Source organism: Cyanistes caeruleus, chromosome 1, assembly GCF_971803275.1.
Source record: "Cyanistes caeruleus chromosome 1, bCyaCae1.hap1.1, whole genome shotgun sequence".
NCBI classification, from domain to species: domain Eukaryota; kingdom Metazoa; phylum Chordata; class Aves; order Passeriformes; family Paridae; genus Cyanistes; species Cyanistes caeruleus.
This window is the reverse complement of record NC_141701.1, coordinates 70,983,729-71,127,907: the sequence shown is the minus strand read 5'-3', so window position 1 is coordinate 71,127,907 and position 144,179 is coordinate 70,983,729. Positions and strand designations below refer to the sequence as shown.

At 40.8% G+C, this 144,179-nt stretch overlaps 2 protein-coding genes and 1 long non-coding RNA gene across 7 annotated transcripts in view; 2 read left to right on the top strand and 1 right to left on the bottom strand.

The window, feature by feature from the left end:
• LOC111925394 (uncharacterized) overlaps positions 1-8,016 on the top strand; it is a 17,134-nt gene extending 9,118 nt beyond the window's left edge. The window contains exon 2 of the long non-coding RNA XR_002862219.2: positions 4,527-8,016. This is a non-coding gene — a long non-coding RNA (uncharacterized LOC111925394). The remainder of the gene's footprint in view (positions 1-4,526) is intronic.
• Positions 8,017-55,052: 47,036 nt separating this feature from the next.
• Positions 55,053-135,959, bottom strand: TENT4A (terminal nucleotidyltransferase 4A). Of its 5 annotated transcripts, XR_015290054.1 has the most exons (14): positions 131,166-135,959; positions 100,376-100,499; positions 98,879-98,925; positions 97,852-97,972; positions 96,213-96,320; positions 95,363-95,491; positions 94,098-94,311; positions 86,492-86,618; positions 78,371-78,471; positions 77,950-78,119; positions 66,655-66,813; positions 63,911-64,008; positions 62,524-62,631; positions 55,053-57,296 (listed from the first exon to the last, which is right to left on the bottom strand). XR_015290054.1 is itself a non-coding variant. In XM_086900269.1 (12 exons), the coding sequence occupies exons 1-12, from the start codon at positions 131,957-131,959 to the stop codon at positions 57,120-57,122; spliced, it is 2,274 nt and encodes a 757-aa protein (XP_086756395.1). In that variant the 5' UTR covers positions 131,960-135,959; the 3' UTR covers positions 55,053-57,119. The 5 variants fall into 5 exon arrangements, 4 of the variants coding, with proteins under 4 accessions (XP_086756395.1, XP_023777623.2, XP_023777624.2 ...); XM_086900269.1 differs by lacking the exons at positions 62,524-62,631; positions 63,911-64,008 and having other exon boundaries at positions 55,053-57,299; XM_023921855.2 differs by lacking the exons at positions 62,524-62,631; positions 63,911-64,008.
• LOC147655582 (uncharacterized) lies at positions 109,529-119,722 on the top strand. The gene is made up of 2 exons (XM_086900639.1): positions 109,529-110,144; positions 116,736-119,722. Exons 1-2 carry the CDS (start codon positions 109,625-109,627, stop codon positions 116,999-117,001), a joined length of 786 nt encoding a protein of 261 aa, XP_086756765.1. The 5' UTR covers positions 109,529-109,624; the 3' UTR covers positions 117,002-119,722.
• Positions 135,960-144,179: the final 8,220 nt, after the last annotated feature.

Genomic DNA, 144,179 nt, shown 5'->3' with positions numbered 1-144,179 from the left:
AGATCACTCACCAGTTGCTATCAAGAGCAAAACTAACTTGATGGAATTATTTGATTTTATCACTAATCAAATCAGAGTAGGATGAGAAATAAAACCAAATCTTAAAAACTTCCCCCCACCCCTCCATTCTTTCTGGGCTCAACTTAATTCCCAATTTTTTCTCAGTTCTTCCCCCACAGCGGTGCAGAGGAATAGAAAATGGGGACTGCAGTCAGCTCATCCCACAGTGTCTCTGCTGCTCCTTCTTTCTCATAGGAAGGACTCCTCACACTTTACCCCTGCTCTAGCAAGTGGCCCTTCCCATGGGAGACAGTCTTATATGAACTTTTCCAAAATGAGTTCTTCCCAAGGGCTACAGTTTTTCTTGAACTGCTCCAGTGTTGGTCCCTTCCACACCTGGAGCACTTTCTTCCCTTCCTTCCCCTCCTTTCTCACTGACTTTGGTGTCTGCAGGGCTGTTTCTCTCACATATTCTCACTCCTCTCTTCCCTGGCAGCATTTGCTCTTGTTAAACAATGTTTTTACCCTTAAAAACACTATCCCATCACTGCTGGGCTCACCCTTGGCCAGTGGTGGGCCCATCCTGGAGACATCTGGCATTGGCTCTGTTAGATATGGGGGAAGTTTCTGTCAGTTTCCCACAGAAGTCACTACTGTAGACCCCCACCAAAACCTTGCCACACAAACACAACATATTATTTATCTTCAGAGCTAAAGACAATTGTTAGTTATTTTTAATGGCCTGAACAAATTCTAGTAAAATAAGGAAAAAACTTATTGGAACCAAGTTTTGATGAAAGAAATCCAAATGACAAAAATGGAGTGCAATTTTTTTTTGTTGTTCCACTGAATCTGCTCCTCTTCTATAGCTTATATATCCAGAATGGAATAAAATTGTGGTATACTTGAATGTCAGCTAATGAATTTTTAACAAGGAATTAAGCTTTTTAAAACTAAAGAATGTGAGTCACTAGAGTACGTTTCATCATGGAACAGATCAATAATCTTCAATAGTCAGTCTTGCTTGATTAAGGGTTTTAGGATGTGGCTGTTTAGGTGGCATGTGGTGGTCTTCTATGTAGGGATTCATGTTGCTATGCACTAAACATAATGTTGACGTTACTTACACATTTCACCTCCTATTCATAACAGTTACTTTATGTTTTCTCCTAGCCTAGATGAGACTTGAGCAAGGCAGAAATGAGATTGATTAAGATCCATCTTGGGTGAAGTGGAAATGTTTTTTACTTTGAAATATCAGTACTAAAACAAAGTGTAATAAATTAATCTATGAGTAAAAATTCGTAAAGGTATAATTAAAATATATATGTGATTGCGATGTCATAAAAATATAACATATAATGGGAATAAGTCCTTCTCCAGATCTGGTCGTGATTCTCCTCCGAGAGGCAACAGATTGCAGCCAAGTACCCAGATAACAATCGCAAGCAGGCACATCAGCCCCGAAAGAATGGGCAGGACACGGGCCATCGAACAAACAAAGGAACGGGCCCGGACGAGATATCGCCGAGCCCGAGCACCTCCGCCCTGCCCACCTGTGTTGGAGAAATGGAAAAACTAGACAAAGGAAGAGGAGACAGCCGAGATATCCATCGGCTCCAGGATGGGTCCCACCACTCCACCCTAATGGCCCGGACCAAAATGATATCAAAAAGACATCCTGGACCTCTTTACATATGAGGAGCCTCTGCCCAACGTCTATCGACCCTATTCTCCAGTGCCAGGAAATCTATTCTTCGAACAATCAAGAACCTCTTAACAAAAGGGTGCCTGCTTGGAATTTGGCCTCGGGACACAAACTTCCTATAAAAACCCAGGCCAAGGGACTCTCAGGCGTGGATTTGGGAGCATCTATACCTTGTGTATAGACCCTGTCCACCCAGCGCTGCGCTGCTTATTTTATTGTGGTTTTTTCTCATTGTTCGAAATCATTATTGTTTGATAATAATTTTTCTCTTTTATATAACCAGAAATTGCCTTTGCATTTATAACAAAAGCAAGCAGGGATTATTCCACACAAACATTGTCTCAAATGTTTTTTTTATGCTTTAAAATGCATTAGTAGCTACAGCACAAAAGGCACCCATGGAACCCTGTGATAGATTGGCATTTAAGAAAACAAAGAGAAACACCTAAGGAAGTTAAAACTGCTGGAGGCTGATGGGAGTTTGTCTCCTAGCCAACAGCTGGCCATTTCTAAGAATTGACAGCAGTTTTAACCATTGAAAAGTGAGATCAACCTGTGAACACCACCTTAAGATCTAAGCCTGGGAATTTCTTTGTCTCTTTGTTTCCTGGCTGTGAAAGGTAACAGAGCTCTAGCTGGCTCCTGTTCCATGCGGCCCGGGCAGGGGCTGGGCTGGGCCTGCTGCGGCTCCCGGCCGGGAAATGGGGCCTGCAGGGCTTGCCCCGGGCTCTGGCTGGGCCAGGCCGGTCTCTGGCTCGGCTGCAGTTTTTGCTGTGACTGAATTCACCAGAGACTGCCGAGTAAAGAAAGAAAAAAAAAGCTCTTGACCTGCAGCGGGCTGAGACAGTGACCACACTCTCTAGAGCAGCCATGAAGAATCTTCCATCGCAGACAACTCCAGCTGCTGCTCCAGCAGAGATCACAGAACCATCTACAAAGCCTGGGCAAGATTTCAACCCTTTCATTACCCAGATGAGACTTGCAGATGAATCCTTTTTTCCAGAGAAAGAAAAAGAGAGTAATCAACATATAAAGAGACTTTATAAACTATCAGAGACAGTAAAGGAAAGAATTAAGCTTCAGAAAAGGTAGAGAATAAGGAGATGCTTTATAAGCTGAAATATTTTTCTGTTAAAGCCATGCAGATGGACAACTGTGTTCTGAAAAAAACTCCTTTAATTCATGACAGAGTATATAGGGAGGAATGGAGTGTTTCAAAGTTTGGATTTTGAGCAAAAGGTAATTATGATACAGTGAGGTGCTGGAACAGAAGGGGAGAAGTAATAGTTGAAGATTTGGGGCTGCTTGAGGCAAAGAGAAAACTTCTGTTTTCCAGGAAAGCTCACACAGACAGATGAACAGAACTTTTGCCTTAGAATAACTCATCCTCAAAATGACATCCCTAGACTCATTAACCCATGCACACCTCAGAGTGATGTGAAATGGGAGGAGTGAACTGATGGCAGATTTCCAGGCAGCTGGCATCAGAGAAATAGAAAGCTATAACAGAAATAGTTTTCTTGTGAGAAACTCCATAGATTAGCAGAAGAAAGACTTCTGTTTCTCTACAAAGACCGATGAAATGACTCTAGCAGGAATTGGGACTGTTTTAAACACCAAAGTTTCAAAGTTTTTTGTCTCTATGTTGTCATGTGAACAAGGGAATTGTTGGGTAGTGGGGGATAAAACAGTTTTCTGGAAGTTTCTTCTGGTGTTCTTGTAGTTTTGCTAATAAACTTTCTTTATTCCTTTTAAGTTTTAAGCCTGTTTTGCTCTTGTTCTAATCCGTATCTCACAGCAAAAAAATAAGTAAGTTTTCTAATAATTCTTTAATTACTGCTTTAAAACCACGACAGACCCTTAGTCCTGTCTATGAGAGACATCCAGGCTATTCAATGCATCCAGAATTTTCTAATATTAAAATGACTAGGCATGGGTCAAAGATATTTTGACTGAAATGAGACTACTTTAGATGAGGATTTTGGTTTCAGGTATGCAGATAAAGTGAGCAAGCATTTCAAGTCTATGAAGAGTATCAGTTTCTGACTACAGTTTTTATATGCTTTCCATTGCCAGCTTCCTCTTCAACAAAATCCATCAAAAGAGCTGGTTCTATGTAGGATTTTCTAGTTTTAGTACTGCCTCTTGAATCTCTAAACACCAAAGATTTTGCACAACGTCATTGCTAATATGAAACATTTCCCAGAATTTTTTGTCATGGGAATTCTACTAGGAATGAGTTGCATGGATACCCTTTAACAGTTACATTTTAATCTTAGCCTTGCAGCTGATGGACCTGGGGACATGGAGGTGCAGCAGTGTCACTGCTTTAGGAAATTTAGTTCTTCATTCAAAATGTGAAGATTTTGTTTCTGGATTAACACTTGGATCTCTTGACTTAATGAATTTATCTAAGACAGGTCAATGAACAATATAGTTACCTGAGATAAAGAAACCATGGTTTACTACATCTAAATTTTCATGTAAATAGAACAAGCTTAGCATCTGATCCAGTCAATGACTGAGCATATTTCTTTTCCTGGTTATAACAAGGACATGCTGGTATGAATGATTTTAAGACCTAAAGTTGCCTAGTTCGACTATTTAACAGTAAAGAATTTCATTAGATTTTGGTGTGAATTTTCTAGCTAAATCTTTCAGGCGTTTCTGCCTTCTTTATTAATATTGCCATTTACTGTGATATTTTGGTGATATTTCGGTGATTTAGTGACTAAACAGATTTAATCTTTTTCCTCTAAGGCAATATATTTACTACAACTTTTTTTTTTTTTTTTTTTACTTTCTTCTCATTCTTCAGTATTATCTTCATTCATTTAAATGAACAGGATTAGGAAAATCAGCACATGGAGAACTGAAAGGCAGTTGTTTATGAAACCTTCTATCCACATGGATCTACATTGACTATCTGCTTCTTGTGGTGATGAAGATTGCTCCAAGGATGCAGTTACAGCTGTTTGATCCCACTAGAGACATAAAGACCCTACAGCAAGAAGACGAATGGGTCATCAAACCTGGGCAGTATTTTAGAGGGTTAAAGAGAAAATAGTCTTTTCAAGAGAATGAGTACCTCCTTAAAAGGATATGTAGGAGATTTGTGTCAGAAACCATATTGGACAGTAATTATCCTAATATTAGTAAAATTTCCATTAACTTTCAGAAACGTGTTGGGAGTTTCTTTTCCATTCCTTTCAAAAAAGGAGAGTTCATGTTCTGTCATGTTTTACTAGCTGTTCTAATCCCAGCAGCAATATTTTTTTTTGTTTACACAAGCTCATGTGTGCAGCTGTTGATTGTTGATGGTTTCTGCTGATCTGTATGCTGTAAGATGTGTTTATGACAACAGTGCTTTTTCTTAAACAAATATGTCATTATTTCTGAAATATTCAGCTGTTTTTTGGCTATATTTGGAGTTCATCTGTTTGTGAAGTTATTTGTGAACTGCATTAATTCTATTTTATGTTTAGATGTGTTAACTTAAGTCTTCTGTTAATAGAACGATTATTTTTAGGGTGAAATCTTTAATATATTCCTTTTATTGTCCTTTAATGTTTTTCCCAAAGTTGTTATCAAGCAAAGGAACACATTGGTACAGCTACAAGGCAGCCTATGCACAATTCAAAAATAGGTAAGTTCAAGTGAGCAAACCAGTGTGAATTCATGAAATAGTGACATTATTTTACTTACTGTATTAATGGCTGTTCTCTTGACTATCATTCTATTTGCTGGTCTGAAAACAGACACAAATGTCTACACCAATTTCAAACAAGCAGTTTCAAACCTGCCCCTATACTGCTTATGAGTAGCACTGCATCTATCCAGCCCCAACCTACTCACACTTATTTCACCAGTGAAAGCAGAAGCTATTCCAGTGAAACATCTAAGTGCTCTGTTTAAATTATGCTTAGAACCCTTCCAGCTTCAAATGGTAAGATATAAATTTTGTGGTTCTATATGTGGTTCCTAGTGAAACCACTGCAGCTTGACTTTAGAAATAGCTGTGGTTTAAGAAAATACCTGCAGCTCATACAGAGGATTGACAGCCATAGGAAAGACCACATACGTTCTCAGCCAACAGGGAGTAGTTCACCACTGGCTATAACATGTTTACCTTCAGCCTGTGTAAAGTTTTGTGTGGGGGTCTCCAGGTCTCAAAGAGACAAGAGCAGTTGTCAGTTGCAGTAAAGCTGTTTATTGTATGAATGCATCAGTCTCAAAGACAGAGAGTTCAGAGTATTAAAGTCCATGCTAAAAGCTTTCTGGCATAGAGTCCCAATATGTTGAGCAGCAACTGGCATAAAGTTCCGTTGATCTGGATGGCAGCAGAAGCAGTTTTTTCTTCTTTCTGTGTTGTGATGTTTATGATGATCTGTTGTTGTCCTTCTTCCTCTTCTTTGTGGTGTGATCTCTCTTTTTCACCCCAATACAGGGGATTGTATTGGATTCATAAATCATCCAATCAGCTAAAAACACAATTCTAAAACATTCTTTCTATGCCAATCTATACTTAATTCTTAATGTACGAAAGCAGTGTCAGTCCTCCAGTACTTTTTACAGGGCAGTTTTTTCCACAGCTGCTGTACCTTGTCAGAAAAGCAGTAAAAATATGTTCCTAACAGTGACCAAATGACAAGTGATCCAAAACAGTTGGGAAGGCTGTCAATATTTTTAATTAATAACTACCTTCTTGGCATATATAATCTCTGCGTCTTCTGAAAGTTCTTTGCTCCTGTGACACATGTCTTGTTCCTGACAACACAGCCCTGTTGCTCTCATGATCTTTTGGGGTGCATCACAGTCTGTATTTGCACCATAGTCTAAGATGGGATCCCTCAGCAACTCAAAATTAATGTTTTCTCTTTTTTTCATTTAGAGTGATGCCTTTACAATTTTTATACACATCATAAATAGCCATAGGATTTGAGTGCTGATGCCACAAACTCTACAGTGAAGTGCTTGTCTAGCAGCAGCTCACTCATCAGGTCACCTAATCAGTCACCAAGTTTGGGGTGTTTGGTCCCATAAACAATTTATGAAAATCTCCATAGGCTGTGTCATGATAAAATTGCTGCCATTGGAGGGCACCTAAGATGTCATGAAGCTCTAAGGCTGTGTGTGCAGGGGCAAAGCAAGTTACCAAGATGTTACTGCTGTGTTCTAGGGTCACACCCCTTTTGACGTTGCCATGCAGATTCTTGTTTTGGTAAAGTTGTTAGAATGTTGTTGTTAGTTTATGTTAGTAGTTGATAGCTTGAAATGTATCTTTTCCCCTCTTTTAGTGATGATTTCCTCCCCCCCCCCACTTCTCTTTCTCCTATTGTTTACCTGAAGTCAGGTTACCATGGTTACTGAAGTTTTTCTCCTCAGCTCCACTGCGAGAGGCCGGATAGAGTAAAGAGAGGACTCTGCTGGCATTTCCAGCTGCTTGACATTTCTTTAGCCCAGGAAAGCACGGGGTTGGGAGAAGAGAGATCCTTCTTTCCAACACCGAAGTTTCGAACTCTGTTTTTCCTGTCCCAGAATGCCTCTGAGCTATGGAAGCTGAGAGGGCATTCTTACCTTCCCTTTCTTTCCCCCCTGTGTTGCCAGGAAACCAGCCTCCCCCCCCTCTCTCCCCCTCTGCCCCTCTGTGGAGAATACTCCTACACCTTTGTGGGCATTTGAAGAAGTTGTTGTCTGTTATTTCTTATCTTGGTGTATAACCTTGATTTGTAGAAAGTTTGTAAGATGTACTAACTAAGAAAAATAATTGGTTCTTTCTCTGATGTTCCCTCCTGTTATAAATTTGTATTGTGATATTGGCTTTCGCAGATGAATATTATATATTAAATACTTTTTAGCTATGCTAACAAGTCTTAAGTTTAAAAGAATTTCCTAGGTACAAGGCAAGGAAACCCCAGAGGGCAAGGACAGTGGGGCCCAAGCTGTTATCAGAACAATAGAACCCAAACTGTTATCAGCGGAAGATATGAAGACCAGCTGCCCTCAGGGGAAGGATGAGGGGCCCATGCTGTTATCAACAAGTGACCATCTGCAGCAAAAAGGAAACCAAACTCCAAAATAATGCTGACCAGCAGAAAATAACATGATCCAAGAAGGTGGAACCAGGGAGGGGACATGCTTGAATATGCATTAACCTCTCACAGCAAAGATGGGATAAAAAGGACACTCCTGAGATACCAGGTGTGTTCCTGGTAACCCACCAGGGCACCCGGCCGTTTTAACCCTTTGCTTTATTTCTTTTGTCTCCTAATTGTCTTTTGTTTATATTAAATTCTTTTTATAATTTATTAAGTGAATCTCGTTTTTAAGACTCCCTTCGAAAAATCCTGTTAAAAGAGACCCCCAGACCCCAAATCCTTTGTCTTTCGCCCTTTGGATTCCCCTTCACAGAAATAAACTGTGGAATGCAACCCTGGGGAGAGAGTCCACCCCTGATTTCTTTACTCGCTTTATAGATTCGAATTCCTGAAGAAAATCAGTGAACCCCACAAACATATGCTGGCTCAAAACCAGAGTGAAGAGAAACCTCATCACTGAGCTAGCCGGGCCACTCTGGGGGTTTGAGTCAGATTCTCATTAACAAAAACACAAGTGAACACAGCGAAAGTGAGAGAAAAGAGGCAGTCATAACATTTTCTTGGCTCCAGACAGGACAGGGTTGATTTTTGCAGTAGCTAGCAGGGGCCATAGCAAGGACCCAGAAGTCATTCTGTACTACCTCACATCATTTCCTGCATGGGGGGAAGGGATCTCTTTTGGGTCGGTGCAGGGTGGCAGAGGGAATAGTCAGGTATTGCTTTCATTTGAATTGTTCACCTCTTTCTTGTGCCCTCTGTCATTCATATTGTGGCTGTTACTGTTAATTTTCTTATCTCATGGCTGTTTCCAGTAAATTGTTCTTATCTCAACCCGTGAGCTTCACGTTTTATGCCTCCAGTCCTCCTTTCCAGCCTTCCACAGGGGAGAAGATGGTGGGAGGGAAGGAGCAGCACATGGTTTAGAGTGCTTTCAGTGGGAATTCTAAATTGGAGAATACCATTCTTAAACCATAGCAACTCACCTGGTTCTTTCCCCACTGGTAGCAATAGCGTTTGCTTTCCCCAGCCCAAAAGGCCATTGAGGTAGTAGAACTCCCAGAAATAACTTTGGCATGTCCAAAACAATATTGTTCTATTGATGAAGTCATGATGATTAGTAAAATCTAAATAATGTATCTTCTCACCAGTCTGCTCCACCATATAGGGAAAAGGCATAGATCCCTCTGCCCAGAAGCACACCCCCAGGGATCAGCAGCAGTGGCAGCTCAGCTCTTTTTGAAGGTCACACATCTACTCCTTACTAGCTGTGTGACATGCCAAGAATTTTTCAGGAACTAGTTTTTGAAGGTACAAGTAGTCCCTAATTCCTCCAAGCACATCCGCAGCCTCCACTCATGTCCATAGCCCAGGGGTTCCCTTTAAGCTCAGTTCTGGGCCCTCAGCCCCTTCCTTAGCTATGTATTAATGTCCCTGTCCCTAGCCTTATTTCTGGTGTGCTGTTAGTCTTTCCTTGCATGACCTTGGACCTGTCTTGTTAATCTTGCCTGTGTCTGTTGCACAGAACACAGGCTTGTGCCTGCTCAGGTTGATTGTTCTGTGGATCACCACCTTCTTTATGGAGAATAGGGTTCTGATTAGGTCTGCTACAGTCACCCCAAACTGCATGCAAACCACAAAAGAAATATAAAAATGTCAAGTCCAATTACCAACCAAAACCCAGCTCCGTTTATTTCAGTATCTACATATGGTGGTTGTTTGGAGGTGGAGTTGTTTGGAGACAGCAGGCACAAAGTGCCGGAGAGTGCACCAGTATTTTTAGCTGCTCTGCAATGAAACAGTCTGTGGTGCAAATGCAGTTTATGGATGTTGGAACATTGTGTTTGCAGGGGATTTCCATTAAAATCAAAACAAGATGTTATTTCATACTGGCCAGCCACACTGAGATGGCTGATACCCTATTTAAAAAACAGCCTTAGAGGCAAGTATAGAAGCTCTCATAATTTGCATTAAATACATTTGGTATAGTAATTTAGGAAAAGACTGTGAATATGGGAACCTATTAACCAATAAAATATAATTCATGTTGGCAGCAAACAGAGCCAATACGATGCTCAAGGATTGTGTGAGACAAAGTTCATTTTTTACAGAGTTTTTGGTAAAAATGTACATGAGACACTTGAAATGAGGAAGGTCACCATAACCTCAGTGAACAGCTTTCTACTCAAATTTTATTTTGAAATGTGTCTTTATGGTTTTGCCTATTAGCACTACAGTTTTAGGCATGAGAAATACAAAGAACATACAGATGCAGATGCAGCATTGCTTTCCATCCGGCATTCTACTCACACATTTTCATCACCATCTCTCTCATAGCATGGGAAGTGATCCTCACCATTGTCTCATTCCTGTAGCCTCTCAAAAGTTTCACCTTTTGTAGGAGACAAGGCAGTCCTTGCACATCAAAAATTTTCTCCTTCATTGCTGTGAATTGCTCCAAGAACTGCTTCTTCTCATCAGACAACAATCACTGGGCTGTATCTGATCCTGATTACCCTCACCAAACCTGACCCTGGCCTGTAGATTGGCTTCCTGTCTCCACCTGGACCTGACTCATTTGTCTTGATCCCTGGATCTGACTTACCTTATGATCTGGACTTACAATTCTACCTGATTTCCACCTCTGGGGCTTGCCTTGCTCATCTTGCTCAGATAGTGCAGGGCTGTGATCTGGACAGTGAGGCACCAGCCCTACTGATTCCATTGTCTTGCTCAGCTCATCCTCCCTGAGAAAAAAGCTTGTCATCACTGTTCCCTGACACAATATTACTCATGTTGAGGAATGGATTGTATAATTTTGGTTTTGAACGGGGTTAAAAAAAAAGGGTAGGAGAAGGAGTGCTGCTCACAGGCCTAGGACCACAGTGCTTGGGAATGGCTGTTTAGTTTCTTGAATTAAAAATATCTAAAGATTCTAGGAAATGGGGCTTCCATTCACGTGGGTTAGGACGCCTCATTCTTATGCTCATCCTTACAGGCATTTGGCAGGTAGAGCTAGCTGTAATATTGTTTGTACAATGAATGAAAAACCTCACAAAAATGTCTTGACTCAAAATCCTTCCTGACACCTTAGCCCTAATGGTCACTGTGTAAAAGGAGGAAATCAGTCTGGGGACATTAGACATGAGAACAGCCCACCACCATTTTTTTCTGCCACACAAGATGGTGACGTACATTTACTCATAGCAGATATACAACAAGGGGAATACTACTTCTTGTGCCTTTTCAGTTCATGGACCACCCCACCAGTCATGTAGAACTTCTGTACCACTCAGAGAGTTCTAGAGCTGTCAGATCTGTCACTGCTGTGAGACTAGCAGGAAAACTGATTTTAGTGTTCCTAAATTTAGTGTTACTTGTCAATAATCTTAGAATTGAGGATAGACTGGATACAGTATTTTGAATGCTTTTACAACTGTAGCAGTAAAATACAAAGTGGATAAAAAAACATGCTATCAATATGTAGATTAGTGACCCTTTTTTAAAATGTCTCCACATTCATAGTGCTTAGATTTATTAGGGGTCATGATAAAAAATTGTGTATGCTGATAACTTCAGAACTGATCATAGAGTCCATGCTCAAAGATTTGATGTATTCCCCCTACCCCAACCACTTTATAAGCAGTGAAACAGTGTCTGACCCAATCTATATTCTTTTAACTGTTCTTATTTTTCCCTAGCCCTGAAATTCTGAACTTCTAATTCCCACTGACACATGTATTCCATACTAACCATGAGCTGAACTCCCTCCTTCTTCTCTCCTGCATTTTATGTGAGCAGTGAAGCTGGAGTGTATCTGATGGGTCCTTAAGTAACCACCAGAACATGACAGGATCATAATTAAAATTAGATCCAAAAGAGAAATGTGGTGGGATGGGAGAATTCATTAAATACTACCCTCTGGGCTCTGACTTCCAACCTGTTCTTTACCTTTCAGGACTGTGGGAGAGAGTGTTGAGAGCTTTCCTGAAGCTGTGAGAGATGGCATTCATTTGTTTCCCCTCCCCAGTTCCACACATGCAGTCATTCAATCACAGCAGGCAAGCTGTGGTAAAGTATAACCTACCCTTGGAAACTAATTCCACACTCACTTTTTCAGTGAGTTTCCAGTGATCTTTTGCATGTTTGGAGAAGTTCCAAGGTGACTCACTCCATGACTTTTACAGAACCAAACTGGGGTTCTGTTTCTCTATGTTTATTTTTTGGGACTTCTTGAAGTTTGAGGCAACTTTTCTTCAGTTATATGACAAATCTCCCCTGATTTTGCAAACCTTCAAAACTATGGAGCATGTTCACAGAAAGACATTGGCCAGTTGTGTTTGTATTCTCAGATAGAGCCCATTAGGGTCCCTTGGACTTGTGGCAGCTGAGTTCTCACATACAGTCCCTGACTCAATCTTCACCTGCTACTGGAAGTTCCTCTCCTCCTTGAACACTTTCACTAAGCATAGAAGACTGGCAGACATTGCTGGTGAAGAGTGAGGCTTTGAGTACATCAGCCTGTGTCTATTTTATTAAAACCACTGACCCACTAAGCAAGTGGGCCATGTTTTGTTACTAAAGTAGGATTAGAAGATCATGGTAGCCTTGATGTCCTTCATTAGTTTCAACTGCAGCTGAGTTTTGACTTTTCCAAACCATCCCTGCATTCCTGGGCAATATTTCAAAAGCCATCCTTTGTACCCTGTAGCTGCTTCTTCTGCCTATAGATGTATTTTTACTCACTAAAGCCTCCAAGTGAGCCTGGTTCGTCTGCTGGTATCTAATGATTTTCAGATAGAGGGGAAGAATTATTTTCTTCAGCAGCATAGCACCTGAGCTCCAGCTGGGTATCACCTAGCAGCTTCCCGTGAGTGCCACCTGCCCCATCATCAGAGGATAATCCAGGTTGGAGGAAGAGATAGAGGTTCATGCAGTCAGATCTCCTGCTCAAAGAACAGCTATAAGACCAGGCTGCATTGCCAAGGGTTTGGTCTGATCTACAACATGATTTCACAAACCTCCAGGGATGGAAGAAGCAGAGCCTTTCTGGGCTACCTGTTCCACTGAATTTTTTGTCCTCGTGGTGAAAAAGCTTTTCCTTCTATCCAACACAGCTCTTCCTTTATATGTGTACAATTGTTAATGAAGCTTTCCTGTATTCAAGTGTAAACATTATTGTGATTGTAAGCAATATTGTAACTGGACTAATAATAACCTGTCTGTGGTATTTTCAATAGATTTTTAATTAGTAACAAATAAAAGTGAGCTTGTGTTTGTCTCTAACAATACCTGGAGTTGAAAAACAGCTGGGAAGGAGCAACAACCTGTTGTTTGATAGAGGGTCAGCATGAGAAAGATGCTTCTCTGCTTCATCTATGGGAGTAGATCAAATTTAGCATCTGATGAGGGTGTTATACCCCCTATTTCTCCCTACCCTGCATGAGGAACTGCGAGTGTCCATCTCACACTTCTGATGCAAACCTCCTCACAGAGCATGTGAAAGGAAACATTCTGGAGTCCAGAGAGGGCTGGCTGAAAAGTAGAGCAAGGGTACTGGAGGGTAGCTGGGATTTGAAGGACCTGCAGGCAGAAAGAGCAGGCAAAAACAGCTGAGTGTGCTGCCCAAGGCTGCCTTGAAACTATGCCAGATCTGCAAGCTGGGTACTTTCCAGGTGTGAGGAGAGGGAGGGTATTTGCCATGGTAGTTCCTCCACTTGGTGGAAGTACCCCCACGGATTAGCCATAAAAGTTGCTCCCAGAAGTGCAGAGGGGAACCATTGCTGTGTGACCAAAATACAAAACACCAGTTTTGGTGGTTTACTGATGTCATGAGCGCTCCAGCAGAAAAGAAGTTGGCTAGAGTCCCTGGGCAGAGACAGCCATGTCAGTCTGGTTAGGAAGACAAGCATCTGAGCATCTTTACAGATGCTGCTTTATCATTTCTCAAGAGGCAGTGGTCCAGTCCGTGAGGTAGCTGGTTTTGGTTTATCCATAATCCCCAGTAGCTGCTGATATGACTACTGTGGTTGCCATGGGAGACTGTCATTTGAGGAGATGGTAGCTCTCCACCAACCACAAAAACATGTTCCAAGTTTCTGCATATGTTGTCCACTGTGACCAAGCATCTGATGTTAGAAAGGCTCCATGTTCTATCCCAAAAGCAAGTGTAGGAACCCCATTTAATGCTCGCTGGAGCTCTTTTCTGGCTTGTAAACCAATGAAGGTTGGGGACACAATAGCAGGTAGAAAATCACTGATAATTTCTATCTCTAGTCTTCATACTGGCACTTCACATATACTTGGGAAGATTCATTTGATGCTACACACACCTTCACATAACTCCTCATCCCCCCTCCCACCATATACACACACTTTCCTACACAGGGTCCTCAAAATTAGTATCTGCACTTCTTCGGGATCCCACATAGCTCTAAGCTGTTTCTCTTGTGAAAGGCTTAAAGAAATAGCCTCTGAGAATAGGGTTTCCACAACACAACACAAAGGATGTTTTTTTCATGACATGCAAATCTACATGGGAGTACAAGACCTAATGGGAAAGAGATGGATGACTCAAGCAGAGGGATTTTTGCCAAGATGGCATGATGTCATTAATCCTGGGAGCTAGGCACATTTCCTGGCCCAAACCATGTCTGGGTATATTTTTAGTCACAGTTTTATGCACTAGTATAGTCACAATCTGAGTGTCTGTCCTCCCAAAATTATATTTATATTCCCAGCAGGAATCAGTAGAGGGACTTACTCTGTTCAATATGTTTATAACCAATTTAGAGAATGAAATCCACAATGAAATCTCTGAGTTTTTCAATAATACTAAACTCTTCAGAAGTTCAGAGAGTGATCTGGGTGTTTGGGTTACTTGTGATTATTCCAAAATAGCCACCAGTGGTTGTATCTTGAAACATATCAAAGCATAAGAGAACTTTCTTGGTAAACCTGTAGCGTTGTCATCTCTTTCTGTATGGGTGTCTCATATTCCATTTATCCCCTACAGAGTCACAAAGTAACAATCTTAAAGCAAACCATCAGAGCAGTGTTAGGTTTTAGGCAGCATTCAGAAAGACAGTGAGGATGGAGTGCTGTATCCCTTCTCTATCCTCCAGAGCCAGAGCAATCACTATCAGTGACAGAGTACCCAGTCCCAAGTGCTTACTTATTTTGCCAAAGGTGGCATGTCACAGAGTGGCCTGCTAGTTCTGGGTCTGTAAAGGCAGTGTGCAGGTCTCTGAAATCTCATGGATGTACTGCATGTAAGGAGTAGTGCTCTGCTCTGTTCCAAATGGCATTTAAATGTAGTAGATTGCCCTCAGTGAGGGATTGAGAACAGAGTTCTGTATAAATTGACAAATAAACACTTAATGAGGTACAGCAGAATTGACTGCTCTTTACACCTGTGACCACATTAGAGTCAGCACAATTAAATATCTTTTAGAGAAAATTCTCAAAAGACTGCACCCCAGAGCATTCTGTACCCATCCTCCTCTTGACATCATGCAATGAGTCTGTGAGACAGGAGCTTATCCTGGAAAACAAAACGGCTTTGTGAAGGTCCATCTCTGAAACAGGCAAAGAATGATTTGTACTTTGGTTATCTCAAAGCTGTGTCAGGGAGCATCATGAGTGGGACTGCTCAGAGAGAGGCAACAAACCAGAAAGTGAGGGTGACCACAGCCCAGGCAGTGTTCTCACCAATAGGGCACCATCCCACATGACCTGCACACAGTGGACAGGGCAGGATGCTGGTAATGGGCTGTGTCAGTAGCCCCAGAAAAAGGAAAGCCATCAGTCAGGTTTGGAGGTCCACTTAGGACTGGCAGGACCACAAGCAAGAGTGGAAATAATGTTACCTGATGCATATGTCCAAGGTCTTCTGAGGAGGAGCTGGAGACCATTATGTCCATGACATAGCTCAAGCAAGAGCTGAGGATCCAAGCTTCAGCTTAAATGAGGGCTTGGGTGCCCTGGTCAAAGAGGTAAGTGGAGTCCCTTAGGTGAGGCTGGCAGGGGCCATTAAAGCTTACTGGTGCTCTCAGGATGTTGAATATCCAAAATATCAGATCTTTCTGTAGCAAGAAGAGCGCTGTTTCCTTTTCAGGTAACATCTTTTAGGTAACATTTTCGGACAAAACTATTCTACACAAATTTTTGGCTATGTTGAGGTTGCTTACACATACATATTTTAGCAAGTGAGCTATTTAAAATCATCTTCAAAACTACTCAGTTCTGCCCTAAATACAGACAGACAGCTTGGATGATGATAGGGTTACCACAAAATTAGCTTGTTTAAATTCAGTTAATTTTGACCATGGCTCTTTAGATGCTGAGAGCTGTTAGTGAGTGGCTCTAGCCCCTCATACTTCAAGCTTGTTTCTTTTTAAGAAGAGATCTTATCTACTCATTTGTGAAATCTTTTCAATGAAGTTCCAGATTGGAAATTGGAGGTGGTTTTTTGCAGCTCAGTCCCAAATACTTGAAAATTGAAGTATTAATTTTCCATTCTCTAGGGCTGTACAGACAGCAACGGGGTAATGAAAAAACAAGTATTGCTTCTGACTTAAATTTCCAGGCATACATATCACCTACAAGCAAGCAGGCTAAGTGCAGTAATGCAAAGGTATTTGTCTTCAGGGACACCCAAACAAACCACTGTGATTTATTACTACTGCAAAATAGAAAAATGAGATAGGGAATATCCATTCAAGAAGTACTAACAAGTACAGGAACAATACACCAATGGGTGTATAATACAAATGGTCTATCAAAGTTGACTACATGATGTAAAGGTAACTTGTTATTCAGTACAGTCTAAAAATCCAAGTATATTTTCCTTTTTTCATAGAAACTTTTTCCGAGTGAACTATACAAAAATCAACGAAGAAATATATTCTCATCCTAATTATTATAATCTACATTTTCAATGAATTCTGTGGAGCAATCCCAATTTTAGCCAAAAAATGTTTACTTTTTCAAAATCAGAATGCTGAACTCCATTAATAATTTCTCTTCTAGTTCTTCACTGCCAATATACTGTGAGCATTTCCTTTAGGTATTTCATGTCTGTTCACATTTTTCACCTTTATTATCTTAATTTCTTTCCTCTATAGATGTATACTTTGAAAAATTCTCAAGCCCTGTGTGATGGTTGCAAATATATTTTTTATGGCTTATTTGGTTGTTCCATTTTCCTATCTTCCTATATCCAAAATCATCACAACATGATTGCCTTTAGAATACGCTCTCTTTGCCCAGTAAATTTGGTGATTTTTATCCTTTTAAAAATCTTTTTTTTCTTTTCTAGCACACTCTAGCTGACATATTGATCAAATAAAGTCTCTCCCCAGTCTTTTTCCATGAGAAGGTTGTGACAGAGAAGCAAAGGCACCCAAGAATCTGGACCTTAAACATAAATTCTTGCCCCAAATTCTTGCTCCCAGTCAACCCAGCCTGAACCCATGCACAGATCCTCTAAGTGGCATCAAAGGCCACAAGCAGTTAGACTACATGCAATGCTATCTAGACTTTCACTACAGAAACTGAATGCAAAGAGCAGTCTGAGCTTGGACATAGCGCTGATTTGTTGTGTTTGATCCCTTTTATTTCTTCTTCCACCTATATTGCCTCTGTCCTCTAATACCAGACTCCACAATCCCAAATTCTATGGGCCTGCCTTTACGCTTAAGCACCTGCTGCACTCTTTTTACAAACAACTAGGGAAGATTTCCAGGTGATACCACTCAGACATCCAGAGGAAGAACAACGAACTGCAGTATAAAACTTGAAAACAAGACATTCACACAAAAGCTACACATCAAATTACAAAATGCATAATAAATTTTGCTTCAATTTTAAGCCTTTCTGTACCTGATTATGAGTTTTTTCCATGCAGTTTTTTCCTTGAGATTCATAGTCCTATATCTTCAAATTCAAAATTGTTTAGCTGGAGTTTGGGACCATTATGGTTCCCTTATTGCCCCCAATTAAAAAATAAGAGATTTCTCCCTCTTTTATGGGTGGTTTCTACCCAGTCACTGTTTACAGTACCAGTGAATCCATTTTAATGGCTATCCACTGTAACTCACAGCAGATAAAATCCTGCACTGGTTCTACATAGCACCTATGAAACTGTACAAGAGATGTTAGTCACAATGGGGTTGTCACAATGGAATTCAATTCCTCTGGCTTGCAGTTTTTCTTTCTATTTATTTTTAAGGAGAATAAGTCCTCAATAATTGAACTCAGCTATTCTCGCTACTTGTACCAACTGGAAAGACCACTAGGTATTTACCCATTGTAAGCTCGTTACAGTTAATTTTCAGGTTTTTTTTCCACCCCTCCTGTAAGGAGAATGGAATCACTGGATTGTGATCACTGGAGCTGTTTCTTGAGGGCAAAAGCCTTCATAGGAAGTGACTGCAATGTTAAAAATCTGTCATTTTGATTTGGATAACACTTGACTTTTCTTATGTGCAATAAATCAGGAATTCAGCAGTAGGACACAATGAAACACTCAAAAAGGCCTCATTGCTGAGTTCTGGTTTCTTGGAATGGATGTATTTCAGGATGCATAACTAGTGAGGTTTTACAGAATGCTGGTTCAGTATAGTCTAAATTTATACAAAGCTTTATGTCAAAATGTATATAGGGAACAAAATACAGCATGAAATTAGGCAAGCTTAACTCTGGTTATTAATGTGTAGCTTGCCATGACAAATGACACTAGCAGTCATGGAAGTTGGAAGATTATTTTTGGATACACAGGTACCTGGGATGTACACTGGAGAGTGACTGAAGTAAATCAGTAGTACTTTTTTGTGTTTCTCCCATCTTTTCTCACTCCAGAGCAAAACCAAAAGGTTATTGTGGTCTTTAATAAGAAGCAGAACATTTTGTTTTAACATTGAATAGTACAGTTTTTCATTTCCCTGCTATTTTAAATGTTTATTACTATACAGTTTTTCATCTCCATCTGAATTTAAATGTACAATCTCGCAGGTGTCCATTAAAATCTTACTTTACTGCCAGCTTATTATATATAATCTCTGCCATTTATGTCATCTTCATAACTAATAGCATACATTTGGAATCCCTCAGAAAATTTATGGAGTGTCAGAGTAAACACTGTTAAACCATGTCCTCAAAATGAACCACAGTTCTTTCATCAGACCTAAGGAATAATTTGTCCCTTGTGGATAAATAATAAAGAAAGATGGGAAAAGTCTGGGCAAAGTCAACTTCTGAGCATTCTCTGTTTGTGAGCTGAACAGTTGGACCACACCAACTTGATAAAGTCATGGTTTAAGAAAATCACACCAGCTGCACTAAATTATTTGGGAGATACACAGAACAGAAAATTGAATAGTAAATGAAAACATATTCTAAAATCTAACTTCTCAATTTTGTTTCTCCTGAACTGTGATAAATGCACAAGAAGTTCATGTCTACTTTATATTCATATAAAACTTCAGTCTTAGTATGAGGTCCGGTTCCAATTCAGTAGAAGCATTTTCATCAGATTTGCAGTCATTTGACATAAAATCCATAGAGGTATATTCATGATGTTGTAGTTTCCTTTCTTATTTTCCTAAATATAACTGCAAATTCTCCATATGCATTGAATTCAGTCAATAATAAGTCAATATTATTATTATTATACTTTTGAAATAATAAATATAATTTAATAATTGAATTATTATTATTATTGTTATTGTTATTGTTATTATTATCCTTTTGAAAAACGAAGAAAGTTGATTTCTATTTTGCTTTTTGATGGATAACCTTCATGATGGCAAATATGATTCGTGTCTATTTTGAGATGTCTTCAGTCTTCATAGTTTCTAAAGCTACCTCCTCCTCGGGCTTCCTAAGGTCAGCAATTTAAGAGCCTTCATTTTATAACCACCATTTGTCAAACTGATAATTTCTAAATAGATGAACAGTTGGTAATAGCTTATTCCAGAAACAGACTGCCAAAACCACTGATGCACACACAAACCATTGCTGAAGCCTCTCTGCTGTTGGAGTCTGCACTTTTGCATGGTGTTACTCACAGCACATCACCAAGTGGCCCCGTGTGAAACCAGGGGTAGGTTAAGCAGGCCACAGCAGAGATGTGGCAAGGTAAATCCTCTGCTTCAAAGTCACAGAAACACAGAATAATTATGGAGGGAAAAGACCTCTAACATTATTAAATCAAATCATTAACTGAGCATTGCCAAGTCTGCCTCTAAAACACATCCCCAAGTGCCACATCTGCTCATCCTTTAAATGCTTTCAGTGATACTGATTCCACCACCTCCCTGGGCATCCAGTGCCTGAAACACGAACAGAGAGGAAAAGGTCCAACCAAATGGTCTGCTCTGTCCAGGCAGGACAGAGAATGGCAGGAATGGTCCTTTCCAACATCCTTTCAACAGGCTTTTGTTGCTTTTGAACTGGTTCTCTACTAGCTTTGGAAGTTTAAGCCTCTAGGTTTTGTATTGTAGAGCAGTGAACAGATTTTTAGCACCCTATTATATCCACCCCCCCACCCCCGGTCTTTGCTAGGCTGTCAATTACACAGTAAGTGAATAGAATTATACAATAGAAGAATGGCATAATTATTTTCCTAAAAATTCCAGTTTGGTTTCTATTTGGACCATTTCTGGGTTCTGAGCCAATGTCTTTGTGGAATCATTTAGCACAACCCCACAATCTTGCCCCTGGTGCAGACCAGCTCTGAGACCACTAGTTTACAACTGACACTTCCCCCAAAGCCCATTGCTTTGCATTTGCCTTTGTTGAATTATATCTGGGTAAGCTTATTCCAAGACTGACTGGTTTGGAAATGTCCCTTAACTCTTCACAGTCTGCTCTAAACCTTACTGCTATGAGTAACTGTGCACTATATCCAATTTTTTTAACTCATCATGTATCTCCTTTCCTGATGAGCAGCACTTGAAGGCAGGTTGGTGATCTCACTTTAGCCAGACCTATCTAGTACTGTTGCCTCTGTAAACAGTCATTGACTGGTGAATGGACCTGCTGTTCTATGCCACAGTTACCTAGTGTGCTCTGAAGGTCTGTCAAGGGACTTTGGACAAAGGCACTGATCTGTTCCACTTATTTGCCCAAACACTGGAAGCCCTGATGGACCAGGTGCCCCGAGATGGATGATACTGCTTGTGTCATGCAGGGAGAAGCCTACTGGAGCACAAGAGCAAACACAGCAGTTAAGGAATGCCAGCAGCAGCAGCAGGTGGTATCAGTAACAAACACAGTAATGAGCTGCTGGCAGCTGCACTGCAAACCAGTAAAAAAATCATGTTCAAAATCTGCAGGGTATTCTCTGAGGCATAGGTCTCTCTAAGTGCCACCCTACATGAACAAGGCCAGTCATTCAGAGGGGGAGGTTCACTGGGGATAGTTCAAAATAATTTTGACAAAAGCCAGCCTCTGACAAAGGATCACTACAAGATGATATGACAATAACTATGCATACAATTATGTATGTATGCATACGTGTATGTGAAATTATAACAGTATGTAGATAAACATTATGTGCATTTAAAGAATTTATTTTAATATTCTAGTATTGAATAATATTAAATTGTTTCTTATCAATTGAATAAGTAGTTATTGATGAATAAGAAATTACTGTTTAGTATTTGCATATTTCTTTTAAATTATTTATTTTTAAAATAATTTTAGAAATTCACTGTCTGGATCTTCCATCCTCTTTCATACCTAACTTTCACCTCTTACAGGCTCAGTCAAGAATCCAAATATCACATGAATTTTACAGGTAACAATGCAGAAAGAAAATCTACAACCAGACAGCTGCTTTTCACATGTGACCCAAGAGATTAATTTCTGTTGTTACGCTTTGAAATCCATATGCTTCAAAAGGTCATGGATTTTTGAATTCAGGGCAGCCACAGGTACTACTGTGATGGATATGATAAAATACCCATAAAAGAGACATTTGGTCAGGGACATTACCCAGATCCTTAAATATTTTATAACAAAATCATATTTGTTGGAAAAAAGCAATGACTTGAAAGAAACTGATTTAACAGGGCAGTTCAAGTCAGATGATTATTTTCTCCTACATAAGAATTTAGAGGCAAATTTTCCCCTAACTAGAATTTTGCAAACTACATTTCTGAGCTGCTATCCTAGAGAATAGCAATGCATATTGACACAAGTAAATGCATAAAACTGACAAACTGTACAGAAACTTTTCAAGCAAGATTTGAAATAGAACTCTGAATATATGAACAAGGAAATATTGTCAAAAGAATCCTCTTAGATGCAGAATTTCCTCTCTTGCAACATATTGTTACAAGAGAGAAGAGCTTTTGCTGGCAAAATGCTTTATATAAGACTTTTGATTTCACTTCCTCTCACTTTTATGAAAGACAGGAGATTATTTTGGAACAACTTTGTTGTCAGAACCAATACTGTGAAGAAGCAGTTGATAAAGCCTTGCTTTGAAGATGATCTGTGCAAAGCTTTGCTTTGAACATGGTCAGTGCATATCACAGAACAGGCACAGCTGCTCTCGTTTTATAAGCTAAGAGCCAGCCCCATGCTGGCTTTTCTTTCTAGATATGGTACTGGGACACATTGCTTACATATGCCCACATAAATGGCTGGTATAATACAGCACTTATAAAACCTCAAAACAACAAACATAAAACCTTAAAGTTTGTCAGCAGAGGTATTCCCAGTAAATGGAAAATTGCTCTCAATTGTGGATACAGGACTGATGACCTATACTCAAGAAAGACAATTCATAAAAGGCATGTGGAGAAGGCCTGCCTGAGAGATGAAAGGTGTGGGGGGTTGTTTTAAGAGAAATTGTGAGAAAGTATTTGCTGTTGGATTCCAAGCAATCTTCCTCTAAAAGACAAAAAGGTATTCTAGCATTTATAACTATACACAAAATGTCAGGTATTTTGGTTAACATCAGGGAAGGAAATGAACTATTATGCATGAGAACAAATGACTCTTAATGAGCTGTGAATAAGAACCCATTTGTAAAAGAGTAGGATTTATTGCTTGACACTAGTGATGCAATCATGTTCTGAAAACACATTCTTATAAGAGCAAGATCAAAAACCTCAAACAGTTTAAAAATTTGTCTTAGTAAGTTCACGCTTGCAATACATCTGGACTGATGGCCACCCAAGGACTGCTCACGAAGTTCCATTAAATAGGGACAATCTCATTTTGGGTATGACCATAAGCACATTTCATGGTTGTTTCCCTGTCTGTAAATTACTTTGAAAGTGAAAATGAAATAATTTAAACTCATGAGAATAGACTTTTTGAAGCAGGAAATAGAAGAGCCAAGCTAAAGAAAACTCTCATAAAACAGAGTCTTCCATTTTCATTTTAAAATATATTTAACTGCCTTTAAAGTTTTATTCTATTAATAGATATCTGCATCTAAACACATATTATCAATGCATCTTAAACAGCATCTAGAGATAGTTTTCTATTCCTATCCAGCCTCATCCATGCTCTTAAGTGACAGATTTCTATTCAGGTCCACAACTAGATGCAGAGGCAGTAACAGACCTTTCCCAGCAGACTCTTCCAAAGGCTATGTCCTTAATGAATGTTAATTGATTGACAAGGTATTGAAACACTTGATGCCTACTGGAGCATACCGTGGGAATGGTTCTTCTCCTGGACAAGACAGAGTAAATATACAGTGACTAGAATGTACAGATAATCTGAAAATGGAAACACTAAGTAGCTCACCTGCACTTCTCTTAACCTGGTGTTTAACAAGGGCAAAAAGACAAAAGAGAGAAAACACTCTAATTCTGACACTAAGAGCACTATGAAACATTGACCTTGAAAGTAGTAATGCAAGAAGCTTCTCTTGATATATAGAGGTGAGATGACCTCCTGCCTATAGTAAAGAAGAGGCTGAATGTAAAGCACTTCAGGGTTTTTATACACTCCAAGAACAAGAATGTACTCCTACAACTCAAGAACTTTTACAAATGAGAAAAAATGACTCTGACATAATTTGCATCTTTAAGATCTAATGCTATATAATGGGCTTTTTCAGGAGCCTGACATCATGGCCATTAAACCAAACAGGCCAGTTCATTATGACAGAAGTAGTGCAGCATCCAAATGTGATGATGTTAGAAGCCAGCAAGTTACTATACTTAGGAACTCTTGTTTCTTATGGATAATTCATGTGGGAGGAACAACAGATATGAAGACACTGAACGAAATCTCAACTTACTGATACAAAGCTAGAAAATCTGGAATAAAATTATTAATACTTCAACCATGTAACCTGTTACAGAGTTATACAGCCATGGTCACTGACAGGCCACAACTTTGTAATGAGTTTAAAAGGATTAGACCTTAAATTTCTCAGATGTGTTCTGGCTCAGTTTTACTGATCTGCCTGTAAATTTGCTTTACTTGGTTATTCCAAACTAGTTTACTTGGTTACCACATGTCCATGGCTAATTTGTTTTATTTTCATTTATCTTTGTATTGTACAACAGCTTTATGCTAGCAGTTGCTAGTAAGTTATTCTTTATTATTCTTTATTTATGCTAGTAAGTTATTCTAAGCAGAATGTGATATTTATGCCTATAACATAATGATGAAGTATAGAGAAATATACACCTCATAAGATAGTAGAACAATAATACACTTATTAAGAGCAATACATAACAGACACAAGATGCGGAAAATGTTGATGCAACATTAGAGCTGGAGAAAAATTAAGAAAGAGCAAAGGTGTAAAAGTGTGTTAGAGAGCAGATAGAAATGACCACAAGTAGTTTCTAGAAGGAGGAAGACAAAATTATCAATGTGAATATTGTATTCCTCCTGGCAAAGGACATCAGGTACTGACAACTCATCATAGCACCCAGCATATCCACCAGGATAAAACCACAAACAGCAGGATCCAGAGGAGCAGGGAATGGGTATATAAAAGAGGATATGAAAAAGAACAGCATACACCACACCTCAGGAGTGCTCAAGACAAGTGTAGCAGGTTCATACAAAAAAATATAACCTCAGAGAGCCACAGTCAGCCTCTGAGGCTTTTTCCATATTTAAATGAAGTAAATAGACAAGAAATATGGGGAATATTCTTAATTAGTTAAGATGACTCCTTTGTTTTATGATTTGGGATACATTTGCAAGAGTGGCTGTAGAAGTAAAAAGGATTTAAAGGAGTAAGTCTAGAAAGCAGTAAACACTCCTACTAAGAGAAAGAATCATTATAAGAGCTTTAAACTTTATTTTCTTATTCCTACTATGGATAAAATAGCTATTGGTTTAAAGACAAATTTTATAAATAAATATTTGAACTGTTAAGTAGGTGGGAACAGAGATGCTTACATCCACTGAAATTCCTTGGCAGAGAACCTGAAATACCAAAGCATAGAAAACAGCTTTCTTCAGTTCACCCTGCACAGTCCTGTTTTAACAGGAAAGTTCTCCTCACTTCCCTTGACCTGCAGAGGGTGTAGGATGTGGTGAAGGAAGGGCTTCCCCTCCAAGTATTATGAGCTTGATGTGGAGAAGAAAAACAAAATTTCTACCTATTTTTATCACAAATAAAATGAAGGGGTCTTTTTAAGAGGAAATTCACTCTCCTGTTTATGCAATTCTCTATATATTCCATGCAGCTATCTCACAAAGTCAACCAAATTGGACAGAAAGATGGAGTCATAGAATAACAAAGACTGGGAGGAACTTCAGCCTCTGAAGGTCATCTTACACAGCCTCTGATCAACACAGGATCAGCAAAACAATCCCCAAGGTATTCTCCAACTTGGTCTTTAGAACAGAAACAGAAACAATACCAACAGACTGGAATGGATTAGTTCTGCTGCTCATAAAGCAGCCTGCTTCTACTGGGTTTTGTTTTCTTCAGATACAAAATTAATTCAAACTAATTATGTAAGATTTGTATTTGCTGTTACCCTTTGAGCATATTGCCTCTGCATAAATGTTATGTTCAATCACTGTTCACCTCTCTACAGTTAAAATGAAGCATGGAACAGAGATCAACTTGAACAATTTTATCCTCCATTGTTCAACTTAAATAATCAATATGTGACTTACTCAGAATTATGATTGTTTTCCAGCTTTTGAGAACAAAAGTAACTTCTGCACACTGAAAAGAATTTATAAGAAAATGAAAATAGCTCCAGTTGTTTCAGTGAAAGAATACACAGTAGTCATTTCAATTACAACCCTGTGTATGGACATTCTACTTTCCGAGATTCCCTGAGGTGAGCTATATTTTTTTAAGAATATCATATCTAATAGAGAACAATTTAGTTATCAGCAGGATTTATATTCTAAGAATACAGAGAATGTACATGAGGCAATAAAGAAGACAGATTTAATCAAATTGTTCTCTGTTTCCAAATCTTGGTATCTGTCACACAAGAAAAACTGCAGTTCAGTGGGATGCAAGACCCATGAATAGGTTGTTGGGGGTTAGGTGTCCTTCCTTTAGTTCTGGCTCACCTATGGAATTTGTACTCATTAGTTGCAGGGAAAACCTAATTGCTGGTACTGAGTGCTTGAGAAACACAAAGAGTTTTGCTGGGCCCAGGGGGGAAAGGGGGCAAAAAAAAAAAAAAAAAAAAAAAGGAGGGCAGGGGCAGCTTGCTGGTTTCTTCAGCTTCAGAGAAAGACACTTGCTGGGAGCTGTAGTGGCAGAGAGAAGGAAATTCGCCATCACCCAGACAGAGCTGCTGCTGCTTCTTCTCCTTCTCCCCTCTTCGTTGGTGGCCTTGCTCCCCCTGCTGGGACGTGCCAGTGCCAGCCGCCGCTTTGGAGCTGCTGATACACCTCAGCCACCGGCCCGGGATCTCAGCTCATCCCTGCTGTTCCAGCTGAGTGTTCCTCAGAGCCCTGCAGGAGCACCGGGACTGCCCGCCTGAGGGGGTTTGTGAAACAAAGCCTCTCCTCCATCCCTTCCCGTCTCAGCCAAGAAAGCTGTCACGGGGTCCCTGATTCTGTTTTGTTGCTTACACTGTAGTTATTGTTGTTTATTTGCCTTGTTATACATACTAGTAAAGAACTGTTATTCCTATCCCCAGATCTCTGCCTGAAAGCCCCTTGATTTCAAAATGATAATAATTTGGAGGGAGGAGAGTCTACATTTCATTCCAAGGGAGGCTCCTGCCCTCCCTAGCAGACACCGGTCTTCTAAACCGAGACAGATTTTGGCTCCCAATGTGAGGCCTGAGGGTACTGAGAGAAAAAAGGCAAAAAAAGAATAGCAGTTCTTAAATAAGCTAACTTTCATGTGCTGGGTATAAAAACCTCATAACGTACAACCATGTGGTCCAGCTTACTCAAGTTCAGGTGGCATGTGGTCATGGCTATAATTCTCCCATTTGCTTGCACCCTTAAATATGGGTCCTATAACTAAAGCTAATGTGGCTATTATGCAGTTTATTTTGTGGGTTGATAAGGTGAAGAATTCATGGATGTTTAACGTCCTCTGGATGGCGGGCTCATGGATTCAGGGCTGTCACACACTAACTGGATGGTTTTGGAGTTGCTTTAATAATGGTACCTACTAGGAGAAAATGACAGCTGGGGAAATTTTCTCCCAACCTTTCAACCAGTTCCTTGGGCCTACCCCACTAGTTTTCAAAGGGTTAAAATCTTCTCTAGATGCTAATGGTATTGTACAGTGGCTGGTGTTGCTGATAAGCCTGTCCTATTTAGGATTCAGAAATTAGGGGAGATTGACTGGGATAAGCCCCCTGACACAGCCTCAGAGCCTAGGGGTGCTGCCCCAGAGCCTGCCCCTGCCCCACAGCCCACCTCAGAAATGAACCACCCAGAGTGGGTGGGGGTTCTGGTGAAGGAGATACGTGAGATGAGCCAGAAGATAGAGTGCATTTCCTCAGCTGCTGGGAAACCCTCCCCCTGCCTCAAAGAGGGAGAGTCTGATGGTGCAGCAGTGGAACCCACCGATGTTACAACCATCCAGGTTCCAGCTGAACCACAAGGGCAGTCACAGCCAGCAGCAGTTGCCCCTGTGGAAATGAGGAAGTCTAAGATGAAATCACAGCACCCTGTTGATAAGGATAAGAAAGGAGGACCCTCACAATCCGTGGGGAAGCCAGAGGTTGAAATCATCACCAATTCCCTGTATGAGGAGTCTCCGTAATCTGCAAAAAGCCATTGTGTGGTGGGGGTGTGAGGCTTATGCAACCTGGTTACTCCGGTCTGGGACCTTATGGGTACAGGTATGCAACTGGATGGTGATGAGGCAAGGAATTTGTGACCCTTGACCCAGGACTCAGGTGTGAATCAGGTATTCATAAGGGAGCCAGAGCCCCTTTCCCTCTGGGAAAGTGTCCCTCTAGGAGTGTCTTTTAATGAGTGTAAGAGAGAGGTTTGTCCACAAAGGAAGAATGGAGGAACACCATTATAGAAGGTGCTGGAAAACCCTTGAGGAAGGGATCCAAGAGCTGAGAGAAGTGGCTATATTGGAGGTCCTTTTTGGGAGGGGTGGACAGCATGATAATGACCCCGACAAAGTCAGGTGCACTGGGCAGATGTGGAATCCGGCAAATCAACAACCGAGAGACGGTGGGTTCTGTCGCCACCAAGCTTAGAAATTTTGAGAGCATGATCCATGGCCCACTTCAGGCTCAGGTCTCTGTTGTGATTAAGGAACTCAAAGAGGAGATGAGGGAAATGAGGGAGGAGATGAGGAAGAACAGTTCCCATATGGCACCAGTGTGAGTCCCAGGCCCCAAAGTCCAAGCCCAATGTCCCCCAGCTAGAGAGAAAGGGTACAACCCACGAGCTGAGCTGTGGTTACTTTCTATGTGACCATGGGAAAGTGGGATGGGAAACCCACTTCTGCCCTGGTAGCATGGGTGCGTCAACTCAGGGAGGGAAACACTAATCAGAAAAGTTCCACTAAAGTGAAGGTAGCCTTAACCTCCCATGACCAAACTTACAGATATTACAGAAAATCAGATGATCTGTAATATCCCCTTGAAGGAACCTCTAGCATGTATGCCCAGGGAGGAGTGGCCCTGCCTCTAGCCAGGAAGAGGCACAGGAAAACCGGGTCTTTTGGACGGTGTGGATCTGACGGCCTGGCACATCAGAGCCACAAAAATACGAAGCTTTACTTGATACTGGTGCACAGTGTACCCTAATGCCATCAGGACATGTGGGGGAAGAACCTGTTTCCATTGCTGGGGTGATGGGGGGATCGCAGCAATTGACTCTGTTAGAAGCCGAGGTGAGCCCGACTGGGAAGGAGTGGCAGAAACATCCCATTGTGACAGGCCCAGAGGTCTTGTGTATTCTGGGCATAGACTTCCCGCGGAATGGCTATTACAAAAACCCAAAGGGACTCAGGTGGGCTTTTAGAATAGCTGCTGTGGAGGCAGAGGACATTAAGCAACTGAACAGCTTGCCTGGACTATCAGAGAACCCATCTGCAGTAGGACTCCTGAAAGTTGAAGAACAGCGAGTACCAATTGCCACCTCGACGGTGCACCGCCGGCAGTATAGGACAAATCGAGATGTTGTGATCTCCATCCACAAGATAATCGGAGAACTGGAGAGCCAAGAGGTAGTCAGAAAAACCCACTCACCCTTCAACAGCCCCATTTGGCCTGTGCGCAAGTCTGACAGAGAATGGAGATTGACTGTGGACTATCGTGCATTGAATGAAGTGACTCCACCTCTGAGCGCTGCTGTGCCGGACATGCTGGAGCTCCAGTACGAGCTGGAGTCCAAGGCAGTGAAGTGGTACGCCACTATTGACATTACTACTGCATTTTTCTCCATTCCCCTGGCAGCAGAATGCAGGGCTCAGTTTGTCTTCACGTGGAGGGAAATGCAGTACACTTGGAACCAACTGCCCCAGGGGTGGAAGCACAGCCCCACCATCTGCCATGAACTGATCCAGGCTGCCCTGGAAAAGGGTGAGGCTCCAGAACATCTGCAGTACATTGATGACATCATTGTGTGGGGGAACACGGCAGTGGAAGTATTTGAGAAAGGAGAAAAGATCATCCAGATTTTGCTAGTAGCTGGCTTCGCCATCAAGAAGAACAAAGTCAAAGGACCTGCTCGAGAGATCCAGTTCCTGAGAGTAAAGTGGCAAGATGGATGGCGTCAGATTCCCACTGAGGTCATCAATAAGATCACTGCAATGTCTCCACCCACCAGCAAGAAGGAAACACAAGCTTTCCTAGGCGCCATAGGTTTTTGGAGGATGCACATTCCTGAGTACAGCCAGATCATGAGCCCTCTCTACCTGGTTACCTGCAAGAAGAATGATTTCCCACTGGGGCTCTGAGCAGCAACAAGCCTTTGCTCAGATCAAACAGAAGATCGCTCATGCAGTAGCCCTTGGCCAAGTTAAGAAAGGACCAGATGTGAAGAACGTGCTCTACTCTGCAGCCAGGAACAATGGCTTGTCCTGGAGCCTTTGGAAGAAAGTGCCTGGGGAGACTCAAGCCCAACCACTGGGATATTGGAGCCAAAGCTGCAGAGTGTCCGAACCAACTATACTCCCACAGAGAAGGAAATCTTAGCCACCTATGAAGTAGCCCAAGCTCCCTCAGAGGTAATCGGCACAGAAGCACAACTCCTCCTGGCACCCTGACTACCAGTGCTGGGGTGGATGTTTAAAGGAAAAGTTCCTGCTACACACCATGCCACCAATGCTACATGGAGCAGGTGGATTGCTCTCATCACACAGCATGCCCGTATTGGAAACCCCAGTCACCCTGGGATTTTGGAGATAATTACAAACTGGCCGGAAGGTGAAAACTTTGGTCTCACTGATAAAGAAGAGCAGGAACAAGTGACACGGGCTGAAGAAGCTCCACCGTACAACCAACTGCCAGCAGAAGAAACATGCTATGCTCTGTTCACTGATGGTTCCTGTCGCATCGTAGGGATGAACCAAAAGTGGAAAGCAGCCATATGGAGCCCCACATGACAAGTCACAGAAGCTACTGAAAGAGATGATGAGTCAAGTCAACTCACTGAACTCAAAGCTGTTCAACTGGCCCTGGATATTGCTGAAAGGGAGAAGTGGCCAAAGCTCACCTCTACACTGATTCATGGATGGTAGCCAATGCTCTGTGGGGCTGGCTGGAAAGATGGAGAAAGGCCAGTTGGCAGCGCAGGGGAAAACCAATCTGGGCTGCTGATGAGTGGAAAGACATCACCACCAGGGTAGAGAAACTGTCTGTGAGGGTCCGCCATGTAAATGCCCATGTCCCCAAGAGTAGGGCTAATGAGGAGCATCGAAACAATGAGTAGGTGGATCAGGCTGCAAAGATAGAGGTGTCAAAGATAGACTTAGATTGGCAACACAAGGGAGAGTTGTTCCTAACCTGATGGGCTCATGATGCCTCAGGTCATAGGGTAAAGATACCACTTATACGTGGGCACAAGACCAAGGGGGAGATCTAACCATGGACAGCATTTCTCAGTTTATCCATGACAGTGAGACGTGTGCCTCAATCAAGCAGGCCAAGTGGTTGAAGCTGCTATGGTATGGTGGGCATTGGTCCAAATATGGGTATGGGGAGGCCTGTCAGATTGACTACATCACACTGCTCCAAACCCGCCAAGGCAAGCACTATGTGGTCACAATGGTAGAAGCCACCACTGGATGGCTGGAAACCTACCCTGTGCCTCATGCCATTGCCCAGAACACCATCCTGGGACTTGAAAATCAGGTCCTTTGGAGGCATGGCACCCTTGAGAAGATTGCGTCAGACAATGGGACTCATTTCAAGAACAGTCTTATAAACAGCTGGGCTAGGGAACATGGCACTGAGTGGGTGTACCATATCCCTTATCATGCACCAGCAGCTGGGAAAGTTGAACAGTGCAATGGCCTGCTTAAAACCAGCTTGAAGGCACTGGGTGGGGGGACTTTCAAGAACTGGGAGATTAATTTAGCAAAGGCCACATGGTTGGTGAACACCCGAGGTTCCACTAACCGAGCAGGCCCTGCCCAATTAGAACTAAGTGAGCCCTTTAGAACAACAGATAGAGATAAGGTTCCAGTGGTACATATGAAAGGTATGCTGGGAAAAACTGTTTGGGTTAATTCTGCCTCCAGCAAAGACAATCCCATCGTGGGGTTGTCTTTGCTCAGGGACTGGGTTGCAAGTGGTGGGTGATGCAAAAGGATTGAGAGACCTGGTGCATACCTCAAGGGGACCTTGTTTTAGGGTGAACTACCCATGACAGTCTGCTTCTATCTGTATCTCCATGTACATATGTATATAATTAAGGTAATGGGTGCTTGTATATAATTTAAAGGCTTAAAATTTGATGTAGCATTTTAGTATGGGAAAAAAAATCGAGGTGGATAATGTTAGGGGTTAGGTGTCCTTCCTTTAGTTCTTGCTCACCTATAGAATTTTTACCCATTAATTGCAGGGAAAACCTGATTGCTGGTACTTGGTGAGTGCTTGAGAAACATAAAGAGTTTTGCTGGGGAAAGGGGGGCAAAAAAAAAGGAGGGTAGGGGCAGCTTGCTGGTTTCTTCAGCTTCAGAGAAAGACACTTGCTGGGAGCTGTAGTGGCAGAGAGAAGGAAATTCGCCATCACCCAGACGGAGCTACTGCTTCTTCTTCTCCTTCTTCTCTCTTCGTTGGTGGGCCTCACACCCCCTGTCCTGCCAGGACGTGTGGCAGTATCAGCCTCTGCCATGGAGCTGCTGATACACCTCAGCCACTGGCCCGGGATCTCAGCTCATCCCTGCTGTTCCAGCTGAGTGTTCCTCAGAGCCCTGCAGGAGCACTGGGACTGACTGCCTGAGGGGGTTCGTGAAACAAAGCCTCTCTTCCATCCTCTCCTGTTTCGGCTGAGAAGGCTGTCACGGGGTCCCTGATTCTGTTTTGTTGCTTACACTGTAGTTATTGTTGTTTATTTGCCTTGTTATACATACTAGTAAAGAACTGTTATTCCTATTCCCAGATCTCTGCCTCAGAGCCCCTTGATTTCAAATTTATAGTAATTCGGAGGGAGGGAGTCTACATTTTCATTGCAAGGGAGGCTCCTGCCCCCTAACAGACACGTCTTCTAAACCAAGACATAGGTCTAAGAGGCTGTATTTTTGTGGGAGTTTCCTAAGAAAACAAAGCTTATGCAATTCAAATTTATTGTTGTCCCATCTACATATCTTCTATTAGAAGATTTGATTTTGTTGGCCAACTTCAGGCCGGCTCAAAAGGGGTGAATATCAAGAAGATTATCTTGTTAGTTAAATTCACAGGAGTGTGAGCAGCCACACCTGATCACAGCAGCCTACTTGCAAAGGGAAAGTTCAGAATTCAGCTTACACACACACTCCATTTATCAACCACTGACAAGATGCTGATGTTTAAATCCCACTATCATCCTTACAGATTTTTATAAGAACTTTCTAATTATTTCAGTATTTTACACTTCTCAAGACATTTTACAAACATTATATCCTGCATTCAAATTTTTGAGAGGCCTTTCTTAGTTGCTGTAAAGCAGCTAATTCAACAGTGGCATTCTGATATGCACCAACAGTGGAAGAATTCCCACAGAAAATCAATACTGCAGCTAAGGAGAAAAGAATTACCCTGATGCATTGAATAGTCTACCTGATGTAATTCTTCTTTCTATACAGGGTTATATTAAATGCTTTTATAATAAAGTAATAAGTCATCTACATTTCATCCCCAAAAGTCCACATAAACACAGAGTACTTATGGAGTCTTTCCCTGCATGTGAAATCATTGGAAGGAAATTGGTTTAGAGTCAGACATTGTTAAGTGCAAGGATTAACAGTATTGCTGCATACCTCTGGTAAACTTCATGTAGTCTTGACTAAATACATAGAAAGAGGGAACTTTTTAGTCTTAAAATAAAAAAACTCTTTAAAAGCATGACCAAAGGATTACCTCAGAGGTTACAGCAGCTCTCAGGTTGCCCAAACCAGTACCAAATCAAAACAGACAACAGCCTAAGCCAGAGGGCAGACCCAGTAAATAATACGCCAAAATTTGGTACAATCAAAATAATCAATGGTACATTGAAAGAATAAGGTACAGACTCATACTAAAGAGGCTTCTACACACTAGAGAGAGCTTGTTTTCATATATATATATATATATATATATATATGTGTGTGTGTGTGTGTGTATGTATGTATGTGCATTAGCTTTACTAATATTTACCCCAGACTGTTGGCATGAATCCCACAGGTGGCCAGAAGCAGAGCTAAAAAAAGCCTGGGCCACCCAGCAGAGTAGTGGCAACAGAGACAAACGACAGAAGAGACAGATTACAGAGAAAACAGTAGCTGGAGGCTGTAAAACCACATGGTAAGTTGGCAATTAGGGCACAGTGGGCAAACAAACCCTATAAACAGCTGCCAGTTTTCTCTCTTTTTATTCTTCCTCTTTTTCCTCACAAGTTCCACTTATCATCCCCCCCACCACATCCCCTCTGCAGCACCTCTGTGCAATTCACTTATTCTTAATTTTTCTCTTCTCTCTAAAGCCCTTTACTGTTCCCCACTCTCCTGTACAGTTGAAGAAATCTGTATGACCAGACTCTTAATGTAATTTTCTTTAATTTAATCTTACTGTGATTTTTCTGGATCCTTTTCATTGTAGAAACTCCTTTTCTCTTCTGTCTCTTTCCTTCCCCACACAAACTAATTTCAGTTTATATGGAGACAGTTTACCTCAACCTGAAGCCAGTCACAGCTCTGGAAACTGCTGCCTGCCTCTGACTAGGGGTGAAAAGAGATGCTTCCATCTGCACCAAACAGCTCCTTTTCCAAACCAACTCATTTGCAGCTCTGGTTGCTACATCCAGAGGCATTATCTCACATTTAATAGCCTTCTTTTCTTGGGATTTGTCCAACTGACCTTCAAATTCAAGATTTCACATACAAAAATCTTTCAGGGAAAAAATTCTGCAACTAAACCAGGAGTTGCAAATATTGTTCCCTTTGCTCTCTTTCAACCTACACATACATGATTTATTAGATGATGTTCAATTGCTGTCAGAAGAAACTGGCAACTATTACCTCACCTGATAGTTTAGATCCTTGTCAAATCCATCTTCATTTATCTTTTGTCATAGGTGAAAAGTCCTATCTGTGTATCCTATGTAGTCTTATGTGGAAACTATGCAATTTACATAGAAACTAAACAGGGTATTACTTTTGGTGTCTCCAAATCTGACCATATTTGAATAGATGGCTTAGATTCTTAAATTCGTCTGAATTGAAGGATGCATGTAATGAATGAGAACTACGTAAAATTATGGGGGAAACAAAAAAAGACACCTGCTCTAGTCTGCACTGCTGAAAGCTTTTTCAAAATGTATGCTAATTATGTCAAATTAAGAAATACAGTAACCAAAGCAGAAATCTAATATTTTATGAACATTCAGCATAAAAAATTTTGGCAAAACACAGAAGGTTTGATACACAGGACTGACAAACCATAATTTTTTCTAAAGGACTACTCATTATAGAGTATATGAAGTAGCAGGAGAGAGAAAGAGGCTCTAGGAAAGATCAAGTCCTTCAGCTATGGCAAAATGAATGCTAACACCTGACAGTGAAAGCCAAGCTCTGGAAACATCCATCCCATTCCTCATGGTGTTAATATAAACACATGAAAATGAAAGTCTTAGACACACATTCTGAATGTGAGTCTAAACTGAGGCAAAACCCCAGCAAATGATAGAGGAGAGAAACAGGTACCAGTACTCTTATCTCTAATAACTTCCAGGGAGAAGTGGGGTGGAAGCTTTTGCGGTGGGGAACCCCAAACATGAAACCAACACCCAAACTTTGATTGAAATAATTCTGATTCTAATCTGCAAGAATGGTCAACCTTGTGAACAAACACAGTTGTGTTTAGAAGTTAACAAAACATAAGAAGCTATTTAAATACAATGCCTACTGATGCAGCCTGTTTTACTAGCAATTCAAATTTTTCTTTAAAAGCATGAATTTCACTCTTAAACTGATGGTAACACAGAATCCCTACATTCAGCCTGAACTGCACAGAAGAACTGAATAAAGTTTTGGGTTGCATGTCTTTGCTCTGTGTTAGAAGTCTTATTCCTATTTATTCTTTCCCATGCACAATTAGTGAACACAAACTCATTTGCCATGGTGATAGCTGATATTATGTTACTGAATAAAGATTTTGGTCTACCAACTCTAGCCTTTAGAAAACATTATTAATGGTAAACTGACGGTTGAACTAAAGCTGGATAACACAAGGACCTGTGTCATCTGAACACAAGTATAGGTTTGCATAAATCAAAGAATCCCCAGACTGGATGATGCCTGGAGCTATTTTCAAGAGTGTCTTTTATATGCATGCTGAGTATATTCTATTTTCAGGGACATCTTAAAGTTAAAGGGAGGAGGAAAAAAAATCCAACCCGAAACAACCATTTCAGGCTCATTTAGGAGCTCATGCACCTGAGTGTAGTTACATGCGTAGTTAAGGGACCAAGAGAACCCTAAGAAGGAAACAACAATTTAATCTCTAGAAGGATTAAACATTGGCACAGCTGCACATCATAAATCAAACATGGGCTTCCCAAGTACAGTTTTGATAGAAAAAAAACTACCTTTCTCCGATATTCATTACTGATTATAAGTTAAGTGTTCTGAGTCTTATATGTATGAAACAAAACAAAATTACCTTTAAAGCTACCCTGTGTCTCACAAAAGGCTTTCCCATCATGGCAGCACCATCTCCAAACCAGACTGTCAAGCTGTTGCTGTTGCATACCGAAATAAGAGTGATGCAAGAGCGCACTCTCCCTGTCACTGGAGCAAATTGAAATTACCAAATCGCTTTTTCCTGATTAACAGCAGCAAAATCTTGTGATACTCAGTAAGGAGATAAATTTTAAAAAATAGATCTTATGCTTGAGTCAACTTAAAGTCCTATTGCTAGATGAGCAACATTCAGTTCCAGGACTCCCAGGGACTTTTACTTAAACATAAAATAATAAAAAACCCCAAACTCTCTGCAAAATGCACAGGAAAAAAAGCTTTTTTTCATTCAGATTCAAGACTCACATAGACACAAGGACAAACTAATTGTGAAGTAACTACCAACAGCAATCTGCTCAAACAATGCTGGAAAATTAATTAATGTTCATCACAATACTTTTCATAAAACATCTTTAGAAAGATCCCACTGAGCCTCTTTTTACCTCCTGCATCAAAAGGGCTTCTTAAATTTAAATGCATAATGAATGAATAATGCATTTTGCCTTGGTAATTTAAATAGGATTCATACTCAGAGCATTACAGTCATGACAATCAGATGGTTCCCTACCTCTTCTCCCCCACAGTCCTCTCTCCTCTCACGAGTTCACCAGAGCCAGAAAGCACAGGTTTTTTAGTTCCTACAGAACATAGTGGCTATAAGAAAAAGGAAAAGGAAGCTGTGAGGTGGATGAACAGGTGGGTCATTTTGAGAAATGTTTATAAACCTTTTCTATCTTTAAAGTTTGGCTGCCATGACTGTTTACAGCCTCAGATACTCCAGGCAGCATCCTCAATCTTTGGGTCTGCCCATGCATTTCCAAGTCTTCTAATTAAATAGCTATCTTAGCACTGTCCTGCAGAATACTGCTGTACACTTGGATGTCTCAGCATTTCCATAATGTTTGATAAAGACACACACGGACAACCTATCTGGCTGTTCTGAGTCCAGTGGAGGCAGAGACATTGGTGGTAAGAACCACCAAAGATTCTGCTTCATAAAGTTGTAAGACCATGCTATAATCTAATGACAATTTATTTTTTTTTTTAAGCATCAAATTTAGAATTTCAGGGAATGTACAGAGTGGGGGGAAAATCCCTCAATCATATCCTGCATAAGTCTGAGAACACCGAAGACTAAGTAACACAGTCAGCCTAACAGAGTTATTGTCCCCTTTGGGACAGTATAGAATATATTAGGACTATAGATTACAAGTGAAAGCAAATACAATAAAACAGTGGAGATTCTTTCATGTCACTAAGACCAGACTGTACAAGTAGATAGAAGTGACAGCAACATTTATTCCATTTAGACACAGCAGTCCTGGAAAAGACCTCTTCTTCCCTGTGGGAGGACCTTTCTCAGTGATGAAGAAATGGCCATTTTCAAGCCATTGCAGACAGTCAGGTGCCACACAATGAGAATTTAAATAGTCCTCATTGTCTACAGGATTACATCCCTCAAAATGTCAGATGACCCCCCCACCCTCCTCTTCTTTACTTTTGAGTTTGGGCCTATCTGTGCCAGTAGGCCAATGGTCAGGAATGGAAGCAAGAGTTGTAAGGGACCAAGGTGAGATGCCAAGCTAGGTCAAATTGTCATGAAATTCTCACCCAATTTTATCCACTAAAGTGATCAGGGTTATTGGAGCCGTCTGAAATATTGCATTCCTTTTTATTCCATATATAATGAAAGTATCTAACAAGAAACCAGATTGAAGCCCCAGATCTGAAACCAGATTGTGTTTCTCCACCAAAATTGAGAAAGGAAGGCTGACTACTTCAGTCATACCACAATCCCTAGACACATTACACACAGTCTGATTTACTTGTCACCCAAACATCTGAAGTGACAGTCAGCTAGCATGTTCAAGTATCCCCAGGAGGTAAGTCACTCCTATATCAAAGCCAAAGATCAAAACTTTGTCAGTACAAGAACAGTGCAAATGGGTGCAAAAAGCTGGGTGGTGGTATCTGTCATCCCTAGTATTTCACAGCATTATAACATAGCATCATAAAAGCTAGCGTGTGCTTTGATGAATTTCCAGCTGAAGTAGATTCTCAGGTATCAGAAAATTCTTTAAACCTGTGTCTGTAGCCACCACCCTGACTGAATAAAAAAAACGATAGGATTATGCTTTTCTTTTTTTTCCTATTTCTTTTTTCTGCCCTGAAATTAAGAAATACATACATAATTTAACCAGTAAAACTCTGGACTTGAAATTGCTAGCACTAATGGAAAGATTTTATCTGTTTGGTTCACTTATCAACTCTGTGAGACAACCTAGTGAATTTAATCATGCTCTTAACAAATATGAGCAAGTGTCTCTCTTCATAATTTCTAACCCATCAGATTTTACCATTTGGAAGTAGCTATAAATTCTCATTTTCCAGCCCTGTGCTTTATATTTCATCCCATGCTTATTTACTCAGTACTACAAAACTCCAACACTGTGTATAGGCCACATTTCCCATATTTGTCACATTAGGACATTCAGCCCATGTATGGCAGTTCTTATATCACAATCATTAGCAAACACAGATAAAATAATCTGTTTCCAAAATCAATCTTCAACTAACTACACCACGTTGCCCCAGAAATTTGCACTCAGCGCCATCTGTTGATGCTGTTTGTGTTCAGAATACCCTGTGTGGCTCAGTCACCACCCAGCACTAAACCACACCACAGGCTTAACTGAACAATTTAAATATAAAGATATTATAGCAGCAATACTGGGTTAGCCATTAAAAACATTTGAAAAATTAGTGTTAAAATTATCCTTTGTTTCTAATTAGCCCTATTCTATTTTGTGGCAGAAATAAAAACAAAATACTTGGATGAGTTTTCCAGATAAGAACTTTTGATGTGTCTTAGCCTTATTAGTATCTTAGGCATCCTGGAGCTGAATACATCATACTACCAGTAGTAGCAATAACAGTAGTAGGGGGTGATTAAATCCTCACTAATAGATCTGCAGCTTGGCATGTCACAATTCCCATTCTGCTGGAATGGTTGTTCTATATTTTAAGTTAAGATCATTAAGGTCCTGGATTCTCCTTCCTTTTTCTTGGCGGAAGTTTTATTTTCTACATATCCACTCTTGATAAACATTGTTCAGTCTCAGACTTCTATGATGCATTGTAAGGAACAACTCTGACCTAGACAGATACAGCCTTCGGTTATTTAGGTTATAGTTGGGCTAATAGCAGCTTCCGAATCCTATCTCTAAAAAAGCCTTTTCATGATGCTTTCAATTCCATCAATACTGTAGCACAATTTTTCAGGGAGTGTAAGTAATCTGCCTACTCCTGAATTGCAGAATAAAGACAAGCAAATTTTAATTATCAAAAGTTTCCACAATGAATCTATGTAAATTACTGGAAAAAAATGGTGAAGGACTAGGCAATTTAGAGTATTCTGCTGATGTGCTACACAAAACACTACTCCCACACACCTACATTGTGTTACCATTGCAAATACAAGTTTACTGAACTCAGAAGAGAAAAAAATGTTACCAATTGTAATCATCATCATTATACAGAGAAGATACAAAAACTAGTGTTTTTTGATCTTGAATTGGGGACTACTAATTTCCAGGGATTATCAACTTCAGAAATCACTAGGTTTTTACCTGCTTCAGTCTATTGGTCTTAGAATTTGCAGATGTATTTTCTCAAATGCAAGACAAAGCAAAAAAACCCCAATATCTACCTGACTTAATTCCCCATTAAAAAACTTCATAAACCCAGCAGAGAAAAATTAAATTTAGAAAAAAAAAAAGAAGTTATCTTTTTTTGTGGTACCATAGAAAAATTTTATGAGGAAAAGCCCTGCAGAGGTGAAGTGGTCCAGCAGAACTGACTGAAATTAGAGTGGGTTACCTAGGGCCTTATCCAGCCAGGTTTTTACAACTTCAAATGTTGGAAATCTTACTACCACACTAGAGCATTTGTATCCCAGTGCTTAACCACTCGTAATTCCTAATGCTCACACCCACACAGCACATTTCCCATAACCTTCCATTCCCCGACAATTCCTTTTTAACAGAGGAATGTGAGGAAAACAGCAACTCATTTTGTTCAACCACTATATTAGGAACAGGTCAGAAAACTGTTGCACAGACCTACTCCATTATCCCCCAGTCTGAGGGGCAAACACATCTGCAATGCTGTCTTGCCTCCCTCCAGGGCCCTTGTGAGGACAGAAAAAATCCTGTACTTGCAGCTGGGAACCTCAACACAACTCTGCTCATCTACAGAAGACTGAATACATATGTGCAAATGACAAAATGACCTTATGTTTTGTTCTTAAGTCTCCTAAGAAATTTCCCCAAGAGAACAGAGATGATTTGTTGATCTCACCCACTATTACACAGTAAGCGTTACCCAAGTGACTTTTACGACCTGGACATGCAAACCTTAACAAGGGTGAGATTGCACCTACTCATTTTGGCTCCTGAAATTAGCCGGTGTCCAACAGCAATCTTGAAGGAGTGGATGTAACCCATTCGAAGATTCAGCTTTTCTTCTCTGGAAAGGAGCATGAAGCAAGGAATTTTCTTACAAAGATTTTTTCAACAAAACATCCATTGAGGATCAGTGCCAAAGTCTTCACTAATAAAAAGTGGCAACTTTAGCACAGAGGTTATGGACTTCTAGTTTAAACATTGCTTTCATTCTCTCAGACAGAAAATCCTGTAATAGGGGCTCCTAAATCCTGTTTGGTTTAGATCTGAATATGAGTCAGTGAAGCATTTATTTGGAAGCCATGTTTTAGTAAGCCCATAAATCTATCTACTGTTCAACTCTCCTAAGTTGCTGAAGCTTGATGCTTCCTAAGAATCCACATCAGAACATGTCACATTTTGGTGGATAAGGGGAAAAACAGCTGGTGTTGGATGAGATGCCCTTTGTCCTTCCTGACCTTACGCACAGACATGCATATCATCAGTATGTGCTGCAAGTGGGCCATTCATAATTTCTTTTTATACTCAGGCAACAATCTGTCTGTAGACAAGGTTTATGAAAAAAAGAAAATGCTTGCTTAATTGATTTGAAACCAAAAGGCTACTGTGCCATTGGCAGCTCTAAGCCAAAACCATTGCAGTATCACAACATTGAGAACTGTGAGAAGAGCTCTAGGCAGGCACTATTAGTTGAGGGTCTGAGCCATCCTCTGGTATTTTTCTTCACACATTTTCCTGATATCTGATGTAATAAAGAATTGGGTGAATAAAAATTCGGAATAAGAGGTTTAAATAAAGTATGTGTAAGTATAACTAATGAAAATATGGAATAAGGAATTCTCCTCCAGGTCGAGGCAGAATTCCTTTTCTAAAGTCACGGATTGCAAAAGAACCCCCCCAGATAACAAGCTTCAGCAGGCTCATCAACTCGGAGGAAAAGACAGGACACAGGCCATCATAGAAACAAAAGAACTAGCCTGAAAGTCTACCTCCAGATAAAGGCAACGCCCGGCCGATTTCGGCCGGAGACCATCAAGCAAGACAAAAGGGACGAGCCCCAGGAAAATGGTCGTTGCCAGAATCGAACACCACACCCGCCAAACCCAAACTACAGAAACTCAATCAAGAAAGACAAAGAAGAGACTACTCCTCCGAGATATCCATCGGCGCTAGCCCGGATCCCTCGATTCTGCTGTGGTGAAATATGTTAAAATACATACAGACTCACTTTGCATTTGAGGAGACTCTGCCCGGACACTTACTGATTCAATGTTCTAGGCCAGGAAATCCATTCACCCGACAATCAGGGACACTTGGTGAATGGAAACTGGTTGGAATTCTAGCCTGGGGACATAAAATCCCTATAAAAACCCAGGCCAGAGAACCCTCAGACGTGGATTTGGGAACACCTATACCTTGCGTATAGACCCTGTCCACCCAGCGCTGCGCTGTCCATTTATTGTGGTTTTTCCTCACTGTTCGTTGCTTTATTAATTTATAATAAATTTATCTTTGTTAATCTTTAATCTGCCGTTGCATTTATAACAGATTGGTGCCGTGACTCGGATCGGAAGAAACTGTGGGAGAATCTCGCTGTCCAGGGGGGTACCCCCGCTGATTTCAGCGGCCTGGGGAGCAGAGACTCTCCGCAGTTCGCTCCGATTTCCGAACCAAATTTAGGCTGAGGAAAAAACCATAATAAAGAGGAAACGGATCCAGAGAGCTCGGGAAGGCGGGGAGCCTTCGGGAAAGCCGCGGCTTGGTAGCTCATAAAAAGTCATACGTGCACGAAGACGCCCTCGCAGGAAATTGCTGTAAGTACTGTGAGGTTGAGCGGGTGATCGGGCGAGTTTGTGAGAGACGTGACCTGGTCACGAAGCAAGTGTGGACTTCAAGGCCGCGTTTCCATCCTCCCGCGAGGGAATTGGCCGGCCGCGAAGGAAGCGATTCTGTGTGAAAGGGTCTCTCTTTCCTTACTCGTAAAGCCTGAGGCTAAAGGGAGTCTCAGGGGACCGATCAAAAGGGGGCTGAGAGAGGAAGGGACGTCCAGTCGAGCTCTGGAACTGGTAAACTCTCTCAGCCAAAAGATTTAGAAAGTCGAAAACACCGAGAAAACCCCGGTACAGCTAACCGAGAGGTGAGTATTGGTGCGATCTAGGACTTTCGGAAGCGAAAAAAGAAAGACGAACACAACACAGAGCAGGTAAGAATCGTAAGAAAATGGGACAGAGAAAAAGTAGAGTGCAAAAACTAGATAACGAGAAAAGCCCATCAGAGGAATCAAAACAAATGCTAGACATCCCACCGGAGAGTCCTTTAGGGTGGATGTTGAGAAATTGGGAAAGTTGTCCCGAAAAACAAGGGAAATCCAAGGCAAAAATGATTTATTACTGTGCCGAGATCTGGGGAGGACAGGAATTGAGAAACTGCCTCACTTGGCCAGTATTGGGGACATTTGATAAATGGACGTGCAGGGAATTACTCGCACACATAGAGAAAAAGGTCTCGTCAGACGCTGAGGAGAAAGAATATGCCAAACTCTGGTTAAATACCAAAGTACGGCTGTTTCCAGTGAAACAGAAAAACGAACATAAAACAGAGACCTGGGAACCCCTGGATCACTTACCCCCTCCGTACCGCGGGCCAGTAGAGCCTCCGGTGATGGACCAAGTAGTACCATCAGCACCCGAGGGTTCCATGGGGCAACTGGCAGAAGCACGCTCCCCTCAACCACCGGGAGTAGTGCCGGAAACCCTCACTACCCCCCCACCTGCAGAAAACCCAGCCACCGCACCCTCTTTGGAGTCGGTGTTGGCGCAAGGATGGGGCTTACCCCCTCCACAAATCCCGGTCCGGCCACCACAGCTGGGACCACCGAAAGTATCAGAAGGGAACCCTCTGAGTCACTTAGCTGCGGCAGACATCCCGCCAGCAATGAGGGGAAAAACTCCCGCAAACTCCAGTTCCCCTCCTGCAAGCAGGACTCGGTGGAAATCAAAAATAGGGAATGGAGAATGGGGAGAGACAGAAAATGGGCATCGAATGTTCCCTCTCAGGGAAGTGCCAACCGCCCCCGGAATAATTGGATTTGTAAACGTGCCCCTTAACTCAGGGGATGTACGAGCATTCAAAAAAGAAATGGGGTGACTGCTAGATGACCCATTTGGAGTGGCTGAAAAATTAGACGATTTTCTAGGGAGTAGTATTTACACCTATGAAGATCTCATGGCCATCCTGAGATCCCTGTTTAGCCAGGAGGAGAAGCATGATGGATTTAAGGAATATCATTGTGCAAGGAATAAGAGAGGCGGTCCCCAGAGGACAGAACATTAGCAAAGTATTTGGGGAATGTCAGGGAAAGGAGGAATCCCCTACCGAATGGTTAGAAAGGTTGCGGAGAAGTCTGCAGATTTACTCCGGGACTGATCCCAGTTCCCCGGTGGGGGAGGTCCTGCTTAAAACGCAGTTTGTGGCTAAATCATGGGAGGACATTAGGAAGAAACTTGAGAAAATTGATGGATGGCAGGAGAAGAGTCTCCAAGAGCTTCTAAGGGAAGCTCAGAAGGTTTATATGAGGAGAGAAGACGAAAAACAGAAACTTCAAGCCAAAATATTAGTGGCTGCAGTAAAAGAAGTTCAAAAACACGAACAGAAACAGGGTAAACAGATACCTAAAAAACAAAAAGGATCTCAAAAGGAGGAAACTCCTCCTCGAAAGGATCCTCCAGAGTGTTTCTACTGTAAGAAAGTAGGACACATGAAAAGGGATTGCAGGAAACGAATAAAAGATGAACAAATATTTAAAGAAGATTAGGGAAGTCTTGGGCTCTTTCAAATGGGGACAGTAACAGCAAAAGAGCCCTTGATAAAATTGAAGGTAGGTCCCCACCGCCAGGAAATGAGTTTCCTGGTTGATACCGGGGCTGAGAGAAGCACCCTGCAGAAGTTACCTATAGGGTGTGAAACGAGTAAAGAAAAAGTAATTGTAATTGGCGCAAAAGGAGATCCATTTAAAGTCTCGGTAATCAAGGAGGTGGAAATCAAGTCAGAAAATAAGATATGTTTAGGAAATTTGTTGCTTGTGGAAGAAGCAGACTACAATCTATTGGGAAGAGATATGATCATAGCTTTAGGAATAAATATCATTGTGAAAAATTCGGAGTTAGTAGTAAAGGTGTTGCATTTGACTTCAAAAGATGAAAAAGAAATTGACCCCCGAGTATGGCACTCAAAAGGGGAAGTGGGAAAATTAGATATTTCTCCCATCAAAATTGAAATTGAAAATCCAGAGAATCCGATAAGGATCCGACAATACCCCATCCCAGTCGAAGGGAGGAAGGGTTTGAAATTAATAATTGACGAGCTGCTTAAAGGAGGCACGCTCGAGCCCTGCATGTCCCCACATAACACCCCCATCCTGGCAGTAAAGAAAGCCGATGGGAATTTCCGATTGGTTCAGGACTTGAGAGCTGTAAATGCTAGAACCCGAACCAGGTTTCCGGTGGTAGCAAATCCTTACACTCTACTAAACAGACTCTCACCAGAGGATGTATGGTATAGTGTAATTGATTTAAAGGATGCATTCTGGACATGTCCTTTGGATGAAGGGAGTAGGAATTTTTTCGCTTTCCAGTGGGAGGACCCGGATACCAATCGAAATCAGCAATTGCGGTGGACAGTCCTTCCACAAGGATTCGTCGAATCTCCGAACTTGTTCGGACAAGCCTTAGAGCAGCTACTCACTCAATTCACTCCAGAGGAGGGGACAAAACTATTACAATATGTAGACGATTTGCTAATCGCCGGAATCACGGAGGAGCAGGTGAAGAAATGCACCATTCCCCTGCTGAATTTTCTGGGACAAAAAGGGTTGAAAGTATCTAAATCCAAGCTGCAATTCACAGAGCCCGAAGTAAAATATCTTGGACATTGGATATCACAAGGGAAAAAGAAATTAGATCCCGAGAGGGTGGTGGGAATTCTTGAACTTCCTGCCCCACAAACCAAGAGACAAATTAGGCAATTTTTAGGGCTCATGGGATATTGCAGACAGTGGATTGAAGGATACAGTGAAAAGGTGAAATTTCTGTATGAAAGGCTAAATACAGATCGATTAAAATGGACAGGGCAAGACGAAATTAAGTTTCAGGAACTAAAGAATGCCCTTGTCACTGCTCCAGTTCTAACATTACCAGACATCAGTAAAGAATTTCAACTGTTTGTCGATATAAGTGGACAAACAGCACAGGGAGTTTTGACCCAGGAATGGGCAGAAAAGAAGAAACCCATAGGGTTTTTTTTCCAAAATCCTAGATCCAGTCAGTCGGGGCTGGCCTACGTGTCTGCAAGCAATTGTGGCAGTAGCACTGTTGGTTGGGGAAGCCAAAAAAGTAACGTTTGGAGCTCCCCTGATAGTTTATACTCCACATGATGTAAGAAACATCTTACAACAAAAAGCAGAGAAATGGTTGACAGATTCAAGGCTTCTGAAATATGAAGCCATGTTAATCAGCTCACCAGGACTGGAATTAAGGACGACCTCTGCACAAAACCCTGCGCAATTTTTGTACGGGGAACCAACGGGAAAGCTACTACACAATTGTATTGAGACGGTAGAATTACAGACTAAAGTAAGACCCGATCTGGAGGATCAGGAATTGGAAGGAGGAGAGAAATGGTTTATCGATGGTTCCTCGAGAATGATAGAGGGAAAACGTAAATCAGGATATGCCATCGTAAACGGTATAACAGGACAGATTGTAGAATCGGGTCCCCTAAAAGCAAATTGGTCAGCACAGGCATGTGAACTCTTTGCTGTCCTAAAAGCCCTCAAAGGCTTGAAGGGAAAAAGGGGGACCATCTATACCGATTCAAGGTATGCATTTGGGATAGTGCATACCTTCGGGAAAATTTGGGAAGAAAGGGGTCTGATCAACACTAAAGGAAAAGGATTGGTACATGAGGAAATAATTAGACAAATTTTAGAAGCGGTCAGAGAGCCACTGGAGATATCTGTGGTTCATGTAAAAGGACACCAGACCGGACGACAATTCCATACAAGGGGAAACAATTTAGCGGATAAAGAGGCGAAAAGAGCGGCATTGTTGACCGTAAGTATTTCTGAGCTAGTCCCAAGGGAACCTCCAGAGGTTTCAGTGCTTCCTTCGGAAAAGGAGCAGGAAGACTTCAAAAAAGGTAGGGGGACATTTCAAAGAGGGTAAATGGTGGTTACCTGACGGAAGGGAGTTGGTCCCGAAGGGGATAGCAAAAGGAATACTCAAAAGACTACATGCACAAACCCATTGGGGAACCAGGGCATTGGCTGAACAATTTTTAAAATTCTTCGGGTATAAAGGAATCTTCGAGCTCGCAAAACAAGAGGTACAGGGATGTGTGATATGCCAAAAGGTAAACAGAGCGAATTTTCGGCAAACCAATTGGGGAGGTCGGCCAATCTCATATCGACCATTTGAAAGAATCCAAGTGGATTTCACAGAATTACCGAAAATTGACAGAAATAAATATTTGTTAGTCATAGTAGATAAATTGACACATTGGGTAGAGGCCTTTCCCAGAGCTAAGGCTACGGCCCAAACAGTGTCTAAAATTCTACTGGAAGAAATAATTCCTAGATATGGTATTGTAGACCATATTGATTCGGACCAGGGCACACATTTCACCTCAAAAATTATCAAACAGTTGTCCGATGCATTAGGGATCAGATGGCAATATCATACTCCTTGGCACCCTCAGAGCTCGGGGCAAGTGGAAAGGATGAATCAGACATTAAAATCACAAATATCCAAATTGACAATTGAAACAAAAATGTCCTGGGTCAAATGTCTCCCCTTGGCATTGCTGAATATAAGAACCATGCCGAACTCAGAAACAGGGCTGTCCCCCTTTGAAATGTTGTATGGAATGCCGTACAAGCATGGTATGCCGGTTGAACATCCTCAAACAGAGGATGTGCAACTCCAACCTTATCTCATTTCTATAAATAAAAACTTACAGGAGTTAAGGAGAAGAGGATTGATTCCTCAGAGCAGCACGCTGGGATTTCCGATCCACCAAATTCAACCAGGGGACAAAGTACTGATCAAAGTGTGGAAAGAGCAACCCCTCAGTCCTCACTGGGAAGGACCATTCCTCGTCCTCCTGACTACAGACACCGCGGTTCGTACGGCTGAAAAGGGCTGGACACACTCTTCCCGAGTGAAGAAAGTTTCGGTTCGCGACTCCCCCGAGTGGAAAATTGTAACCCCTCCGGGAGAATTGAAAATCAGGCTTCAGCGGAACAACAAATGAGCAGCGAAGACAGGATAAGTTGCACCAATTTTGAATGTTATTGTTTTCCTTTTGTACATTTTAAGTGTGCATATTGTAAACAAACGTGGGTGACTCATTGTTTGGGAGGGCAAAAACCAAGAGGGTTGTGTGCCGCGGGTTACAAAGAGGAATTAGAACAGACCAACCTTTTTCTAGCACTTGCTACCCGGGTGGGTATCTTGGAACTCGACTCTCCGGAGTGGTTCCGATTTTTTCAAAAGGGATTACGAGGCCATTTGGACTGTAAAGCAGAACCTCTGATAATCGAGTGCCGCCGAAACGTAAAAGTACCGTGCAGGAGCGGCACGATCAAGGCATCTCGGTGGGCAACCTTTAAAAGGAGGTTTGCCATCAGGACGTCAAGGGCCCCTGAAGACAGTCCTTGCTGCCGAGAAGATGGTTATCCCCGCCGTATGTTCTTGTACAGGCGGAGGGAATGGCAGAGGGATGCGATTGTGGGGAATCCTGACGATCCTGAACCTAGCCATGTGCTGGACCGAGAGAATGGGCCCCGAGGCGCCTCCAGGGACGACCTCCCTGGGGAAGTGTGAGCAGTGCCAAACTGCCACGCGAACCGAGCCATTGATCACTTGCCCTCCGGAATTGCACGCAGGAGAATGTTGGGCAAATGGTACCCACATGGACCTGTGTAAGCTGGAAGGAAAAATTTGGTGCTCCATCCCGGGGATAGGTACTGGAAAAAGGCAACCCCATATCACAGGGGAAAAAGAGGTCCAAGCGACCCATCTACGAAGTAAGAGAGACATAGGAGGGGTTTCCCCAATCTCGGTCTGCGGGCAGTGTAATAAAACTGTCTGGATTGGAGGAAAGAAGCAGTCGACGTTCATTGCGTATCACAGAGTCAACCCCTTGTGTTACAATAAAGCAAACTTAAAATATTGTACCATGGGGGGGAAATTGTACTGGGAAGGGAGGAACCTGAAACACGAAACGAAAGTGTCATTCAGTAATGAACCGATAGTTTTGGATTTACTGAAAAATGACGATGACAGAGTGTGTCTACAGTTTGATCAGGTGATCTGTTTTGCAAAAGACGAGGATGGTTCAGACCCTGAAAATAAAATAAAACAATTGACTCTTGAACTAAAGAGGCAGGAAATGGAAAATAAGAGAAAAAGACTCGAACAAGAGAGGTTAAACTCTCTCAGTGAGCAATACGAACAATTAGAAAAACAATACGATAATTGGAAGCTACCTAGCCCTAATCAGAATCTATTTATAGATCTGATGCAGGAAATAGCTACCGAATTAGGATTGACTAATTGTTGGATATGTGGCGGCCTGAAATCAGCCGAAAGATGGCCATGGAAGGGAGAAGGATTAACCCCAGAACAATTACTTAAGTGGACAGGATTGAAATTATCCAAAACAACCCGGCGACCAGAGGGGTGGGTGATTGACAAAAGAATCATTGGAACTTTTTGTGTCAGTCGGGAAGGAAGGGAATTCACCGAGTTAGTTGGTTACACCCCGTGTGTAAAAACTCTCTCGGTAAATTCAGATAAAAAGACAAAAATTTGGCAGCCGGAATCACCCGAGGGCTATTGGAGCCAATCTCGGGAAAATAATTGCGAATGGATAGATCTAATTGGTTTATGTTGGAACAAACAGGACGGGGCGAATCCCTTCCATGCCTTTCTCGGCCTGAGGGAGTATTGGGAGGACCCGGCAAAACTTAACAGAGATTGGAAGGCACCGGATGGGATTTACTGGATATGCGGAAAGAAAGCATACAGTGAATTGCCCAGAAATTGGAAGGGGTCATGCACACTCGGAATAATTTGGCCTTTTTTCTTTACATTACCTAAAGATGAAAGCAGGTCTTTAGGTGCTCCCCTCTTTGAAACTCTAGCCCGACAAAAGAGGGAATTGAAACGGGAGCTACCAATAGCCGGAGGTAAACACAAATGGAAAGGGGAGGAATGGCCCGCCGAAAGGATCATACAATATTATGGACCGGCAACATGGGCGAATGATGGCAGTTGGGGATACAGGACCCCAATCTACCTCCTCAATCGGCTCATTAGGTTACAGGCTGTGGTAGAAGTAGTTTCAAACCACACTTCAGAAGCCCTGGAACTCCTAGCAAAACAACATTCCCAGATGAGAGCCTTTGTCTACCAAAACAGACTCGCTCTCGACTATTTGCTAGCTGAGGAGGGAGGAGTGTGTGGCAGATATAACGAGTCAGAGTGTTGCATGGAAATAGATGACTTCGGAGAAACTATAAAGGGTCTAGCTGCTGAAATAAAGAAAGTAGCCCATGTACCCGTCCAGAAATGGAATTCGATTTTACAAGCCTCTTGGTGGGATCAAATTTTTGGGCAAGGGGCATGGTGGAAAAAGCTAGTATTCTTTATAGGATGTTCTATTGCCGGAGTCATCTTTCTACCCTGCCTAATTCCTTGTCTGATCAGACTGATACATTCTGTCGTTCAAGGAATGCAGATTGCCTCTCTCCCAATAGACCCAGAAAAGGCACAAGGAAACGCTACCCTTCTTTCAAAAATCATGAAGTTAGAAGAAGAAAAAGAGAGTAGAAATGCGGTTAAAGCATTGAGAGAATTTGAAAACAAACATATGTTGTCCCCAGAAAATGTAGAAGAGTTAGACAAAGAGGAAAACGACGTTATCTAACCTGATGGTCCTCTAAAAAGTATGTAAACACGAATTTTTAATGTGATCAAATTATTAGGTGGGGGACTGTAATAAAGAATTGGGTGAATAAAAATTCGGAATAAGAGGTTTAAGTAAAGTATGTGTAAGTATAACTAATGAAAATATGGAATAAGGAATTCTCCTCCAGGTCGAGGCAGAATTCCTTTTCTAAAGTCACGGATTGCAAAAGAACCCCCCCAGATAACAAGCTTCAGCAGGCTCATCAACTCGGAGGAAAAGACAGGACACAGGCCATCATAGAAACAAAAGAACTAGCCTGAAAGTCTACCTCCAGATAAAGGCAACGCCCGGCCGATTTCGGCCGGAGACCATCAAGCAAGACAAAAGGGACGAGCCCCAGGAAAATGGTCGTTGCCAGAATCGAACACCACACCCGCCAAACCCAAACTACAGAAACTCAATCAAGAAAGACAAAGAAGAGACTACTCCTCCGAGATATCCATCGGCGCTAGCCCGGATCCCTCGATTCTGCTGTGGTGAAATATGTTAAAATACATACAGACTCACTTTGCATTTGAGGAGACTCTGCCCGGACACTTACTGATTCAATGTTCTAGGCCAGGAAATCCATTCACCCGACAATCAGGGACACTTGGTGAATGGAAACTGGTTGGAATTCTAGCCTGGGGACATAAAATCCCTATGAAAACCCAGGCCAAAGAACCCTCAGACGTGGATTTGGGAACACCTATACCTTGCGTATAGACCCTGTCCACCCAGCGCTGCGCTGTCCATTTATTGTGGTTTTTCCTCGCTGTTCGTTGCTTTATTAATTTATAATAAATTTATCTTTGTTAATCTTTAATCTGCCGTTGCATTTATAACATCTGAGATGCTTCTTTTCAGGCTTTTCTTCTAAAGCTACTTCCAGAATCCTCCTTTTTTTGGCACATCTGCTTTCCACAATGCTTTAAGCCCCAGCTGAAACAGTGTAAGTGCACAAGAGCAGCCACCTAATTAATGGCTCTGTCATGTCTTTCAATTGAAGAATTTAGGTCAGAATTTTGGTTTATTCCAGGTATTATTAAATTTAAAACCAGACTATACTGGCAGCAGTGAGCAAGTAGGCAGCTTCTTGTCCTTGAGAGCACAGAAGCTGACACATTTATTTCCCCACACATATACACCAAGTGATCAGTTGCCCAGTAGCTCACAATTTAGGCTTTTCTTTTTGCCCACAAATCATGAAGAGCTCACAGTGCTTTGAAAGCGTGCTGTATACCAATGCTACTCTGACTATTCCTGTGCTCAATCTCAAGAGGCTGCTCCCATGGAAAGAAACTGTTGAACCAGGAGCACCGTACCAGCAATCACATTTCTCTCTTCTTACCCTGCTTCAGTGCACAGCGATGGAGTTACAGGAAAAGTCCAATGCAACAGCAGCATTGATATGTCTTATAAACAGGAATAGATCATAACTGAGCTCTTTCTATGATATATTCTCTTGGTCCCATCCCTCCATTCAATTTGCAGCCTCTTCCTTCCACTTCTTAAATCCATGGACTAATTTTGCCTATAAACAGTGTACAAAATAGTCACTAGGACTGGGATTAAGGGTGTATCTCAGATTTTCATCACAGAACAAGGGTTCAAGGGTGTCATGGAGTTACTTTATCTTTAAGGGAGTTGGAGTTGCTGGGAACTGCCTGGAGTCTTTTCTCCTGACCAATTATCGGTCATTGCTGAGAATTGACAGCAGTTTAGGCCATTGAAAAGTGGGATCAACTTGTGAACCCTACCTTAAAGTGTAAAAGCAGAGCTCTCTGGGTTCTCTTTGTTTCCTGGCTGTGAAGAGTGGCAGAGCTCCAGGCCTCCTGGAGCAGAGTTCCCTGCCCAGGCCATGCGGCCAGGCGGGGACAGGGCCGGGCGTGCCCCGTCTCCCGGCTGGGAGATGGGTGGGGGGCCTGCGGAAGGTTTTCCTCGGGCCCGGGCCGGGCCGAGCCGGGCCCGATCTCTGGCTCGGCTTCAAGTTTTGCTGTAACTAAATTCACTAGAAACTGCCGAGTGAAGAAGGAGAGAGGCTCAGGACGTGCAGCAGGCTGGGGCGGCGACCACACTCTCTAGAGCAGCTATGAAAAACCTTCCATCGCAGACGGCTCCAGCTCCTGTTCGGCAGAGATCACCGAACCATCTACAAAAGCCTGGGCAAGATTTTAACTCTTTCATTACCCAGATGAGACTTGCGGATTAATCTTTTTATCCAGAGAGAGAGAGAGAGAGAGAGAGAGAGAGAGTGATCAACATGAAAAGAGACTTTATAAACTACCAGTGACAGGAAAGAAAAGAAGCTTCAGAAGAGGTAGAGAATTAAGAAGATGCTTTAATTAAGCTGAAATATCTTTCTGTTCAAACTATGGAGATGGACAATGAAGTCCTGAAAAGAACTCCTTTAATTCATGATACAGTATCTAAGGAGGAATAAAGTATTCAAAGTGTAAATTTGAGTTAAAAGTAGAGTAATTATGATATAGTGAAATGCTGGGAGATTTGAAGCCTTGAGAGGCAATGAGAAAACTGTTTTCTAGTGAAGCTCACAGAAACAGATGAAGACTTTTTTGCCTTTGAATAACTTATCCTTAAAAATGCTATCCTTAGACTCATTGTCCATACACACTTCAGAGTGATGTGAAAATGGGAGGAGTGGGCTCTAATAATAGTAGCTCAGGGCAGCTAACATTAGGGCAATGGAAAACTATAACAAAAATAGTTTTCTTGTGAGAAACTCCATAAATTAACAGGAAGAAGCTTCTGTTTCTCTACAAAGACTGGTGAAAAGACTGTAGCAAGAATTGGGACTGTTTTAACCATCAAAGTTCCAAAGTTTTTGTCTCTGTTGTCATGTGAACAAGGGAATAGTGGGTAGATAGGGGATGAAAAGGTTTTTCTAAAAGTTTATTCTGGTGTTCTTATTATTGTAGTTTGTCAATAAACTTTCTTTTTTTTCCCTTTTAAGTTGTATGCCTGTTTTGCTCTTGTTCTAATCCATATCTCACAGCAAGAAATAAGTAATTTTCTTAGTTATTGGTTTAAAACCACGACAAAGGGAGAATCCTAATGCATTAAAATGCAGACTACTGACAAGGATAGATAGTCGAGCAAAATCTGTGGGAAGAATAATGCAAAATCATCATCTGGGACAGGAAAAGGGAAAAGGTAGAATCTAGGACAACAGAAGTTACAAAACCAATGCCACTGCCCTTAATCTTTGTGTCTGCAGAGATTATATATCTCTCTGTCAGCCATGTCCCACTGGCTAACTGACTTTTGACAGAAAAAATAATTGTTATCATCCCAGCTACTACTGAGTGGTTATTTTCTCTTCCCACTACTCTGCTTTCTCCAGCAAATACTCATTATGACTGACCAAGCATCACAGACCTCTCTGTCAACCCCTAGCCTTGCATTGCTGTCTATTAAAAACACTTCCCTTTCTCAGCATTCACAGATAAATATATACTAGTTCTTTCCAAAGACTCATTTTTCAAAATTTTTAATTAGAGTCAGTTGCTGACACTCCAGAGACCTTTCAGAGTCTCTGACAAAGACAAAATACATACAATCTTTGAGGAGGCTGAAACCTAGATGAAGATTTTGAAAGGAATTTTAGAACTACAGGGAGGAACTAGGAAAAAAGTTAATTAAAAGTTAAGGGATCCCAAGGAACTAAGTCAGTTGATCTCCTCTTGAGAATACAGTGGGCAATACCTCCAGCTCATCCGCTTTCTCATTATTGAGGGATTAAATCCACAACTACAAAAGCAACATCCATGCTCGTTACTCCCTTCAGAAAAACATAATTTTAGGGCACCCATCCACCTTCCAAACTCATTTTGAAGATGCTCAACATGAACAATTTAAAGCAGGTGTTCAAAGTGTACATCAAAGAATAGGACATGGTTGAGTGTCACTTCATCCATTAAGTTTCCCATAAAAAAAGCACATAAGAGTGACTGGTCTCCAAAGTTTATTAAAAATCAAAGAATAGAAAACTTTACATAAAAATATGTCAATTTTAGCTTCCACATAGTTGTCCACACAAAAAATTTAAACATTTTTTTAAACCTGTAGCACATAACCACAGTGACAGCCAGGCCAATTAATTTGGTTCACCATGACTGAAGTGTTACATGATCTCACTTTTCAAATGAGTTTGGCTTTAAAATGGACACTAGTATAAGACACCAATTAAAGCCTCCGAAGGCTCTTTAATGTATTTATGCTTGATATTGCTAGTGTGTGAAGACTAAGCAGTACAGGCTCATGTGACAGCCCTTAGGTATTATTCATGAATCAGCTCACAATTTTTAGAACTTTTTTATTGTGATGAGTCTGGAGCATTAAGACAAACTTTCTACAAACAGATATGCACTAGTCTAGTTTGGAATGATGCCCTCTCTCCCCTCAAGGACCTGTTTGTGTTTGACAGTATTTTTCAGTAATAACATGAACTACTTCTGCTTCAAAGGCATATAGCATACCAAAAAGCCTCATGCTTGACACTTAATTTCAATATTCAGATACCAGTTTTAAAACCTTCTATATCTGTACACAGTATAGATGTCCTGTTAACAAGATTCTTCAGCTTTCTCTGCTACTGGACTTACATAACTCACCTGTAATTTTCTGTATAGTTTAAGAACTTCACTTAAAAAAAGGGAAGCCAGAGGGCATGAGATGTGACCTACTCCCAGGACAACTGTGGTGCGTTAAAAACTCAGGGTTAGGCAGGATGTACATTTTTCAAAAAGACAGTGTTTGTCATGGCAATACACACTTGCATAGTATACCTGTATGCATCTGTAAATTAAGTGCCAGCCACTCATATGGTGTACAACACTGAGCTGTGCTCTCCTGCAACACATTAAAAGATACTTCTTGCAATGCTTAGAGCAGCTTTAGTACTTTTTATATATTTGCTCTTAACAGAACTAATGCATACCACTATACAGATTCCTTAATGGAATCAACATATTTCCTTTCTCCACATTTCTTAAGCTGGGTATCTCTGTTTAATAGTAGCGTTTCAACCCAAACATTAACAAGTTACATTACTAAAATGCATCAAAGCATGTAGTTGACAGCTTTTTAATTTCACATCAGAACTTGAACCATAACCTTTTTCCCATTCCTCTGAAAAGTTTTACTTCTGGTACTACAAATGTTCAATTTGTTGTCTAGTTAAAGAAAATTAAAACTCACTGGTCAGAGCAAGACGACTGATAAGAGGCCAGACAATGAGCTAAAAAACACAGGGTCAAAATGCTTTGGAGATTAGTAAAGTCTTAAAACTGTAAGCCAAATCGCGCTTTCATTGCGAATCAAGAAGCCTCAAATACTACCAAATGTCATGTTTATAACACTGCTCAGACAACCTGCCAAAATGATGACCCAAACTTAGATAATGCAACCTGGGAAAGGATCTGTAAATTAAAAAACCTCTTCCCCTTAAATATAACTTATGTGATAATATGAAATTAAATTAAAAATTCCAAGTTATTGCACAAATCATAATTCCAATATTTACAGAGAAAAAAACTGAGCTCTGGAAAAAAAAAGAAACAAACTAAAAAAACAAACAACCAACACAAGAGAGCAGCAAATTTACTTTTATGAATTCCCAACTTGATTTGCTGCAAAGAAGAAAAAAAATTAATTCCAGGGAGATGAAGTTTCCTTCACTTCTAAAATGAAAGGAACAGATATAGCCACAGCAAAAAAGCTATAGCATTTGTAATATAATGTCCTTGCAGTTCTATTGTCAGAGCTGCTTCGATACTGAATGAACCATTTGTGGGAAGGCAGAAAACAAACTTCCACATTTAATAAGGCTTCACAGATAAGCACAACTACTTCTTGAAGATGGACCGAACCACCACACAAAGAAACATGCAAGGAAGTCAGCTGCAGATATTTGGCAACACCAATAAAACGATGTGCTGGATGCTGGTCTCCATCCCTCAAGTCGAGTGGCACTCAGTTTGTCTGAACAGGGAAGGTCATTTTGGCATCTGCCATTATCTGCTCAGACTAATAGGCAAGCTGTCTCTGTGTTTTTTCCTTCTCCATATATTGCGATTGTACTGGTGGTGTCCCCGGTTACCAACTGGTTGCCTCATGCCTCCACTGCTGATGGGACTGTAGCTGTTGCCTTGGTTATGAGTTCCTTTCATGGAAAACTTCATTCCACTGTGCTGCTAAAAAATAAGATAAGCATTCATTTAGGTATAAAAACAGCTAACAAAATAGATATTACCCATTGTATTTCCTCAACATACAAGTCACTTCCACAAAACACTACTTGAAGCAGTGGTCTTTTCATGCTTGTTTATTTGCAGCTGTGCAAGTCCCAAGGCACTAACAGCTTACTAAGTGTTTTCTGAAGAAAATGAAATGGTGTACATTTCAAAGCACCCTTAAAACCTTTGGATCTCAGTATGAAATATACTCACTGTAAAAGTCCCTTATAAAATCAGAGAACTTCTACATTCAACATTAATTGTGACAGATGTATCTATTTTGGATAGTATCTCAGCAGGAACATGACCAAGTGAGACACTTCAGTCTTTCAGAAACATCATAGAGAAATATAAGAGCAAGATCACATGAGCTGATGCTTGGGGAGTACAAGTCTGCTTTCACCATAATGTCAAGTCAGTGACAGGCAAACTAAGAATGGCTTATGAGAAGCTTGTAAATCCTGCTGGTCTGATCATCAGGTTACACAGCTCCTAGACTGTACCTCATATACAGACCAAGGCAAAACAATTAAGTCACCAGAAATATAGGATAATACTTTCTTTGGGGGATCTCCAATAACTCAAAACAAAACCTGCCCAGAAGGTTTAGCAGCAGTCTGAGTAAGCCTACCTCACCATAAGGTACTAGATATCTGTATCACTTAACAGCATACAGTAAGTCGGCTTAATATGTTTGTACTTAAATTAGGTACAAGATTTTCAGAAGATAAAACAGAAATAATAATACTGGTAACAGAAATAAATACTGGTAACATCGATGCAAGCAACATTTCCTGATGTCTGACAGCAATAACTCAACAGACAACTAATTGCCTGTAACAAGAGCTAATTCTAACCGTAAGTGGTTGAACAGGAGCACATTTGGGACAATTGCTTAGAACACTGAAGTAGTTGCAGGTACTTCATATTCTCTATTTCCAAACAAGTGTGAAGTAGAAAGAAACGAGAACACCAAGCCATCATTACAATTGTGTGCACAAAACAAAAACAGTTATTGAAAGCATAATTCTGTAAGCAATATTTTACTATCAAACTTTAAGAGACTTTAGAAGAGACACTGAGCATCCAGAAAGACAAACTGGTGATGAGCAGTGTTGAGGAACAACCACAGTTAACTTCAAGTGGCAAAAACACCTTGAAATTATTTTTGATTTGTACAGTTTCCTACAGCAACCTATTCAACTTTCAACATGCAACTTCTAGACTCTTAAGATAGACACACCAAGTGTTATTCTCAGACTAGCAGTGGCAAAATAATTCAAGGACAAACAGAAAAGGAAATGCAAGCTAAGAATTCTTCATTCATAAGAGACATTACTTCCCAAACATAATTTATTGATCTATATTTCAGAAATAGCTTCTAGACGTTTTAGCAAGTAAACAACATGAAACTAAAAGAAAAAAATGAGAATGTTTTATATTTTTGGCAAGTGGTCCTTCAAGCAAACACACCATGTCACATTCTCATGCAAAGTTTTCTAGTTCAGCAAGCATATCTCTGAGTCAATTATATAGAAGCATTTGCTTGAAATTACATCAAAATACTAAAAATTACCCCATAATAGTAAAACACTAGAAGTAGCCAGTCGTCACAGTGACCTTCAATGATATGCTGAAGAAAGACAGAGGAAAACTTTAGTATTGCTACTGAACAACCAGAACAAAACTGATCAAGGAGCATACAAACTTCCAGGAAGCCAATCCATCCACTTCAGTTGAAAATGTGAAAAATGTGGGAATTTCTTCCTTAATATGAATGAGGATTCACCAAAGAGAACTTACTGTCCTGGAGCAGGACAGCAAGTGACCCCAAGATGAGACAAACAGCACAGCAAGTATGACAAGTAAATCTACCTGTATCCTAAAAGATCTTATACTCCTTGACTACTCAAAATGTAAACAAACTTTCAAAGAATGATTAATAACCTAGCCAGAATGTGAACTCAATCTTGTGATGAAGCATTCTACATTGTTTTTTGGCCATCAAGATAAACTGTCAATCTGAGTAGGATCTGAATTTATCACTCTTATGACTCATCAGCTGAGAGAGGTGCTTAAGGAAGCTGACTCAGGGACTACTTCAGTAAGAGATGATGCCTTTATATTTACCAGTTCTCAACTACATTTTGTTCACTAGTTTGTTCATTTTTTTGAAACCATCAGCTTTTAGCATCCTGTGCTACGGCATTTCACAGCTTAAATGAGCATCACGTTTAATTTGAGCCTACTATGGGATGATCTATCAGTTCTCAGAGTAATAACTTCTTGTCAATTCTGTTCTCTAACTTTTTCATATACTGCTGATGACAATACAGACCCTAGATCATATACCTCATTTTGCTGAGGTTAAACATCATTCTTTCTTCACACAGAAGCAATTCCATGTGTTTGATCATTATTAACATCCTTCCCTAGTCTGCTTCCATTTCTGTTTTGACTTTCCTCTGGGAAGTAAAGAAATGGCAAAATTTTACTCGCTGTTCGTGTTCTTACAGAACACCATGATGTTATCTTTAAAAGAAACTGCCTGCTCAGAGCCTACCACTCTCTACAAAGTTTAAATGATTTCTCTCCCTCCTTGTGCATTACCTTGCATCCTTTCTCAGATAGCCCTTAAGGTGTTTCTCACCACCAGCAAACTTCACCCGGCTTCATCAACTGCCTTTTAGACATTAGGCAGCATAAACTCCTGCAGGGCTTTCCTGGTGAACTACATCTTTTACAAACACTGAATTTTTTGTTCCTCATTTTCCAATTAGTTAATTGTTTAAAACAGGACACATTGGAAAAAAGAAATTTACTTCATATTTTTTGAAATCTCAAGAGACTGTAACAAACATCTTTCTCCTGTGCACAAACTTCTGGTCATCCCCATGCTCAGGACTCACACAATCACTGACAGATGACATCTGTAAGCAGATAATTTCTAGAGAGATCAAATAATCCAAAAATAAAGCCCTTTATCTGTGATACAACAGAGAAATCTTTGATTTATAAGTTTCAACTTCTTTGGGTCTATTCCTCTAGATAGAACAATCTCTCCCATCTTCAGGGTATTGATTCAATAAATGAATGATAGAAGCGGTTTGGTTTTTAGCTGTGTTGAATAATCTGATAGATCTGGAAGGTAAACTAAAGAATTCACATTTAAGACAAGGCTGAGGATGGGGGTAAGGTGAAATTCTGCACCACACACCAGGTTAAAAAAGCTTCCAGGAAAAAAAAAAAAAAAAAAAGAACTGTAAATAGAAAGACATACAAACAAACAAAACCCCACAACTTAAGAGAAAAAAAATCCACAACAAAAACCCCCACCAAAAAAAAACCAAACCAAAAAACCAAACAAAAACAAGAGGAAAAGAAAAAGCACCAGAAAAAACCTCAAGAAAAATCTGGTTGCAACAGAAATACCAAATAATTATTTGCTAAGGAAACCAAATTTCTATTCCTGAAAACTGGTAAATTTACTGTACAAGACTGCTGACATTTAAAGACTGTCACTATTCAAAAAGAAAATTTATAGCCAAAAATCAATCCCCTACAATTTGAAATAACACAAGTAATGTAACAGAGTTGAAATCTAAATACACACAGGCTTCTGAATTGTTTTGGTCTTTTGTTAGTATTGTTTTTGGTTTGGTTTTTTTTGCCTGATAGCATTTCTCAAGTGGGGAGGAAACAAATGCAGAAAAATGTTGGTAACGAAGTATCTGTGCACAACTTAAAAAGAGACTAAACATTCAGTGCTTCAGCATGATTGCTAAGTGCTTGCAAAGGTAAAGGAAAAGCTTAGAAAACACATAAGACAGTTTGAAAGATCACATATTTACTATTTTGTTGTTTAGAGTACAGTATTAAAGGCCATGACTGAATCTCGTCTGCAGTTGATCAGACTTGTAACCAAATGCAAAGACCTCAAAATCATTTCATGTGAAATACCAGAGTAGTATTCAGTGCTACCTTAATGTACCATTAACAATTTAAGTATCCCTTAAATAACCTATAATACATTCTCAAAATACTTCACAAAGTTTACAGTACTTCCTAACTCTCTTAGGCTTGTAGCATTCACTTGCTGACTTTGTGAGCATACCAACATCTGTAAATACACTCAAAAAAATTAACAACTTCTTCATTATGAAATAGATTCCTTGTTTTGCAGAGAAATAATAGTGACCTAACTGACATTTTAGTCACAACTGCATAAACAGTAAGCCAATTATTAGGCAACCTAACCTCATTAGTTTTGATTAGTTAGCAGGATTCTGCAAGATATCTGCACATGCTACCTGGGTGCACTCAACCTGGTAAGATTTCTATGTGGTCTAGAATTCTAAGCTGAAGTAGAGACAAACCAAAGTAAGTTCTCCAAAAAGTTATTTAGTACTGGCAATCTAGGAAAATATGGCTCAAAACACAGGAAACAGAGACACTTCTCTTTTTGGGACCTACAGGCCATGTTCACCTACAACTGATAAAATCTTGAGTCCTGAACAGATATTATAAAAAGAGCCCTAACTCTTTTCTGGTATTATTAAAAGGGGAAATTTATAGGGCAAACCATAAGAACAGCAAAGAATATAGATAAACCAACATGGGAACTTAAAAAGAGTTCAAAAGCAAGAAAAATTTTAGATGTTTCTTACCTTCCAGCACAAGAAGACTGGAAAAATTAAAGCTACAAGGGAGCAGATTATTTCAGTATTTCAGATCTTATTTCACTTCATTACAGACGACTGTCAGAACTACCACACATAGGTCAAGGTCCCCTTCACCTTTCACAACAGGTTAGGCAGTACTAGTATGAGCAGCTCCAAGATAAACTAGTATTTGAGAGAGCAGAGGGCCTAGTCCCCAAAATGAGGGACTGAGAGTAAGACAGTACTATCAGCACTGCAGCAAATACCAAACTACTTGGTATAAAGAAAGCAGAATGACAAATGAAATAAATACCCTTTCAATCTTGTCAGTACCCAAGTTTCCAAGCTGAGGGGCAAGAGTCAAAACAATCCTACCAGAAGACAGAACTTGTACTGCAATATTGCTGCTGTTGTGACATGGGCCATGAAGTGTATCTGCATACTTGTCACTACAGAGAACAACAGATAATAGCTTTCTTAGGACAAAGCTGACAGTTTCAGACCTTAAAGAGAAATCTTACCTCACTGAGAATTCTCACTTCCAATTTGAAACAGAAAAGCCATTACTACAGTAAGAAAACCCCTTTTCAAATGACGAGGTGATACCAACACAGTACATGTGAAAAAGTCTGCAGAGGAAACGCATATGTGATTATTCAAATCAATCTCAGTTTGCGAGCAAAAATCTGGAAAAAACACTGGAAGATAAAGGACTACTATGTGAACAAAAGGAAGGTATGATTTCTACGTTTCCTTAGGTCTTATTTATGGTGGGTTTGTTTATGTTTCTAAGAAAATTCTATTTAGACTTTGCTTTTCTTGCAACTCAAAAACACTCAGGAAGCAACTGCCAATGTGGCCAGAAGATCTCATACCTACAGTCCCATAAACATCTAGACTAAATGTTTATATGAAGAACTCTGGAGATCACTAAACCAACATTCTGTTGTAAACAGTCAGATTAGGTTATCCAGGGTCTGGTCAGGCTAAATCATTTTTCATACACAGAAGGATACACCACATGTAAGTATAGGGAAATCTAGATGAAAAATCTCTAGTACTGTTTTCAGATGAGCAACCTCAAACTCAGATCGCTTTTCCTTCTCTTTTTTTCCTTAGAAAAGGAAATAAAACACCATCTTCTCCTAAGTTTTGCATGTGTTAAAAACCAAACACTGTTCTGTCACACATAGAAGATGAGAATCTGACATTTAGAATCAAAACTGTTTCCAAAGTAGACAACCATAACCTACTTCCTATGAAAACGCATGGACACTGAAAAATTATTCCATCCCAACTGAGAGCATTCTCAATAAAAAAAAAATTACAAAAATTTAATTTGGTTGAATGAAGAAGCCTTCGGTACCTAAGCAGCTTAGAAATGTCATTGAACAAATTAGGTAATTTCTAAATTGAAGTTGACATACTCAAAACACTGAAGTATCTCAATATACAAAGAGAATTCAGCATACTTCTGCACTAACATGAATAAAAACATGTACTTAAAAATTTATCCTTCATCCAAGTGAGTAACATTTAACTGTCTGCACTCATCTAAAATAAATTTTGACTCAAGTCCCTGACTAATTTTGTTTGCAACACTACTAACTTTCCAGCAATCATCTCAGAGATACTAGCAGTATCAGCAGTGAGACAAAGCAACACCATTAAAAATTTTTCTGGATAAATGCAAACTCTAAAACAAAATATGTTAGTCCCAGAAGTGCCTGTAACACAATATAAAAAAGTAGTTTGTATGTTCTACCTTATTTGGTTAAACTCAAAAGAATCTACTCCTGCAAGTTGTTCTATAAGTTTTGACTGTGGTATCTCAGCACTGACATTAAGGTTTTTAACTCCTAGTTTTCTCCATAGCAACGAACATACTCCCAATCAGACACCACTCACCTTTACTGGAGACTTTCTCAGGCACATTAGAAGCCAGCCAGTGCAGCAGAGGGACTGGTGCTAACTGGCTTTAGATACTTTGGAATCAAAACATAACCCTTTGGGGGAAAAAAGAAGGCATCTTAAAAGTTAAATGAAAGAGTTCTTCTGACTTAAGAAAAAGGAAGCTTCTTCTGTCTTCATTTTGGTAACCTAGCAAACAGCAATCCAGCACTAATTAAATTTATGTCAAAGTAGCAACAGGGAATGTAGTCCCCTCCTCTCCCTGGGAAGTTAGAAAGAAATTTCTGCCCCCTCTACTCATCTGCACCTGCACACCAATATCTGTTTATCGGCTTATTTCTAATGGGCAGCACTGCTTCATAAACCGTTCTGCTCCCCCAAGTAAAATTTCAAACTGCTGTCAGCAGAGTAGAAGCATGATCATCTTGGAAAAATGATGGATGATGATGGTCCTGAAAAGCACACAGACCTATGCCAGGAGCTTAATCAGTCCCTGAAATATCTGGAAATTCTCTAATTAGTTATGCACTACATAAACAGAATTGGTAATCATACCAAACATGTTTCAAAAATGAAAATACCAGGAAGCTTTAACAGCAGCAACTTGACTAGAAGGAAGTAATTTGCTCAAAATACAGTTAAATGCTCTTGGTACCTCCTGCTTTTGAGATTTGTACTTGACATCTAGGTACAGCTTTCCAAGCTGAACTGAGGTGGAAAAGGTTGCCAGAGAGAAAGCTGAAGACACCATGCAGACAAATAAGTCCTCTTCAAAATTTTTTTAATATGAAAGAAGACTTGATTTTAAGAAATTCTTACACATGTTCAAATCTATCAGGACAGGAAATCCTCTAAGATGGTAGAATGCACCTATTAAGAGTTATAAGCTAGCTGAGTCTCGTCAACTCAAAAGAAAAGCCATCAGCCTAATCTAGCACAGTTATGTTCCAGAAAGTTGGAAGTGGAAAGGAGATATTTACAGTATTCTAGGTGATACTATTTCATTTCCCACTTCTGACTTGATCATAAACTTTATAAAAAAACCCCACTTCTACTTCACAAAATATAAGCTTTTGATAAATTCAATGCAAATAGCCTATTATCCCATTTCTAAACTATAGGTAGCAAGAAATTCTTCTGATTTAATGTAATTCTCAAAGGCACATATTTGTTAAGCAACACCACAGAAAAAATCCTGGTTTTAAACATATAAGTACTATAAAACTACTAACAGAACAATTAATCACTTGAAAGGACAGTCAATGAACTGAAAGCCAGAGCAACTGCTACAAAGGAGTTGTTTTCCAAGATTCAAAATTCTAGCAAAGATCCAAAATTCACATGACACACCGCCTCCCCACAACTGTGGCAAACACTCTGAATGCCAACTTGTTTTATACTAACAACTGCACAGCTCCTAACTAGCTCCAGGGTACTTATTCAGAAAAGTAAAGCTGTTAAAGAAAGAATAATCTACACTAAGTTTATATTTCAGATGAATTTTAACTTAAAATAAGTCTCAAGTTTTATTTTAAAAAAATTTCTAAAATTTCAGACTGGACTGTATTCACTAGCCAGTGAATACTCAATTGCAGACACTATTATAGAAATCTATTATTCTATTAACTTCTCACTAATAAATTTCCTGTGCATGTAAGCTGGTCTTGCCAGTGGGACTGAGTAGTAGGGAAAAAAAGGAGGGGAAGAATCTGTGTAATCAGTTAGGATCTCAAAACCAAAGGCAAGTCAAGGGAAGTGATCATTTCCCCTCTACTCAGCACAGGTGAGGTCACACAGAGTGGTGGGCCCAGGTCTGGGCTACCCAGGAACAGAGATATTGACAAATGGGAGAGTGTCCAGTGAAGATTCATAAAGTGAATAAGTGCTGAATCAATTACAAAAAGACAAAGTCACTAAATTGAAAATCTCCTGGCACTTGACTCCCAAGAACTCTGATAGAAGGACTTGGAGAAGAAGAAAGAGAACCTGACCAAACCTAAGTTTCAAAGAAACCAGCTCACTGTTTTGTTACCGTAGGCAACCTACAACCCACAATTTGCAAAAAGCCTCCTGTGAGGTAAGTTTGACAAATAGCTTTAATTATCAAGACTGAGGGAGTGTCTTCCTTGCAGAAAGATGCATCGAGGTTGTACCAGAATGGATACACTGGCCAAAATGCATTCAGGTCCCATCACATTTATGCACACATTTAATTTTTTGGTAAAAATCTTGTGCACATGTCCATAATTAATCTTTTGTTCTCTACCTTTAAAATGTATTACAGAATATTACAACTGTAACCAAATCTGTTCCAATAATTCAAAATAAAGACAACTAAATAAGCCCAGAAAGCTCACTACTATTCATTAAAAATAAAAAACTATCTTACAGCTCTACCACCTATACGGTGGTAGAAATTAAACAGCCTAAAGATCTACAAATATTGCACTAGTTGGCCACCAGGACTCTCAAATACAACTTAAGAAGTCAGACACCTGACACACCTTCTTTAACTTACTCCTAGGTGTCTGTGTGGTGGAAGGGTTCTTCTACTCTAAACCCTTGCCCACCCTTTGCTCTCCTCGCACCTCTGACACAGCAGGTAAGTACTTCTATGACCATTTGAAGCTTAGTACATGCTCTATAAAGATTATCCTCAGAGGCTTTTAGACTGACAGCACAGAACACACAACCTACACTTGTGATGTGATTGCTTGCTCATGACAGTTGCTGGCTCATACCTGATTACTGGCAGCCATTATCAGGGTTCTCGGAGGCGCAGATTGGGGTTTACCACTTGGCAGGGGCAATGCGGGTGCTAAACTGGCCATAAGCTGAGTCGGTGCTTGAAGACTGAACTGGTAAACATTAGGAGCTGTGCAAGGTGGTGTATCTGATTCCTTTTGGCAGAGAAAAAGGGGAAAAGAAAAGCAACTTTACAGAAAGTACAGTATATACAGACTATGCACGTGAAAATGCATCCAAATATCAACTCAAGTGAATACTATAAAACATAATTTTTTTTTTTTCAATAGCAAAATAATAATGAAATAAAAGCCAGCACTATGCTTATTTTATACATGTAGCAAAAGTTTAATTGAACTTCCATTAAGAAGGCAATGTCAACAGGTCTATGGCAATCACAGCTCAGTTCCAGTCAGCACAAATCTAAAGCCAAAGTTATGTCTCTAGCAAATTCAAACTAGAAGATGAGAACTAAAGCTGGGAAAAAAGAGAACAAGAACAGCAATAATCTGGGTGACAGAACATAAGAACTTGAGTTGTCATGACAGATTCGGTCCTCAGAACAGTGTTCTGGAGTGTACTGATTTATATAGTGAAGTTACTCACTGTAATTGTTACAATCTTCTCCAGTCTATTCAGCAATAGCAAAGTTAGGGCTCCACCTACCAAGAAACAAGTTGATGCTCTGCCAGTAAGGACCAGTATACATGTACCAGTTGCACACACCACTGCTCTTGGGAAGCTCTGCTCCCCTCACATTCCATCTGAAATCTGAGAGATAGTTCTTCAGGGAAAGCAAGATAGATGTAGGATAGCAGAAAAGATAATGCAATGTAACTGATATCACTGATTACTATTCTTCCTCCATCGAGCCTGATCACCCGCAATCTTATATGCATCCTAAGCAGACATACTGGTGATGCTAAAATACTTTTTGTGTGGAGCACATAAGAGCAAGGAGACAAGCACAGATCTAGGGATTTATAGGAATTACTGAAGTCTGAAAACACCTGACTACCACACTTCTTAAATGATCTATTATTTTCTAATTTGAGAAAAGTGGAAAGCAAGCCATAGCCTTTTAAAACAACTTTGAAGACAAAACCTCTTGTAAAACTTATTTTCCAGGCATAACATAATGGCAGAAGTAGCTTCCCCTATGTTTCACTGCTGCTTTACCACATTCTTAACTCCAAAGCATTCTGAACTTAAAAACAATGGAAAAACCTTTTTTTTATCCCAAACCACTAGTGTTTTTTCCACTGCTAACTCTTAGGTTTGAAATAATAGCAAGACATGGGGGTTGGCCAATTAGAAGTTTAGAAGTCACCATGTTAAAAGGCACTATTGGCTCAGGTTATCACAGATCTTTATTGTTGAAGTAATAACTGCAGTATTCTATTGCTCTGTCTCTAGAGATTAATTGCCTCAAAGCAAAGACTCTTTACTTAAATCATGTAAACTTTAAATAGATCTTCAGCACTACTACTTGCCCTCAAATGGCCTTGTTCTTTAGATTAGATTATTCAGTTAGATAATAGGCTGCTCAAGAACAGAAACAAGATGTTTAAAAGCTTTTTTTGGGGAAGATTATGTGAGACTGACAACTGTGACTACTAAGGAGCCTAAGCAATGAGCTACTACAATGCAAAATTTGCATCCCAGCTGAATTAAATACAGTAGAAAAAGTCCTCAATAAAACAAATTTGTTAGAACAACCAGTCTTTTATTGGTCTGTATAAAGTTGTGCTTAGTAAAAAATAAGATCTAAAAAGAAAGGAGCTGCTCTTCTATTAATTAGTTGAACCAGTGATAGTTACAGTATGCCTCTGTGAAGCAGGGGCATCATGAAGCAGGCATCATGAATTCACTAGAGACACACCATAGCAGTAAAAAGCATCTGTGCAGAAAGTTCTTATTTATGAGATTGGATATTTATTCTTTAATAAATATGTTCATCACAGAGGGAAACTATATGCTGCAGCACTGACCAAAAATTAAGCTTTAGTTGATGCCTAGATTAGATGGCATTTTTCTCCTTTACCCAATCCTACAGTATCAACACCATGGGAACAGGCTAAGGTCTCCACAAAGATGTTTTTCCTTGGACACTTTTGGTCATGCAATTATTAAAAAAAAATATGAGAAGAGGGGGAAATGGACAGACAAATTCTTAGCATGCTCACAAGTACCCATGAGCTAGCAGATGGGATGGAAAAAGAAATCTTATTGTCTAGCCAAACCAATGTGCAAATTTACTGCAATACAGCCTTCACAAACCTGACCAAAGAACAATTTTAATGTCTCCATTCAAAGGATCTACCCTTTCTCTACTGCTTAGATACAATTAGATCCCTGAAGGTTCATATACCTAACCCAGATGAGACACTTCTCATTAATGGGATTTCTAAGGGGCTTTAGAAACAACAAAAGTAGCTTGAAAGAAAAGGAGTTCCAGATGGAAAAGAGCATCACATCACGAGATGTGATGTGATTGAGATTAGAGTTCACGACAAATGAAGCTCATGTTGCTTTATTTTAAGTTTGTAATCTGTTTTTCTGCCTCAAGTGTTAGTTATTGAAACACATCTCATACAGGCAGATTGTATCTTTTTTCTAAGGCAATCCTGGATTGCCAATGGCATTACTGTACAGAGTTGATATTGTGACTTCTCAAGAGCATCAAAATCCTTCTGTAAAGAGCAGCATTACCTTTCTTAAACTGAAAGATTAAACTTGGATCAGAAATCTGAGCCCTAATGTGAACAAATCTGTTTTTCCATGAGCACAGCCTACATTGAAGGATTAAACCTTTCTTGGTCTTCTGGACCAGAATCTTAAGTGTCACGTGCAAACTTGAAGCACTACAGAAGTTCAGATGACCTACAAATAAATATATGGAGGTAACACCTTTGACATGTTAGGTACACTTCTGGAAGACAAAAGCTCTGACCACTATTAGGGTGAGGGCTACAGAAGTCATATTAGAAAAGATAAATGTTCACAAAAAGGGGTAAGATCCCTCAATTGATTTTAGCAGATAATGTAGGGATAAAGCTACAAGACTGCACATTGTACCAGTACCTCATCCTGCAAGAAAAATATCCTCTAAAGATATGCTTTTAGAAACCAAGAAAGACTAACAGATGTGTGTTTATCCTCCTGGGATATTTCCATTTTAAAACATGCTCTTTAACCAGTTTCAACCTCCTGATTAAGAACTTAGTACGTGGAAGGAAGAGTTCTACTACTCATAGCCATGATTACTGAGGACTCTAGTTTACTTTAATGCTGAAAAAATAAAGTATGGAAGATACCTAGAAACTCAAGTAACAGTTACTGATGAACTTCTGCCTAGACAGAAACAGTAAAACACTGAAGTCATATGAAAGATGAAGAAGTGAAATCTAGACTTTTCTTCCTGACATAGGATAAGAATAAAGTAAAACCATTTACTCTTCTGCAAAATGCTTCTCCATTACATAAAGACCCAGGACCCCATTACCAAGAGAATATTTACTTGCCAAAACTTCTTTACTAACTAGGTCTGGCCATAAGAATTTACCTCGATTCCACTAATAACTCAAGACTTATGATACCTGGTAACTTCTCAGTTAACAGCTACCATTTCAGAGCTTTCCATTTCCAAGACAGTATGTTTTTTTAAGAGCTGAAGTTACCTAAGATTAATTCACAATCCCAGTGTGTGAGTGTGATGGATTTGGGTTTTCACCACCAACTCCAAGAAGAACTACAAAAGTCTTGGCAAAAAGATTCTCATTGTTTCCACCCTCAAAATTTCTTCCACTAGTTAAACATTTTTTTTCTCTTTCCCACAACATTCAGGAGTTAGAAACTGTGCGAGAACAATGACCATTTCAGTAAAAACTCAGTTCCATCTTCAAAAGTGAAGAACTGAAAATTGTTGTTTATAGTTAACACTTTACACTGTACATTTTCAAGTGCTCCTCTCCTTACTTAAAATTACAGTGATTTAACAGATGACTGCTGCCAGTCAGGTGTAAACCTTCTGCCTCTTTTCCCATTCCAGCTTTCTCCATTACACCTGTATTAGCATCTGACATTACTATGTGCTAATTCACAGAGGTGAACCACAGAAACAGTAATCCCCTTCTTACTAGTTTCACTTCCTGAATCAGCCTACCACAGGATTAGGTGAACAGCAGTGTAGAAAAGCAGGAGCAGCTAATGAAAGGAAATTTGGCTAGCAAATACATCCTGTTACTGAATTGGCTTAGTAAAATGCAAAAGCACACTCCTCTGAACATAAAGCAACACCAGAGGACTTCAGACATTTCATAGTTTGGTGCCATGCAGAGAAGAACTTCAATACATACTCCCACTTGAATGGCTTTAGCCTCAGCACACTTAACTGTGCTTGATAAACCACCATGCTTCCAAAGGTGACTGTGTGATCACCCCTGCCCTCATCCCATTTCTTCCACATTGTGCGCCATTTCTTTTCTTGGTAGGTGGAGCCATAACTTCAACTATGGTGTAAATAATGTAGAGTTGGGATGAAGAAAATGTCTACTTCTATGGAAGGTCACAAGATAATTTGTATCAATATAGTTGCTCCACTTCCACTGGCCAGCCTATAAACAATATAAGTCTTGAGTAAAGGTGAAACTGGTTGATTTTTCTGCCTTTCATTGCAGAAAGAAAATATCTTGGTCATTGTGACTACAGAAGAGAAGCAATGAAAGAATATAGGATACACAAGCAAACTGAAAAATATGCATCCTCCAAAAGCATTAGTGTTTGTTTTACAGAAAGGCAACTAAAAACATGATCTAATTAGTATATAATTAGATACAAGCCTAGTACCCTAGTACAACTCATTATACCCTGAGAGATCTAACTGCAAGCTTATTCCATGTTTTATCAATACTCAGTGTATTTCAAATGAGCCATTTTAATTTAAAAAGTCCCAAAAATGCATAATTTAAAACTTCCTTTGTTGCTCCAATACTTTTATTTCACAGGCTTACAACTGGTCTATATTGCTAACAATATAGAAATATTTCCACCTTGATTTTCAAGTTATGCACTAAATCACAGGACTCATTATGAAAGCTGAACATGCACCATACTAGACTATAAACACAGAATTTAGGTGTTCTTCCATCCTAAAATGGCTTAGGTACCTCTGTGGGCTTGTTTGGTTTTTTTTTCCATAGGAGGGAATGTTAAGATACGGCAAGATTACAGCTTAGACTTGGCATCAGAAACAAGTCTGAAGTCAAATTTTAAAAAATTATGTGCTTCTCTCCTTACTTCACTGACCTCACAGCAGCAAAATCCCACTTTACTTGCTGAATTACAGATTCCCTCTGTATCTGCTGCTTAGAATAACTTATTAAATAAAATTACTTCAGAATTTTGTATTCAAAATTGTGTCTCCTGCAGCATTACAGAAATTTACTCTTACTTCAAGTGGATATGGAAAAGAGACTGCTCAAGGAACTTGATATAGAAGAACTGAAGAATGGCATGAGAAAGTAAAAAAACTCTGCACTGTCAGAGATACAGGTTAAAAACCTCAAAAACAAACATGAGGCCATACAGTGAAAGAGGAAAATAGGCAAAAGCAGCACTGGAAAAATCTGTTCCCCTCTAATCCACAGGAAGTGTTAGTAATCTGCATAGCAAGAATAAAGAAAAAGAATAGCATCTTAAAGGATTTGGGGGCTTAAACTCTTAAATGCCCCAAACCAAATGCTTTTCCCCAGTAACACCAGGTTATCCCTGTCTCTGCACTCAGGGTTGCGCACTACTTTATTTGGAGACAATCTGTCTACAAGTCAGCACTTACATCTCTATGAAGGCTAAACATCAAGAGGCTTTTTAAAGAACTTGTCTCTATTTGTTCAGGAAGGGGAGAAGCCTAAGACACAACCTGCATTTTTCTACAAAAAGCTGATCAACTACTCAAACATATTTGCACAGTTACTTCGGCTAGGAGATGAGAACATTCAAGCACATAGAAGGAAGAGAGAAACCTGTAGTTCTTGTTCTCAGGCTGAGAATTTTATTAGGTAACCTCCTTTTGCCCTCACTCCTTATACATACAATTTCAACTGCAAATCTACAAATTAATCAGTCATTAAGATGGATTTAACAAGACTGTTAAAGATTTTTCAAGAAGAGCTGTTACATATTCTGAAGTGTCTGTCCCTCTACAGCAGATAAGCACACCTCATGCCTACAAATTTTATCATTTTTAAAAAGCACAACATTTATCCAGAGATATGTCATATACTCTATCACCTCTCTCTGTGAATATGGAAGCACAATAGGTCCCACTAATAGAAAGAAAGGTGAGATGGTCGATAACTCCATTAAGCATGTTGAGTTCAAGTATTAAGCTACAATTATTGCAAAGCAAGTAAACAGTTCAAAAAATTAGTGTGGATCTTGTGTGCACTCAGCAGAACTATAAGAATAGTGATTCTTATTCTTATCAGTCATATTTATATAGTAGTCTCAGAATGTAAGTATCCAATCAAGGTACTGAATATGTAATACTTCAATACAGTAAAAAGACATTCACAAAACACTGAAGGTTCTGCTCAGCACATTCTCTAGCTGATGGGGCTGAACCATGGACAGATCAAGCACTGACATTCTGATTAAAGGTTTTTATAATCCTGCAAGGGTTACAGTTAAAATTTCGAGAACAGTCTGAAAGAAGGTATTATAAATGTTAAAGAGATGCAAGAACTGTGTCATCTCCAAAGCCAGACTACAGAGATCTCTTGTTCACTGAAACTTCAACTACCTTGGCACGACTGCACTGTCTTGAGAACTCGGAGGTCTTCACAAAGTTACCTCACTGTAGAAGCCCACACTACATTATCACCAGAAATACTGAGATAAGGTGCATGAAATTTGTTAGAATCAAACATCTAACAGACAACTTGGAGTTTCTGTGATGGACTGGATATGACATTATATATCCATAAGGTAACGGAAAGGAGCTTTAAGATTTTCCTATGAGTTGTTTTATCTGCTGCTGATATGCAGGCATCACTGTCACATAAAATGTTAAGCTTTATTTGGCATAACATCATCAGAACTGCAGAGCATACTTAGCACCAGAAATCAAACCAGACCAAAATGAGACTGCAAAAACATACCTAGGATTATTTCCTACTTGGCAGACACTATTGATCAGGAATCAGATATTCTCTAGCACTACTCTAGGACTTCCTGAGCTAATGAAAAGCATTTTTCCACAATGCTTAAGCAACAAAAAATCCTGGTCACCAGATATAGACTGCAGGTCCAGAATGAAAAAAAAAAAATGTACCCAGAGAAAAAAAACCCAAACCAACCAAAACAGCATTTTCAAGAGGAATTTGGTTACTGCTTAGAATGTGAGACAGACATCTGCAACTACACAAAACAAGTAGAGAGCTGGGGATGAGCATAGCTCATTCCATCTAGTTTCAGATTCTCAGCAATCACTTAAATCAGCATGAAGGTGAGATTTTTAATGCCAGAGGCTTGTTTTCTTTTGTGGAACAGCTTGACTCTGGCTTACACACAGTAAAAATTCACATACTTTGCACTGTCCTTAATGTCAAAGACATTTATAAAGCACCTTCCATTACTCACTTAAACATTTGTTGGATCATGTAGGAATGCATCATACTGTACAACTTACCTGTTTGCAGGGGTGAGGAGTATACCTGCTTTTTTTCAGAGCAGCATAGGGTATTTGAAATCAGCAGAAAGTTTCATTGAGAGAAGACCAATTACATAGATCAGTTTGATAATTAACATAATTGAGAAAAATATATGAATGGTCCAATATGTTCGGACAACCAAATCCCTTATATCCATAAGGTTTTTTCATATGTGTTCTTTAGTTTGCTCCTGACCACTAATATTTACATTCTTCACAGAGCCGAGGTAACAAGGCAGGAATTTTAATACTCAATATTTTTCACTGAACTATATTAGAAGTACTGCTGAGTGAGTCAGAGCTCTGTATTGACATTTACAATGACAACCCCATAAACTGAACAGCTCTCCAGCTAACAGTTATGGTGATACCCAAAGACAGGCTTCTCTTGCACAAGGTCTTTGATCAAAAAATTTACTGGCCCTTTGACAAGCTGTCCTTTGTGATTAAGATTTTGCAGTTGGTTAGAACATCTACTAACGACAGCATGGCTAGAACTTAATTTGTCAGAGAGTGCTAGACTAAGGTATTTTGTAATTAGCTTTGCTACTTTGGGAAATCCATAAAAGGATACCTTCTGTTCAAATTATGATCTGGTCTCATTAGATCCAGTTCTTAATTTTGGGCTGTGTAGGCAGTGGACCAGAAGTGGCTCCTGCAAGCTAGTCCTAGATGTGCAAAGATGAAAGCAAACATCCTCCTGAGTTTCAGATTGTTTGCTGAGAAAAAGCACAGAAATCTAAAATATATGGGGAAAGAGAAGACTGTCCTTTAAGAAGACAGTTCTCTTGTTCCTCAGTGTTACTTAAGTTCTCATCTTTAAAAAGTTGCCACCAGTATGGAGAACTCAGGGTAGTAACTGTAAGCTCTTATTTTCTTCCATTTTTCTGAGCATATACAGACATTGAGAGTCTGGCTTCTAAATGTTATCTCTGGTTTATGTTAATCCAGTCTTGAGAAAAACATGCTCCTTGTAATTGTTCTGTTCTCCTGCTGCCAGAATAAATCTATAACCATTGCTTTAGCTGACAGACCCAAAAGTACAGGACACCAGAACAATTATTTATTCAGCTGCTGAGTCATATTTACAGATTATTAATGCAAAACCTGAAATGCTGTAAGAACTCCAAGGAAGCAAATCTTTAAAAACCATACAGCACACTGCATTGCAATCAACTATTAAACTATAGGGTTTGATAAAAAAATTTAGGATTCCTGTGAGCAATACTGCACTGCTGTTAATACCTGCACACTCCATATTGTTTCCAGGACATGTTGACAAATATATGCAAGGCCTCCAGAATTATCACCAGTAATATGTGTGATATGATGTGATGACTTCAAGATACATCTATTTCAGTGGATGGCTGGAGAGGGGCAATGTGAAAAAGTAATGTCCCAAGTTTTCAAGCCTATTTCCTCTTCCTCAACACAAGTAAGCTGACTTCTATTATACTGGTAGGTAGAATTCAGAAAGGACCAGATGCAGTTGATCATTATTACCAGTGAAACTTTAGCAGTAAATAGAAAAGCAAACACACTATCTAGTCCCTACAATTTAACAGATAGGATCCTGTACCTCATAAACAGGAAAAGATATTCTGCAGTCATGAACAATACACCTCCTGAAACAGTGTCTTAAGAGTTTGTGCTTAAGGTTAATAGTGACATAGGGAATAATATCTTGCTATTAAAATAAAACCTTAATTATTGGGAAGAGGTCACCAAGCTGTAACTCTAAGGTCTCCTTGTCTCCTGCATTTTCTTTATAATCTATACCTAGCTTTCAGTCTTCCAGTATAAGAAAATTTCAAATTATTTAACTTTAAATAAATACAGATTGCTTCCCAAAGAACAATCCTTGCACAGGATCAGAGGTAACACTGCATCTAAATCTATGTTGATGAGATACACTATATTCATAATTACCTTCTTCTAAAGCTAACAGAAAAGCTCACTACATCATGCCTATTAATAATGCACCAGAAGTTCTGGCACAAATACCAAACAGATGTTCCTCTGCTGCAACCTGGGCACAACACTATGCCAGATCACAGCATGATCACCTGACTATGGCAGAATAGGCTTCTCTTCCTGAATCAGATGCAGCTCAGGACTGCTCAGCCAGAATTTTCTCCTCCTCACATGCCCAAGTAAGAGTAGGATGAACTCATCAGTCATTTGTCAAAAACCTGCCATTCCACTCCAAATTAAGGTAACATGCTATCAGTCTGCTAAGGACATAATGCCAATATATGGTCTGGCCTTTCTCACAAGGACATGAACATGGTTATGTTAGAAAACATAGCACTTCCTTTTACTATTTATTATTACCGAATGCCAAAATTTATTTCAGTTCTATCTCATTGACAGCTTCCTTTTCACTTTTCATTAATTTCTCTGGCATCAAGTAATGAAGTTTCACCTTGAACATCAGGCCAAACAGGACTAAGGGGAGTTCATAACGACTCACCCAATACTGTGCACTCCCAATGTAATAAGCAAATGCCTGCATTTTTCATAGAATTTATTACAGCAAAATCCTTCCCAGTGATATACTTAAACCAGGAGCATGGCTAATAGTATCACTGGCAAGTATAATGCTGTTCTTTGCTTATTAGCCAGATGGTAAAACTAACACATTTGTCCCGTTTACTGAAGGTGGCATAAAAAGACAATTTAGCACCAAAAAATCAGCGGTGTAAAGTAATTACAGAAAAGTAACCAGAACATATATAGGAAGTGCTTCTCTCTCAAAAGTTGCTAAATTTTCATTGAATACAATTCCCAACTTTTGATCCTGTATTTGACTAGCTTTTGAAAGCAACCAAGAAACCAGTATTTGGACATCTTTTAGCACCATCCAGTTATTCACTGTCATAGTTGACTGCATATTACATCTTGTTTCATCAATGCCTCTACCTATGATAAAATGCTTCAGAAGATTTACAATGAGCCGCTCATGCCTTGCAGTGCTATGCTTTATAATCTGCACTGATTTAACTTTATACCAAAACAAAACCACCTGGCAGAACCTGGGAACATATCTCAAGAGACAGCAGCCTCCTCTTCCAGGAAGTTATAATAAAGCCCAGCAATTACTTTAAAATAAGGAAGCTGACAAGACTTTATGCAAGTGCCCTGTTACCATTAAAACGTGAACTGACTGGCTGAAAATAATGAGTATTATTCACTTCCACAGCACAATATAATGTTCATCTTCAATTTCATGTATGGGTAACAAGGATCAGAATTTGACAATGGATGATTTTGCTTAATGGAAGGATATATGAAGACATTTCTATTCTTCTACTAAATTAGCTACTGTTAAATTGCATTGTTATATTTCATTACATCTAACCACTACCACAAAGAGTACCAAAGATTTAGGATGGAAATAAGACACATTTAATTTAATAAAAAAGTATTTTATTTTAGTAATTTTTTCTGAGCAGGGGACATTACTGATTTGCTGCAGTAGTTAAGGGATAATAGCACATTAACTGCTATTGTATCAATTGAGGCTTTGAAGATAATCACTGATATTTACTAGTTTAACCCATTAAAAGAAAACACTTACAATGTCACTACTGGAGAGCGATGACACAGAAGAGGCAGAAGAACCAGATAACTGTTGTGTACTGGCCAATGACAACGCCAAGTGTTGACTGTAAGACGGATCAGAGTCTCTGTTCTGTTGCTGGTCTCCATTGCAGAGAGCTATTGGGTCTCTTATTTTCAACCTATTATCTGTTAACAGAAAACGTAAGTATCATTTAAGAGCACACAATACAAACACATGGGCCTTGAAGTCTAAGAAGAGCTGCACTTTAACAAGCCAATTGAAAAACAGGCTCAGAGAAAACTAATATTGGGTTAGAAAGTTACAGGTTCCTTTTATTTTTTTCATGTATATCTGAATGGTTAATTTCAAGGCATGAGTATTTTGAATTACATCAAATTCAAGAACAAATTTTAAGTTGGTTTCCTGCTATACCTACCAAGTTCAGGTGATAAATTAATTTTGCTCCCCCACTTCTTTTTAATCCAGGCCCTGTAGTCAATCACTTCTTGGGTCACTTTGATGATTCTACCTAATGTGCTAAAAAAATTTTTCAATTAAGTATTAAACAAAAACTGTTGGTTACATATTTGCAAGCATTTTAACAAGCTACCAAATTACACTAAGAGTTAATTTAAGATATCCCTAACCAAATAATCTTTCTGAACCTTCTTTTTTTTAGCATTTAATCCACTGAAGCACCATTTAGTCCACTGAAGCACCACTTATATTCATATTATTTTTCTTCTACCATACTAATATACAAGCAGTGACACATAGGTAAATTTTTTACTCTGTATTTCTAAATGGAGTGCATATTAAAGATTAAGAATGCACATGCTGATAATAGTATATTTGATAAAAGCAATTTGTGGTTCTTGCATTTCTCCATACATGAAGTTTTTCCACAGAATCTGCATTATAAACAGGTATGGGATGCACGGAAGACAGAAAACATCACAGCACTGCAACTGACTGTCTGGAGACAGAGACCTTCACTAATCCTTGCCTCTGGATTTACAAAACAACTTAAAAGGTGTTAAGGCCCCCAAAATTATAAAGGAAGTACCATGGATCATGAGGTAGTGGAACAAGAAACAGACTGGCTCCAAACAAGGCACAATTTCAATAAATTCATAACAGTAATAGGCTCAGAGAAAAAGCTTACCTGGTCCTGCTGAACAGTGACCAGTTATTAACAAAGTAGTGTTTTTCCAACACACTTTCCCAACATTCAGCTATTTGAATCGTACTTAGTGAGCAGGAATGACCCGTCTTCTTGTTTGAGAGAGAAATTTTCAAGCTTTCTTTTCATCAGAGACTAGTCACTGAAACACTAACTATAAAATCCACACTCAAGATACATGAAGAAATTACTACTGTACAAAAATGGGCTGTGCAAAATTACCACTGTGGAGCAGGTAATGTTACTTCTTTTAATCTTCAATGGTTACATTAAAGTTTATTTTGTATTTCACATTATAAAGGTACCTTGTACCGGTGCTGGACTTCTGTTTAGGTTTAGGTGCGCAATGGGAAGACAGGACATACAAACACCCTGGTATATTTAGACTACATAGACTCATAGTAACACTTTAGGTAGCAATAATTCTCCTACTATCCTAGCAATTATTATCTCATGCAAGACCAAATACCACATGTTCCATGTTAGTCTTCCAGATTTAAAGACATGTTACCGTTAGTACTGAAAAAGTCAGTCCAGCAAACATTGAACCAAGTAACTTTATCTAAATTACAAGTCCAATAGGTGCAGATGGGCCAGCAGGACAGAATGCATGTCATCCACCATTGTATTTATGTAACGTGGATAAAATGATGCATGCTGTAAAATAAAATCTTAAATTTTACACACAGAATTAAAGGTGTGGTTGCCACCACTCAGAAATTAAAGTGATTTAAAATGATTAAAAAATCATGCTTTGGGAACCACAGTTCAATAGCTAAGCAGAGCACACCAAGAAAAGAACAAATAAATCAGAGGACCACATTTTGTTAATGTATACATACTCCCATGATGTAACAGCCTTTTAAACACTCAATGCAGTTCTGGTTTCTTTGTCTCAAAGAGTAAGTTGAGCAAGAGGAGACAGAATGAAGACAGGGATGACAAAAACTGCAGAGCTGTGGCTCTAAAACTGCAGTTCCCAAGAGCAGTCCGAGAGCAGGGACTCAAACGTGCACCAGCAGTGACTCAAACATCTCATCAGCACCAGGACATGGGAGGAAATCTTGCAGTTAAAAAGTTTAATCTGAGAACACTTTCAGAAAGAGTGGAGCTTTTACTCTAGGATTACACATAAATTTCACAACTACCACCAGTTGTGGTCTTAGAACCAGAAAGTGAACAGGGGTTGAGTAACACAAGCTTAGTACATATAACAAGTTTGTCAAGCCTGAAGCTTCTTGTAGGATGTTCCTGGAAGTAAAGGGTCACAAAAAGCAAGAGTCACTGTGGATGCTAAATGCAAGCAGCAAGCAGGAAGCACAGTATTTGTGGAAAAGCAAGTCACATAACTTTCTCAGACTAGCCTGAGAAAGTGGCCGGGGAAATCATAAGGAGGAATCAAAATAATCCTTAGAGATATAGAAGATTGCAGCTGCTGTTTGTCAGTTTCTTGTTTTCTTGCAAGAGAAGGTCGAGGGGTGGTGTACCCCACTGACCAATGATTGTGACATGTTAGTTTACTGACCAGTGAGAGTTTTACCTTTTTGGACCTTCTCGTACTTGTCTACAAAAGAAGATCTGGGGTAATAAACCTTGCTCTCCTATTCAAGCCACAAGAGAATCTGTTTTGTACCTCTTGCCATTACTAATATAGTGCAACAAGTCACAATTTCATATAGCAAAAGCAAAATGAACAATAGAGGTTGGTATTTTTATCAGACTGGGTGACTGATATACCAAAAATGCCTGCTATCAAATACGCAAAATGGGTCAAGTGACTGCTACACCAACAATGTGTAGAATAGGGGAATGCATAGAATAGGGGAATATGTTCTCTCACCAGTTCTTTCAAAGAGCATGAAAATCAAAGCTCTAAACTCTCTTTTTTGGTATAAAGGTAGAAAAAAGGAAATTCACTAAGTTATAAGGTCAGGAGTCCAAAAGCAGATCCATGCTACATTGCTTGTACAGCAAAATTAAAAAAATTCATTATGAGACATCAAAAACTCAAAGGTGATTAAGGTTATACTGACATATACTTAATAAAGCAGCAAGAAAGAGGAAGCAAGTGTGATCAAACCAGGCATTGATCTCAAAGGAACACTATTTCCTATGTATGGGACTCAAGCATATCCATGGGTTCAAAGAAAAGTTTTTTAAAATAAGCATTTGAAAACTGTGCTTTAATCTGTTTACAACACTGAAAATGCTTAGGAACAAAAAAACCTATTAATCTACCCTGCCTTTACTGTGAAAAAATGTCATGCTTTTGGGGCTTTTATTTTTACTGAGTGCAAAATTTCTACAGATGTCTGAGACAATTCTTCAAATATGCTTGGTTGGAAGACAAAAAAATACTCTTAACTGGTTAGTAAAATCAGACAGGTCTCCTGAGAAAGATGCCCCTTTAAGTATTTTCCCTTAATATTATCACATAGTAAGACCATGAATAAACTATTTACAGATCTAGTTTATCTTATACTAAGCTTCTTTTACCTGCTGCAAGACCTTGGTTCACAGTGACACTTTCTAACTCTCATTACAGCACAACTACTGGGCAAATCAATCATAAGATCATTCTTAAAAGGACCAGAGTGATGACATCACATTCATCAAAATCAAATATGGAAAGCTGCAGCCAAGCTCCATATGAACAAGTGAGCAGCAGAGCCTGAAAAACACCAAGTCTGAAAGAATGGTCAAAATAACTGAAATATCCCCCAGGTATTGAAAGTGCAATATAATCTAAAAGCACGCTAAGGTGCACCTGAGAATGATATCCTTGAGCATGAGGATTAAAAAAGACCTCAAACCTAAGACCTTTATCCTAACAAATACACTGTTTAGGAAAAGCTGGTATTGCTGACACATTTAAGGGACAGAAGACATTCTAGTAACAGTTACCAATGCTCCCAAAACTATTTTGGCCAACCAGAGCAACCCAAAGATAAGATTAGAAGTGACCTGTTAGGACACTACCTATTATCTAAGCAGTCAGATGAAGTTGAGATGAACACTAGGAAGAGACCCAACAACTTTACAAGCACAGAAATGGAAAAATCTCTTTCTATCTGGCTATGGTTGTTTTGAAGACTATCACCTGTAAATGACAACTCCAGACATGCAGTAGGAAACTGCCTAGGCTTTCTCGAGCTCTAACCTGTTGGCATGAGACTCTTTCCCTTATCCATCTGCATGACGTCTAGCACAATACAGAAGATTTCCAAGGTCTAATTTATACTGAAGGGCATATGACAGCAAAATCAAGTCTTCCATTCCTCATTCCATATGACCACCTCAGTTTCCCGAATCTGGCTACAGAGCTGTTAAGAGATGCAGTCTGAGCACACACTCATACCTGAACTATCTGACAGACCAGTGTGTAAGCCAATATCCCAATCTGCAAAACAAGTATTAACCTAAGGATGGATTTTTGTCATATCCAGAGCAGCATAACTTACGGCTGTGAAATGGTACAATACCACTCTCTCCTGCCCCAAACGTGAACTCCTGCTGCTTCTCTTGCTTCTGATCTGTCCACCATCAGCCACAAGCCGGATCAACTTGGATGACATAAGCATTGAGATACTTGTTTTCAGTCAGACTAGAAAGCCGATCGGACTCACCTTCTGACTGCAGGACTGCTAGATCTCATGCAAGGCAAGATTCAGACAGAGAAGGAAGGAACAGCACAGCTGACAGAAGACAGTACACAGATACAGCTTAGCAAGGGATAATATGGAATTACACCTCAATATAAAGGCCATGGACAGGGTGGAAACAGATAACCAGTATTTAAATGAACATGAATCAATAAGCAAGAGTTTGTTGCCAAATATCTCCTAAGGTTTCCTGTGGTTTATCAGGAAACATCACTGGAAAAATGGTAAATGACTCAAAACTGACTTGAAATGGGCAATAAAGCTGGTGAAGAGTCTGGAGCACAACTCTTGTGAGGATCTGGGTTGTTTGGCCTGGGAAAAAAGGAAGCTCAGGGTGGACCTTATCAGCCTCTACGACAACCTGAAAGGACATTGTACCAGGGGGACATTGGTCTCTTCCCCCAGGTAAGTGAAAGCATAAGAGGAAATGACCTCAGGCTGCATCACAGAAGGTTCAGATTAGATATTAGGAAGAATTCTATCAACAAACAGCTTGTCAAGCACTGGAACAGGATGTCCAGAGAAGCACTGAAGTTACCATCCCTGGGTGTAGCTAAAAGCCATGTAAGTGTGGCACTGAGGGACATGGTTTAATGGTGAACACAGTAGTGGCTGGGTTAAGAGCTGAACCTGATGATCTTAGGGATCTTTTCCAACCTAAATGATTCTATGAAACTATCATTCCTCACAGGCTAAAGAAGTGAGTTCCTTTGAGATGGCACGCTTTTTCCCAGAGACAAGCTAGGGGCAAAGATCATGTGAAAGCTGTTCAAAATACATACTGACACCAATCCTTAAGCAAGAAATATCCTGTCCATAACTGTATTTCACAGCTACAGTCATGTCTCTGTGGCCCTAAATATTATGAAATCAATCACTGTTTTCAATCACCTTGGCTGAAGACACAACACCAAACTTTACCTTGCATACAAGCTGTACAAGTTCAGAATGGATCAGACTCTTATTTTCCTAAGAGGAAACTCCTTTTTCCAAGATGACAGGAAGCTGTTTTCTCTAACAAAATCAACCAAGCTCTGTCAATCAAGCTCTCCTAAGCTATTCTTGGAAGGGGATACGTGAGATTGACTGGGAACAAAATAGTGTTAAGGTAATTTCTGTAGCTGAAAGAATTACCTGCGGGATTCAGCTGATTCCTGTTTCCACTGAGAAGAAAGCCTTCCCATGACAGGAGATAGCTTTTAATTCCCACTACACCTCAGATGTTTTACTTGGAAGCCTGAATGACAATGGTGCATCGTGATTCACATCACTTGATGTGAATTATCCCTTATTATTCTGTGGGACTTGCTACTACAGAACATAAAGAAGAAAAAGGCCTGTGCTGCTGAATGACTACAATCTGACTTCTTTTTTTTTTTTTTCCTATAGGGACTATCAGAAGCAGCAGCTCCCTAGAAAGCCTTAAATTAATATAGACATATCTCTGCATTGGACTGACCCTGAAAAAGAACTGCAACAATTACCAAGAAAGATGTGAAATCTACTAAGTGTCATGTACAAAAGAGAACTCTGTACACTGAAACCTTTCCTGAGAAGAGTAAATATGAATTCAAACCCATCAGACAGTTCAAGAACCATCCCACTTAGGATAAAGCTAGCCCCAACTAAGACAAAACTGAATAAACTCAGCCTGTGGAGTTCAGCCTCCTGCAACTTCTCCTATCCTTTTAAGTACTCTTCATTTAGTCTCAAACCCTCTAGTAGAATGCTATGTTCTACTAGAAGCCAGTCCCTGGTCTTAAATGAAGCCCATTGCTTATAGTTACAGTTATGCTATAGTTTAACCTACCTGCTAACAAGTCTAGGAAAGGAAAAAAAATTAATTAAAACAAAGGGCTCCCAGATGGCCAGCCAGGCTTTAGGTCAGGCCACCAGAGAGGTCTTTATACAGAGCATAGACCACTCTGCCTTACAGCAGGAAGAGGGACCCACAAACATACCTGGATTATCCAAGCACATCAGGTTTAACTGAGACCAAACATGGACTGTTGATTTCTGCAATGAACTTGTTACCTGACAGCTCATCATCCACTTACAAGTCCTTTGTCACTGACAAGACTGGTGCTAGGGGGGCCATTTGTATACAGAACTTTGCTGAATGCTGTTCCACTTTCAAGTCAGTAGCATGATGGGTTCTGTGATTCAGATGTCACTGGTACAGAGAGCCCAGAATGCACAGACAGGTCAGACATGACACCTAAACACTGCTGCTGGGACTGCTCCACAGGTTTGCAGTTGTGAACAAAATTCATACACTTCCCAGATACAGTAACAAGTGCAAGTCTATGCACAGTGCACATACTGATGACACCTGAGGCTCCCATTAGATGCTGTACAAATATACTTTTTAATGGCTGTAGTAAATACAGAGACCTCATAAAATAATGACTATATCCTTCACAGAAAAACAGAAGTTAATGGAGGCCAGGACCCAAGACAACCAAAACTTCAGGAATCCCTAGGTTACTCTATCTGTACTTAGTTAAGAACAAAGTTTCATTCACTACCAAGAACTGTCAGCCAATACACATTTAACAGTGACCTTTAGTATCTTAATACAGCAGTCTCAAATGTCAGTGTGAAACTCTGTACCACTCCTTCTGTACCTCCATCACAGTGCAATCTTAACCTTTGTGAATTTAATACCACTGAAAACCTAAAGGATTTACAGGCACCCTTAAAGTACTGTCAGTTTTAAACTCACAAGTGAAAGACTGCATCCACTTTGATGTAAACTTACTAGAGGAAACTATTTCACCTTCCAATTACATTAATGCTGGAAGTTTACATCATGACTAGAGTTTGCAGTTGTACTGAGATGTTTAAGTGACATCTTACAGCTGTCCTTCTCAGTGATTAGCTGGGGAGCTCAAAGCCATTGGGATTTTAGGGAAGTCTCTGGGAAGAGACATCCACTGATCTAGCCCAAATTCACACTGAGGGTTAGAACAAAAGGTGCTAGACCAGATGCATGAATGGAAATACCACATGGCTCCCATGCCTTCACTGTCTTTCTCCTGTCTTTCAAAATATAGAAAATGCAAAGGTGAGAGCTCAAACGACTGCTTGTGTTTCTATGAAAGACGATAAGAACTGCATTAAGAATGGCATGTCTAGAAGTATGCTACTTTTAATAGCAGTTCTGGCATTATCATCAAACCAGACTGATTCTATTAGTTTTTTTAATATAGTACTTTTAATCATTTTTTTAAATTCTTAAATACATATCAAGTCTTTTAAAATAACTTATGTATTAAAGAACCAGGGAAATTCTTAGCTTTGCTGTTTCGTTTTCTAATTGTCTCTAAACAAGCTATTTGATCACACACATTTCCTTCTGCCACAATACAGACATGCATCATAGTAAACATTAAACCAGCAAATCCTCTTTTGAGGGTTTGGTCCTCATTCAAGCAGAATGTTTCAGGAAAGACCAATTATCTTCTGGCTCCCTTCCACACTATCAGAATGCCACAATGGACTCATCCTGGGTTTTATCATGCTTTCTCCATTTCAATGCTGCACAATGAGGCATTGCACTCTCATACCCCTGAGCAGCTCAAATTGCTGTGCAGATTTCAATACAAGCACAGTTAAACAATAAATAAGAACATTCTTTTTATGAATCTAGACCTAAACATTCCTAACTGATTACACAGACAAATGGGTATTGAAAAAGTGAACTAATTACCTCTCAGAGTCTCTATTTGGATATGATCTTGCAAGTGGTGATACTGCATGGCTAAGAACAATGTAGGCATAATCAAAAACTTGTTTCACTTGCATGGCACCGTAAGAACTTCTGCCAACGTCGTTTCCTGAAATAATGTGACAGGCATCAGATCATCTTTTTTTAGTATCAGTTACCAAAACATTACACATACGTAAAGCTCAGAAGCCTTAACAATACAGCTTAATTCTGTTTAAACCAGTTATCCCATCCTAGTCACATCAGGAACACCTAAGTCTGCCTATTTCAACAAAAGAAGTTGACCTTAGGAATGACACTTAACATTATGCATTCCATTCACCACTTTTAAAATACTCACATACAGTGCTTGAAAGAAACAGAACATAGGGATCAGCTTAAAGCTCTTAGAGTGGTCTTCAAGAGGGAATCTACCAAGCTTAAAGCATCACATCTCACTTACCAGTAGAGTTCCTGCAGGCCAAATTCAGTTTACAATTTCACTTGTGTAACCACATTACCTTCATTAGGTCAGACAGACTCACATCAAATCTATTTAACCTTATCAAAACTACAGATTAATAAACCAGCATATACAGATATTTATCTCCACAGGATAAACCAGTTTTTCAAAAATCTGTCACAGAAGATTCCAGAAACTTTTATAGTACTGTTTCTTGATCGTTTGTGGAACTCTCAACTGCCCTACTTAAGAGGGCAGTTTACTCACTCCAGTTAAATGAGTGACATTTAACTGGAACTCTTTCCAAATCTATTGCCATGTGAGGAACTGCAGAAGTTAAGAACATTGTACATCTTCTGTATCAGTGGCAATGCAGAAGAATAAATCTCCCATCTGATACCTAGAACAATCTTGCTGCAACTAGCAGAAAGCATTTCAGGGCTTTCTGTGGATGTATTTGGCACCAGACATCAAAATTCACTGTTAGTACTCAATTTAAGAAACATAAATAAAACTGCTTTCAAATTGCATAAAATATGGACTAGGTCTTGACTGGGTAGAAAACTGCTTACAGTGAAAGGTTCCCTCCTTCAGAATGATGTGTGAAATGCTGTGAGAACACTAGAAAGGGATGAACCGCCAAATATGAAAATCAGATCAGGGGCCATGAATAAAAGAAATCAATGAAAATTCTGCTTTGAAAAATTGATGGATCAAGGACAGAATTCATCCTTTGGAGGACTGAATCAAACAAGGCTGAATCCAAGTGAAGAGGAACACTTCACTCCTCTGAGTGTTTTGTCCAGCAAGCCACTATAGACAAATATGCTGAGATCTGCCATCCAGGGGAAAAAAACACATGCCTTTCAAAATTCTCCAACAATAATGCCACTCTAACAGAAAAGCATAATCAATGAAAACTAACTGAAAACATAAAAGCATTTGGGAAAACAGATTTTTTCCAGTAATTCACATGGTCAAATAAAAACTGATCAAGAAATACTTTCTCTTTACTGACCTAACTGAGTATCTTAATCTGAATGCACCACTTTGAATCCAGCAACCACTAGGCTTAAAGTTACAGAAGCCTCTCCAAATGGTTTATTAGCTACTGGACTCTATTCTGAAGTAAAAGCAGCGATCAGTGTGGGCCTAGGACAGTGAATCTAGGCGGAAACACATGGTAATGTTCTTCACAGAGGACTTCATGAAGGACTTAATCCAAAGGTGGCTGAAAAGTGACTACAATATTCTAGTGGTCATGAAATCAGAACACTTTTCTACAAGAAAAGTAATGATTAATTCAGTATGGGATTTTCAGAGGCAGGACATTTGTGTCTAGCTACATAATGATATTCTAAACATAGATATGTAAGAGAATTAAATTGAGAAGCAATACAGAAATGGAATACAGACAAGCAGCTAAGCACATGTATTACTTACCACTAAATTCAAGTCCCTCTATGGTGGGACTTGATGTTAGGGCTCTTTTCCAACCTAAATCATTCTATAAATTCATATAACACAAATTTAGAATACACACTCAAAGAATCTGTATTAGTTTAGTCTAACATAATGCTAGGCAGGTATATTTGAGATGTATCCTGCATAAAGTTATACCAAAATGAAGACAGAGCTGCCACAAAATATTGGCTATTCCTTTCATCAGTTGTCACTACTGTTGTGCCAGCAAAAGAAATCATAAACCTTCCCTAAACCACTTATAGTAAATTTGGGCAGTTTAATATAAATCAATGAAGTTGTGTTTAAGTCTTGATTGAAGCAGACTTGAGAACAGAGGCAGAATAGCTCGTGCCATACCATGCTTAGGTTCCTGGATTGCCTCATCCTGCACCTGTAATTAGTTCATAGAGATGTCTAAATTAACAGGTCTTAATAATACAGTACAGAGCTCTTTACTTGGGCTGCACCTAGAGCTACTGAGAACTTCATCTGCCAAGTCTGTATAAAGATGACCCTAGCCAATCCAGAAAGCAACATATTAAAGAAGATAGAAGATCACACGTTTGCATTTCCTGCCCTGAATAGATTTTCTTCTGAGAGATCACTCTCATTAGAGAGCCATGTCTTACATAACTGAGTATCCCTCTTTTGTTACAATCTAGACTGATCAGTTAAAGCACGCAATGCAAATGCTGTCACTCTAAAAAAAATCATACATACTTCAATCCTCAGATGTACATTAGGAGATAACAATGGTGTCTGACTTCACGTATAATTCAATCCTTATTCTTTCTTACAAAGCCTTCATCCCTAAAGGAGCATGTCCAAAATTTCCATCACTTGCTATCAGTATTACCACTCCATTAGGTAGCCTTCCTTTACCTGAAGCAGTTTTAAGAACATGGCCTGAAAGGGCAAAAGGTAAGACCATGAGCTAGGACTGAAGCAAACCCACTTGTGTTAAGCTATTAGCTAGTAAACAGCTTTTTGCAACATTCAGCATTACAAAGATTCTTTCAAATGCTAACTTCACTTATGCTTTATACACACACATGTGAACAAATGTATATGCAGGATCTAATAACCAATAGCTGATACTGAAAAGCTGCAATGAATAAGTTTGGGCAGCCACTAAGGCTAGAAGAGAATCTCATAGATGTTGCCAATCTCAAATGTATTTACTTCCTGTACTTGTGACCTGTCAAGGTGTGGAAGCAAGCAACACAAAGAATAATAAATCCTGCAAGTTAAAGATTCTTTTCAAAGAAAACACATTGAATTTAAGTTTTAGAACTTTCATTGATGGCCACAGCAATTCAGAATGAAGAACAAACTTTCTCATGAATGGAGTAGCACAGGTAGAACTCCCAGTTTCAAACTTGGTGTTAAAGAGTAGCAATTTAGTTACTCTAGCCACTGGCAGTATGAAACTAGATCAAAATTATTCCTATTCTGAGCATCAGAAATGACTGGAGGACCTTGATTCACACAGGTATAAAATAACAAGCCCCCCAACAGTCTGGTGGATAAGCACCAAATTTGTTTTATAACCACAGAGCAAAAGATTTGTCAACTGCAAACAGTTAAGTCTTCCAAGATAGGATACTGTTAGACCAACTCTGGACAAACCTCTTCTAAGATGATATCATCTACCCTGCTCCAACATATTCCTGTAAACAAACTTCTGAGTGCTTGACTTTGCAGTTCTCCTTAATAAATGCTTTTACCTTTTACATATTTTACAAAAAGGACAAGTGCTTAAAAAAACTGAAACGGTGAAGCTACAAGATGCTTATGGAAACGCCCTCCTTTAGACAATGCGTAGGAAATGATTTTCAGCTCATCACCCTGTCCTACGACACTAACCCAAAATGAAAGATCTTAGACTACGTATGAAGATCAAGTATAAATGATTACTTCAAAATGCATCACCGCTATCTTAGTCTGACAACTCAAATCCAGACCTCAATAACCTTCCCACTTGAAGTGTAGACTTCTGACATCTTTGTTGGAATCCTGGTTCTTAAACCACAGAAATTATCATCTTCTAGCACACAATGATCAGTCTCTGAGAATCTCTGAGGAAACTGCAGTACCTAGAAGAATCTAAGAAAACCCACTACAACCAAAACAACTCAATAGTTTAATGCTTCTTCCTCCCAAATCCAGGAGCTAACAGAAGGTAATGAGCAGGTAAAATGATGTATGACATCCTTCTGATGACACCTTTTATCTCTTAGCCAAATACCACCCACCATTTCATGCTGAATAAACAACAGTTCCTCCAACTTAAAGAAACTAATCCCACTAAACACATTCCTGTTCCCTACAAGACCACTTTAAAGCTACTCTTTTGAATTTTACACCCTTGTTGGGAGTTAAGTGTCCTTCCTTTTGTTCCTTCTTACCTATAAAATTTTTCCCATTAGTTGCAGGGAAACCTGACTGCAGGTACTTTTTAGATGCTTGAGAAAGACTATGGATGCTAACTGTGAAGCAGGGAGCACAGTGCCTGTGGAATAGCAGGCCACATAACTTTCCCAGTCTTGCCTGAGAAAGTGGCCTGAGAAATCATAAGAATTAAAACAATCCCCAGAGATAGAAAACAGCCTTGCAGGTGCTGTTTGTCTGTTCCTTATTTTATTGCAAGAGAAGGTCGAGGGGTGGTGAACCCCACTGACCAATGATAGTGATGTGTTAGTTTACTAACCAATGAGAATTTTCCTTTCTGTACTTTCACGTATTGGTCTATAAAAAAAGATCTGAGGCAATAAACTGGGAAAAATTCTCCAGTTCGACTCCACAAGAGAATCTGTGTCATTCTTCTCGCCGTTCCCAATAGAGCGACAAAAGACAAAGAGTTTGGTTAAACCCAGGGGAAGGGGGCAGGTGAAAGAGAAGGTAGAGGCAGCAGGGAGTGGGCTTATTTCTTCAGCTTGAGAGAAAGACACACATGAAGCTGTAGTTACTAAGGAAAAAAGCATTTGCTATGACCCAGACAGAGTTTCTCCTTCTCTTCTTCATCTGTAGGGCCCCACACCCCCTGTCCCACCACGACGTGCTGCTGTGCCAGCCACCGCTGTGGAGCTTAATACACCTCGTCCACCAGCCCGGGATTTCTACACATTTTTGCCATTCCAGCTGAGTGTTTCAGCAGGATCCAGCAGGAGCATTGAGTGCCCACAGGGGGTTTGTGAAGCAAAGCCTTGCCTCCATCTTTTCCCATCTCAGCCAAGAAAGCTGTCACGGAGTCCTTGGTTCTGTTTTGTTATTAATGCCATTGCTATTGCTTGTTTGCCTTGTCACCATACTAAAAAGAACCGAAAAGTAAATAACTGTTATTCTTATCCCTATATCTTTGCCTGAAAGACCCTTGATTTCAAAATTATAATAAGTTGGAGGGAGGGGCTTTACATTTTTCATTCCAAAGGTGGCCCCTGACCACCCTAGCAGACAGCTATCTTCAGTCTCCCATTGCTGCACTAGTGCATACACTCACAGAAGCGACTTTTGCACTACTTTGATAATCTTTGAGAAGTAAAAAGGGAGAGATTTTTTTATCCCTGTATTTTTTGTCTCATTCTGGGATTAAGCCATCTTTTGAAGTATTCTTCCAAGGCTTAATAGGAGCTTTAGAAACAGCTGTGATCAGACAAAAAAAAAAAAAAAAAAAAAAAGAAGGATTGAAAAATGAAATTAAAAACTTGTGCATACAGTGCAAACACTGACTTGCAGGGGTAAAATTCTGCAGCAGCTTATGCTAATTTAAGTCGAGATATCTGTGTCCACTCTATCAAAATAACACATTCCCGTCTCCTTCACAATACTGCCACCAACCCTTAGAGTCAGACACTGAGTGGATCTCATCACAAACTAATCAGAGATGACTTGTAAACTGAGCAAGGACTTGAACCCTTGGTGAAGATTTTTGTACTGGGTTAGAAGGAATAACAAAACTAAACTAATTAACAGAATTCTAGACAATATTGACAAATACTTGACAGGCAATTTTAGATACTGTAGGAATATGTGATTAAGACTGGATCTAAGAAGGCTGTACTTATCAGATCTGATTCAAAAAGCCATCCTATGTTCTGTGTAATTTTTCTCCTAGCTTCATCTGGTAAGTTCTGAAGGTCTGTGGTACCTACTAAAAAATATCCTTATGACACATAGTGGTCAGATAACTTCAAAATATTGTCAGCTTTCATTATCCTTGTTAAAATATTCTCTCCTGTAAGAATTATATTATCTCACACCATACAAACTCCTCTAGAATTTCATTTTTGTTAACTCTTTGACAGCTTATAGCTATTCTTTCTTCTAAACTACCATTCTTTGTTTCTGCAAGATTAATGCTTGGAAGAACAGTTCAGGGCACCTATTCAACTTAAAAGGTTTTTTTCTTCTCCAGAGTACTATCAGCAGTGATTAAAACATTGCATAGTACTCACAGTTTGCTCTCCTTCCATCCCCAGCAGATAGAAGTGAACAGAACTGGAGGGCAGTGAAGATTTTTGACTCTAAATAATTGTGGTTCATGCTGCTATTCAAATGGGTCTTCAGACAAGTAAGTACACAGCTCCTTAAAGGAAATCTCAATGACAATGACAGCTCTGCACAATCACACCCTAACCTATGCCTGGCCAAGTACAAGAGTCATGATGGACACAAACTCAGAGTTACAAACAAATCAGAAACATGGTAAGACAAATGAGTATTACAACCTGTAACCTGTTCTAGGGAAGTATGAACACTCAGCATATTGAGTGTTTAGAAAAGTGCCAGACTTCAGTTCCTGATCCATGGTATTTGCTTTAAAAGTGCTGTAAATAAGCAATCTACATACAAGATGTGACAGTATGGACTTTGCCAATTACATTCTAGAAATACTTGTGCTGAAGTCCAAATTAACTGAAAATTGGAATTTCAGCTACTTGTGATGGTCTAAATAGAACACAAACTGACTACTATAAAGTTGGAAATTTTCCCAAGGCACTTAGCCAAAATTAAGCTCAATTATTTGAGGGTTACTGAATTAAAACCAAATTTTAAAAAATAATCATTTTATGTTAAGTACTTTCAAAAGAAGATGTAACTCAAACTCTGGCATTCCCTAAAGATCCCTGTTCAGCACAGAAGCCAGTTATGCAAAGCGCTTTCCACGCCACCACCACAACACAGCTGGTTTTTACAGATACCCACCCCTGCTCCTGAACAGTCTGTGGCACCACCCTGCAGGACAGGTTATGCTTCTGGGGTATTTTTTTCCCATATGGTGTGATTTATCTGAAGTATGGCACCACAGACTGTGGCAGAAAAAGCTACCTTCCAATCTCATTCTCATAGCAAATAATAGATAATTGTTCTGCTAACATCCCCCCTTCCAGGATTTCCTGAAATTCTTTCTTTCACTACCTCTCAGCACTGTCAGAGAATCTTATTAATAAATTAAACACAGTTCTGGATCTCCAAAGCATTATGCAACTGCACTGTTTACATATAATCCAATTTACTCAAGCTAAGACTCTTGGGGGAGGTCTATATCCCTTGGTCCTCCAACCTGACTGTACCTCTACACCAGTAATAGTCTCTTCCCAGTGCAGCTTCTTAATTCGTCTGACAGACGAGCACAAGCTGAGAGCACAGCTCTGGAATATTGCAAGAAGTGTATAGTCCTACCAGGCAGGAGAGGATCTTCAATACATAGCATAGATGGTCTGTATCCATTAGTCATGACTTTCATGATTTCTTCTTTGGCAATATAGGCACCTCCATTTTTTATTCTAATACCAGTTTTCAAGTAGTTAAAATTCCTTCCATAGAGTTCAAAAAATTCTATTAGAAGCATTCCAAGGTTTTCATCAGCTCTTCTTGCATCAATTCTTGGATGTAGCTGTAACACAAACCAGTTTTTGCTTATTAAAAATTAATATTTTTCAGACCATAACACAGGAAAACAAAAAGCTCGCATTTAAACAGCTGAGTATTTCTTCACGTAAGTCTCAACTGAGCCATTCACTCTTCATGTACTTAAACCACTCTCAGATAACCGAAAGGGGGCACCAATTCAGCAGTATCTGGAAGCCAAAGAATTCTTTCATCTTTCCTCATGCAGCTTTTTGAGGATTAGGGAATTCTTTTCCTGAAGTCAAAAGCAAGAAAGAAGTACTGCATACAAAATTATAGCCTAGTTAGTAATGAAGTAGTACCTGATTTTCAAAAGACAATCCATCCCTCAATGTTTTCAGAAAGTGGGGGGCAATCTAGTTGCCCCAGCTGAACTACAGTTTATGTCTGTAGCTCCACTTATTATATTTGGTATACAAAACCTACAGTAATATTTCAGTCAACACCAGCAGCAGCAGAATATATAACTTTTCCATTACCATAGCTGCTGAGAAATGCTAACACCATACCTCATCATACCTGTAGGAGGCTCACTATCACAGAAATTGATTAACAGAAGTTGTAACTTATTTGTAACATTGTAACTTGGCAATTTCATCAGTCAAGTACAGCATCTGCCAGTCTTAAGCACGTCAAAACCTAACATGTAAGTAAAAAAACCAACTTGACTCTTGGATTTCATCACTTCAATAAACACTGAAATCAACTACTTTGCACATTCAGTACCAGTAGTCTGGGAGGCAAAAGAAAATCCATCCTGCAGATTTAATAAGCACCACTAAGGTGATTCAGGTACAGGCCCTGGTGTACGCACAGCCTCTAAGCCTTTTACAAGGGTCCTGCTGCTGCTCCAGTTCACACATGATAGATCCTGGATGTTTGAGAGGTAGTCCACAGGATCTTTCAAGCATCAAACACTCATAACAGTAATGGTGTGCATTGCAAGGGGCATCTGAAGAAAGATTACAATAAAAGGGCATAGGTACAGAACCCAAAACATTTTGAAGAACATAGAAACAAATAAGCAACAGACTTACCTGCAGGAAACTAATTGCCATTAAAATTAGGCTGTAAGAGCTAATTCCACCAGTAAAAACTTCATTCAAATCCCTCTGAAGGAGGAACTGTTTTAGTACTAAAATTAAGTAAGGTAGCAAAGAATATTTCTGCAAAGCAAAATAAGTCTTATCAACGTCAATGTCAACATTCCAAAACAAATAAAGAAGTACACTTCTTAAAAGTAAATCTCAGAAAACAAAGAGTTATCCAATACAAAAATATTTCCAGTGTTGTGCTGTACACAGTGTTTCCATGGGAAAAACTGAAACATGTTTTTTTTTTTTATTCTAGAAACAGATGAATAGCTCCAATTCTTATTTTATTGAAGACCTTACATATTAAACTTATTTCCCACCTAAACAGTAAGATTTTTATATCCTTCTTTGAATGTCACTGCCACTACAATCAAAGCTCTTGCTCTAAATAATACCTTTACTACAGAGCATAAAAGGAAACTTAAATGTTTATCTACACAATTGCTTCTTGACAGTTTAGTAAGACAGTATTCATAATGTAGCATCACTTATACACAAGGTAAGCAAAATTTGCACATAGACTTGCTACAGAAGCAAAGGTTAGCACCTATCTGCAAATCTAAATATGACTGTGAAATCCTCTCACAGTGTACAGGTTTATTCAGTCCAACACCCAGCACTCGAAGGGAACACTGAATGGACACCAAAAGATAATAAATTAATATATTTCTGTTTAATTCACATTAATGAGAATAGTCTTCAGCAGTAAATTGTCAAGCCATACCAAAAAAAGTTAGCTAAGCATCTAGCACATCCTTGGTAAGTAGAATTACATTCAATACATAGCTGATACCTTCATGTATTCCTTGATAAATCGAGCTGCCTTCACACCAGTTTCTACATTAAAACTGATGTCAACTTTCACTTCTGTCTCCAGGTCAGTGAGTTTTATTATTGGTACCTGAAAAGATAAATACAAGCATGTGAATCCCCAGAAACACAACACTGGTGCTGTGCCCTAGCTTATTCAAGACACATGGATGCTAACAGTCCAAATGAATGCAACTATCAAGTCTGTCTGAGAGGAGGTAACAATTCTAACCTGACTGACACATGAATGCTTTCTAGGGAGATGATTAATGTGCAACCACATTAACTTATCATCACTCTGGTACTCTCCCATAACCATTAGCTATCTGCCTTCATAGCTGCAATAGCAGTGTTTTATATGACCACTCAATTTACTTATTTTAATGACTCATTCCAGTTAATAGAAGATCTCCTAATCTCATAACCTGTGGGAACTGCATTCCTCTGACCCAGCACTGCACCATTCACTTACTGAACTGACAGAAAACCGGACTAGCAGGAAGTAATGCCTTTTGGTTTATCAAGATGAACTGGTTCAATGCAGAGTCAAATGAAAGCCAGAAGAGATAAAGCAAAGCAACCATAGAAATATGGCAGGAATGAATTAACATTAAATAACTGAATATGTAGTTTAGCTTCACACCACCACCTGGAAAGCAGTGGCCTACAAAATCATCTCACAATCATAACCTAAACTTCAGCTGATAAATTTAAAATAAATTTAACTCCTCATATTTTTAATCTGAAATGGAAAACAAAAAAAGTGTAGCATAATTTTATACAACATCAGAAGAAAAAGAATAAGAAGGGATAGTAAAATTGTAAGCCTAGCCTAGTGCCATTTTCCATCACTAACTGGTAATACAGATTCTGAATATCCCATCAGCTCTCAGGTAAACCAAAGACTACCAAGGCTACTGTTATGCACTGCTACTCTAATGAAAGCCACAGGAATATTATGAACCTAAAAGAGGAAGACTGTTTTAGAGACCACAAAAAGAAGCTTGCTGATAGAAATTTGGAATGAATACTCACCTTAGTCCCATGAAGAAAACATATCTTGCTCAGTAATATAAAATTTTCATGCATTAAGTTTTTAACATATTCAACATGATTCAGGCTTACAAGAAAGATTCAAGACATAACACACATCAGTCACATAAATGACAAAGCTCTCATTTAAACAGCTATTTTGGACATGAAACTCAATGTTAGGTTTGGAACGCTTCATGATGCCATCAGAAACAAGACAATGTGAAAACAGTGTTGAGAGCTAGAGAGCTCTAGTTACTGGCTCAGTAAATTCCTCTCAAAGGTCAGTGGAAAAACATTATGCAAATAGTTAACTTATTTTACTGGATATTTTACAAACACTGACTTTCAGATATTTATTGACAACATAGGAATAAAGTATGGCCTTTGGCAAACAGTACACAGGATTACCGATACACATGTAAAAGACTCCATGCTATTGCTAAGCACCTACAGATTCTACTGACACCTTGCAGAGAGCTTAACACAGTATCATTTGCTTCAGGAATTACGAATACTATTTATTACCAACATCTGAAGGGGTCTGAAACTTTTTCAGTTCAGTATTCCAAAGCTTACTACCTACTTACCGTAGCTTTGTCAAGTACTTTAATGGAATATGGCTCAGCCACATTGTGTTTTCTCAGTGCTTGCTCCAAAAGCTGTAAAGGAGGTCGTTCCCACTTCCCAAAAACAACTAGATCAATATCACTAGACAAAAAGAACACAGCATGAAATCCATTAAGTCTAAAGCACAATACATTACCAAAAAATAAGGTAAGATTGGCATTCTACATTTTGCAAGTCATAAAAGGTGATCATTTTGCAATTTGCAATGTAGGTTCCCAATAGGCTCCTTCTAGGAACGTTAAGAAAGAGTCCATAAGTGTTTTAGGGCCCAAAGCAGTAGTCTAATTTCTTGCTTCCATTACTCTGGTGAGTTCTTAAGTGTTCTTTTCCCTTCTACCTTTCACGCTTCCTCCCCTCTGACTTCCACAGTCCAATTCCATTCCTCATCTATCTACTCATGTTGACAGGCATTATAATAATTCAAGGAACTTTATCAGTGATTGGTATTCATAGAAACTAAATTTCCAGTGCTTTTCTTCTGAAAACTTACTTGATGTAAAGATAACATCACCTTTAAGGCAGAGCTACACAGGTTTCCGCATCTAATTGAATCATTAAGTGATATAAAATGCCAAATTAAGTAAGACATTTTCCTCTCCAAAAAGATGGGAATACAGCACTGTGATGGCTCCTTTGACTTTGCACAGTAACACTGTGATAAGTGACACATTCTCAGTAATTCTTCTTATTTAATAAAACACAATCTTTACAAAGGAAATGCTAAACATTCAGTTCCACTGTCTATTTAAAAAAAAGCCAAAGACTAACCCCAGACACAAGGAAAAAAAGGTAATTCACCAAAGGGTTAATAAGCAGAGCAGTAAGATGATACATCAAATACTTGCAAATCTTCAAGTTCAAAAGTTCTTTCCCTTTGCCACATGAAATATTAGATAAAAGTTTTACTGAAAATTTGACACAGTTGCACATTCTAAACTTCTTTGAAATCTCCCTTTCTCTAAAAGACAAGAGTAAACTATTACTTACCTAGTTGGAAGATAAAGCCCTGTACTAAAGCTGCCAAAAATCTGGACCTGAAAAGAACACAGCAGGAAAACATCTTGCAATTATGAATGCTCACTTCCTTTTACTTTCACAAAACTTCATATGTTTCTCCAGTTGTTAAGGATATAGCCAAGTAAGAAAGTTACTTTACTATATACTCTCTGTACAAACACACATTTTCTTACAGATGCAACTTTAGAGGAAATTTGGCTTCTTTACTATGAAATAAATACCAATCCAGCTAGCAGAGAATAAATTTAAGCAAGTTCTTTTAATTATTTATTTCCAGTTTGACAGACATACAAGCTTTTATTCATTTCCTTCCATCCTGTTCCCTCCTTTCCTTACAGGACAGCTTTACTGAAATTGGAAGAGTTCAAGGAAAATTTTTCCAAAATTTTAGGTTTAAAAACCAGCAAGTACATCTAAATATATCATTCAGATCAAAATAAATACTTCAGATTTTACTGTTAAGAACAACTATGAAGTAGTAGCAGGTGTTTGTATGTGAAAAAGCAGCCACAATGAAGATAAATCCACAGACCACATCAAATACTTTCAGCAAGCTGCCTATCTAAAGAATTGAGATGTTCTTCCCTCTCCAATAGAGTAGAGCCCAATTTACAAGCTCACTTAGTTTTTTCCTGGGCAACACAAGTCCTTTTCAGTGGTTTTTTTTTTTGATTTCCACCAGGTAGTAAAATCTCACTATGAAGGAAAAACATGGGTAAGGATGAAGCAGAGAAGTTTTACAGTATTTTTAGCTCAGTGCTGTGACCGGAGCCCTCAATGTCTGCCATGGAAGGCGATGAAATCACAACATTTTGGTTGTTAACAACAATGCTACCATCTGGCAATCAAAGCTGATGCTAGAAATACAGTTCAGAATACATTCTTTTTGAATAATGCTTTTTTGAATAAGCATTGAATAACTAAGTGTTTGAAATTACACCAGCTGAGATTGCAACATATCTCAGGAAGTTAAATTTTCCCACTACAGTAGGGCTGAAGTAATTCCTTGAATGTTAAATTCATGAAGAGTACAAAAAGAAAACCCATCTGCATTTAATTGCTCTTTCATTTTTTTTTTATTTAAAAATATCCACATATTCAGGACCCTTGCAGAAATGGATACATAGGTAGTCAGTCTCACTTTAATATTCAAAATTAAAATATACAGAGACAATTTAATAAGCTTTTACTTTAGGAAATGCACTACTAAGAGTGGACATTTATTCACATTCCCAGCTCTCAAAATGAAAAACACATTCAGTAGAATTCATTAACCCAAAATCCAGGTTTGAAATTTCTTTTAAAATAAATTTCCAAATACTGCAAGAATTGTGACAGTAGGTCAATTGCCTTAAACTTGAAGAGTTACCTGTTCATTTCTAAAAGAAAGAAAGATAATAGCAAGGTTAAGTAAACCAAGCTCTACAATTTACTAGAGAAGCAAATCACAGCTGAAGCTACACTCACATCAGCGGTAGGCCAAAGATCTTTGATGACTGTTTCTATCCTTTTTACCACTTCTCTTCTCATAGCTGCTTCTTCAGGACGAGGGGACATGAAGTCATAGAAGTCAATGATTTCTTCATGTAGTCTAATGGAGAAAGCAGGTTCAGTTAAAGTGACAATTGAACTATTTAACTATTACAATAAATTTTATAAGAAACAGGCCATAGGCTTTATTTAATATCATCCTTTAACGTAAGAGCTCAGAACACTAACTCTAGTAGACTGTGGCAGGTTTTAGCACTAACTAAAATTACCAGAGTACTTACTCATTTCTTGCTGTGAGATATGGATTAGGAGAAGGGCAAAACAGGCTTAAAACTTAAAAAGAATAAAGAAACAAGACTACAAAAATAAGAAACCTTTTCTCCCCCCACCCAACCTTTTTTCTTTCCAACTGACACCATGGAGACAAAAGATGTTAAAGCAGTACCAACTATACAATAGTCTTTTCATCAATCTTTGCAGGGAAAGGCGTTTTCTCTTGTCATTCCATGGAGAGCTCTCCATGAGAAAGTTTTCTCATGGCTTTTCATTTCTATGACTGGCAGCCGCCCAGGCACAAACTCTGCCATCATGCTGTCCTCCCATTTTCACAACACTCTGAAGAAGTGTGTTCATGGGCCATGAACTCATAGGGTATTATTTTAAGGATGAGTTATTCAAAGGCAAAGGTTCTCTCCATCTATCTCTGTGATCATCTCTAGGAACACAGGTTTTCTTCTTCTCCCCCTAGGACACAGGGTCTTCATCAGCTCTCGCATCTCTCTCTCTCTCTCTGTTCAAGCATCTCATGGGATCACAGTGACTCCATCATCTGCTTAGCTTCATCAACGGATACCTTTGCTCAGATCTACAGCCTGAATACTTCATTCTCCCAATATTCTTTCATGAATTAAAGGAGTTTTTCAGAACATTATTGTCCATCTCCATGGCCCTACCAAAAGAATATTTCAGCCTATTAGAGCATCTCCTCATTCTTCTTCCATCTGAGGCTTGACTCCTTCTTTTACTGACCTTGATATTTCATGTTCTCTCCCTACGTGTTGATCGCTCTGACTTCTTCTCTCTGGAGAGGGGATTAAAGTCTGCAGGTCTTATCTGTGTAGCAAAAGGGTTAAATCACATGCAGGCAGTCATGGTGTCAGATCTGAGGCCGAGCTGGTGCTTTCTCTCAGCTGCGCAGCTGCTGGGAGGGAGCAAATGGTCCTCGGCCTGGAACCATCTGTGCAGGCCAAGAGTGGCGAGGAGGGGTGTCAGCGAGATGTTAGCAGCCATGGCTTGGCCCAGCCTGGGCCAGGGGCCCCTCTGGGAACAGCTTCCCAGAAGGGAATGTGACACAGAGGGCTTCCCAGAAGGGGCCACAGCAAAGCCCGGCCCAGGGAATGCCCCACAGTCTCCATCCCCTGCCCGAAAGCTGCTGGAGTCCAGCCCAGGCCTCCCCACACCAGGCAGCATAGGCCATGGGGGAGCAGGGCCAGCCACACCAGGGGTCTGCCACCTTTCAAGGCCAGAAAGAAAGAGAGAAGTTCCCAGGCTTGGGTTTTTAAAAGGTGTTATTCACAAAGTTGAACTCACTTTTCAGTGGTGCAAAATGCTGTCAGTTCTCAGAACTGGCCAGCTATTGGCCTGATCTCAAGCACAGAAGAAACTCCCAGCAGCCTCTCTCAGGGAAATCACTTCTGTGGGTGTTTCCCATTTCTTTCCCTAAATGCCAAACTACGACACAGACATTTACTGAATTTCTTACTGGCTCAACAGTGAAGGCCAAATTCAATTCCTGATTCTTAACAACAATTTTCTTTAAAAAACAAAGCTGAGACTTAAAAACTACATAATGATGCAAATGTGAAGCATCACAAGACCAACCAGCCTTCAAGCAGGTTTACTTGTCCAGCATTTGTTAGTTCTGTGTATGTGGCAGTGTACACAGACTGCAAACAGGCCACTGGCGTTTGTGAGTTTTTGCAGAGGACAATAAAGAGGACATTTGAGTATTTCTTGACATAAAAACATCTACTTTTTGACACTCAAGCCCTTCATTCATAGACAAAGTGACTTTCCAACTGAACTCAAAGTGAGAAATATTAAATATATTCTCAAGTGTAAAGTATTTTTATACCCATGTTACAAGAAGAGTTCTGACAGTGGAACCTTATACACCTATTAAGCCCTTTTGTTTCACATCTACCACTACTACAGAACTCTTCCTGCCAAATTTGAGTTTTCAGGTAAATGTCATGTTTGCCTTAAATGAAAAAGCATCAAGCCATGCCAAACAAAAACGCAAGTAACTATTGCTGTGACATTTTTCCAAAATATTTTTTTGGTGTTGACATATTTCAAAGATTTCTAACTCATTAAATGTATCTAGTCAATATCGTAGTGAAATCCAAATGCTGCCCGAAACCGAAAAATCAATCTATAGTTTATATACTTAGCCTTCCAAAAGGAAAATTTAATACCTCTCTAGTAGAACTCAACTCTTCATCTGAGTCATTTGCAATTCATTTTACTAGATACCTCCCCTACTAAGAGGTAACTTCCAAGAGACAATATGCCTAATTTTTAAGTGCTAGTTTTCCTTTCCACAGACAAAGAGATTTTTGCAGCAAAACTCAAAAATACTTCCAAAAAGCATAAATATTATGAATTACTGTTTGCCCTTTCTCTTATCTTAAACTGAGCCTGGACCCACAACTGAACATTTAACTAACATTTCAATTTGCTTATGAATCCGCTTGATTCCAAAATTCTAGAGCAAGACAGAAAATACAAGCTGATATGCTCTTATTTTGTTTTGTTTATAGAAAGTATGCTTTTTCCCTACCTTTCCAAGACAAAAAGACCAATGAATAAAATACTTGAATATACCCAACAGCAATGGAGACAACCTAAAGACTACCTATTCTCCTGCTATAACACTCTGCAGTAGGCAGATATAGAAAGCAAGAAAAGGCAAAAAAAGGGAAGGGGAAGCCATCCTTCCAAGCTTACAGTAATTTTGTCTGGCTTATTTTCAGGGTGAATCCAAATAATGACACATATTAGCTCAAAGAACTTCATTATATAGATTTTTCCAGGTCTTTTAGTCAATTTCACCTTTGTTGTTCATGGAATTCCATTAATTAATTAAATATGCATTAATTAATTAAATATGTATCAGAATAAAGAGTGGTTTATTTTAAACTGCTGCCTGGTAATGGTTTTATCTGATGGTTTTTTCCTGGGGCAAAAAAAAAGTTGTTACTCGCAGTTCATCTCAAAACACAAGACTTCTCAGGCCTTCAATCCATTTATCTCTATTCACCAACAGTTTTCCAAGAACAAGTCCAAGGTTTGACCACCGCTAACCTTCTTCAGCTTGTTTTCTATTGCACCACATTTTCTGACAGGTGGGCAGAAACACACACAGAGTCAACACGTAATTCTGCCATTTAGTCCAGGACACACACCTGTTTTCTCATTTTACTGCCCCTACACTTCAGAATATTGCTGCTGCTTCAGGGTACCTGAGCACACAGCTGCTCTTTAGAAGAGACCATAATGAAAAGAGCTTCTGAACAAAACCACTAACATAAAGCCCACTCACTGTGTGCATTCAGCCCGAATTATTTTTCTTCAATCATGATTCTATATTTACTAGAATTTAATTTTACCAGCAATTTTATAATCTAATGAACAATGAACTCCCACTGTGTCTGTCTGCAGTCAGCTTTATTTTTCTATTATCCTTTCTATCCTTTTCTCACTCATTTCTTCCCTTCAAGTATTTATGAACATATAGAGCAAGAGTCGTGAGTAATTCTATTTGTAACTTTCCTTTATGTAAAGTAAATAATTTATTCTTTCCTTTGGTTATTTCTAAGCAGCTAACCCAGCAAACTTGTAAATGTCTGGTTTTTACGAAGTCTTCAAAAAGAATCTCGAACATTCTTCTGAAAAAAAATCCGCAGTTGTGTTATTAAACTGAACAGAGGAATATGGATTAACAATGAATCCTTCAAGAAAATGAGACCTGTGAGACACAACCACCTTTATCAAAACATGCACTAGACCCTTCCTTTATATTTGGTCATGCAAGAAGTTCTGGTTTTTTATGGTATCAGCCCCATCCAACCACTCCAAGAGATCTAGGCATTTCTGTGAAAAAAATGAATTTACAGTAGCCATCCTCATCACAACCTCCACCACACACAGCAGCCCCAGCACATCAGTGAGCTCAAAAAAAGAGGCAACACACAAGTACTCTCACTTTGATGCCCCACTGAGCATCTCTTCCAACGATTAACACTGTCACAATTGTTAACCACCTATGAAAGACTCAGAAGAGTATCACTCATCACTAATCTACATTTCCTTCCCTCATCTGCTTTTTAATATGAAGTCAGATTCATATTTTCTACTTTGCACTGGCAAGGTAGTACAAGGTTTAATGTTTCAATCTGCTTGGGACAATAGCAAAGGTCTAGATATCAAAGCTCCTTTGGAGTTCAAGCCATACTCATGGCTAATTCCTCTGAAATTCTTTGGCATATACCACAATACATAGGTATATAACAGGTATCATTCTGCTGACTGGATTTAAACACTTACTAAAATTTAAAATTCCAATTGCCTGACTACATGATCTATGTTCCCCCTGGTGCCCTTATATGTCTCTCTCTGAGCCCTACTGATTGGCTAGTTTCTTACTTTTGATGTGCAAGACTTCCAGGTCTTTAATGCATTTGGCAAAACAGTTCTCAACCCTCTGTCTTAATAAAAAGTCTATTTTGTTTGCTCTTTCCAGTTTTCCTTAATTCAACTGTTTCTACTTCTTACAGACCATCTTCTTAGTCTATGTCCTTCCAGATAAGAATCAATGCTATAATAAACAGCATATGGCAGCACAACCACGCTAGCATTTTACCTTCTGGTTTACACCTGAAGAAGCTTCTCAAAACAGAGATGCTTTTTTAAAATTTAATGTTACAGTAGTTTGCAATTTTGTAAACATCCTTGCTCAGATAAGGTTACTGGAACACTGTCACAAAAAAACCTCAGCTCCCATGTATAAAAACAAGATCCTGTATGCTGTTCCGGACTAATCCCAGCATAACTTCTTACCAGCTGAAGGAAAAATGCAGTGTCTGAAAAAAAGACAGCTAAAGTGGAATATTCAGACAACAATACAAGAATAGTTTTTGAGTATTTTGTCCACATAGCTTCTATGATTTTCATAAGCATTTCTTAAGTCAGGACTGTGGCAGTATTTTAACCATTAGGAACACAATTTCCATCTGCAGCACATGATGTACATGCAGATACAAGTAACATTCTAACTCTTCTTTTTATAGAGCTTCCTTTAACATACAGATAAGTCAGTCTTCTCAAGTTCCTTCTGGCTTCTTAAAGAATTTGGATTCTCAACAGCATCACAGTACCTAGCAATCTTCTGTAACAGGCATTTAAGATTCCTATTGTTTTACTTTACTAGCAAATGTAGGCCTTTTAATCAACTTTTTCACAACAGTTTTACTGTATTTATATAAATACTGGGAAAGAAATGTGTTGGTAAGCTCTGTCATCTTACCTAATATAAGATGGCAAAGATTAGAACACAGGGATGCAGAAGAGCCGTTACTTGTACTTTTGTGTCAATCATATTGATTGACATGTGGGGAAAGAAGTAAGAAACACCCATGGAAGTGACTTCGCTGAGAGAAGGTGCTGGGAGCTTCTTCCGTGCCTGGGAAAGGCCAATAGCTGGCTAGTTCTGAGTACTGTCATTTTACACCATTTAGAAATTAGTTCTGCCTCTGTGAGATCCACATTTTAAAAACCGTAAGCCCGGGAAATCTCTCTCTTTGGTTCTGGCTTCGAAAGGTAGCTGAGCTCCGGTGGGGCTGGCCCCGCTCCCCTGCAGCCAGGAGGGGGCAGCCAGGCCTGACCCCAGCGGCTCCCAGGCAGGGGATAGGCTGAGCCGGGCCACGGCTGCTGACATCTCCTCAACACTGAGCTCTCCCTCCCTGGCCCCCACGGACAGCTCCGACTGCCCCCCGAAGCAGCAGCCAGGTGGAGGGAGGGGCCCAGCGCCGCTGTGGCCACTGGGAAAGATATTAACCCTTTCACTACACAAATGAGACCGGCAAACCTCAATCCTCTCTCCAGGGACAGAAAAAGAGCGATCAACACGTAGAAAGACGACATGAGAACACCAAGGTCAGTAAAGAGAGTCAAGCCTCAGATGGAAGAAGAATGAGGAGATGCTCTAATGGGGCTGAAATATTCTTTTGATAGGGCCATGGAGATGGACAGTGATATACTGAAATATCTCTGTTAATTCATCAAAGTATGGGGGAATGAAGTATTCAAACTGAAGCAGATAGTGAAGTAGCTGTGATCCCATGAGACGCTTAAACAGAGAGAGAGAGAGAGAGATGAGAATGATGGAGACTCTTTGCCTCCAGGGAGAGAAGAAAACCTCTGTTCACAGGGATGATCATAGAGACAGATGAAGAGAACCTTTGCCTTTGAATAACTCATCCTTAAAACAGTACCCCATGAGTTCATGGCCTATGAACACACCTCTAGAAGGGCTGTGAAAATGGGAGGAATGTCACAATGCAGAATTTTTGCCCGGGTGGCTGCTATTTGTGGAAATGAAAAGCCACAAGCAAACTTTCTTGTGGAGAAGTCTCCATGGCATGACAAGAGAAAAGTCCTTTCCCTACAAGAACTGATGAAAGACTATTGTATAGTTGGTACCGTTTTAACATCCCAGATTGTCAGTTGTAAAAGGAAGTTGGGCAAGGGGAAGAAAGGTGTTATGGATGTTTTATTCTGATGTTTCTTATTCTTGTAGTTCTGCTAATAAAATTCTTTATACCTTTTAAGTTTTAAGACTCTTTTTCCCTTCTCCTAATCCATATCTCACACCAAGAAATGAGTACGTGCACTGGTGATTTTAGCCTGTGCTAAGCCCACCACATTATTTGGTGCATTGGCCAGGAAACTCAAATTGGCAAATCTGAGCCACTACAACTTGCTACATTATTCAGGTTGCTAATTTCAACAGCCTGGAAGAACCTACCATTTACTGATGTTCTTACCGCTAAGCTCAGCAAGCAGTACCCACTTACAGGCTGAACTACTGCAACAGAATTAACATATTCTGTGTATCAAAAAATTATCCCTTCTACTGTTTTAGAGAAGGCAGCCACTCTTCTAGTTCCTAGGTTAAAATACCACTCGGACGACATTCTCAGACTTTTGTAATGTTTTTCTTCAAAGGCACATTTCTAAGAAAGGAGATGTCATGGAGTAGTTTTACTTTTAAAACAGCTTGGAGGGAGAGGAAGTTGAAGCTGCTGGTGGCTGATGGGAGTTTTTCTTCTTGACTAATTATCAGTCATTTCTAAGAATTGACAGCAGATTTGACTATTAAAAAGTGAATTCAACTTGTAAACACTTTTTTAAGAAGTACAGACAGAATTTTTTTGGTTTTTTTGGTTTTTGGTATCAGACAAGGTAGTAGGCTCTGTCTCGGCCTCCTCCCCCCCCTCTCCAGGCCTACAAGGCCGCGGTAGAGGGAGGGGGGGGAGGGGGAAGAGAAGCAGCGCTGGTCAGCTGAGCTTAGTTTTCAGTTTTTGCTGCTAGACTGAAACTTAACACCATGAACTCTTGCAGTTTTCTTAAAACTTTTAATTCTTTTACTACCTAGATAAACATACAGATTACTCTTTTTCTCAGAAAGACAGAGAGAGAGACAATCAACATAGAAAAGACATCATAGAACTACTAAAAACAGTGAAGAAAAAAGTTAAGTTTAAATAAGAAAGAGAATAAAGAGATGCTTTACAGCTGAAATATCTTTCTGTTAAAGCTATAGAAATGGACAATAATAGTATAAAAAGACTCTTTTAATTCATGATAAGAGTATTAGGAGGAATGAGATATTCAAAGTGTAACTTTTGAGCAGAAGAGAGAGAGAGAGAGAGTGCTTGTGATACTGTGAGTTGCTAGAATTGAGTTGAGTGAAGATTTTAAAGCTTTGGGGGCAAAGAGAAAACTGTTTTCCAGGAAGGCTCACAGAGACAAATGAAGAAGACTTCTGCCTTTGAATGACTTATCTTTAAAAATAAGATTCTTAAACTCTGTGACTCATACACACCTTAGAGATGTAAAATGAGAAGAGAAGATTTAATGACAAATTTCTGAGCAGCTGGCATTAGAGAAATAGAAAACTATAATGAAAAATAGTTTTCTCGTGAGAAACTCTGTAAGCTAACAGAAAGAGACTTCTGTTTCTCTACAAAGACTGATGAAAGACTGTAGCAAGAATTAAGACTGTTTTTAACTACCAAAGTCCTAAAGTTATTTGTCTCTATGTTGTCATGTGTACAGAGAAATAGTTAAGATGTAGAAGATAAGAGGATTTTCTGAAAGTTTATTCTGGTATTCTCATTCTTGTAGTTTGTTAATAAACTGTCTTTATTCCTCTTAAGTTTTAAGCCTGTTTTGCTCTTGTTTTAATCCATATCTCACAACAAAAAATAAGTAAGTTTTTAGTTACTAGTTTAAAACCACGACATTTAATTGGTGCATTGGCCGGGAAAACAAAAATTAGCAAATCTAAACTAGTACATTAATAGTGTTACTGTAAGATAAAAGATTAAGTAAGAGCAAAGCATGATTGTCTTAAGTTTATATAGCAGTGATAGTAAAATCTAGAAGTAGAAAGTAGTAAATATTTGTTTCTTCTTTTCTGTCAATTTATTAGTTTTTTAAGTTGTATATTGAATATAATTGATAATTTTTGAGTAGGTGTTTACAAGTTTGTTAAGAATAATATGTTACAGTTGCTGTTTGTAAACTCCTTACTTACCTTGTACCCCGGTCACAGGATATTGTTAAGAATAATACGTTCCAGTTGCTGTTTGTAAACTCCTTACTTACCTTGTACCCCTGTCCCAGGTTTACTTACCTTGTACCCCTGTCGCAAATTGCTGTACCCCGTATTTCTTGTTCCTTGTTCAGCCAGGCCCTGCCCCCTCTCCCAAGTTGCTGTACCCTGTGTTTCTTGTTCTGTGTTCAGCCAGGCACTGCCCCCACTGCTCCTAGACTCCCACATGGCAACATTGTATCCCTTTCCCAAGTTGCTGTACCGCTCTGAGGAGGAAGATGACATACTGACTTTTATGCAAACGAGAGAGACCAGAGACTTATGGGATGCACCCAGACTGGAAAAAACCCCAAAACAACGAGCCACGCAAAAGGGAAGGAATAGAACCAGCACCATCTAACAAGGAAGACCCAGAGGAGTCCCCTGACTTCTTTCCAGAGGCCGACGTAACCTCGAGGAGACTCGACTGGGATGACAGCCTAGACTACGAGCCTGAAAGAACGAGTCTTCCCGGGGACTCCCGTGAGGAAGGAAGGCCCAGCTCTGCCCTAGTGACAGAGCTGCACGGATCCTCCTCTTCTGCGGTGTCCAGTGGGAGCAGTGGCGGTGTGCGCGACCCCTCGGGCCCCCACCCCAGAGCTGTGCTGCTTAATAAAGGCCTTTTTAAAAGGAGCTGGTCTCCTGGCCCGTTTATCACAGCTTGGGGGCTCGTCCGGGATAGCCACGCCCTGAAGAAGACCAGGGACGGGACGGCCGCCCACCCTATTGGGCCTCCGGGGGACAGCTGGCTATACCGGACCCAGAAGAACAGCCTGGGATCGACATCGCAGAAGAGCGCCAGATTGGGTAAGCCACCGGTGGCGGGAGTAGGAGGCGAGTGAGTGGATGTGTGAGTGAGACGGGGGCTGGCAGCTCAGACCCCCGGGGCGAGTGCGGACTGCCCAGTACCGCGGTTCCGGACTCCCGCGAGGGGGCCGGCCGGGAACGGCAGGAAGCGAAAGAGGCTCACTTGGGCCCAGAGAAACGAGTGAGGCGTCTCCTGGGGATAAAAGCCCCCCTCTGAGTGCGCAGAGGGTACCTAAGAGAGTGAGTGGCGCACATAGGGGTAGGCCCCTCTACTGAAAAGGGCTAAACAGCCTAGGCTGCTCCGGGCGTGTGGAAGGCCTAGGTGAGTGAGAGTCACACGCAGGCAATCTAGGTAACTCCCGGGGTGGTGTGTGGGGGTGCCTAGGTTCGGTGTGAGTGAACACACCCCCCCCGCTTGGGTACTCAGACGACCTGACCGGGGAATTGGAATTGGGGGTCCCCAGGCCCTACCGGCACCAGGCGGTCAGCGAAGGGCCCTCGCTTCCCAGGGTCTGTGACACAGGACGTGCTGAAAGGCTCTAGTTGTCGCGGCTCAGTCTCGGCTCAGGGGGTTCCTGAGAAGGGAGGTCGTTAACCTGCTGCCGGAGAGCACAGGGGCAGATAGTCTGCGCGGGCGGGCGAGGCAGCTAGAGTAATACACTCACGCATCCCTTAGCCGAAGCCATTCCCTGGTGGGCGGAGCGGCTAGGAGGCAAGGGGGAATTCTCCCACCACTCACTTACAGTCAGCCCTCGCGCAGAAGCTATTCTCACTGGGGAAGGGGGATAGTCAGGGAGCGGAGGGGCAGGGAGTTCCGGGGTGAGCCCTGCTGACCAAATCTTGTGGACGGCACTGAGACAGGGACGGGGGAAGGTCCCAGGAGCGTCTAGTGCTAGGGTCCCCTCGACGTCGACCCAGGAGTGCTCATAGTCTTCGCTGGCAAGAGGGTCAGGGAGGCGAGGCGCGAGGGGAACGGGACTGGGGTGTAGGGAGGGGCAAGCGGAACCTGCAAGCCCCGCTGGGACCTAACCCCCGGGGCAAGCGGAGACTGCAAGCCCCAGAAAATTCAAAGTGTGAGTGGAAGGCCGGCCGAGTGTAAGAAAGGGTGTGGATTCTTGTGTGAGAAGATTGAGTGTATTCCCTAGTGTGAAAGGAGAGAGTAAGTTCCTAAAGTGTGAGTTTTTGTTGAGGTTTGAAAGGTTAGTTGTCCATCATTAGAAATTTTCAGTTTGAGTAGGAGCACCTTTATAAAGTTTAATTTAAGTAAGAGCCAGTTTTAAGTTGGTTGGAAGTTGTGTTGTCTGTCAGTTCCAGTTTTATTCAGGAAAAGGCACCGTAAGTTTTAAGTGAAGGTCCAGAGGTAGGAGGAGCAATGGGACAGTGTTTAAGTAAGAGAGTAGGTCCCAAGGGGAATGAAGAGGCCACCAGAACCATTCCCCCCGATAGCCCACTAGGGCAAATGTTAAATTGCTGGGATGCACAAGAGGCCACCAAGGGCCTGGACCGGATCAAGATGATCCATTACTGTATAGAGGTCTGGCCCAAACTAGAGATACAAGGACAGTGGCCTTGGTATGGTACTAAAGATCCTTGGATGTGCTCCCAACTGTACCAGTATCTGAAAACCAGAAGAGGCTCAAGTCCAGAAGAGATCAGTTATGCAGCCTTGTGGCTGAAACAAAGAGCAGACACAGAGATGGTGAAAGTATGTAAGTTGAAGGAAGAGAAGGGGGAAGGGAAAGAAAGTAAGAAGCAAGAAAAAGAAGCTAGCGAAACAGGTAGTAAATGGGACCCCCTAGATCATCTACCCCCTCCTCCTACATACCCAACAGCACCCCAGACTTCTTCACCCAATTCCCCGACCTTTTCCCCTTCTGCATCACCCCCACAAAACCCTGGTACACCCGATTCAAACCCTTTCTGCCCAAACCAATCCCCTTCCACATCTTCAGCTTCCTCTACTATCCCGATACCCTTTTCCTCAACCCCACCACCGTTGGTGGCCCCAGTCCTTTCTAATCTACTTCCTACCTCCCCCTTACCTCCAGAAACCCCTACATCAGACCAAGTTTCTTCTCCCTCGCCTAGTACTGTCCCTTTGCCCCCTCCCAACTGGGAGCTGAGTACCCCCAAATTTAATACCAATCCTCCTCCTCCTAACAACCAGCAGCTCCCTAAGACTCCCACCCCTAGTCAAGAACAAGATTTTGGAGATGGACCCTACTGTCACACACGATCTAAGACAACTAAGCTCCTTCCCCTGAGAGAAGTCCCTATGGGAGGAGTAGCTGGAGGGGTAGGGTTTGTCAATGCCCCATTGACAGCTTCAGAAGTCCGGGGATTCAAGAAAGAGCTAGGGAACTTAGTTGAAGACCCAGTAGGGATAGCCAACCAGGTAGACCAGTTCCTGGGTCCAAATACTTACACCTGGGGGGAGTTAAACTCTATTTTAAACATCTTATTTAACCCTGAAGAGGTAGCCATGATCCGTACTGCGGGGATACGAATCTGGGAAAGGGAGAATAGATCAGGACTCCCAGGAGAGTATAAACTCCCACAAGTAGATCCAGGGTGGGATCCTAACAGGGAGGAGGGAAGGCGGAACATGAGGGACTACAGGTCCCTAATAGTGAAGGGTATTAAGGAATCAGTTCCCCGGGGTAATAACACAAAACTAGCCTTTGATGGGACCCAGGAGAAGGACGAGACTCCAGCCACCTGGTTGAATAGGTTGAGGAGAAATTTTCAGCTGTATTCAAACATAGACCCTGACAGCCCTGAGGGCCAGGTGTTATTAAAAGTGCAGTTTGTGACTAAGTCCTGGCCTGATATCAGGAGGAAGCTTGAAAAACTAGAGGACTGGCAAGAAAAGGGGATCAATGAGCTATTAAAAGAAGCTCTAAAAGTCTACTTGAGGAGAGAAGAGGAGAAGACGAAGACAAGGACAAAGCTCATGGTGGCGGTGGCCCGGGAGATTGTTAGGGCAGACAAGGATCAGACAGATAGGAATCAACAAAGTGATGGAAAGCCAAAGTCCCAGTTTGAGGGAGATAGGAAGAAATCGGTTATGTCTCCATGGACCAACCCTAGGAACTCTCGAGTGAGTGGGAGGTGTTACTACTGTGGAGAGATTGGACATCTCAAAAGAGACTGCAAGAAATTATCCCTGGATGAGGAAATAGCTAGAGAGCAGGATGTCATGGAGAAAATCTTAAGGGGAGAGGAAAGTCGTGATTAGGGGTGTCGGGGGCTATATGTAATAGGGGACCCGATGAAACACCGAGAAGAGCCCCTGGTAAACCTTGAGGTAGGTCCCCAGAGTGAGGAAGTAGAATTTTTAGCAGACACGGGAGCAGACCATTCAAGTTTGAACAAGCTCCCAACTGGAATGTTTTTAAGCAACAAAGTTTGTGAAGTGTCAGGAGCTGAGGGAAAACCCTTCATAGCTCCTGTGATAAAAAATGTTGAAGTGAAAGGAAATTCTCGGCAGTGCTATGCAGACTTTGTGTACCTACCAGACTTAGAGACTAACTTGCTGGGAAGAGACTTGCAGGTACAACTGGGAGTGGGAGTAATACCAGTGAACGGAAAAATGGTGGTCCATATGATGAAGCTAACAACCAAAGATATAGAAGAGATTAACTCTGAGGTTTGGGCGGAAGAAGGGAAGTTTGGATATTTCCCCAATAAAGATTGAAATCCAGAAGAAAACCCCTCCTATCAGGATCAGGCAGTACCCAATGTCCCTAGAGAGCAGAAAAGGATTGGCCCCAGTTATTGATCACCTGCTGGCAGAAGGCATTTTAGAGCCATGCATGTCCCCCCATAACACCCCGATTTTGGCTGTTAAAAAAAAGCAGAAGGGAAGTACCGGTTAGTCCAAGACCTGAGGGAAGTGAATAAGAGGACTGTTACCAGGCACCCAGTGGTGTCGAATCCATACACCCTCCTGAGTCAAGTACCCAATGAACATGTTTGGTTCACAGTTATCGATCTAAAGGATGCATTCTGGGCATGTCCCCTAGCAGAAGAATGCCGTGATTGGTTTGCCTTTGAATGGGAATATCCTGAAAAGAAAAGAAAACAACAGCTAAGGTGGACTCGGTTGCCTCAAGGCTTTACAGAGTCTCCGAACCTTTTTGGGCAAGCGTTAGAAGAATTACTGAGCCAATTTGATCCCGAAGGTGACATCCAAATTTTACAATATGTTGATGATCTCTTGATATCAGGGGAAGATCAAGACAGGGTAAGAAAAACCAGTGTGCGGCTGTTAAACTTCTTGGGGACCAAAGGGTTAAGGGTGTCCCGGAATAAATTACAGTTTGTAGAGCCCAAAGTCATTTACTTGGGACACATAATAAGACAGGGCAGTAAGGAACTGAGCCCAGAGAGAGTATCAGGCATTCTAGCCATACCTGCACCAAAAACAAAGAGAGACATAAGAAAACTCTTAGGCCTTTTTGGATATTGCAAACTATGGATAGAACAATATACCCAGAGCGTCAAGTTTCTTTATGAAAAGCTGGTTGATTGTGAACCCATAAAGTGGACAGCTGAAGATGAAGCGCAATTAAATCAGCTAAAGGTTAAGCTGTCCACAGCACCAGTTTTAAGCCTGCCTGACCTAAAGAAAGAATTTGATTTGTTTGTCAACTCTGAAGAAGGGACTGCATATGGGGTTCTGACCCAGGAATGGGGAGGATGTCGTAAGCCCATAGCCTATCTATCCAAACTGCTGGACCCAGTAGCTCGTGGGTGGCCCACCTGCGTGCAATCAATAGCTGCTGCTGCCATTTTAATAGAAGAGGCCCAAAAGCTAACCCTACAGGGTAAGATCAGAGTCCACACACCACATGATTTAAAAACAATCTTGAGCCGAAAGGCTCAGCAGTGGCTGACAGATGCCAGGATATTAAAATATGAAGTCATCCTAATGGATACTAGCAATTTGGAGCTAGTAACCTCCAAGGGCCTGAACCCGGCACAATTTTTGTCAGGGGAGCCTCTGCCTGAATTAGAACATGACTGCTTAGAATTGGTAAATCTCCAAACCAAAGTGAGGGAGGATCTGGGAGATGTACCCCTGCTCTATGGGAAGGTACTATTTACTGATGGTTCCTCCAGGGTGGTGGAGGGGAAAAGATATTCAGGGTATGCAGTGGTCATAGAGGTAGAGGAAGGAAAACTAGAGGTCCTAGAAAAAGGGAGACTACCCCCCAGTTGGTCAGCTCAGTGCTGTGAGGTTCATGCTCTAAAGAGGGGTCTGGACTTGCTAGAGAGAGAAAAAGGAACCATCTATACAGATTCAAAGTATGCCTTTGGGATAGTCCATACCTTTGGTAAGATCTGGGAGGAGAGAGGCTACCTGAACTCCAAAGGGAAGAACCTGGCACATGAAGGGCTGATTAAATCAGTATTAGAGTCCTTGACCAAACCCACAGAGATTGCAGTGGTCCACATGAAGGGGCATCAGAAGGGAGACTCCTTAGAAAGCAGAGGGAACCGACTTGCTGACCAAGCAGCTAAAGAAGTGGCCTTAGATCCAAAGGAATCGGTGAAAATTTTTAAACTGGATGAGGTAGTAACTGAAGAGGACGGAAAGAATATTTACCAAGAAAGAGTGGGAAGTAATAAAAAAATTAGAATTGTCTCAAGGGGAACAAGGGGAATGGTTAACCTCAGATGGGCGAAAGTTTCTGAACAAGGCTTTAGCCCGGAAAATATTAAATGAGATACATGAACTGACTCATTGGGGAACCCAAGGGTTGTGTGATCATTTTCTGAGGGAAAACTTATGCTTGGGAGTTTATGATCTAGCAAAGGCCATAACAAAGGGGTGTGTAATATGCCAGAAGGTAAACCAGAAAGTAATGAGAAAGGCTGAACCTGGGGGAAGAGAGTTAGCCATGAGACCATTCCAGAGTGTGCAAGTAGACTTCACGGAAATGCCTCCTATACAAGGATATAAACACCTATTGGTGATAGTTGACCATCTAACCCATTGGGTAGAGGCATTCCCCACAAAAAAAGAGACAGCAGAAGAAGTCGCCCGGGTAATACTGGAAAGTATTATCCCCAGATATGGGCTAGTGAATACCATTGACTCAGACAGGGGATCCCATTTCACCTCCCAAGCCTTACAGGCCATTGTAAAGGCTCTAGGAATAAAGTGGAGACTGCACACTCCATGGCACCCCCAGAGTTCGGGTCGAGTGGAACGTATGAACAAGACATTGAAAAATGTGTTAACAAAACTAATAGCTGAGACCCAGATGAACTGGTTAAAGTGTTTGCCTCTCGCCCTCCTGAGAATCAGAACCAGGCCACGATCTGACCTTGGTGCCTCCCCATACAAAATGATGTTTGGGCTCCCCTTTCTAATGACCCCTTACAGCACTGGAGATTACATAGAAGGGGAAGAAATAGCTAAAAAGTACCTAGAGACAATTGGGAGGACCCTGAATAACCTAAGAAAGAGAGGATATCTCCCCCAAACCTTCCCACTTGACACAAACATCCACCAGATCAATCCGGGGGATTGGGTATTGATTAAATCCTGGAAAGACACCCCCTTAACCCCGAAATTTGAAGGTCCCTTCCAGGTTCTGCTGGTGACCCACGCTGCTATTCGGACCCAAGAAAAGGGGTGGACTCACGTCTCACGTGTAAAAGGACCGGTATCGCCTCCTCCTGACTGTGGACAAGGCACAGAAAAATCCCCCACGAATTCTCCCAAGTGGACTGCCATTACAGATCCTACCAGTCTAAGAGTGACTCTTAAGAGGCAGCCAGAAACAGACTGCGAGAGAAAGAATATAAACAAAGACTGCAGAACTCTGCTGAGTGAGTTGGTTTAAGTGGGAGTGTTCTTAAAGTTCTTGTGGTTGTTGCTGTAAAATAATTTTGATGTTAGCAAAGTTGGTTGAATGAAAACCCCACCCATTAACTTCTCCCACAGGACATTCTCCAAAAAGGCAACTAAATTAAAGAAGAAGGTGGGAGGAGAAGGACCATACCATCTCTCCTGATCCCCCAAAAGACCTAAGAGGCAAGACCGGGTGAGGCTAACAGGGAAGGTGAGCCATGAAGCTCCCTAAAACAAAACTAGCTCATACCGGACTCTTAGGTGGACTGATGTTGGTCCAGCTGGTGAGCCTTGGGATAGGGGACAGTGGAGAAGCATGTACAAAGTGCTACTATCCCCTATATGATGGAGAGGATCTAGGATCACTGATGAGGGTCCACACAAACATCAATCCCACCTGTTTTGATCACACCAAATTGGAAACCTGTCAGGAGGAAGGAAAGACATATTGGATTACTAGAAATACTGCCTCATTTAGGCAACGTCTGCTTGGAGAATGCCCTGTAGGAGAATCCTGGCTCTGCTTTGAACAGGAGGGACTGAATGATGTAATAAAAGAAAAACAATTGAAGATAAGGAAAGGTGATCTGGATGAAACACGAGGTAAGAACCTATTCATTGACCTGATGGAGAGAATCAGCAGAGAGTTAAACTTAACCAATTGTTGGGTATGTGGGAACGCCCAGATGTCAGATATTTGGCCCTGGGAAGGGATCAGCCTGGCACCTTTAGACATTCTAAGGTGGAAATTAACTGAGCAAAAACCCCAGACAGGGAACAGGGGACAGGAACAATGGGATCTGAAAGCAAGAGTGATTGGGGAAGAATGCATTAAAAGGACAGGAAGAAGATACAAAACCCCTGTGGGAAAAATGGCCTGCAAAAGATACCTGACGGTGAAAGACTCAGGTAGCAGGTGGATCCCCCAAGAACCAAACAGGTACTGGGCCACTGGGAGAAAGGAAAGGGGGTGTATTTATCATGAGGGGTACAAACTGTATGAGTGCGCAGAAAAAGGGATAAACCCTTTTTGGGGGTTAAGAGAACTCTCAAAATACTGGGAACATCCTACAGACACACAGGACACTTTCTGGAAGGCCCCTGAGTATTTATTTTGGATTTGTGGGAGCACTGCATATACCCACCTCCCAGGAGATTGGGCAGGAAGCTGCACAATAGGGATAATAAAGCCTGCTTTTTTCCTCCTACCTAAGAAATCAGGGTCATACTTGGGAGTCCCCTTGTATGATGACTTAAAAAAAGGCAGTCGAAAGAGGAGGCATGTAATGGACCTAGGAAGCAATCAGAAATGGAAGGGGAAGATCTGGACCCCTGAGGAAATAATTAAGACATATGGACCGGCCACGTGGGCCCAGGATGGATCCTGGGGGTATCGTACCCCAGTCTATATGTTAAACCGAATCATCCGTCTCCAGGCAGTATTAGAAGTGGTGTCAAACAGAACTGCCCTTGCTTTAGACCACATCAGCACACAATTGGCACAAACCAGGGCTGTAGTCTATCAGATTCGGCTGGCGGTGGACTACCTATTGGCAGATGAAGGAGGCATTTGTGGAAAGTTTAATTCCTCTGAATGTTGCCTGGAGATAGATGATAAGAGTGAGGTAATCAAAAACATCTCAAAAGAAATACAAAAGATAGCTTATGTGGGCACCCAGGAATGGACTCCTCTGGTGAACTCAGACTGGTGGAATGACCTTTGGTCCTTCAAAAAAGGGTGGTGGAAAAAAATAGTCTTTATTGCTGTCTGTGCATTTGTAAGTTTCTTGTTCCTGCCCTGTTTACTCCCCTGCCTAATCAAGACAGTGACTACCACAGTACAAGCAAGCATCCAGATCCCTGAAATAAAAGATAAGAAGCAGGCCAGGATCATGTTAATGGAGACTCAAAGTCAGGATCCAGAGCACAAAACTGCCAGGGAAATATATGAGCAATATCGAGAATTAAGAGATAAATATTCCCAAGAGCCAGAAGTTAATGGTTGATGCGGGCTAGAGCCCGATCAAAATATAAGAGGGGGGATATTGTTAAGAATAATATGTTACAGTTGCTGTTTGTAAACTCCTTACTTACCTTGTACCCCTGTCCCAGGTTTACTTACCTTGTACCCCTGTCGCAAATTGCTGTACCCCGTATTTCTTGTTCCTTGTTCAGCCAGGCCCTGCCCCCTCTCCCAAGTTGCTGTACCCTGTGTTTCTTGTTCTGTGTTCAGCCAGGCACTGCCCCCACTGCTCCTAGACTCCCACATGGCAACATTGTATCCCTTTCCCAAGTTGCTGTACCGCTCTGAGGAGGAAGATGACATACTGACTTTTATGCAAACGAGAGAGACCAGAGACTTATGGGATGCACCCAGACTGGAAAAAACCCCAAAACAACGAGCCACGCAAAAGGGAAGGAATAGAACCAGCACCATCTAACAAGGAAGACCCAGAGGAGTCCCCTGACTTCTTTCCAGAGGCCGACGTAACCTCGAGGAGACTCGACTGGGATGACAGCCTAGACTACGAGCCTGAAAGAACGAGTCTTCCCGGGGACTCCCGTGAGGAAGGAAGGCCCAGCTCTGCCCTAGTGACAGAGCTGCACGGATCCTCCTCTTCTGCGGTGTCCAGTGGGAGCAGTGGCGGTGTGCGCGACCCCTCGGGCCCCCACCCCAGAGCTGTGCTGCTTAATAAAGGCCTTTTTAAAAGGAGCTGGTCTCCTGGCCCGTTTATCACAAGTTGAAGGGGTGGAATGTCATGGAGTAGCTTTACCTTTAAAACAGCTTGGAGGGAGAGGAAGTTGAAGCTGCTGGTGGCTGATGGGAGTTTTTCCTCCTGACCAATTATCAGTCATTTCCAAGAATTGACAGCAGATCTGACCATTAAAAAGTGAATTCAACTTGTAAACACCCCCTTAAGAAGTACAGACAGAATTCTCTTGCTCTCTTTGGTTTCCGGCTTCAGACAAGGTAGCAGGCTCTGTCTCGGCCTCCTCCCCCCCCTCTCCAGGCCTACAAGGCCGCGGTAGAGGGGGGGGGGGGAGGGGGAAGAGAAGCAGCGCTGGTCAGCCGAGCTTAGTTTTCAGTTTTTGCTGCTAGACTGAAACTTAACACCATGAACTCTTGCAGTTTTCTTAAAACTTTTAATTCTTTTACTACCTAGATAAACATACAGATTACTCCTTTGCTCAGAAAGACAGAGAGAGAGACAATCAACATAGAAAAGACATCATAGAACCACCAAAAACAGTGAAGAAAAAAGTTAAGTTTAAATAAGAAAGAGAGAATAAAGAGATGCTTTACAGCTGAAATATCTTTCTGTTAAAGCTATAGAAATGGACAATAATAGTATAAAAAGACTCCTTTAATTCATGATAAGAGTATTAGGAGGAATGAGATATTCAAAGTGTAACTTTTGAGCAGAAGAGAGAGAGAGAGAGAGTGCTTGTGATACTGTGAGTTGCTAGAATTGAGTTGAGTGAAGATTTTAAAGCTTTGGGGGCAAAGAGAAAACTGTTTTCCAGGAAGGCTCACAGAGACAAATGAAGAAGACTTCTGCCTTTGAATAACTTATCCTTAAAAATAAGATTCCTAAACTCTGTGACCCATACACACCTTAGAGATGTAAAATGAGAAGATCTAATGACAAATTTCCGAGCAGCTGGCATTAGAGAAATAGAAAACTATAATGAAAAATAGTTTTCTCGTGAGAAACTCCGTAAGCTAACAGAAAGAGACTTCTGTTTCTCTACAAAGACTGATGAAAGACTGTAGCAAGAATTAAGACTGTTTTTAACCACCAAAGTCCTAAAGTTATTTGTCTCTATGTTGTCATGTGTACAGAGAAATAGTTAAGATGTAGAAGATAAGAGGATTTTCTGAAAGTTTATTCTGGTATTCTCATTCTTGTAGTTTGTTAATAAACTGTCTTTATTCCTCTTAAGTTTTAAGCCTGTTTTGCTCTTGTTTTAATCCATATCTCACAACAAAAAAATAAGTAAGTTTTTAGTTACTAGTTTAAAACCACGACAGGAGATCATCCATTTTACTCATTTACTACAAACATTATTATACATAAGACTGACTTATTACTTCAAGGGCTAACTTCAATGCAGTGAAACTAAATTCTCAAACATCAACAAACTAGAAAGCAAATGAAAAGCTACAGAGACTTTGTTCCCTCAAGAAAGCATGTGGTTCCATTTCAACGTGACTACACTACTAAGCACTATTAATTTCTTCTAAAGGAACAGATAGAAACATGATTGCATCTTTTATGTGGAATAACTAATGCTTTTTAATAACATTTTTTACTTATTAAAATAAATATTTTTCTATCTGAAGGCTAACACATCATCCAAGTATCCTTATAAAAGGAAAGAAGAGATGCCACAGTTAAAGCATGGGGGTCTAACACTACAGATGTGTAGAAAATGGATGTAAAGAAGGGGGAAGTAAAGGCAGCATCTCAAAAGAGTCTCTGTTGAAATAAAGGTTACAATACATAGAATACATACATAGAATAAAATTCCTTCGGTGAAACATGAATTCCAAAACACATACGACTTCACTGTCTCTAGACTAAATGATGAAATGCACATCAGTCACTGCACGTATTTTGGAAATCTGTTGAACTGTACCTTCACCTATGACTAGGGCAAAGCACAATTGCACTATCATGGAAATGCAGGTGAAATCTCACACTACAACAATTAAATGCATTCAATAGTTGAAATCAGTCTTACAGTCTAAAGCAGGAAACTGTCTAAGGAACACAGTTCAGTGAAATAAAGGGGGAGATATAGATTAATATATATATACACACAGGGACAGAGAGAGAGTGTGTATGTGAACGCAATAATGCATTCTCAGACAGACTTCTCCCAATATGATCTAAGATTAAGACATGTGCAAAAGGGGCTAAAATACAACTATGACCAAGAAGAGATGAACTACAATTCTTTACATTCCCATTCATAACACACATCAGATGCCTTTACCTTTGTATACTGGTCCTCCTCAACATCAGTAAGGCTCAGGCACTACTACTCTATGCCCTATGCAATGCTCTAAGCACGCAGATGAGAGGAACTATGAGAACACAGTGCTACGTTCACAGACTGTACTGCTGCACCAAATCAGTCTCATAGTACTACGTTATTCAGATAGCAATTATCTTCATCACTGTAACTGTACAGAAGGCAGAATTAAAAAAAAACAACGAACCTCAACTATATAGAACTTATTAATCAGAGCTGTGAAAGGTTTTACAGACAGGTACACTAAACACCAAACTCAAATACAAATTCAGTTTACTTTGAAAGTTAGCTACAGAGGAGAGATTGGAAGAAAAAAGTACTTTGTTCTCATCCACAAAACTAAGAGTAGCTTGCAAAATATATTGTACCTTTTCCACAAGAGATCATACTGTCTTATTTCCTCTCTAAGCTTTCTCTTTGCCCCACAGTCATGCAAGTCAGAGACCATCCTAACTTTAGACCAAATTTCTTGCCAATTAGATTTTACTTCTTAGGAACACCTTGACAGTTGATACACTCAAGAGACCAAGTCTGTTGGATTGATTTGTACTGTAAATTTCCAAACCTAAGTAACAGAATTTGTCTGCATTTTGAAGAAAATCAGACACTAATCTATTTTTGCAAACTATGTCAATCCAATAAAACTCAAACAGTTACCTTACTAATGGCTGGATGGACTTTGGAAAAGCTGCATGATAAAAAAAACTAAAAATAACACCTAAAAATAACAGATGTACACCTCAAATTTAATACATGGCAATGGCAGATCCACTACGTAAGTTTCTGAAGTGCATTACTCCTGATGAAAAGAAAAATCACAATAATTTTGTTGCACCAGTGAAGGAGAATGGCATATGTTAAACCTTGGGACTGAATCAGCAAGCTTGCTATGCAAATAAATGAAACCACTGAACCCCCAAATCCCTGTCTCAATAACATTATTTTCCAAATGCTCAAAGATAGCAAGTGATTAACATCCCAGACAAGTCAGACTGCAACAGCAAAAACACATTACTGATGAGAGACTAATTATGCCCATGGTATTCAGGTATCCATTACATCAGATTAGTCACTGAAATATTAAAGAGAAGTAACTCTTGACATAATTCTGAGCAGCAGACTCTTAACTCAAAATGCACCCATCAAAGCACTACTGGCAACAGACCCTTCATATTCAAAGTCAGCATCTCTGCAAGTCAAAAAAAGCTGGAAAAGTATTTTCTGGATTTAAGTACTGCTGCAGCTTGCCATATAATAGAAAAAACTCCTTTAAAATCATAACCAAAAGAACAATGTGTTTCAGAGATTTCTAAAAAACAATGACAAAGAACAACCTAATGAGATGTAAAGCTATGACTGAGAAAGGCTAAACTAGTTCGAGAGCCCAAAAACATGCTTCTGTTAAGTGAATTAAGTGATGAGTACAGAGAAAGTTAAGTGATCTCAATGCATGATATGTAGAGAAGCTAGTATTTTATTTTCTTAACTCCTCCGAGACTTCCCTGATCCACAACTATGAAGGGAGAACATGTCCCAAACTTTTTAATAGAAAATACTTCACAGCAAAACCTATTTCTGGTAATTCAGTATTCACCAAAAGTCACACTCACTCAATACTGCATTTGTACCAATACAATAAGCAGTTATCTTTCTTTTTTTAATTTAAATGGATTAGCTTTGACATTCAAAATAATCAAAATAGCCTAAAATAGAATCAATGCATTAAACGAATAGCTATGAGTATATCAAGAGCTTGACATTACTATCATAAATGGAAGTAGTGTCTTAAATAAACAGCTTTCATTGCTACTTAGAAGAATCAAAGAACCACATAGGAAAACCCATTATTTTCTTGGATTTCCAAATGGCATGTGACAACATTTGACATATGCCCTTATGTAGGCTTATGAAGAAACAAAGCTGACATGAGATGATATATATATAAAGATATATATAGATATATATCTTCATATAGATAAAGAAGTGTTTTAAACAGAAAACAAGCAGCTGGAACTCTTAGATTCCATATTAACGTAAGATCACAGATGAAGCCTCAAAGCACAAAAACATCAGGCAAGTCCCATGTTAGTAATCAGGAGACAAAGTACAAGATACAACAAGACAGCCCAAGATGCAAGAATACTGCGACGCTATCACACACAGGTGAGGTTCATGTGAGTCCCAAAGATAAAACAGGGACTGTAAAGCATACAGAGGACATAAACACCTAGAGGCAGGAAACAATTTCAATACAAAAAATTATTTAACAGGCTAGAAAACAAACAACTGCCAGGTGATTCAACATCCCCCTCCTCTTTTTTCATGTCCTCTGCAAAAAGCACTCATGATCTGCCTCTGTAAAGCACAGACAACAACTGGCTGCCACTACAACCCTAGTGACAGCCTCGGGAAACAACAATAACAAAAAATCATTACATAATGCACAGCTTTACTGTAGCAATGTAACATCTTCCCACAGGTCATTGCTAATGCCAGATCATAAAATATCAATGCAAGACACATTCATACACAATCTACGATAAGCACAACAATGCACTGCCTACAGCCCAGACAGTCCAAGAACTACAGGTAATTTAAAGCTGGGAGATTCTTCCAGGAAATCTCACCATAAGCTCATGTTGATATATTCTTTTCCCAATATTTTCCATTGGCCTCTAAGGGTCTCACCCAGTACAACTGTAGATATTCTTAGTGCCAGCTGCCTCTACTGCCAAAGCCTAACAACTGTCAAAAACACCATGAAGCTGATGCCAGGATTAAACTGCTCCAAACATTTCCCATTCTTCTTTACACAGAGATATGAGCAGCTGTCATGGAAGGCCTTCTCGTATTTTACCACTGTAGCTCAGCCTTTCTGACTTCTAGTACACCTCTGGTGACTCGAGACTACTGCTGCCAAGATGTTCCCTCCATCCCTCCATTCCACTGCCCAAAGCATCAGTCTCTAACTCTACACTAGGTATCTATTCACTTTGCATGGAAACTTTGTGCTTTACTAAGGCAATTTACTTGACCACAGAAAAAAAAAAGAGACATTCTGTTCTTCTGACAATTCATCCAGCAGCTATCTTGGAACTTTCCTTCATACCAACCTTCAGGCATGAAAAGAAGTCCATTTAATTAACCACATCCTGATGCTCTCTCCAGAAATTTACTATGAATAACAGGCAACTAGCTCCACACTTCCCTTTGCATACACTCCAGCATATACTGCCTAGTTCTACCCTGACCCTATAGTCAAGCAAAACAAGAACTGAGTGTACCATGCCAGCATGACCTGCCTCTTACATTAACACCTCCACTACAGCTGTCCACCTAGCATCAAAGATAGCAGACAGCAAGGACTGGACAGGAGTGTGCATGAAGCATAGTCCACTATGCTGCATCTTTACTAGAAGGTGTTGGAGTGAAGGCCTCTAAAGCCCTTAGAAGAACTGGACATCTCACTGCAGACAGTAAAGGCTTCAGAGCATTTACAAAGTCTACATTCTTTCAGCTCAAGCTACAAGAAAACAATTTGCAGAAGGGGCTGACAATGTGGCATGCTCACACATTTATTTGTATCTGACAGCTCTGACAGCAGTATAATAAGCAAGGGTTGACAAACATGCAACTGGAGCTATGCAGTCCTGAATGCAATGGATTTTTAATAGTGAATTGCACTAAACTGTAATTAAATTTTACTTAGTTAAAGTTCTGAAATATATCAAAAATGAAAAAAACCCCTGTAAGACTGGAATTAGAAACCCTGCATAGAAGTGAAGAAATAAAGATGACCTAATACAGGCTTAGCATACAGGTGCATCACCATTATCTCTGGACATCACTTTTTGTTCACAGTATCATTCAACTACAAACTGGTGAACACTGAAGCTTCTGTGAAAGCACTGTGTCGTGGTTTAAAAGCAGTAACTAAAAAATTACTAGAAAACTTACTTATTTCTTGCTGTGAGATATGGATTAGAACAAGAGCAAAACAGGCTTAAAACTTAAAAGGAATAAAGAAAGTTTATTAACAAAATTACAAGAATAAGAACACCAGAAAACCGTTTTATCCCCCACTACCCACCATTCCCTTGTTCACATGACAACATAGAGACAAAAAAACTTTGGAACTTTGGTGTTCAAAACAGTCCCAATTTATCAGTCTTTGTAGAGAAACAGAAGTCTTCTTCTGCTAATCTATGGAGTTTCTCATGAGAAAACTATTTCTGTTTTAGTTTTCTATTTCTCTGATGCCAGCTGCCCGGAAATCTGCCATCAGTTCACTCCTCCCATTTCACATCACTCTGAAGTGTGTATGGGCCATGAGTCTAGGGTTATCATTTTTTAAGGATAAGTTATTCAAAGGCAGAAGTCCTCTTCATCTGTCTCTGTGAGCTTTTCTGGAAACAATTTTCTCATTGCCCTCAAGGCCTCAAATTTTCACTCCACTCTGTTCCAGCACCTCACTGTATCACAACTACTCTACTTTTTGCTCAAAATCCACACTTTGAACACTCCATTCTTCCCAATATACTCTATCATGAATTAAAGGAGATTTTTTCAGACCATTATTGTCCATCTCCATAGCTTTAACAGAAAAATATTTCAGCTTATAAAGCATCTCCTTATTCTCTCTTCCCCATCTAAAACTTAACTCTTTTCTTCACTGTCTTCTTCATGTTGATTGTCTCTCTCTCTCTCTCTCTGTCTCTTGGGGAAAAAAGGAGTAATCTGTACGTTTTATCCAGGTAGTAAAAGAATGAAAGTCTTGGAAAAGCTGCAAGTGTTCATGGTGTCAGGTTTCAGTCCAGCAGCAGAAACTACAAACTAAACCAGGCTGGCCAGCTCTGCTTCTCCCCTTCCCCCCCCCACCCTCTGTGGCCTTGTCCGGTCTGGAGGGTGGGGGAGGAGGCCAAGACAGAGCCTTGTTACTTTGTCAGAAGCCGGAAAACACAGAGAACAAGAGAGCTCTGGCTTTACATCTTAAGGCGGTGTTCACAAGTTGATCTCACTTTTCAATGGTCAAAACTGCTGTCAATTCTTAAAAATGACCGATAATTGGTCAGGAGAAAAACTCCCATCAGCCACCAGCAGCTTCAACTTCTTTAGCTCTCAAAGCTATCTTAAAGGTAAAGTCACCCCATGACACGGTACCATAAGCTTACTTTGCTTATGAGAACTCTCCCCAAGTACCTGCTGTAGTCATCAGGGAATGCTGTCCTGAATCCTCCTTCAGCATAAGGAAATGCAGAGGTCTTGATGCTCTTGTACTATGCAGCAGAACTTGTGTGGCATTATCAAAAGAGAGTTAAAGACAAAAGCTATACAGGGGGAAAAATGAATGCTGGAAGTCATCAGACACTGTGCAAAACTAATTAGTCCAGGCAGAGCACCATTCCAATGTATCGTAACAGTTCTGATATCCAAGCTAATCCTCAACAAGCCAGTTCTGTTGTTTCTGCACAGCACTGTAATGTACCAAGCAGATATGCCAGATGTTTCAGCATTTATCTCATTCAACATCCACAATTAGACTGAACACTTAGTTGAAAGTATTAAGCAGAATGGACTCATAATATTAAAAACACTTTAATTCTTTACTTACTTTGTTAAATTCTTATTAAGAAACAAAATAATTAAATCTGATGTGATTTTATAACATTCACAAGGTATTAGCTACATCTTCAGAGAAAGCACTCTATTAGCTGTGGATCCAAACAAAAACAGTAGAGGCTTCAGCAAAAAGCTTAGAATACCCTGACAAGGTCTTTTGAAGCAATATTTGAGCACTTTCAAACTCTCTGGATGCTTAAGTTACTCGGATACATTTAAGATACTAACTTTACAGAAACAGAAGGTATTTGCTGAACTAAGAATGCACACCCTGAGAGGCTAGATGTAGTTTTAAACCCCACAAGAGGATACTTTACAGTACCAAGAAATAACATGAAGTTACTAGTTTGAATTAAGCTCATAATATAAAAGGACACTTCTCTGCCTTGCATCTGAAACCAATCATTTTGTCATCTGTAGCCCTAAACTAAACACAGGCACATAGAAATTTACAGTGTTGCTAAATTAATCACTCTATTGAAGCACTGGAATAAATATGGCTTCAATCTCCTCACTCCTTACCTTCCAAAATTCTGTGAAAGTGTAACATAGGGCAATCTAGGGCATCCAAGAGCACAGCTTTAGGGTGAAATCTAATCAAACTCAGCTTTTCACACTTGTGTTTTATAGGAAAAACTTCCTTTGCAAAGAATTTCGTGGTGCTATCAAAGTGGTGAAAGCATGAGGCCACTGGAAGAAAAGGAATGCTGTATATAAAACAGAGGAAAACAGTGTTTATACAGTATTCCTACACATCACCACATCTACTATCACAAAGCTACTGACTATGAGCAGTGTGAATAAAACGACTTAGAGTGCCACAGATCATCCATCCTCAGCTCTGAATGAGCAAGGCTGAGCTACAAAACTGCTTCAAAGCGCACAGGCAATTCATCAGAAGTAGAACTGCAGTCTGGGAAAGGGCTAACAGAGATTACCCAGTTTACTCTGTTACCAAAAGACAGTAACATTGTGAGTCACTGGAATCACCTGGAAATTCCAACACATTGTAGAAAAGCATTATTTTACAAACAATACTCACAGGAGAGTAAGCTCTACCATTCATGTACAGGGGAAGCATAACCTATGATCAAGTCCTTCCTCCTATAATCAATGCCCAAACCAGACTGCAGCTAAAAGTTTTCAGGATCATGTTTTTTAACAGTTGTATATACCAGTAAGGCAACACTGAAGATGCTTTGTCAACAGATGATGAGTTATCAAAGTGATACTTCAGGACCAAGCTGACAGTTCCAGGGAACAGCAGGAAACTAAAAGAATGTAAGGGATCCACAAGAAACTCCTGTAGGGATCTGTCCCCATCCCAGCCTTTTCAGTGCATTTTCACATGAATTGCCAAATAACACACCAGCCAGGCTTCAGGAAAAAGTTAAGCTCACCACTATACAAGAATTACTGCAGAAGACAGATACCTAAATCCACTCCATCAGTGACAGTATTCTTATTTCGATCATGCAAACACTTCATAACAAATTACTAACACTGAACAGAAAATTGTTAAATATATACTTGTGCAAGATTCACCTAGGGTAACAGAACTCAAACTTTAAGGTATGAACTGCTTGTCATATTTAGGTCTATGGTTTCAAGACTCATGCTCTCCTTCAGCACTACTTAGTTCCCTGCTGCTTTAAGGAATGGTTTGGAACTACAGTATCACACATGCTTCAGTTACTAGTATCCCACTGCCAGAATCAGGTCCCACTTTTGTAAAACAGATCCTTGACAGAAGATCAGGAGACACAGATCCCACATTCAAAGATATTTAGCAAAAAAAACGGCCATTAACACATCAACAAAAGAACTACCTACATTACAGAACTGAGCAGTGCAACTGAATCTCAGCTAAACAATTTCCTGGCATATGGATTCTCTGTAAACTCATACTTGAAGAGTGGTATAGCCTCTATTACAGGAAAGCTAAAAGAAAAAAGGACAGAAGAATACAAATAAAAATATGACAATGGCATAGGTGGTGCTGCCTAACAGCTACAGGACAAAACTTGCAATGCTTGGATTTCATTCACAGGTTTGCCATTGATCTGCTGGGTGAACTCAGCCTGCTGCTTCCTCCACTTGTCTGGAGATCTGCCCACACAGAGTTGACTTGAATTGAGAAGTTAATTCAGTGCTCTACCAGATCTCTATGAAATTAAAACAAAAACTTCACAGAATTTTAAAGACACTATTGGAACTTGAGACATACAAACTTCTTAGTATAGGACTTAAAGTTCCTAGTGCAAGACACCTCTTAAAGATTCAAATTCTAGCTTCCTGTAAGAAATTTTAATTTTCAATGTCAGTCCAGAACTAAAAAGCAGTGGTCACAAGTCTTGTCCTCCCCCTCTGGAGGTTATGGTTTGCAAAAACAGAACTTTTAAAATATATTTTAATACTGCTTTATAACTTTTAACATACTCAGCACGTGACAGTGCTTCACGAAAGAGAAAAGGAAGACACTGTCCTTAAGTTAAATCTCTCACTTGAAAATCCCCAGTTCGCACCCTGTTATCTTTAGCTATTCCCCCTCTACAAATATGCAGTGCCTTTATTCCATAGGCATACAAGGGTCTTGATGTTAGACTATTCCAAGAAACTGTTTTTGAAGTGACATCAGAAGTCTGCTACAGACAGTCAATACAGCTAGCACTTTTCCCAATAATAAAGTAACTTTAATTTTAGGAAGTAATATTTCCCCTTGATTGAATGAAATTTTACAGACGAAACACAGCAGTCCCTTCTCCATGCCAATCAGATCAAACTGAATACTCAGCTTTACTAATTACCCATTTATAGGAGAAAGGTATAGCTTACAAGATAGGATAAGCTTCATAAAAGCATTCTCTTAAAAAAGGCAAGATTTCTGTACAGGTATTGGCTAGCTCAACCTATCCTAGAGCTAAAACACACTTGAGAGAAATATTCTAACTTTCTGACTTTCATGCCTGTCTCAGAACTCGGCACCTCCTTTTCAAATGACGTTGTTAACATTCCCCAAGCTAACCAGCCTGATGCAGCCTCAGCAGAGGCATTTAAAACTTAACGCAAGAGTTTTGAATTATTCTGAGTGGAAGCCTTCCACTTCCTCTTTAAAATCTGAATTGACACCTGATAGCTCTGACATGCATCCTGCACACAACCTTTCTTTAATTATTGTAGGTGACCTCTGATCATGGCCGGACAACTTCACCTCTCAACCTATTACAACGTAAGGCCTAACCCCCTTTATCTACGGGTTCCCCAGCACTGCTTGAATCGCTGCTTCGGCCAAGAGCCACCCAGCCGGCACTGACCAAGGTGATTTAAACAAGGGCACGGGTCTGCGCCCTGCCATCGGCCTCCCTGCCGCGGTCAGCTCCAGAGGAACTCCTGTGATCCAAACCACCACCCCGCTTCTCGGTGGGGCCGCAGGAGGCGGCCGAGCCCCCCCTCTTCCCTCTGGGACTGTAGTAGCCCCCAGGGCCCCGGCTGCTCACCCCTGCACGCCCGGGCTGTATTTCCTGGTCTTCCAGGGGGTGCCGGGGCTCTGCAGCGCTGGCTGAGGCGGCTGCCGCTGCTGGTGGGGGGAGCTGATGACGGCGACGCCGCGGCTGCCGGAGAGCAGGTAATTCATCCCATAGGTGCTGGCTTTATTCTCCCGTTTCCGGCGGCCCGGGTGGTACTGGTGCTGCTGAGGAGACGCCGGAGGCGGGTGCGGCGGCTGCTGGTGCCCATTCACAGCGTTCACTTTGTTCTCGTGGAAGTTGAAAAACTCCTCGGGTCCGGCCCCGCTGCCCAGCAGCCCGGGAGGAGCCACCGCCACCGCCCGGGGGCCGCCGGAGGAAGAGGAGGAGCCGCCGCCTCCGCTGCACGATCCCGAGGAGGAGAAGCCGGGGCTCTCGGTACCGGACTCCACCGACGAGCAGGACGAGGAAGAAGACACGGAAGGCGACTTCTGCAGCCGCCGCCCTCCCTCGCCGCCACCGTTCACCGCCGCGGGGCCACCGGGGACTGTGGGCACCAGTCCAGTCAGCAGGGCTGGCGGGGAAGGCGAAGGCGAAGGCGGCGAGGAAGAGGAGCAGCAGGCGCCAGGCGCCCCGATCCGTACGCAGCCGTGCCCGCGGAGCGGAGAGGCAGCAGAGTCCAGCGCCGGGGAGTTGAGGCAGAGGTAGTGCGGGAAGCTGGCGCCGCCCCGGCCCCCCACACCCTGCGAGGTCTCCCAGATCTGCATCCACAGCGCATTCGCGGGTCCTTTCTGCTCGGGCTGGATCCAAGCCACGCGGGGATCCATCCACGTCCGCCCGCCGTCGCCGCCGTCCCTTACTGCCTGGGCAGAGCTCCGCGCCGCCGCCCGCTCCCTCGGTCGCTCGGCCCGGCAGCGGCGCTAGAAGCGGCCCGGCAGCAGCGGCATGTGTCGCGGGGAGGAGGGAGCGAGGGAGGGCGGCAGAGCGGCCGGAGGCAGAACCGGGCGACGTGAGCGCGGTTCGGGACGAAGCAAAGGCGGCGCAAACAGTACCCGATACTGCCCGGAGCGCTCTGCTCGCCGTTCCAATGTGGCGTGTGCCCCTTGCCAGGGCCAGAACCGGCACTGCGCATGTCCCGCAGATTTTAAACCTTCACCGGAGACGGCCGCCCTGGCAACCGCACATGCGCGGGAAGCAGGAGGAAGACGAGCTGGGAATGTTCCCCCGCTTCGGCGCTCTCCCGCCCGCGCCGGCGCAGAGTGGGGCAGATGTGCCTCAGCCCCGGAGGCGGGCGGGGAGAGCTGCGGGGCCGTTCCGTAACTCCTGGAGTCACGGAGTGGGTCAGGCTGGAAGGGATCACAGTGGTCCAGCCTCCCTGCTCAAGCAGAAACATCCCAGAGCACGCGGCGCGCGATTGCATCCAGACAGTTCTTGAATATCTCCAGTGAGGGAGACTCGACAACCTCTTTGGATAACTTGTTCCACTGTGTAGTCACTCACACAGGAAAGAGGTTCTTCCTCATGTTTAGGTAGAACTTCCTTTGCATCAATTGCTGCCCTTGGCTTCTTGTCCTGTTGCTTGGCACCGCTGAGAAGAGCCTGGCTCCATCCTCTTGATATCTTTCCTTCAGATACTTGCAGACATTCATGAGGTTCCCTCTTACTTGTCTTCCCTCCATCTCCATGAGCAGCTGATGCAGCTGCAGCCCTGCTTCTGTGTTGGTTTCTCACAAATACTGCATTGTGTGACCCCTCCATGGCACAGCTTATCCCTTTGGAGAACTGTAGCCCAGTTCCCACAAAAATGAAAGGGTGGACTTTGAGGACTAATTCAGAGGAGAAGCAAGTGCAGGCAGACCTCCTTTGGGGAAGCTGGGCAATGGAGAACATGGGGCTGAGCAGGGCCATTCTCTCCCGGGGGGAAAGGGGAGGCCTGGGTGATGTGTCCAGGCAGCACCATGCAGTTCATAACCAAGAGAATGCTTTCCTTGGATTGGTAGCATAAAGACAGCACCGCACAGCAACACATTTCCACTGGGTACTTCAGTTTTTATTGGGCTTGAGTCAGGACAGGACAGGGAGACAGTGCCTGTTTCAAGGGGTGTCTCTAATGGATGGGTTTCGTGTGCAGTGATCACTAAGTAAAATGCATACTGCTATTGGAAGGGGATCAGACACAGGTGCACTGTGATCTGAAACCAGCCTCCCAGAATGATGTCTGTAATGGTTCTCTTTCATTGATTAGCCTATTTCCTTGAGCAGCTTTAGCATGCATATGGATAAAGTGTCCTCTCCTGAGGTAACCCGAGAAACTCCAACTGTCTAGGACTTCTCAGACCATTCAATAGAGCACTTAACGTGACTGCAGAACAGCACAGAGAAGAGCTGTACATGCATAAGCCCAAATACTATCAGGGAATACTAGTTAGAACAGCCCTCCCATGCAATTGCATGGTTCTTCTTGAATGAATTAGCTGTCACAGAAGGTGAGAAAAGGAGAAGTCCCACTCTCCATAATCCTGCTAATTCCTTTCCCTGCTGCTTTGCACAACCCCTGATATTTATCAGTGAGCCAATTTAACTTGTTAATTCAGAGAAGACCACGCTTGGGAAAAAAAGTAATAGTTTTCAGCAGTTTATTTTGAATTAGCTTACTTTGTGATCAGAGCTGGCACTAAGGAGGGGATGGAGAGAGAATGAGAGAACAAGACAGTCATTTGTTAGCAAAGGGTAGCTGTGCTTGATGTAATTGTGTTCTCGAACTATGCCCTTGGACTTCAGAGCAAGGGAAACTGATATTAGGGTGACAGCTTAATGTTTATTACCAGAAGTCATTTAGAAAAAGCAGATTGTTAATTTGTTTTTGTTAAGGAATAGGCCCGTTTTCAGGACTAACAGCCAAAGTACACATAAGAGTACACAATAAACTAACCAAACCCAAACCACATGAAAGAGCTGTTAATTATGTCTCATGTAGGAGTATGTTCACTGCAATTTCTTGCATGGTCAATGAAGTGTTCAGATCTTCAACAGAGATTTCAGCTTGAGTTACTGATAGCAGTCCTTGGTTCTATGGTTCATCTTCCAAAGAATTTTTGATTGTTTTGGTTTGGTTTTAATTGAACTTGAAAGAAAACAAATAAACAGGTCCCTTGACTCAGTTCTTTTTATATAAATACTGTAAGAAATAAACCAGAGAATTACACTGTCTCTTCTTTTAGCCCTGAATACTTTGCATTTCTGCCTCTATGATGGCCTGACTACAGCAAGGAAAGATGGGGATCAACAGTATTTCTGCAAGGATAGCTGCTGTGGTATGCTAATGGTTGGAAGAGTTACTTTGTAGATTGACTGTGAAATACTAAGAAGGTTGAGGCGGCTACAGAGACCACATCTCAGCATTTTCATTTCCATGTTTTGACTTTTCATACATCCAATAAAGATCACATCTTCAATCTGCTGAGTTAAAACTCTTAAAATAAAGGAACACTGATCAGTAGGATCATAGAATCATAGAGTGGTTGTATTGGAAGGAACCTTAAAGATCATCTTGTTCCAACCCTCCTGCCATAGGCAGGGACACCTTCCACTAGACCAGGCTGCTTAAAGAGGTGGAGGGGTAAACCAAAAAGACACAAAGGGCAATCTTATGGAGACCTTTCCAAGCTCATCAGTTTCATGACCCGTTTTCTTTATTTCCTTCTCTGCCTTTCTGCCATCTTTTAAAAGCTGGCACTTTCAAGAGGGCCTGATTTCCCTCTTTGCTAAAATTATCTCGTTTCAGGTCTAAGTGGTAGAGACCACTGCTTTGTAAGAGGCAGTAACTCAGAAACAGCTTTTGAATGAGGGATGACTCTAACCAATCCCAACACTGTCTTGGAAGAGGCTAGGCTGTTTCCTGAAGTAGCCACAGAGAGTTGTCTCTCTCTGGCTTAAGCTGTGTTAGCCAGAATTTCTGAAGCTACAATAGTGCTTTGTCAGTTCTTTGTATGGGTTCAAGGCAGCAGATACCATGTAAGTGTAATAGAGAACATGGGATGGATGGGTAGGCACAATGTGCTTGAAGGTCCACATTTTAAATACTTGGAGAAGAAGGAAATTTCTGATAAATCTATATGCAATGGTTTGATAATACACCAATTAATTTATCTATTTCATGATTATTTGTCAAAGCTTGTGGCCCATCACTGAAATATCTCTGCAAAAAAGGAGATATTACATGTTTCCTACATAAATATGTACAATATGGAGAAATAATACCCAGTGGTCTGTTGTGGTACAACAAGGAGAAAAATCATCATCTTCCTAACATCAGCTTTTTCTCTCCTCTGTTTCTAGCCTCTCCAGTGAGAAATCTAAATAAAATATGCTTCTAATTTTGTATCCTTAAAGTGAGAATTTCCCTCTACAAATAGCAAGTGAGTACTTCCTTTGCAAGGATTAATTTTTTTAAAACTCTGGTTGATTTTAATTCAGCTGTGCTTTACTGAGTGAAACTCCACACTGAAGGTAAGATTCTCAGAATGTTTGAAAGTCAAATACTGTTTGTATCATAAGAAAAATATCCTTTCTTTTCAATCAATCTTCCTTCCCACTGTTGAATTTTGAGGATGCATGTCACTTCGTGAGGACACGAAGTATAGCGAGGGTTACAAGAAATTACGCACACAGTAGCCAGTTTTTTGTGAGGTTAAGAAGCTTCTATTTCGGGTTTTTGTCAACTTTTTTATAAGCCGTTCTGATCAGGTCACCCTGATTGGTAGAAGGAACAACACCTCCCTCTTCTCATTGGTGGGACAAGAGAGAAAACACTCTTAGAACATCTGTGCCTTGTTTTGGGAAAGTAAAACCTTATTGACACAAACAGTCCTTGAAAAAGACAGTTCCCAAAGATTTTCCCTTGGGAACAGTCAGCCCCTGAGAGCTTGAAATTCTCTCAGGTTCAGAAATCATGTCCACAGATGCAGGTAATGGAAAGTCTCTCCCTATACTTGGCACTGGTGAGGCTGCACCTTGAATACTGTGTCCAGTTCTGAGTCCCTCAAATCAGGAAGGACATTGAGGTGCTGGAGTGATTCCAGAAAAAGGCAGCAAAACTGATGAAGGGTCTGGAGCACAAATTCCATAAGGAACAGCTGAGAGAGCTGAGGTTATTTAGCCTGGAGAAAAGGAGGCTCAGACCTTATTCTCTACAGCTGTCTGAAAGGAAGCTGTAGCCAAGTGGGGGTTGGTAACTTCTCCCAGCCAACCAGTGACAGAACAAGAGGATACAACCTCAAGCTGTGCCAGAGGAGGTTCAGGTTGGACCAGAATTACTTCACAGAAAGGCTGATTAGACAGTGGAATGGGCTGCCCAGGGAGGTGGTGGAGTTTCCATCCCTAGAGGTGTATAAGACTGGACATGAAATTTGGATTTTGGTGCATATGACCTTGATTCTGGCCACCACAATCACACTGCAAGCCTCTGATGCATCACCTTCTTCATGTTCACCAGCTCTGATCTCCTTTGTAGCCCTTGTGGCCTATAGCCATTCACTTAAGAGGTGGATTCAATGTTTCTTGAGGGTCCCTTCCAACTCAGAATATTCTGTGGTTCAGTGGATGGATGGATGGACGGACGGACGGATGGACGGATGGATGGATGGAGAAGGCACAGAGACTATGGCTCAGCAGTATATCATACTCATACCTGATGAAGATGGAAAAACTGAACAATTCAAGGTCTCAAGCTATATGGGGGTGTGAGAGAAAGGCTGTCTCACCGAAGGAGGTGCATCTCTAACAAGTGACCTTCAGAGTATGCTAGTCACCAGGAGATAGTGTTGGGGAGGAAGTAACAGGGAGACAGTTTCCTTTGCTGCACTATCATCACTTCTTTTTCTCAGTAAATAAATTCCTGAATGGGAGAGTGGAGATACCATTTTCATGTCTCAAATGTGGCTGATCACAACAGGGAGGCAAGTAGAAATCTAGAACACCAGTTTCTGGTTCCTGAAAGGTATGATTTGGGGCATTCTTTTGATCTGTTGTCTGGAAATATGGATTTTTACCTTCTCCAAAATGGCTTGTGTCTCCCATTAAAGAAGGCCAGGTATGAGTAACCCTGAACTGGGTTAAATCATGTTATATTTTCTCCCTTAATCTTCTACTTGGCTCAGTCCTTCCTCTCTTCAAGGCTCTATGTCCTCTTCTGATGAACAGTAAGCATCAGCCAAATTTAGATTGTTGAGGCATATTCAGAGCCAATTAAGATAAACGCCTGAAACAGCTGTCAACCACCAGCCATCTCCTCTTCCCACCCTTTCCTTCCTTGCTCTTACAAGGGTTGCCAGCCCTGTGTCAGAGAAGCTGAACACATCATAAATCAGCAGCTGAACAGCTGCAGCCAGGCGTGTTCATGCACATGAAAATCCTTTTCTAGCTGCCTACATAAAATAGCGCTGTGGTAAATGGAGAAAGCGTGGGAGGCAGTTCACAAGCCACACTGCATTCAGGGTGGCATCATAGTGGGAGAACATGTATGTCATTCCGATTGGGAACGGCTATAAAGAACGACACAAACTCTCAAGGGAGTTTCAACACGAGAATTCTCCGGTTTATTACTTCAGGCCTGTCTTATAGACAGATACGTGGAAAGTACAGAAAGAAAACTCTTATTGGTTAGTGAAGTGCTACATCACCATCATTGGTCAGGGGCACACTACCCCCCTGACTTTCTCCTGCAAGGGAAAACAAGAGGACTGCAAAACAACACCTGCAAGGCTGTTTAGTGTCCCTGAGAATTGTTTTAATTCCTTCTTCATATTTTTTTTCTCAGGCAGCCTGAGGAGCTATGCGGCCTGTAATTTGTACAGGCACTGTGGTTCAGATTTAGCATCCATACATGCATGGACAGCTGGGTGTGATTCTTGCCTCACACTGCTGAATGTGTGTCAACACTTCTGGCGGGAACTCTGCCTTGGAGACCTTTTATCACTCTGTGCATGGTATGCATACGCAATACTACAACAGGAGCAAGGTAAAGGTGCCGCCTTGACATTCCCACAGTCTATTTCCATTACTGTATTTGGGATTCTGATAATGATTACTTTCAAAAGTCTGCTTTATTATGAATGTTTATCTTAGCTTGTTATATAGTAACTAAATACTTAACACAGCATATTTTTACAGTATTCAGTGACATTTAATTCTTCTGTATCAAGGATGTTCTATGAAACTTTTAAAATTGTTCTTGTGTTCTGTTTTGTTTCTTTTAATTATTTAGAGAAAGTTTGGGAACATACAGGTTTTGGAAGGTTTGTTTTTTAACTCAGGGGTTAAGAATTCTGCCTTAGAGACTTGTCACTTTTCATAAGAGAGGATGTTCTGCCAGCAGTAATTGAAGACAAATCTCAAAGGCTTCCTTTCTCCAAAGCTTTATTAACACATGAAATAAAATTCTGATAAAAAGCACAAAGAAGATACAAATTAAGTTTATGCTAAATATCTGTAAAGCTTTTGAAAGTTCTTTTCTAAGTGGGATTCTGAAGAGTTGTGTAATAAATTAATCTATGAGTAAAAATTCGTAAAGGTATAATTAAAATATATATGTGATTGCGATGTCATAAAAATACAACATATAATGGGAATAAGTCCTTCTCCGGATCTGGTCGTGATTCTCCTCCGAGAGACAACAGATTGCAGCCAAGTACCCAGATAACAATCACAAGCAGGCACATCAGCCCCGAAAGAATAGACAGGACACGGGCCATCGAACAAACAAAGGAATGGGCCTGGACGAGATATCAGCCGAGCCCGAGCACCTCCGCCCTGCCCACCTGTGTTGGAGAAATGGAAAAACTAGACAAAGGAAGAAGAGACAGCCGAGATATCCATCGGCTCCAGGATGGGTCCCACCACTCCACCCTAATGGCCCAGACCAAAATGATATCAAAAAGACATCTTGGACCTCTTTACATATGAGGAGCCTCTGCCCAACGTCTATCGACCCTATTCTCCAGTGCCAGGAAATCTATTCTTCGAACAATCAAGAACCTCTTAACAAAAGGGTGCCTGCTTAGAATTTGGCCTCGGGACACAAACTTCCTATAAAAACCCAGGCCAAGGGACTCTCAGGCGTGGATTTGGGAGCATCTATACCTTGCGTATAGACCCTGTCCACCCAGCGCTGCGCTGCTTATTTTATTGTGGTTTTTTCTCGTTGTTCGAATTTATTATTGTTTGATAATAAATTTTCTCTTTTATATAACCAGAAATTGCCTTTGCATTTATAACAATTTGTAAGAAATCAGATGCTCTGTCTTCCTGTCCTGGTTAACACAGAGCCCTGCAAAGAGTTGCTTTTGTCAGAAGTGTTGCTTGCCTTCGAATGATAGATTGAGAGAATATATTAAAGAGATTTTCAAGAAAATTCATAGGAATAAACTGGTCAGGATTCCTCCCTTACTTATGTTTGCAACTGGGTGGTCCCAGGACAATATTTAAGTTTTCATTCTCCAGGCTGCTGTGGAGAACAGCTGAAGGCATGCAGAACATGTTGGATGAATCCTGGCAGAGGGGAGGGATCCCAGCTCACAGAGTAGTTGCACATGCACTACTATGGAAAGAAAAAGTAGATCTGGCTAGACTCTCTTCTAGGAAAAGAATCGATAATGTTGTTCCTCCTAGGAACAATATTAGAATAAAAATTCTTTCTTCATATCTGCTGGGTGTAAGCTTTCTGCTGGGGAGAGCATGAGAGGCAAGCTGTGAGAAAGCTGATGTAAAAGTCTCTTAGTGAGAATGTACCCTGGAGCCCTGATCTGTCATATTAACATGGCAATCAGACAGAGTAGCAGCTGCTTCTGTACTAAACCTGGAAGGATCAATTATACATATGTCTTGGTTCTAGAAGACAGGTGTCTGCTAGGGAGAGCAGGAGCTTCCCTTGGGATGAAAGAATGTAGACCCCCTCTCTCCGAATTATTATAATTTTGAAATCAAGGGGCTTTTAGGCAGAGATCTGGGGATAGGAATAACAGTTCTTTACTAGTATAACCAGGCAAATAAACAACAATAACTACAGCATTAACAACAAAACAGAACCAGGGGCTCCGTGACAGCCTTCTCGGCTGAGATGGGAAGGGATGGAGGAGAGGGCTTTGTTTTCACAAACCCCCTCGGGTGGGCAGTCTTGGTGCTCCTGCAGGGCTCCGAGGAACAGTCGGCTGGAACAGCAGGGACGAGCTGAGATCCTGGGCTGGTGGCTGAGGTGTATCAGCAGCTCCGCGGCGGTGCCTGACACTGCCACACGTCCCGGCAGGACAGGGGGTGCGAGGCCACCAACAAAGAGGGGAGAAGGAGAAGAAGCAGCAGCTCTGTCTGGGTGATGGCAAAATTCCCTTCTCTTCACCGCAGCAGCTTCACGACCCAGCAAACGAATGTCTGTCTCTGAAGCCGAAGAAAAGCCAGCCAAAAACTGTCCCCACCCTCCTTTCCTGCCCTTTCCCCGCCCTGGGCCCGGCCACTCTTTGTCCTTTGTCGAGCACCCACTAAATATCCACAGTTAGGTTGTCTCTGCAGCTAATGGGTAAAAATTCCACAGGCAGGCCAGAACAACAAAAAGGACACCTAACCCTCAACACTATCCACCCCAAATTTTTTCTTATACCAAAATGTTACATTAAATATTAAACCTTTAAATTATACATGAATACATACTACTTTAACTATATACATACATACAACTACATACAGATACAGATACAAGCACAGTGTCATGGGTAGTTCACCCTAAAACCATGTCTCCTTGGGGTATGCACCGGATCTCTCCATCTTTTTGCATCACTCATCTTAAAAACGAGATTCACTTAATAAATTATAAAAAGAATTTAATATAAACAAAAGACAATTAGGAGACAAAAGAAATAAAGCAAAGGGTTAAAACGGCCAGGTGCCCTGGTGGGTTACCAGGAACACACCTGGTATCTCAGGAGTGTCCTTTTTATCCCATCCTTGATGTGAGAGGTTAATGCATATTCAAGCATGTCCCCTCCCTGGTTCCACCTTCTTGGATCATGTTATTTTCTGCTGGTCAGCATAATTTTTGCTGGTTATCGTTATTCTAGCTGGTCAGTATTATTTTGGAGTTTGGTTTCCTTTCTGCTGCAGATGGTCACTTGTTGATAACAGCCTGGGCCCCTTATACTTCCTCAGAGAGCAGATGGGCTTCATATCTTTCCCCCTTGCCAATGTCCTGGTACCGGCTTTTTGGTAGCAGTTTGCTCTCCATTTCCTGCTGCTGATAACAGCCTGTTTTCCACAGCTTGATCCTCCCATTGTCTTGCCTGTTGGAGTTATCGTGCCTTCTCCAGACAAGACATATCCTTACCATTCAGAATTCCTATCTAAGCCTGTAACTTGCTAAGAGAAAATAATATAGTGAAAGCATATAATATATTTATCAGAATAATTGTGAAAAGCCAATATTTACAACATGAATTCACAACACTCACTAAGTGTAACCCAGTCCCTGAGCAAAGACAACCCCACGGATTGGACTGTCTTTGATGGAGGCAGAATTAACCCAAACAGTTTTTCCCAGCATACCTCTCATATGTACCACTGGAACCTTATCTCCATCTGTCATTCTAAAGGGCTCAGACTGGGCAGGGCCTGCTTGGTTAGTGGAACCTCAGGTGTTCACTAACCATGTGGCTTTTGCTAAATTAATCTCCCAGTTCTTGAAAGTTCCCCCACCCAGTGCCTTCAAGCTGGTTTTAAGCAGGCTATTGCACTGTTCAACTTTTCCAGCAGCAGGTGCATGGTAGGGGATATGGTACACCCACTCAATACCATGTTCCCTAGCCTAGGTGTTTATAAGACTGTTCTTGAAATGAGTCCCATTGTCTGACGCAATCTTCTCAAGGGTGCCATGCCTCCAAAGGACCTGATTTTCAAGTCCCAGGATGGTGTTCTGGGCAATGGCATGAGGCACAGGGTAGGTTTTCAACTATCTAGTGGTGGTTTCTACCTTTGTGAGCACATAGCGCTTGCCTTGGTGGGTTTGGGGCAGTGTAATGTAGTCAATCTGCCAGGCCTCTCCATACTTGTATCTGGACCACCGCCCACCGTACTAGAGGGGCTTTAACTGCTTGGCCTGCTTGATCGTGGCACACATCTCACAGTCATGGATAATCTGGGAAATACTGTCCATGGTTAAATCTACTCTTCGGTCTCGTGCCCACTTATAGGTGGCATCTCTCTCCTGATGACCTGAGGCGTCATGGGCCCATCGAGCTAGGAACAACTCTCCCTTGTGTTGCCAATCTAAGTCTGTTTTTGACACCTCTATCTTTGCAGCCTGATCCACCTGCTCATTGTTTCGGTGCTCTTCATTAGCCCTACTCTTGGGGACATGGGCATTTACATGACGGACCGTCACAGACAGTTTCTCTACCCTGGTGGTGATGTCTTTCCACTCATCAGCAGCCCAGATTGGCTTTCTTCTGCATTGCCAGTTGGCCTTTTTCTACCTTTCCAGCCATCCCCACAGAGCATTGGCTACCATCCATGAATCAGTGTAGAGGTAGAGCTTTGGCCACTTCTCTCTTTCAGCAATGTCTAGGGCTAGTTGAACAGCTTTGAGTTCAGCAAGTTGGCTTGATCCACCTTCTCCTTCAGTGGCCTCTGCGACCTGTCGTGTGGGGCTCCATATGGCTGCTTTCTACTTCTGGTTGATCCCTACGATGTGACAGGAACCATCAGTGAACAGAGCATAGCGTTTTTCTTCTGCTGGCAGTTGGTTGTATGGTGGAGCTTCTTCAGCTCGTGTCACTTGTTCCTGCTCTTCTTCATCAGTGAGACTAAAGTTTTCAACTTCTGGCCAGTTTGTAATTATCTCCAAAATCCCAGGGCGATTTGGGTTTCTAATACGGGCATGCTGTGTGATGAGGGTGATCCACTTGCTCCATGTAGTGTCGGTGGCGTGGTGGGTAGAGGGAACCTTTCCTTTGAACATCCACCCCAGCACTGGCAGTCAGGGTGCCAAGAGGAGTTGTGCTTCTGTGCCAATCACTTCTGAGGCAGCTTGAACTCCTTCATAGGCAGCTAAAATTTCCTTCTCTGTGGGAGTGTAGTTGGCTTCGGACCCTTCTGTAGCTTCGGTTCTAGAATCTTAGTGGTCGGCCTCGAGTCTCCCCAGGCACTTTCTGCCAAAGGCTCCAGGACAAGCCATTGTTCCTGGCTGCAGAGTAGAGCACGTTCTTCACGTCTGGTTCTGTTCTGACTGGGCCAAGAGCTACTGCATGAGCAATCTCCTGTATGATTTGAGCAAAGGCTTGCTGCTGTTCAGGGCCCCAGTGGAAATCATTCTTTTTTCGGGTAACCAGGTAGAGAGGGCTCACGATCTGGCTCTACTCAGGAATGTGCATCCTCTAAAAACTTATGGCACCTAGGAAAGCTTGCGTTTCCTTCTTGCTGGTGGGTGGAGACACTGCAGTGATCTTATTGACGACCTCAGTGGGAATCTGATGCCGTCCATCTTGCCACTTTACTCTCAGGAACTGGATCTTTCGAGCAGGTCTGTTGACTTTGTTCTTCTTGATGGCAAAGCCGGTTTCTAGCAGAATCTGGATGATCTTCTCTCTTTTCTCAAATACTTCTATTGCCATGTTCCCTTACACAATGATGTCATTAATGTACTGCAGATGTTCTGGAGCTTCACCCTTTTCTAGGGCAGCCTGGATCAGTCTATGGCAGATGGTGGGGCTGTGCTTCCACCCCTGGGGCAGTCGGTTCCAGGTGTACTGCACTTCCCTCCATGTGATGGCAAACTGAGGCCTGCAATCTGCTGCCAGGGGAATGGAGAAAAATGCAGTAGTAATGTCAATAGTGGCATACTACTTTGCTGTCTTGGACTCCAGCTCTCCAGCTCGTACTGGAGCTCCAGCATGTCCGGCACAGCAGCGCTCAGAGGTGGAGTCACTTCATTCAATGCACGATAGTCCACAGTCAATCTCCATTCTCTGTCAGACTTGCGCACAGGCCAAATGGGGCTGTTGAAGGGTG

Coding starts and splice junctions, on each gene's coding strand:
- LOC147655582 (XM_086900639.1), top strand. CDS start 109,625: ATGCACCCAGACTGGAAAAAACCCCAAAACAACGAGCCACGCAAAAGG. Junction 110,145..116,735: donor GCAGAAGAGCGCCAGATTGG/GTAAGCCACCGG, acceptor CGAAATTTGAAG/GTCCCTTCCAGGTTCTGCTG.
- TENT4A (XM_086900269.1), bottom strand. CDS start 131,959: ATGGATCCCCGCGTGGCTTGGATCCAGCCCGAGCAGAAAGGACCCGCG. Junction 98,926..100,375: donor ATCTTTGGCCTACCGCTGAT/GTGAGTGTAGCT, acceptor TGTTCTTTTCAG/GTCCAGATTTTTGGCAGCTT. Junction 94,312..95,362: donor TGGCAATTAGTTTCCTGCAG/GTAAGTCTGTTG, acceptor TTTGTGTTACAG/CTACATCCAAGAATTGATGC.